The sequence below is a fragment of the Staurois parvus genome, unplaced genomic scaffold (genome assembly GCF_062004578.1).
Source record: "Staurois parvus isolate SC_StPar_1 unplaced genomic scaffold, SC_StPar_1.0 ptg000204l, whole genome shotgun sequence".
Classification (NCBI taxonomy): domain Eukaryota; kingdom Metazoa; phylum Chordata; class Amphibia; order Anura; family Ranidae; genus Staurois; species Staurois parvus.
In genome coordinates, this window is record NW_028318000.1 from 5,293,649 (window position 1) to 5,437,827 (window position 144,179).

Below are 144,179 nucleotides of genomic sequence, written 5' to 3' on the forward strand. Positions count from 1 at the left end.
GCAACAGGAAGAGGACAGGGCAGCCCTTCAGGAAAGATTTCTACAGAATCCAGCAGCCTGCACATCATGGGATATTCATTACAGATAAGTTTTGTAACTAAAGCTGTAGGGAAAAAAATATTTTTCCGTTAAACTTCAGTTTGATGTGCTGCACACCTTAACAAAAGCTATTCAAATGACAAAAAAAAAAACAAATAATAGGCAGCTCAGATAATAACAATGTGTAAAAAATAAAATGTGTGAATCAATCAAAATAAAACACAAAACAATAGTCTATATCTCCATGTGTATTTTGAATAAACTCACTTGTTCTCTTTGATTATAGAAGGGGGGGGGGGGGGTAGGCAACTGTGTTTTCCATAATTAACCCCATCTGTACTGTGCAGGCAGCTCTGCACTGCTAGTTGTAAACTCGATTTGAGCACTGTCTGTCCTAGCAAAGGGTTAATTGTTTAGAAGCTAGGTTTCTTGCATTGTATGTTAATGCAAGGGAGCTCATCCTGTCCCATTTTTTTTTTTTGTTCTACCAGTTTGTTGAACAAATGAAAAATGACTCTGTTCCCCCATCCACACATCCAAGGTGGAAGGGGGGATCCTCCTGCTGTGCCTTTGTATTCTGACAATGGGGAGACATCCCCACCATCAGAATACACTGATCAAGGCTGCCAGCTATAGCTGGCAGTGCTGATCAAGCAGAAAGTTTCCAACACGGTTGTTATACAGAAGTTGATTGGTGGATTGACTTCTGTACAACCAGCCTGCCCATACATGAATTGAAATTCAGTGAGTCCCTGCTAAACTTTAGCATTTTGACATCATTAAAAAAAATTTTGAATTTAGCATTAACACCTTTGCCTGAGAAACATCTTAAAGGTAAGAAATATTTAAAAAGAAAATTGTTGGCATGTTGTGTGATTGGGAACACATAGCAGACATATGGTGGGGTTTTCCCAAATGTGACTACAGAAGTGGAAATAAACTTTAAATAGATCCAAATGCAATCACTCATATAAGCATTAACATTAACATAATTGTGCCAGCTTCCAGAACCACTCTATAAACTGAGTGTGCCTGCCTGTACATCGGCTTTAAAGTGGACAATTCCCCCCAATACTTCAATTCCCTCCCTGCATGCTGATCCTTAAACAACAAGTAATTTATTATATAAAAGTCTGATTCTGATACTCACATTCACTTAAATACATTTTCCTAGTTTAGTGAGGCACTGGTGACGTAGGTAGCCAGTGCCACAGAGCCGCTCCCTGGGAAGACTACGTCGCTGGTGCCTTTTAGGGAGATTTCAAGGTTAAATGTTGAGATCTTGCTAAATCTCGTGCAATCCCAGATAAAATGGCATTTTTAAAATAACCAGTGTCAGATGAAATACCACACATGTACGAGATCTGCCATGGATGTCATTGGTTAAGATGGCGTGGTTTAACGGGAGGAAGAACAGCAAAGCATTTTCATATAGGAACCACCAAACATATGAGGTACGTAGTATTACTCATATGTATTTCTATGGCAATGATAGCTACATTAATGGTTTTGTTTTCATTGAGGAGGGTGGGGGTCCACTTTAACATCCATCCCCAGCAGCACATATTAATGTGGGAGAGCATGTGACCCATTCCAATTCCTTCTAAGTGACAACATTGGAGTTTGGTGATTGTCCCAGCAATGTGACATGGGAATGGGAAGAGAGTTCTCCTCATCCCCAAGGCTGGAGATGTTGGGGGGACAGTGCCAAAGAAGGCTAGGGAAACTGTTGTGTTGATGCAGCCACAGATAAGATTTTGAATAAAGTATTGCACTGAAACATAATGGCAGCATGTGGTTGTGAGAGTCAGGTAAGTGTTCATCAAAGGAGGGGGTAGGCTTGGTTATCTGAGATTATGGAGGCTTGGCAGTCACGGTTTAGTGATTTTCATATGAAAGTGCTCTTATCCTTAAACCCAAAGTAAAACTTTAAAATGTATGCATATAATATACTGCATATAAAATAATCCAGGGAATATATTGTTATAATTAAAAAAAAAGAAAAGAATCACGAGTCTATTGCATATATCTACACACTTAGGAGGTAATAAACATACAGATTTAAGCTACCCAGGGATGTGAGACAGCATACTGAAAAAAATTGCAATTTCAAGCCATAGAAAGTCCAATTATTTAACAGGGATTTTAGAAAGTTTGTTTGAATGAACAATATTCCTTTGATGAACATCACTAGAAAAACTGATTTGTAGAATCTGGATGTACAACAATCCTTTTTTCCAACAAATATTAACAAATTGCAAGATTATTTTAGCGCTAAAGTTTAGCCTAAAAACATTTCCCCTACAGTTTTAGTTACATGGAGCACTAACCTCATAGGATCTGCTAATTAGGATGGGTTCTCTGTTCTTTGCTTCAAGCTTTTCCAAAAAAACCTCAGCCCCTCTAACACACCAGGCATGCAAAAAATGGAATAACAATGGTAATAACACAATTAGTATACAAAGTGATTAACAGTAGGCATAAGATGACATTTAGGATCCAGATCAGCATAAATAGTAGTAAGACTACCTCAAGTGCAGCAATGAGCAGTTGTAAAGTTTAATCTACTGAGTGCTGGTTACACACTCTCCAGAAGAAAATGAGCATGGCAGGGGGACAAAAGGGGGCTTGCACAATAATTATTAAGGGAGAGGCAGCCCTTTCAGTTCTTATGCTAGATATTGTTGGGGCCCTTTAAGAGAGTTGGTGCACTTAAAAATAGTCCCAGTTAACCTGCATACAGTATATTCTTGGCACAAGTTCAAGGTAGATGCAATTCAGATGTGATAAAGGTTCAGTATAATGCGGTATAGGGTTGGTATAGATGCAGTCTAAGTTTGCCGTAGGTGTGGTATAGGGTGCAGTATGGGTTGAGCACACTTGGTGTCCATCTTTAAGTGTCTCAGTCCCTGCTAGTAGCATCTGCAATGGGAAAATAGCCCTCTCACCAGTCCCCAGGATGCTGTGGTGACCTCTCGCTGTAGAGGGGGGGCTCACTCGGTCTCCACTCGAAAACTGCCAGGGATCAGTGGTGGGAAGAGTATAAGTAAAGACTCCATTCTCCCTGCAGCAGCAGTGCAGGTGCTGAGATGTGGGTAGGGCTGTACTGTCTCAGATTATCCTCACTCCCAGTCTCAGGCTTGGATCTTTGATGGTATGTTCTCAGCTGGCCAGCAAATATTAAAACAGAGGTGCTCTCTTTCTATTTCCTTTGGTGACAAGAGGAAAAACTTTCCTGAGCAATTCAATAAAAATCCTTTCTCCACTACTCCTACTGCACAGTGCACATTGAGATCTGTACAGTAACCATTATAGTGTAGCCATAATATTATTATTATTATTATACAGGATTTTTATAGCGCCAAAAGTTTGCTCAGCGCTTTACAATATAACGGGAGACAATACAGCAACAATACAGTTCAATACAAGAGGGATAGGAGGGCCAATATGGATGTCATCTCAAACTACAACTCCTAGGATTCTCAAAGCTGTGCATAGAAGCCTATGGGCTTGTTTGGCTTTAGCTCTTCCGCTGATGGCCGGAGGAGGATGGTGCAGAATAACATCAAATCTCAGTACAGGGATAGAAGAATAAAAGGCAATGTCTCCATCTCATAGCCCAGTACCTGGCTAAATACATTATTTACCTTTACTGAAGTATGTCCCATGATGTGCAAGTTACTGGATTACAAATCTTCACTTTCCTGTCCTCTTTCTGTTGCTGAACATCGAGCACTGTAGGGGTTAACAACTTCATGTCTCCAGGCTCAGCTGCAATAAAGATAATCCAACAGGGACACACCCCTTCCTTCCTCCTCTTTCTCCATTGCAAACAGTTCTTTCACTAATTGCACTGCCTGTAACACAATCTGTGAATGGGGGAGAGTCAGATCAGTCACAAAATGATCTCCTTCATTCACAGATCATGTTACAGGTAGTGTAATCAGTCAACAAAAATTGCCACTGGAGGAGGGGCAGAAGGGTTGTGTCCCCATTTGATCCTCTTTAGTGTAGTTGAGCTCAGAGACCCAAAACTGTTAACCCTCACAGCACTAGAAGTTCAGCAGCAGGAAGAAGACAGGACAGCACTGCAGTAAAGATTTTTGTAGAATCCTTCACTTTATGAAATATACTTCTGTAGCACCCTTTGGTGTACATAGTTGTTTAGAATAGTTAGAGGCTTGCTAGAACCCTGGGTTTAGAGAGAATGGTTACTTCAGGTTAGGCTGGAGGGCTCTACAGGTCAGTCCTTTGGTACTTGGAAAAGTTCCTAGAAGCCGGTAGGTAGCGGTAAAGAGAGAAAATCTGCATAATTATGAAAGTCTGACCAATACCCTATCCAAGTTAAGTGCCATAATAAAACTTAAAAACCAAGCCCATGGACTATTACTTGTTTCTGGACGCAAGTGGAATATGCGTGTTTCCTGTCTGTGCAAGAAGTAAAGGGGAACCCAAAAAAAGCAGCTCTCAAGAAGATAGCGCTACACTTCATTACAGGTAAGTATCATAACTAAATCTGTAGAGAAGCAGATATTGCTTAAAGAGGAATTAAAGCCTATCACCAACTGTTCTTAAAATTGTCCCCCCCCCACTTATTCTGCCCACCCTGTGTAAAAGAGATCATGCAGCTCCAGCTCCCCTGTGTCAAGGGGCTCTCAACAATGGCTGGGAATTCTGGGAGGTGTAATGTCAATCATAGGCCTCAGTAATTGTCAGTGCTCACTCCTCTCCTCTGCAGCCACTGCTCACTGCCACGGAGAGCCGGAGCTGCAGGATCATGTGACCAAACTTGAGTAGACTACAAAAAGTAAGTATACAGATCCTTTTTTACAATCCGAATTCCAAAAAAGATTGAACGGGGGGAAGGAACATTTTTAAGAATAGATAGTGTTAAGCTTTAATTCCACTTTAACTTTAGCTTTAAGATAAAAAAAAAACACCTCTGCAGATATTCTAGAATAATCTCATATTCTAAAGTGAGCGTTAATAAAGTATTATTCAGAAAAGTGTGCTCTAAGTGACATTTTGCTAGCATCAGCTTAACAACAGAAAATTGATTAACAAGGTCAAAACTATGAGCCCAGAGGATGGAGTAGCTGTCTTTAAGTGAATCTACTGATACTACATCATCTCTGTCCCCTGTTTCCCCATGTTAGCTGTTTACAGGAGTGAAGATCTCTTGGGAGTCAGGGTAATGTAGTGGATAGGGAGATAAAACTGTCACTTTCCCTACATGCTCATTTGCATGTTACTGCTTAGTGCATTTGACATAACGATTGATCAAAAGCTATTAAGGGTTAATGCTGGGTTGTCTGTCTGGATTTCTTTTCCTGCTGCTGCTCATGTTTTAAACATTTCTATGCGTTTCACATACATATAAATTAATAGATTTGGTGCAAATTTTATTTTCTTTAACAACATGCATTGTAAGTTCAGGATTACAATCGTCCTAATTGGTGTTTTTATTTAATAAATTTTTTTCTGGTCTTAAATTAATTCTGAGAAATAATATTAAATTACTATTAAATAGAGGAATGGAATTATGTGTCCAATAAAAGGTAGATGCAGCAAAGTACTAGTCACCAGTAGGCATGAGCTCATCTGAGTTCAGATACTAGTCCAAACCCATCTGAGCGAGCCTGACACTTTACTGAGCCAGTCATCAGTGGCCAAGGCATTCCCCTTCTTGCAACCAAAAGTATACACAGGCCTGTATACATGCAGCTGCATGGTGGGGAATGCCCTGGCCATAGTGACAGCTTCTAGGCAGGCTCACTCAGCTGGGTTTGGTCCAAGATCCAAACACACCTGAGCTCATCTGTAGCCATCAGTATTATTTGTGGTCCTCCAGCAGCTGATCTTTTTCCATTACTTACTTGTCATGTTTGTGGAGGTGGCCACCTTGGTAGAGGCATGGCATTGGATCCTTATGTCAGTGACATCAGCAATGAGAACAGTGAGGAATACAGTAGATACATCACCAATTTTCACTCAAAATCTTCTGAGACTAGCAATCAGAGGCAGCAGTACCTTAGATCTCACAATGCAGATCTGTGAGACTGTAGGCACAAGGGTGCCTCAGCACCAAAGCATGTGTAGCCAGGTGCCGGCAGCTTCCTACCTGTTTGACTTTGGAGCATCTCAACAACAGAGAATCATGTGTCTCCATGTTTGCCCACTTGCTGTCTCACTTTTGTTCCATTTTCCTTTCCCCCTCCCATCTGGCAGTCACTATTAAACCTAAGGGTAGCTGGAGACACAACTGCGAGTTGCATTCTGGTACATGTAGTTCCCTGGAGGAGCTGCTGTACTGTATGGAGAAGGAAAAAGACTACAGTTCCCAGGGACCCATGAGACTCACAGGGAGTGGCAAATTATTTTTACAAGAGTGCTAGGGAAGGCTTGGAGCTTTTGGCGCCCAGACAAGTTAGAGTGATGACCTCTGTATCAGTGCTTCCAGCTCTTCAAGACTATGGCCAAAGATGAAGTTCGTGCCCAAAACCAACACAGCTCAGAGTCAGTTCACAGCAGCATCATCCACATTGCCGCTCTAGAAGGGCTGGAAAGGCTGCTCATGGCCTTCCAAAGTGCTGTCTGCTGGAGATTTCAGAAAGAGACTGAGGGGGCCCCCCTACTTCCGTTACCTACAGCTAAGTCGCTGGACTGGTGATAGGGTGGTTGGCCCACTCTCAATACTGTCTGCAGAAACTAAGCTCTTAAGAGCTTAGTTTGCCATACCTCTATAGCTCTAGCTGCCATACCTCTTTATAGCAGCATTTAGATCTATTATTTACAGTACTCAGTAGGGCACTGTACTATGCTCATACTCAAGATATCACTGTTTGATTGAACTACTCCTGCAACTTTCTTGGCATTATCCAATCTTTGTTCCCCCAACCATTTTGCAACTGAGCCAAAGATTTTACCACCTCCCTAGTGCACCTCAGCTAGATGCTGGCTCATTACACAGTCTTTAAGTGCACCAAAGGTTTTACGAGCTCTAATGGTAGCTGTAAAAAGAAACAACTTAAGGACGTCCGCATGTTCACTTAATTTGCCGAAATACTACCTTATGTTGATTACACTTAACCTCTCAGGCCCTAATTGTGTTCTTCAGGCACCATTAGGACTAGCATAGCCACCTCTTGTGCATTTGAGTGGTATAGTTCCAAAGGTTTAAATGTCTGGCTTTACCACTGCTTGCCGCTGCACTTTAGGTGGCATTGTTACTGTTCGAGCTGACCTGGGTGGCTGGTGCTATTTTAGGCTCTGTGTTATTCTCAGTTGCTCTGTATGCCAATCATACTATTATCTCTGTTATTTAATCCATCACCTCATCACCTCTCTATGTTGAGTATTTATTAATAGGAATCAATATCCTAAGTTGGCCTTTCTCATTTGTAGTTGTGCCTTTGGTTTAAGATAGTGCCATTAATACTTATCTGGTGTATCAGAAGGGCAGAAGTTTCTTTTGAAGGTCAAGGCCAGCAACAGAGGACCCATATCAAACAGCACTCCTTCTGGGGTACATGACACTACTTTGTTACATTTCAGGAGAAAATTAAGAAAAAGGGTAGATTCTGGGGATATGGTTTAGGCATAATTAACATTTTTAGATATTTTCTATAATGCTATGACTAAGGCCCACACAGTGCTGAAACACGTAAATGTTGGGACCTAACGTGTAACTTTTTACTTGTGTTACAATAAAGAAAAGCTGTGATCTGGAATTAGGGTGCCGCTTTATATTTACATACTGGATGACTGGCTGACAGGAGCCAACAGCTAGCACCGCAAATCTTCACTGGGATACACAGTTATCTTGGGTAGAGAAGCGGTGAGTCTTCCTGATATATATGTCCAATAAGTGCTCTTTGCCTGTGAACAAGGAGGGTTACGGAGATGAAGAGGTATTATGGAGATGAGGAAATGGTTGTGTTCTCTGTAAAGAATTAATAATGAAGTAGGCAGGGCTGACACCACATGCATGTAAGGTGTCCAGGGGTGGACTGACCATTTGGAAACTGCCCGAGGGCCCGGGGTCAATAGGGGGCCCCATGAGATGCCCCTGGTACCTTTTTCATAGGCTTTTTTGAGTTTGGGAAAGGATACAGGGGCCCCATGATCCCCTATTGCCCGGGGGCCCCATGAATTGTCAGTCCACCCCTGAAGGTGTCCCAAAAGAGAGAAATACCTCTTATTCATCAGTGTAGTTACGTGATTGTGTTGACCAATGAGAGCTTGCCATTGCAAGCATTATGATGTGGCTGTGTATTGAGGTATACAGAAGCTACATTGGCAGCACGGGGCATCACTGTTGTTATGTGAAGCAGGATCCAAAGGGGTTGCCACGATATCTGGAATTAGCTTACTTTTTGACTTTTAATGAAAAAGGTAAACTTACCCTTTAAGTTGCCTGTTGTTACCTTGAGCATGCTGTCGTACCACTAGACCTTGCAGATGGCCTCAAGCCATCCAGATACATGTGACGCACTGCTACAATATAGAACCTGGCCAATGACCCAGTCTAAGCCCTGTCACATGTGGGGGTGGGAAATGGATCATACTTATCCTATGCAAATAATGTATTTCAGAAAGTCAGGAATTTCAGCATCCTGCAACGGTGTCAGGCAAATACGTTAAAAATAAAAGGAGGTATCTTAGCCTGAGAGTTAGTAAAGCTGTAATTAACTACAAAATATACATTTGTTTCAAAATGGAAAAAAACCTACATATTGCCATTATTTGGGGATGTTATAGTGTGAAGTTACCTTTGCTTTGAAGCTGTATATCTACCCACCCAGGGAGCCACACAGATCCCATCTGACCTAGTCAGAATGAATATGTATATAGTAACAAAAGGAAGAGGATGCCCCTGCGCCAGATCTTTCCCACAAGTAACTTTTTAATTCAGAAACAACAGCTGTTATCATGAAACAAAATGAGGGATCATCCTCCTGTCAGGAAGCACTTTGTATTCATGATTCAGTGTGGAGGGTTCACCACACGCTCATCTGTCTTCTCCTGTTACTAGGCACTAAATATATAGCTGCATCAGTAAACAAAGGGGAGACATAGAACGCAATCAAAAGCAAGACATTAAGGTGGAATAAAGTGGTAGAGCGCCCCCTAGAGCTCTTGTCTGCCTCTCTTCCAAATATTTTTTTATTACACTTCTTAAAGAGAAACTTTCTGATCCCAAGGCATTTAAAGTGTTGTTAACGGCTTGTTTTTTTAGGCACTTTCAGCAGCTGAATTAATCAATTATTATGCAGTTTTATATTACCTATATACTGGTGCCATTATAGCCCCAGGTTTCTAGTTTCAGGGTGGCTCCTTTCTTTTGCAGCACCCAATGGAGACACCTTTGCATGCAGGGACTAGAGTTGTGTCTCCCTGCACTGTGTGCATCAATAGAAACACACAGCGCCATAACCTAAGATGACAAGGCACTCCCCTGCTCCAATCTAACAGACTGCAGACTGCAGTGTCCACTATTACCTCTTTCCTGTGAAGACTGTGAAGAAGTTCAGAGAAGCAGCACTGAGATAGCTAGAGCCAGCAGCATCAAAAGTTGTAAACTGCTGTGGCAAGAAAGAGTAACAAAATAGTTTACCGGGAATGTTTATTTTATTGTGATTAATGTTCTAAGCTTAAAAATTTTGAGGGTTTAATACTACTTTAAACATAATTCATGATCTTTATATTTTTCTCTATCAGCTATTTCATATTCCTAGAATATGCAGTGTCGGCAAACTTTTTGCCATACTTTAGGTACTTCCTTATCTTTTAATAAAAACTCACACGGGAAGTAAAACAGTATTAAACCTAAAAGCAAACATTTATTATATTACAGCTTACCCATTCTTAGATGTGATGGCTGTATTGGTTTCCTTTTTAAGGCTTTCTTTCTTCTGTTTTCAACTGGTGATTCAGTCAGCAACATGAGTTTTCAGAAGTTCAAGCTCTCCAGCAGAATGCATCAGCTTACATAGATGAGAAAAATAATTTACCACTGGCAGGGGTGATTAAAGTGGCTGTAAAGGTTCAAGGTTTTTTACCGTCGTGCATTCCATGCACGAAGGTAAAAAACCTCTGTGCAGCCTAATACTCACCTAAGCCCCTTCTTGATCCAGCGATGTGAACTGGAGTCTCGGCTATCCCGGGTCTCCCTCTTCTCATTGGCTGAGACAGAAGTGGGAGCCATTGGCACTCCCCTGCTCCAAGCTAACAAGTGGGAAGAAGTAGGAGCCATTGGCTCCCACTGCTGTCAATCACAGTCATTGAGCCAAAGAGAAGAGAGGGGGGCGGGGCCAAGCTGCAGCTGTAAATGGACACATTGTGCAGCGGGTGCCCCATAACAAGCTGCTTGCTGTGGGGGCACCCAACAGGAGGGAGGAGCCAGAAGAGCCTGCAGGCGACAAAGAAAAGAAGAGGATCCGGTCTGCTCTGTGCAAAACCACTGCACACAGCAGGAAAGTACAGACATATTATTATTTTTAGAAAAAGCCTGTAGTATCACTTTAAAATGATCAGCTTTTATTTATTCATGTAAAAACTTTATCCCCCCAAAAAAACAGTTTGTTGTAAATGATTATAAAGTGTTAGCTGGAGTTTGACTTTAGTTTGGTATTGTATTCAAATCTGCTCATATATTTAACAAACAAGCTGATAATGCTGCTGTCTGCTGTGTCCTGTGCTCATTCCTCCAAAGTGGTGTCTACTACAGATGTATTACTGGCCAGATCACCTGGTGAAAATAGAGGGGAAAAAAGCCAGAGAAAAGGAAACTGATGCAGCGACCACATCTAATGATTGGAAACCTACAATACATTACATTTTTGGTTTATTACCATTTTACCTAAGCTTTATGCACCGTTATAATGAAGTGAATGGCAAGAACCACTTTAGCTAAGCAGATAGACCTATCCACACCAGTTTCTATTTCAGAGTGAAATGAAAACCGGTGCAGGGTCTGCACCTAATTACAACAGGACAAAAGGAATGTGGCAGTTTTCAATATAGAAAACTGCAGCAGATCCCCACCAGGGCTGAGCTGGTGTCTGGGATGTGAACTGTCAGTATGCAGTATGCAGTATGGGATGTGAACTGTCAGTATGCAGTATGGGATGTTTAACTGTCAGTATGCAGTATGGGTTGTGAACTGGCAGTATGTGGCAGTATGCATCCCTCTTTCTTCTCGTACAGTGATTACACTACATGAGCAAAGTCTGGAAGGTTAACATCCCTCCTCCCTCACACTGAGCTGAGTGAGGGATGAAGATGGGTATAGGAATCCGGAACACGCAGATGCAGATGAACTGCTCCCTATGCCTTAACACAGACACGGCATAGGACAGGGAATATTTATCTTCTAATTAAAAAAAGGCGTCTGTACTTCTTTTGTTAATTAGGAGCAGATTCTGCTGTTTTTTAACTTTAGAAGGGTGGGGCAGGCTTTATACCTGTGCCATTCTGTCCTAATCTCCCCCCCCCCAATAATGCCTAACTGAATCCACAGTCACGTGGTCTTTAGGGTGCATATTCTGGCTGTGGTGACAGGTAGTCTAAAGCTCCTTTCTGTTCTCTTCACCAGTCAACATCATTATTGACATGCAAAACTCAAAATTTCACCATAAACGCCTACCTTTTTTAACTAATTAAAAAATTTGGTAAAAAGGTACGAGAGGGACTGGGTAGTTACTGCCAATCACAATAGGTGTTCTCGATGTAGTGCACCTGCCCTGGGCTGACTACATTTAGGAAACAAATCTGTTGTAGTCAGCTGAGCTGCAATTTGTTGGTCATGTCTGGTCAGGTCTATCCCTAAACCTGGAGGCTGATTGCTTATGCCTGCCTCTGGAAGAATGGTCCAGAAGATAGTTTGGTAGGGTCAGTCACTGAATTATAAGTATTTATTTCACCTTAGGAAGCCCCTGGGAGATTGTCCTAGAAGGTGTAGCTGGGGAGAAGATAAATGTTTGGAAGAGTTTGATTGGATCTTTCTCTCCTGGGGTCTTCCCCCGAAAGGCAGCCTGTGTGTGATGCAAAAGAACTACTGCTATTAGGCCTCAGCAGGTGTTATGGCTGAGGGCCTGAAGAAAGCTGTACTTAAGGAAACTGTAGAAACTTGGCTGGAGAGAGAACCCTTTCACTGAAGAGTATTCCAGGGGAGCTGTTCGGGTGCTGCTCCTTGACATTGTGAGTAGGACCTTTCACTTATATCTCCAGATGTGTAAGGGTTTGAGGGTGAGACACCAAAGGTTGCTGCCAAGGACTATGACTGATTGCATAGGGTTTCAGATTGACTGACTGACTGTCCCCTTCGCTATCACCATTATTGTGAGGCTGCTACTATAGGGCCCAAAACTGCTGAAACAATGCTTCTGAGTATCCTGTACTCTCATCCCTCCTTCCTGCCATTCTGTAAAAAACTTCAAAAGACACCCCTAGACTGAGCCTGAATTTTGTTGATGTGCTTCTGGAGCTGGTAGCAGGGCTGGCAGCCTCTGAACAGGTACAGGAGACCTGTATATTTCCAGCTGCCCCTCTGGGAGTTATTGTTACATCAATTTTCAAACCAGAGTGCCCCACATTGCTGCAATCGCAGGGAGTATTACAAGAAAGTAAAACTGATCTTCTGATACCTGAGGGTACCTGATATTAATTGTAAATAGCATTTTGATCATTTTGGTTACTTTAAAGCTGAAAAGAGAAGTCCATCTTTCTGACCATGTTTCATGGTAAAACAATATTTAGGGTATAACATGAAACATAATCACAGTCTGCAGTCCCCACCCAACCCCTTCCCCGTGGCAAAACTACCAGGGTCGCAAAGGTTGCACTTGCGACCCGGCCCTGGTGCTCCGACACTGGGGGGTGATGCCCCAAGAGTCTGGACTGTGGCTCCACAGCAGGGTGGCTGGTTGCAGTTGTAAGCAAGAGAGTGCCTATGACACTCTCTCTCACTTTGCCCAGACTCAGCACTGACAGCTCCCCCCCCTTCATGAATGAGAGAGGAGAGAGAGAGAGCTGGATGAGCTCCTCCTCTTCCCACCCCTGTCCTCCTGTGTGTGCCCATAGCCCCGCCCACACTCCAATCCCCTACAGCAATGTGTCTCACAAACTTCATAATGGAGGAAATGTTCAGACTGCCTGAGTCTCCTTCCTGGGGTGAGTGAGCTCGCCATCCATGGCGACTGAAGTGTCCCCTTTCCCTTCTCTCTCTTGCCTAATGTAAGGGGGAGCTCTGTGGTCTGTAATGTAAAGGGGGACTCAGATGTAAGAGATGCTGTGTAGACTCTGATGTAGAGGGCCTTTGGTGAGCAGAGACTCCCCTACATCAGAGTTCCCATTGACACAGCGTTCCCCCTTATATCAGAGCCCCACCCCCACTTAAATCAGGGTTCTCAGAACACCCCTTACATCAGAGTTCCCCTTTACATTACAATCCACAGAGCTCCTCCTTACATTGTTAGTGGAAATTCTGCAGACTGACGTAAGGGGGGTCTCTGGGAACACTGATTATACCCACAATACGTATATAAACGCTGCGGTTTGCAAGTGGTTTACCGGGGTTATGGCTGAAGATATCAGCCATAACCCCAGTATCTTTTTTTTCACCTGGTGGCTGGCTTTTTCATAAAAGTGGTCCAACTGGCTCATTAGCCACTGGATCGCTTTCAGCAGCGCAGGAAGGGGATAACCCCCCACGCCGCTCTGCAGTGTTTGGTGGGATTGAAACTAGCACTCCCGAGAAATGATAAGACGGTGCAGCTGGCTGCTCACAGAGGTGATGAGAGACTCTATCGTCTTTGATTGCCTCTGTGGCCTTGGAGGACCAGAGCAACGTCATGACATCACTTCTGGTCTGGGTGGGTGTAAATAGTTTTTCTTTTTAAAGTAAAAGATCAAAAAAAGTTTTTTTGATCTTTTGCTTTTAAAGATTAGGGAGATATTTGGGGACTTTTTGACCCCAGATCTATCCTTAAAGAGGACCTGTCATCCTTATTTCTATTACAAGGTATGTTTACATTCCTTGTAATAGGAATAAAAGTGATAAAAAGAAGGGACAGTATAGAAATAAAAAATTAAAGCCCACCGTGCTCATGTGAAGAAGTGAACGCATTCCTAAGTCACACAAGCATATGTAAACGGTGTTTGCAACACACATGTGTGGTATTGCTGCAAATGTTAGAGCGACAGCAATAATTCTAGCGCTAGACCTCTTCTGTAACTCAAAACAGGTAACCTGTAAAAATGTTTAAAACATGGCATGTTAGGTATCTATTTACTCACTGTAACATCATCTTTCATTTTTCCCCCCCAAAAAATAGTTTTGTTTGAAAAACCGCTGCACAAATACCACGTGACATAACAAATTGCATTGATCACTATTTCATTGTCTAGGGCAGTGTTTTTCAACCTTTTTTGTGCAAAGGCACACTTTTTTCATGAAAAAAATCACGAGGCACACCACCATTAGAAAATGTTAAAAAACATTTATTGAAAAACTTTTTGACTTGAGGGCCGCAATGGGTTCATATATTGGACCCGGGGGCCGGACCAAGAGTAGATGAATGATGTGTATGTGTCATCCATAGTAAGTATAGTAATATTCCCCCATAGTAAGCATAGTAATTAATCCCCCATATAGTAATTCATCCCCCATAGTAATTCATCCCCCATATAGTAATTCATCCCCCATAGTAATTCATCCCCCATAGTAATTAATCCCACATATAGTAATTCATCCCCCATATAGTAATTCATCCCCCATAGTAATTCATCCCCCATAGTAATTCATCCCCCATATTAATTAATGCCCTATATAGTAATTCATCCCCCATAGTAATTAATCCCCCATATAGTAATTCATCCCCCATAGTAATTCATCCCCATATAGTAATTCATCCCCCATAGTAATTCATCCCCCATATAGTAATTCATCCCCCCTATAGTAATTCATCCCCCCTATAGTAATTCATCCCCCATATAGTAATTCATCCCCCATAGTAATTCATCCCCCATATTAATTCATCCCCCATATTAAGTCCCCAAGCCCCCCCTGTGTCAATTCACTTACCTTTGCTCCGCGCGTTCCTTTCGCCGTTCCGGTGTAGCATGAAAATCTGTCTCCTATGAGGATCTGTCCCCCTCGACGTATCTGCGCATGTGCCAGTTTCAGGCATTAGCAGCCGATCGGCGATCTCCGGCACATGCGCAGATACGTCGAGGGGGACAGATCATCCTGACAGTATCATGCTCCGCGGGCCGGATTAAAAGGTCCGCCGGGCCGTATACGGCCCGCGGGCCGTAGTTTGCCCATTGCTGTTCTAATGATTGGTCTATTTGTGAGCCGAGGCCACATGTTATGGATGAAATTGCAATTTTTCCCACGGCACACCAGACAATATCTCACGGCACACTAGTGTGCCTCGGCACAGTGGTTGAAAAACACTGGTCTAGGGTCTTTGCTAACAAAAAATATATAACGTTTGGGGGTTTTGTGTAATTTTCTAGCAAAATATACTTTAAACTTGTAAACAAAAGGTGCCAGAAAATGCATTTCATATTCATAATAAGTGTCTGCTATTATGTACTGGTATGAAAACGTATCCTGACCACACTAAGCAGGAAAATACATTGTTGTGAGTTCTCTAGCTATGCTGGGAACTCAGTCTGCTCTCCTCCAATGATCAGACTTGCCCTGACACAACCTAACCCAGTGCCCCCCCACGCAGCCTTTTACTGTGAAGATCAGTGTACTGCAGTCTTTCTTTCTGCAGCTCTCTCTGTTCTCAGTTGCATAAAGAGCTTAGAGTGTTTGTGATCACTCATAAAACTGGGAAAAAGGTATTTATAATGTTTTTCATATATACACACAAATGCTTTTCATTTTTATTGTAAAATAAATTAGTTATTTAACAAGGTGAGAGTTTACATATGCTTTAAGTCCACTCACAAAAAGCCTTGTATTCTGTTTACAGCACAACATTTTGTGAATTGACATGGGGAGAAGAGGGGAGAGGAGGGGCGGATAAATGACAGGCTCTCCCCTTGCCCACTCATAGAACATCATACACTTTTGTGAATGAATGCAGGAACAGGAAGGGCGGCCACACAACTTGCCTCCACTCTATCTGGCACCAGCAAAACTATCAGTTTTACACTACACAGCAGCAAGCAGGACCTAGGTTTACCATCATTAGAATTAACACCTTTGTACAGAGCAGAAGTTTAAAAAGATACCTGGAGCTCAGCTTTAATTTGCCTCTTTTAGCTTTAAGCTGGCTTAGGAGATCTCCTTTTCCTTTATCCGCTGTTCAGGGCCTATTAGGTGACCTTCCCTAAGTCTTTGAATGACAAAATCTTTTTCTTATGCAGCACCATTCTTGCAATGTTCTTAAACATTTAAACCTCACGCACAATCCTATTGCTGAAAGATTGTGACAAACATTTTTTATACTATGTGACATTCTTTCCCTGTGAATAGGTTTCTTTAAGTGAGTTATTCACAGGGGCATCTGGTTGTTTGGAAATGAACAGGGAGCTCTTGAACAATTTCTTCTTCAACAATCAAAGAGAAGGAGGCTCCAATGGTTCACCTGCTAATAGAGCTTTCTTACATGACAGGCATCACAGACAAACCTTGATGCATATTTCAGTGGGAGCTCCCGCTGTCATCAGAACTAGTTTGAAATAAACTCTTGAGGAGTAAATATCATGATATGCAGATATGTATGTCCCATGTATACCCATTATGCAAAGATTAGACACCCCAACCACCTACAGAGCAAAATATATTACATTTTAAATAAAAGACCCAATGGAAATCTGGTATACCCAGTATAGGTGTAAGTACATGGAACAAAACTTTAATCAAACTTGTGCTTTGTCCCATGCAAGGCAAAGAAACAGGTTCATGTAAATGCCCTTCTCACCTACAGTCAATATTTACAGTGGGGCAAAAAAGTATTTAGTCAGCCACCAATTGTGCAAGTTCTCCCACTTAAAAAGATGAGAGAGGCCTGTAATTGGCATCATAGGTAGACCTCAACTATGAGGTAGACCTTTCAACATGACAATGATCCCAAACATACCGCCCGGGAAATGAAGGAGTGGCTTCGTAAGAAGCATTTCAAGGTCCTGGAGTGGCCTAGCCAGTCTCCAGATCTCAACCCCATAGAAAACCTTTGGAGGGAGTTGAAAGTCCGTGTTGCTCAGCGACAGCCCCAAAACATCACTGCTCTAGAGGAGATCTGCATGGAGGAATGGGCCAACATACCAGCAACAGTGTGTGCCAACCTTGTAAAGACTTACAGGAAACGTTTGACCTCTGTCACTGCCAACAAAGGATATATAACAAAGTATTGACCAAATACTTATTTATTTGCAAATAAATTCTTTCCAAATCAGCCAATGTGATTGTCTGGATTTTTTTTCTCATTTTGTCTCTCATAGTTGAGGTCTACCTATGATGCCAATTACAGGCCTCTCTCATCTTTTTAAGTGGGAGAACTTGCACAATTGGTGGCTGACTAAATACCTTTTTGCCCCACTGTACCTTTCCTTTGCTCTCCCACCACTAAGTTTGCCTGCTAAGTCCAGGGAAAGGAGGACTTGCGTATGCTCTGAGATGACTTACACAGGGCTGACTACTCCCCCTGCACCCCATGTGACAGCTCCAGGCCAACTGTCAACAGTGCTGTCTCACAAGAGGAAAGGTGAAAGTCATGTTCCTCCATAACTTGGAGTACTAGGTAATTTTATGGCTTATCATAACTGAATGGATGGATGGGAGAATGAAAGAAAAGTGAGTATGCTTTACTGGAGATGGAGGAAATACACCAAACCTGTTGCTTTGCCTTGCAAGGGATAAAGTCAGGTTTTTCAGTTAAAGTGGTTCTAAACCTCTGACATGAAATATGAACAAAGCATATAGTGTGTACTTATTTCAATTAATTTCTTTGTTCCTCTACTATCAGCATGAGTCACCTCTGACAAGTTTTCCTGACACCAAGAAAAAAAAAGTGACAGGGGAAGGACTCCAGCACACAGCCTGTGATTGACAGGCGTATCTCTGTTCCTGTGTGCTGTGTGAATGGGGTGTGTCCCTTGCTCCAATCAGCTCTCAGCTCTCCTCACTGAGCTCTGCATAGTGTTATGTTACCTCTCCACCCCCTCTTTTCTGAAAGCTCAAACAAGCACTTCTGACAAGTTTTCTTGACACCAAGAGAAAAATGGTGACAGGGGAGGGACCTCCAGCAGATTGACAGCCTCAGCTTTCTTCCTGTGTGCTGTGTGAAGGGCGTGTGTCTCTTCCCTCCAATCAGCTCTCAGAGCTCTCCTCACTGAACTATGCGGACTGTAACTTCAGCTCCCCACTCCCTTTTTTTCTCAGATGAGCTGTATAAATTCTGGACTTTGAATGGATGTAGAGAAAAGAATACTGCAGATAGACAGGTACAACCCCACCCCGTTCTTGATGTGCATGCTTGGGGGGAAGCTATGCCCAGAAGTCACTCGTTTGTCAAAATCACTGCCACTGTCACTACTCCTGTCAGCCTTATAAGAGAAAAAAGGTGCCCCCATCCCTACAGTAAACCATTCTGCCCCTCCCGCCCATCCTTTGCTCCAGTCCTACTTGAATACATATCCCCATGGGGCTCCTTGACACCTTCACAGGAAGTGGAATGATAATGTCTGTTTGATAATTATCCTTTTTAAGGTTCACCTTTTAGAGCATGTTACATGCCCCAAATCTGACCCTTGCATCCCCTGCCCCCCTCTTTTTGTGACAGTTGGCAGGGGATCCCCTCTCCCCGTACTCACTGTCACAATTTTAGAAGAGTACAGCTCGGCCTGCACAGCTGTGTAGTTCATTCACAGGAATCTGTGAATGAGAGAACTACAAGTCCCTTCTGCCACAGTGGCAGATGGCTTGTAGATCTCAATGGACTGATCAGCACACTCGTAGCCTATTCACACTGCCTTCAGCTCTGTAACAGAAATCCCATACAGAGATACAGGTAACAGAGCAGCAGGCAGAACGTGCAGGAGCCTGACTTTGCAACCCCGATCCACTGACCAGTGCAGTGCCCTGCAAGTGCCTGTGAAAAATAATAAATGCCTATGTTTTTTTCCTTCAGAAAAAGTGCATTTGTTATTTTCTTTTACAAAGGCAAACTTATCCTTTATGTTTGCATTGCTATGGAGACCTGACATGTTTGATCTAAGCACATTCACTGCACATTTGAACACAAAACCCTCATTTGCATATGTAGGCATTCACCTTTTCCACCCAAACTGAGGAAATGACTCAAAATAAAGGCAAATGTGGAATAATTAAGTCATGGGAATTCCATAACTAATCCATAACTCCTTAAAATGATATTGAACTAAAAACAAGTAATATATTGCAACTCACGAATTATTAAATGAGGTGGTTGCAATAATTTTCTTCTTTTGGCATGTTTGTTTTATTTTCACCTGATGATCCAGCCAGTAAGACTGTTATTTTTTTAACAGACCAAGTTGTCCAGCAAAAGTGTCAGTTAGAGAGTTGAGACAAAGCATTTAACACTTAAAGGGGGGCTCACAATAGTCAGATTTTTTAAAAAAAAATGTTTTAATGTATAATCTTTATCCCAAAAGGGGAAAAAAATGCTGCTGCAACTGCTTAAAAGGTTTTACTTAGAGTTGAGCTTTAATTTGTTAAGTTCAACCCATGCATGCTAGTACATCTAAGACTACCCTCTCTATGGTGGATTAGCAATGTTGGTGTTTCTGCTGCTACTCCACTGAAGTGGAGACATTCTAACGCACAAAGGGTGTTACTGGCTGGATCACCAGGTGAAAATAAAGGGAAAAAGCCCTATAAAAAAAGAAACTGAGTACAGTCACCACATGTGAGGAATGATAATATGCAATACATTTGGATTTTTGTAAATATATAAAACTTAGCCTTTAATATATAAAAAATAAAATAAAATACCCAGTGGTGATCAAATACCACCAAAACAAAGCTCTATTTGTGTAAAAAAATTACATAAAGTTCATTTGGGTACAGAAAATCACGCTATAACTTTCTCACAAAACATTTAATGCACACTTATTTGTATTTCTTTTTTTTTTTTTACCAAAGACGTGTTGCGGATTACATTTAGGCCAAAATTTATGAAGAAATTAGATTTTATTTTAGTTTTTTATCAGATATGTTTTATAACAGAAAATAGAAAATATTTTTCAAAATGTTTGGTATTTTTTCGTTAATATAATAAAAAATAAAAAACATTGGTTTTCAAATACCACCAAAGGAAAGCTCTGTGTAAAAAAATTATATAAAGTTAATTTGGGTACAGTGTTGCCTGACCGAGCAATTGCTAGTTAAAGTAGCACAGTGCCGAATAGCAAAAGAAATGCCCTGGTCATGAAGGGAGTAAAACCTTTCCGGAGCTGAAGTGGCTAGTATGCATCAATGGTGTCATTTTTTTTTGGGGGGGGGGGGGCAGCTAAATGTCATCGTAACTGAATAATTATCAATTGTTCTCTTTTCATATGTGTTCAACTACCATAAAAAATGACTTAACTAGGCCAACCACCTGCATATATATGGACAGCATTAAATAGCAGATAGAAAGGGATTTCTTTAATTCCAGAAATTGGCACTAAGTGCAGGATGTGATTATTTTAAACATGAAGTTGATCTGAAATTCATTTTCCCCACTTATATAATATTATTGGGAAGCATACGGTAAAATTACATCAATTAGAAAGTGGAAGTCGGGCAGGTCAAGTGCCTGTGGAATCGGTAGTGTAAATATTTTAAATAGAAGTTTCTTTAAAGAGTTGAATTTTGAGCTGAGCTTTAAAGTGGAATGTAGAGGTGTTTGATAAATACTGAGTTGAGGAGAGTTCAGTAGCTGGAGACGAATGAAAAAAGGTTTGAGACGTGAGCTTGCTGTAGAGGTGAAAGGTGTCCTGGCTACAATTTCCAGCAGACACTTATTTGAAGTAACTCATTTATTATAAAGAAGTTTTACTCATTTGTACCATGTTCACTTTCATACCTTCAGGTTTATAATATGAGAGCAATGAAAGATCCTTCTTTAAAAAGAGGTTTTAAATTATTTGCGACTTTTAACACTTTATCCTAATCACTATTACCTTTCTACCTCCATTTCTTTTTCATTCATGCAAACTCCTGCAGACACTGGCAAACTTTTAATACCATCAAAAATAAGACATCAAATGGGGTGTTACGATTGCTTGTGCTGTTATTATTACTTTTTCTTTTATGTGTTTTTATACAAGGGGAGGGCAGAGACACAGCTCAACAAACAGCAAATGTGGGGATTAGGTGTGTTTTGACAATGTTTCATGGCGGAGATAGAAACAGTTTAAAGGTCAAGTCCACCACAAAGGTTGTGGTCAAATCAAAGCAGAACTCCAAGCACAAACAAATGTTTGAAGGACCTGCAGCAAAAACAGGAGAAGCGACAGTTTTACTAACGTTTTTCAAACTAAAAAAAAACTGATGATGTTTTTTATAACTTGGATTCAGATAGTGTTTTATCCACTGCTTTCTGATAATTATGTCCCACTTTGGCAGCTTTCCTTCATTTCCTGTCCCGGAAACAAGTCGGGTGCAAGTCACTCATGGCTGTTTATACCATACCTTATGAATAAATATTTTTGTTGTGTATATGTTAGAATATGTTCATAATTTTGTTCATTTTGTATATGTTTAGATTTTATAATTCCACCAGAGGAAGCAGGATTCCACAAAAAATGTTGAAGACAAGGGTGGTGCAACTCCCTTTCTGATATAGACAGTGACATCAGTGAATGAACATTAGACCCCATTCACACTTGTGTGACTTGCCCAAAGTCCCATGACAAGTCGGACCCCATGTTTTCCAACGATAACGACTGATATGTGCAGCGACTTCAAAGTAGTTAATGCACTACTTTGGTCCAACTTTCATGCAACTTGAGGGCCATAGACTTCGATGTTATCCCTCAAAAGTTGCACGAAAGTCATACCTGAATGTTGTACATGCAACAGTGTGTCCGCCTTTGCAGAGGGACAAATCAAATCCAAGTCGCACCCATCCAAAGTTGCATCAAAGTTGTACTGCAAAGTCCTGCAACTTTGAAGTCATACAAGTGTGAATGGAGCCTTAGTGATATAGGAGCTCTCCTTCTTGTTATATTGGTGCACATACATATGTTATTATATCCTGAAATCATGGAGAGACCCAGTCAGATCTGTAAGTAAAAACAGCACACATACACTTGTTAGGCACACAGTTAACTCCTTGATTGCCTTCTGATCACTCCTGTCACCCAGTCAGTGTCCTTAGTACAGTGTACACTATTATCACCAAACACTGTAGCGACGTCAATATCAGTTAGCTCCAGATTGCCCGCCACACTATCACAGTCCCATCATAAGACGCTGATACTGATATCCCAAAAAATGCAATGTTAGATGTGGGATTTTTTTTTTTACCAAAGACATGTAACAGATTACATTTTGGCCTAACTTTATAATGAAATGTAATTTTAATAGATATGCTTTATAACAGAAAGTAGAAGATATAATTTTTTCTACATTTTCAGTCTTTTTTCATTTATATAATAAATAATAAAAAACAAAGTGATGATCAACTACCACCAAAAGAAAACTCTATTTGTGTGAATAAAATTTATATATTTAATTTGGGTACAGTGTTGCATGACTGAGCAATTGCCATTTAAAATAGCACAGTGCTGAATAGCAAAAATGGTCATGGTGAAGCCTTCTGGAGGTCAAGTGGTTAAGATGGTTGTTTCATACATTTCTATTTTATATTATGTTGGTGTTGTTGTGATGCATGGGGCGCCTATAAAGTCCTGCAGTCTTTCTAACAAACTTATATTCAATAATATGGGATGTGACGCCCCCTAGTACAATTTATCCCTCCTGCATCCAACATGAATTTTCACTTTGAATAAAAAATATTCCCAGTTAAATTTCCAGCTCATCACATCTAACATACCCATTACAAAATTTGGATTATGGGGTCATGGCTTCACCATAACTGCATTGGTTATGCAGTTGGCATTCTTACCTATCACGTTTGGCTCCTGGGTTTCATCCTTACCAAGGACAACATCTACATGGAGTTTGGAAGTTCTCTGTGTCTGCTTGGGTTTGCTCTGGCTAATTCTTCCCACAATCCAGACACACCGATGAGTTAATTGCTTCCATACCAAAAACTGACCCTTGAATGTGTGCAGATGTGTAGGCTGCAGTAGGGACATTAGATTGCAAGCTCTTAAGTAGGATAGATGTGTCAACACTATAAACAAGTTAAATTCATTATAGTCATGTGGAAAGTATTGGACAATCAAGCTGTCTGTTAAAAATCAGTTGAAAGTTGAGTTATCCTTTAATGACTAGCTCAAAACTCCACACAAAAAATAATTCTAATGATACAAATGAGTACATTAGTTTGAAATTCAAGAGATTTGGAATTACTTTGGATTTGTATGAATATATTCATGCAGATGCGTCCAGCCTGCAGAAAACCATGCAATTCATGAATCATAATTACCTTTGTTCCTGAATTGTACGATTCATGCAGACAGCCACACTTGCCTACAAATTTTTAGTAGAACCAGTAATTTAAGAATCACTGACACTCCCGATTAAATCATCGCTAGCTAAAATGTAGTTTGGGGAGACATCAGAGGAGTGCTTTATCCTTAGTGTATTGTTTAATTTCTATTGCTGTTTCCATTAAAGCTGAATTTGAGGTATGAATTTTATAGCATAGTTACACTGGACTAGTTTGGATCAAAGTAAGTGCGCATGTTCCATGCCTGTGGGATCCCCATGGAAGCTGGAAATCAATGTAGTAGGTACCACTACTACAGTGATCGCTGCTGACTTCCAGGTCTGTTGCCCAGGGCCAGGCTAAGGGATGGGCAGGAGGAATGGCTTCCCTGGGCACTGTGGTATCATGTGAGGTGGGGGGGGGGCAACACAAGGAGATTGGGGGGAGGGGATTTGTGTTAGAATGGGGAATTTGTGGGGGTGCGGCAGGGGCTAAGAATTGTTCTAAGTGGGGACATTTGTGGATTGGTGATTTGGGGGGGATTTGTGTTGGGAGGGGAGAGGATTTGTGCTAGGAAGGGGAATTTGGGGGGGTTTGTGGTAGAAAAGGTAGCATGGCAGAGGTAGGAGGGGATTTGTTCTAGAAAGGGAATTTTTTTTGGGAGGGCATTTGCGCTAGGATGGGGGATTGGGGGATGGGTATTTGTGCTAAGAGGGGCGATTTGCAGTGGGGGGAACATACGTTATGCTTTGAGGGGAAATTTGAGTGACAGAGGATTTGGGCTAGAAGGAGGAATTTTGTTTTTTGGGGGGGGGATTTCTGATGGTGGTATATGGGGAGAGAATTTAAGGTGGGGGGGTGGTTGGGGGAAATTATTTGTGCTGGAAAGAGGATTTCAGCAGAAGGGGAGGATTTGTACTGGGAGGAGGGGAAATTTATGCTTGGGGGTAAGCATGCAGATTAGTGCTCGATTCTTTTTTTTTGGGGGGGGGGATTCTAGCTGACACATAATGCTCATACATCTTGAAGGGGGGGCAATTTGGCATGTTCACCCTGGGCTCTAGATCACGTTGTCTAGGCACTGCTGTTGGACAATGGCAAACACTTGCAACTTTTAACACTTCATCCTAATCATTGTTACCTTTCCACTTCAATTTCTTTTTTATTCTTGCAAATCCCATGAAGACACTAGCAAACGTTTAACTTCATTAAAAATAATACACAATAGAAGTGATGTTACGGTTGCATGTAATTTCTCAGTGAATGAAAGGTGTTCTAAGACTTCTAAGACAGGTGAAGTTTCTGACATTACCACCCAACATCTCCACCTTTTCCAATCACAGAACATTTTGCATTCATTGAGAGAAATGCAAGACGCTCTGTGAATGCCACCTGTGCCGAGCATGCAACTCCTTGTGTTCCCTATGCAGCAGGGCAGTTTTCAGCACTAGACCTGGAAGACAGCAGCAATCATTTTAGTAATGGATTTCCAGCTTCCCCAGGGATCCCACAGTTATACATACATTGGTAGAAGCCGGTCCAGTGTGCTATAAAATCCATATCTAAATTCAGCTTTGAAGTGGTTCAAAGTGGATCTAAAGGCAGGACCTTCTCTGCATTCATGTAAAACTATTTCACTACTTGTAGTGCCCCTTCACCTCCCTAAGTACTTACCTGAGTCCTATCTTGATCCATTGATCCAACTGCTCTCCTTTCCTCTCCTCACAGGACTCCATTGGCTCCTGCTGCTGTCAATCAAATCCTGTGAGGAGGGAGTGGGGGTGGGGCCTAGCCCACAGGTGCGCCCCCATTGGAAGTGGCTACATATGGTGGCACACAAAGAAGAGGAGAAGCCTAGAGCACCGGTGGGGGACCCCAGAACAGGAGGTTTGGCACCACTCTGTGCAATACCATTGCACAGAGCAGGTAGGTATAACATATCTGTTATTTTAGAAATAAAATTAAGATTTACAATCACTTAAAATTGCTTTTATATAGAATACAATGTCATTATTTTCTTGAATTAATTTTCCTGTTTTGACTTATAATATTAACATTAGAGGAGAATGATGGTGAATTATATACTAAAAAACAAAGCACAGTATGCAGCATCTTATGGTATGTGCAAACAGGCATCTTTACAAAAGGCAAGAATAAAACTGAAAGGAAAGAGATTAATTAACTGTTCCATCTTTCAATACTTCTCAGCTTAGGCTTTAATCAGTGTTTAATCCTTCATTAAACAAGGCATGTCAATATGGTATTTTTTGGCCACATTGGACCCTCTAGCTACTACTGTTTGACCCAAAGCCAGTTTAATAAGCTGACACCTACGCTACCTTACCTAGCACCTTCATCATGGATATAATATTGTAGTGCATGTTGCTGTTATAGTGATTATTATTCTTATTACAATTAAGCTAATTAAAAAAGCAATTCAGTATTTTTAGAATTAAGTAAATGCAGTATTCTGTACATCTAAGGCAGCCACTTGCAGAGTTAATCCAATAAATTTGGCAGTCTATTTCATTTGGGATTCATACAGCTGTAGAAGATATATAATAGTTTTTCATATCTTTTTGTGTTATAGTCAGGACTAAGAAATACACTTTAAAAATGTTGTAAAATAATGCATTTAAATATTTTGTGTAGTCAGAAGGCAGGGCTTTAGTTTTTTTTTGTATTTGTGTCTGTTCTTGATTATAAGCATTTCAGAAAAGCCTGCTGTGCACAGAGCTCAAAAGTTCAAGCTAACGTTTACACACACAAAGGAGAGACTTCTGTACACTGTATATCCCAGAAGGACAGAGAACCAAACAGGCACACATTTTCTGCTCTGACCACTTGTTAAAAAACCTCATAATCATTGGGAATCTGTTGTAAAGGGTGTACACTGTATAACACGTTTTAATAAAATGTACACTATGTAACTATATATGAAAATAAAAGCTATAAAATAGCTAAAACTATTATAGTTATCTTTAAAGGTAATATCTAGTGATTTGTTCATATTGTCTATTTTTATACAATGGTAAGGAATAAAACATTTTTTCTTAGGCCTCTTTCACATAGGGCCTCTTTTCTCTTTTTTAAGTCTGCAAACGTGCAGATAACGAAAAAACCCATAAGTGACATGGGGCCTACTGCGGCAGTGATCTGTTTGCCTAGCAGGGGATCTGTCCGCTGATCTCCGCTGAGCAGGAGAATGACCAGTCTGTGTCTGCTCCACTTATGTCTCTCCTCTATAGGCAGTTGGATGTAAATGGACCGCCTGTCCATTTTCATCCGAATACCATTCGATCCACTAGATGGAAGGGGAATAGATCCCCATCTGTCTCTTTTTGGCAGATTGGATGTAGATGGGTGTTAACAGACACATATCCGTTTACATTCGCTGGTCCATAGAGGAGAATAGAGGTCCTGATCGGGTCCACTTGAAAAACGGACAGTCGGACCTGATTGGAAAAGGGCCATAGGTAAATGTAATACTGGTTATGGCACAAGACTCATAGAAAGGCACAATTAATCCATGAGACAAGCTTTAACGTGCATGTAAAGCTGAAAAACGTTTCTTTTTTGGTTTTGGATAAAATAGGGAAGGTTAAAACCTGGGTCTGTTTGTTTTTTCACTGTCTGCGTCCTGTTGGGGAAATTTCCCTTCATTTCCTGTTCTGGAGACACAAAAGGAAGTGAGAGGAGATCTCAACAAATTTCCACAAATCAAGTGAAATCCTGATCTTGTCACTGAACCAGGTCTCCCTCTTGGCAGACTATAAAATTTTGGACTTCCCATCATTCCCCATCTTGGTGACTATGAATCTCCCTAATATGGACACAGATGGTAAAAAAAAAACAAAATACGACAGAGATTCTAAAAAATTTGGGGATAGAGATGAACAATGCTTGCAGATAGTTACTTGTAGGCAAGTTGCCTGTTGCAGTTTAGTTAGGTGCTACCCCAGCCAGTAGGGTTGAAGTTAACTGTGCTTCCTGGGTTTTTCTCGGTGGGCTTCCTGGGCCTGACACACTGATCATATAGTATTGTAAAAGGCACAGGGGTCTGGATCCCAGGAGTTCCTGCTTGCTGTGACCTCTGTGGGACACCTGCTACCATGTAGGGGGACTGCTGAGACCTGCAGTCCACCCCAAAGAGCACTATCAGCTAAATACTGCCAAGATGGACTTTTACCTGTGCAGGTAAACTGGGTCAGCCACAAGCCTAGTTAGCGATTAGGGATGTTAGGAAAAAAACTGGTATTGTTATCTGGAAAAATAGATTTCAGAAAAGCTTTTGAAACTTTTACCATTTCAGTCTTTGCAGATGACACCAAGCTGTGCAGTGGAATAACGTCCTTACAGGATGTCTTCAATTTACAAGCCAACCTCAATGCACTGTTTAATTGGGCAACTATGTGGCAAGTGAGGTTTAATGTTCATAAATGTAAAATTATTCACCTGTGGGGCTAAGAATATGCATGCATCATACATACTAGGGGGGGTACAATTGGAGGAATCAATGGTGGAGAAGGATCTGGGAGTTCTGGTAGATCACAAGTTTCATAATGGCATGCAATGCCAAGCTACGGTTTCTAAAGCGAGCAAAATCCTCTCTTGTATTAAAAGAGGTATAGACTCCATAGAGAGAGATATCATATTACCCCGATACAAATCATTAGTAAGACCTCATCTGGAATATGCAGTTCAGTTTTGGGCACCAATTCACAAAAAGAACATTGGGGAACTGGAGAAAGTATAGAGAAGGGCAACCAAACTGATAAGAGGCATGGAGGAGCTCAGCTATGAGGAAAGATTAGAGGAACTGAATTTATTCTCTCTTGAGAAGAGGAGATTAAGGGGGGATATGATAATAATAGAGATCTCCTGCGCTACTAATAAATGATAGATCAAGTGTGTGGGAGCTGCTAGCACCTAACCATATACCAAGTGGAAATAATGAATAACTAAATAAAATGATGCAGCGCTACCCTAAAATAACCATGAAATACAATATAACAAAAAAATTGCAGGGTAAATAACACAAGTGACAATTAATCAGTGAATCGATCCTCTCTGGGATCTAAAGTGAATAATAAACGTGATCTCACCTGGTATCAAGACCAGGAACCAAGATCATGTTTATTATTCACTTTAGATCCCAGAGAGGATCGATTCACTGATTAATTGTCACTTGTGTTATTTATTTACTCTGCAATTTTTCTGCTATATTTTCTTCATGATTATTTTAGGGTAGCGCTGCATCATTTTAAGGGGGAATATGATCAACGTATAAATACATCAGTGGTTCATATAGTGAACTCAGTGTAGAGTTATTCACCCTGAGGTCATCACAGAGGACAAGGGGGCACTCTTTATGTCTGGAAGAAAAGAAATGTAATCTCCAAACACAGAAAGGTTTCTTCACAGTAAGAGCTGTGAAAATGTGGAATAGACTCCCTCAAGAGTTGGTTCTGGCCAGCTCAGTGGATTGCTTTAAAAAAGGCCTGGATTCTTTCTTGGATACACAGAATATAACTGGTTACTAATATTTATAGGAAAAGTTGATCCAGGGAATATCCGATTCCCCCAAATATCTGGGGGATCAGGAAGGATTTTTTTCCCCTGCAGGAGCAAATTGGATCATGCTTTGCTGGGTTTTTTGCCTTCCTCTGGATCAACTGTGGGTGTAGGATTATAACTTTTTTTTTTTAATGGTTGAACTAGATGGACTTTTGTTTTTTTTCAGCCAGACTAACTATGGTGTCCTTTTATGATGCAGCGGTAAATGACCGCTGCTCAGTTCTCCGGCATTCTCGGAGAACACAGTTCTCCTCTGTATACCTTTTTATGAAGTTGTGTAGATCAGTTCTCCAAAGGAAGGAGAAGTGATCTACAAATGCTGGAAAATGGCTGCTTTTACTATAATCTTGTGAGATTACAGTAAGAGATCAGTCAAACACTGTTTACTAAGCAGCGGTAAATTACCGCTGCTTTGTTTGCGGTTTCTCTAATTCTCCAGCTCTGAGCTGAAGGATCTGGAGGGAGAACACAGATCACCAGTGAAGGGCTGACATCACTCCTTCATATACTGGCCATCTGTGTGCTGAGATGATCAGCAGAGAACATGTTCTCCACTGATCATCTCTGTTTCTTAAACCACTAATGATCGGAGATCAGCAACGATCCTCAGGATCGCCGCTGATCTCTGTTTCATAAAAGGACACCTATGTGAATATGTAATTTTGTTCTTTGCCCGGTGTGAAGTTACTAAAGAGCTGTAATCCAAGTAAGCAGCACATTCTGTACTTAGACTGCAGCAGTCAATAAAGCACGTTGGGGTATGAAGACCGCTCCATTAAAGCTAATACAGTGTGGAGTACAAACATAAGGCTACGAAGGGTAATGGTCAGTCAGGTCAGGTCAGTCCAAGCAGCCTGTCATGAAGTGTGTGCCTGTGATAGGTGGGACAGCTTCTTGCAGTGAGGGAGTTGTCGGCACTCTCTCTGAGAGTGGTCCATCTCCCATAACAATTAGAAAAGGTTAGCACCGCAGGGGTCTCTGGCCTGTGCACAGGTACAGAGTGGTACATCTCCCATAACAATTAGAAAAGGTTAGCACCGCAGGGGTCTCTGGCCTGTGCACAGGTACAGAAGAGGAAGAGCTAATGCAGAGCACGTATAGAATCTATGCTAGGTGCTCAGTGGGATCCCATTCAGTGACTGGGTGTGAGGTATCGGAGATACACTAAACAGGTGGAGTGGACATAGGCTTAGCATGTCCCTCCAAAATGCAACAGTTACAGTGAAGGTGTACATTGACACGGGGACAAGAGGACAAGGGACTGGAGTACAATGTTCAAGTTTATTGGTCAACAGTATACTGCCATTTCTAAAGTCATAGGTCCACCTTAAGGTTCAATATTCCCTGAAAACAGAGTTAGCCTTGTTCCAGGGCATACAGCACAAGCAAAGGTTCCCCATGTGCCAGAAAATGACCCTGTTCTAGGTGCCTAGCATAGCACAGAAGAAACCACCCCGGGGCAGGCCTCTCATGTGACCCACATTTGGCACCCAACGAGGAGTGGAATATGGGGTAAGGACTACCCACCTACCCTTACAAACTGGTCTTTGCATGAAATTAGAAGGGAGAAATCAATATGTAATTATGCCTGAAGAAACGTTGAATGAGCACTGCAAAAAAAGCACAGAATATGTAATGTGGTATGATGCAATCTGTTCAATGGTCAATGGATCCATAACATCTTATATGTGCAACAGGTAAAGCTCATGGCAATACAACATACAGTAGAACTATAAAGAAGGTGTGCTAAGTGTTCCCCTTTTCTCCTTTGTGTTATCCATATGTAAAGAACTATTGAGTTTAGAAGGTTTTTTGCTCTCATTTCTTGTCTCAGTCAACTGGGACACATACTGTAATAGGAAGAGGTAGAACTATTGTTAGATTTTTATTGCTGTCTGCATGGCTGATGTGGAAAGCCAACTAAAATATCTAAGTGCTTTAAAAAACCAATGTTGCTTCCTTGTATACATAGAAATGTTTTAGTTTTTTTATACTCCCAGTCAAGTGGAGAAGTGTAGAGGAGCCCAAGAGTTCAGGGCTGGTACATTATACAGGAGTGATCCATACTGTTTGCCATTCCTCCACTAGAACAACTTGCATCCAATTCTGGTTGGCACATAGGCTGGTATTAGTATATCAGTATCAGGATCATTCTGGCAGCCATCAAGTGAAAATGTATTGAGCTGAAGCATGTAGGCAATTCCTACCTTCCAGTGTTTGTGCAGAAGATTTTCAGCCTCCTAGAGTGCAGCCATCCATCAAGATTTATATGTGATTTGGTTGTGAACAGCTCCAGGTCAGCATGTGGGTGGCTGTGCTCTGACTAAGGGGCATAATGACCTGGTGATTTATGTTACTTTGATGCCACATACTGAACATACTATGTAACTAGGCCATGTCCTCGGGGATGTTGACAGAGATATGGTAGAAGCTAGATGGGGTATTCAGTAAAAGATTGGAAGCTAGAGTCATGAAACTATGGTTTGTAGTAACATTACTGGACTTGGTTACTGTTAGAAAATCTCCGGTGTGGACATGCATAGGACATGGAAACAAGGCTAAGCGACTCAACTATCCAAAATACAGGAACTGTGCAGTAAAATGACAGCAGGTGTTCTGCACTGATGAGTCGAAATGTGAAATATTTGGCTGTAGCAGGAGGCAGTTTGTTCACAAAGGGCTGAAGAGTGGTACAATAATGAGTGATTGCAGGCAACAGTGAAACACAGTGGAGGTTCCTTGTAAGTTTGGGGCTGCATTTCTGCAAATGGAATTGATCAGGATCTTCAATGCTGAAAAATACAGGCAGATACTTATCCATTATGCCATACCATCAGGGAGCTATGTGATTGGCCCAAATTTATTCTGCAGCAGGACAATTACACCAAACATACAATCAAGGTAATTAAAAACTATCTTCAGTGTAAAAAATAACAAGGAGTCCTGGAAGTGATGGCTTGGCCCCCACGTAACCCTGATCTTAACCACTTTAATACCGGGCACTTTTACTACCTTCCTGCCCAGGCCAATTTTCACGTTTCAGCGCTCTCACATTTTGAATGACAATTGTGCAGTCATGCAACACTGTACCCAAACTAAATTTTTATCATTTTGTTCACACAACTAGAGATTTCTTTTGGTGGTATTTAATCACCCCTGGGCTTTTTATTTTTTGCTAAATTAACAAAAAAAGACTGAAATTTTTGAGAAAAAAATGTTTTTCTTTGTTTCTGTTATAAAAGTTTGCAAATAAATTATTGTTCTTCATAAATTTAGGCCGAGATGTATTCTGCTACATGTCTTTGGTGAAAATAACCCAAATCAGTATTTATTATTTAGTCTGTAGGAAAGTTATAGAGTTCACAAACTATGGGATATATCTGAAAATTGATCAATTCTGAAGTACTGACGGCCAATCTAATTTCATGAGGCCCAAAATGTCAGAACAGTACAGATATCCCCCAAATGACCCCTTTTTGCAAAGTAGACAGCCCAACGTATTTCATAAGAGGCATTGAAAGTTTTTTGAAGTTGTAAGTTTTTTTGTCATAATTTTTTGGAAAATGAAGAAATGTAAAAAATTGTTTTCACAATTTTTTTTTCTTTTTTTTTTACATACTGTCACCAGTGCAGTACAGCGTCATCATATAACTAGTGTGGCGGTGATCAGGGACACTTACCGGTGACAGTATGAAAAAAAAATTATTACACTATGACCACAGTAGTATAATGTTACCATAGTAACATTGTACTACTTTGTGGAAGTGATCGGTATTTTTTTTTTTTTGATGCACGATATAATTGCTTATAGCAAATAATTTCTTTGCTATAAGCAAGCATTTAACTAAATGAAATCAATTAATTTGTTTTTATTTGTTGTGATTAGCTGTGATTGGCCACGGCTAATCACATGACACAGATGAGCTGTGATTGGCCCAGTTTGTGCATGGGATCACTGTGAACAATCACAGCTAGTGACACAATTGTATACAATGGATGGCATGAAAGGAAGCCATCCATTGTTTACAACTGTCATGTGACCTGCTGTGATTGGTCACAGCAGGTCACATGGTACTGGCAACAGGCCTGATCTGTCATCGGCGGTGTCCGAGGTACACAGTCGGTGACAGATCTCGCCACAGCGCGGCCCTGTGGGCACATGCAAGGTGTTATCCAGGAAGGATGTCATATGATGCCCACACAGATCAACGTGAGTCCCACCCGGCCATCATTTTCCTATTGGCTGGGTGGGAAATGGTTAACATCATCGAGTCTGTCTGGGATTACATGAAGAGACATAAGGGTTTGAGACAGCCTACATCCAAAGATCTGTGATTAGTTCTCCAAAATGTTTTGAACAACCTATCTGTCAAGTTCCTTCAAAAACTGTGTGCAAGTGTACCTAGAAGAATGAAATAATTGTTGCTGTTTGGAATGCTAAGTGTGAACACAACAACTTTTGATTTGGTTTGGATTTGTCTTTTGTGTTTGATAAAAATGAACTATTAACACTTCTATTTCTGAAAGCATTCTTAATTTACATTTGCATTTTTTACACCTGCCTAATACTTTAGCACAGTACTGTGTATGTATACAGGGGTGTATTTACCACAAGGCAAACAAGGCACCCGCCTAGGGCAGCATTGTTCAGGGGGGAAGCACCTCCCCCCACAAGTACAGATGAAAAAGGGACACGCATGCCATGGGAACCAGGTGGGATCCGAGAGAGGATGCAAGCTGCTTGATGGTGTATGTAGAGCCTAACTCTTGTTCCCGGGTATGTCGGAGCAGGGGCAGACTGAGAACTCATTGGGCCCCCGGGCAATAGGGGATCATGGGGCCCCTGTGTCCTTGCCCAAACTCAAAAAAGCCTATGAAAAAGGTACCAGGGGCATCTCATGGGGCCCCCTACTGACCCCGGGCCCTCGGGCAGTGCCCGAGTTTCCAAATGGTCAGTCCGCCCCTGTGTCGGAGTTGTGAAGATGAGTATCTTTTTCTCTATCGCCAGGGGGGCAGCAATGTCAGGCTCTCTCTTCTGGAGGGGGAAGGGGAGAGGGGCTGTTGGTCGGTGTCAGTGGAGGCAGACAATTTTTGTGTTACCTAGAGCAGCACAAAACCTAAATACACTAATATATATATATATAAAAATGAGTAATTAGAATCGTTCTCATAAACAGCGCTCTGTTATACTGAATTACCCAAATCTCTCTGGCAGAGAACAGGACATTACAAAAATGTTTTGTTAAAAAGAGTAACAAAAGGTTGGAGTGAGAGCAATCAATACTTCATTGGATGGAGGGTGATCTTGTTCTGTGTTACTGAGGTTGAATATTCCATTGTTGGCTTTATAACCATTCAGCATCAAGGAGGTTGATTTTCCACTGCTGGTTACTCACCAGCATCTGGTGAGTGTTCAATTCAATGGAGTGTTAATCACTGCAGGATCACAATGATGGTGGATTGAACAGCCTTAAAGGAATACCACATCACTGAAATGAACTGAACTTTATTCACAACTTTCCACTTTGGAAGTTTCTTTATTACCTTTTGTTTTAGTTGTTATTTTTTATGTTATTGGTTTACTTATGACCCTTTGATTTGGGGTAATTCAGTATAACAGAGCGCTGTTTATGAGAACAATTCTAATTACTCATTTATTTATATTTTATTATTCAAAACGGCTGCTTTGTTAGACCATATTTAATTAGTGTGTCATGTTCACCATTGTTTAAGTGCGGAGATATAGGCTGTTATTGCAGCTTAGACACACGTATATGTGTATAGTATATACACTTGAATATGGTCATCTTTATGTAAGTTATCTCATCAATGTGCGAAGGTCTCTTTCTTTCTGCAGCTTGTGAATATGTGTGTGTAGGGGTGTATTAGCTGTGTTTCCTGCCTAGTAGTACTGTCAGTGGTGGCCTGGCAGGGGGTGGGGGGGAGTGGAAGATCTCTGTTGTTAAACTCAATAATATTCTCCACTCACAGCGGGCTCCAAGCTGACAAGTGACTGTATTTAACCTTCTGCCCACTCAAGGTTACCTGCATAGGTTTCTCTGTAATGAGCATGATGGCTAGTTGCAGCCAATAAAAATCTATCATTAAAGCCGAACTTCAGGCAAGCAGCAAAATACACAGATGAAATACATATGAAACCATTTTACCCGTGAAAGGATTTGCATTTCTGCTCATTTGGCTCTGAGATTTACCCAGTCCTGCCAGACATCATAGCCATGCACACAACTTTTCTCCCATACAGTTAAAGGGGAACTCCAGGAATTGCTCACACAGGGAAGACTTTGTATTTGTATTGTATACAAAGTATTCTCTGAATGGGCAGAGGAGGGGAGGGGTGGGCAAAGTGGCTTCTGTGTAACAGAGCTCATCTTTTTTTCAGAGCAACAGGAGTATAGTAACAGCTGTACTCTCAGGGCTGAATAAAAATGTAAATAGTAAACAAAAGAGTTAAAGTATACCTAAAGGCAAAACATTTTTTTTTTTTAGTTTTGGATAAAGTGCAGATGGATTAGAACACCTGTCAGGCTTTTATTACTGTCTGTGCCTCCATTAGGGAGATTCACCCTCTCTGTTTGTCCTGTTTACCATTATCATCGAAAGTGAAAGTAAAAGAAATCCCAAATGTTGGATTGTCCCCAGAAAAGTAAAAGAGGGGAAATTTTGTAGGGATGCACCAAAATTTCGGTGGCCAAACATTTTGATTGAAAACACCCCTACCAGCCTTTGGCCTATATGCAGACTGACCATTTGGAAACTCAGCACTGCCCGAGGGCCCGGGGTCAGTAGGGGGTCCCATGAGATGCCCCTGGTTCCTTTTTCATAGGCTTTTTTGAGTTTGGGCAAGGATACAGGGGCCCCATGATCCCCAAGAGTTGTCAGTCCGCCCCTGCTTTTATGAAAATAAGCACCAATACAGGTGCCAAAAATAACCCTGCCCCTCACCGCCACCTGCCTTCCGCTGCTGCCCCTCGCCGCCGTCACCCGCAGCCGCTCTGTGGTTCTCAGCCTTATCTGAGAAACCACCGAACGATCCCAGCTCTGGGCATAGAGATATGTGAAGGAAAGATGGCCTCCACTCATCTCTATGCCCTTGGAGGACCGGAGCATCGTGACTTCAGGTTTCCAGCGCCTTGTAAACAAGGCCTTTTTTTTTTTAAAGCACTAGATCAATGCTTTATTTGATCTAAAGCTTTACATTGTACCCCATATCATATTATTGACCCCATATCTCTCCAAAAAGAGGACCTGTCCCTACTTATTTCTATCACAAGGGATGCATGCATTCCTTGTGATAGGAATAAAAGTGAATAAAACTTTTTTTTAAAGGGACAGTGTAAAAAAAAAAGTTTAAAGTGCCCCTGCCCCCCCCCCTTGCTCGCGTATAGTGGTGAATGCATACATAGGCCACGCCCACATATGTAAACGGTGTTCAAACCACACATCTGAGGTATTGCCACAAACATCAGAGCAAGAGAAATCATTCTAGCATTAGATCTCCGTGATTTTGATATGGTAACCTGTAGAAATTTTTAAAGAAGCGGCACCCATGGAAATGTTTAAGTACCGTAGTTTGATGCCATTCCACGAGTGTGTGCAATTTTAAAGCATGACATGTTGGGTATCTATTTACTCTGCGTAACATCATCTTTCATATTTTACAAAAAATTGGTGTATATATTGTAATTTTGTTTAATCATGTGTATTTTTTTCCAAAAAAATTAACATATGAAAAACATTCATTTTTAAAAACTGTCCATTTCGGTTTCAGTTTTCGGCCGAATTTTGGCACCAGAATTTGCATTTCGGTGCACCACTAAAGTTTTCATATAGGAGCACTAGTTCTGGTGACCTGGGGGTTCCCAAGGAATTCCCTTAATTTAAAGAGATTTTCTTACTTCCTGTTTTGGCTATGGGACAGGAAGCAAAGGTAAATCTCCCAAATGGAACATGGCAAAAAATAAACTGACAGGGACTATAACCCTCACTTACTCTAAAAAAGTATTGTGTATTGTTATACTTTAAAGTGTAACTCCACTTTTGTTGAGAAAAAAACTTTCTCCTCCGGGTGATCTCTGTAAATTGCAGGGATTTTAACAAACTTTGTTGCAGATTTTGTTAGGTCCCTTTCACACTGATACATTTTTCCTGCATTTTTATCTTGCAAGAAAAATGTTTCCTTTTAAATCCTATGGGACTCTTCACACCACTGTGCTGTGGGTGTGGTGCATTTTGAAAAGTTCTGAATGCTGCATCTTCAGTGCAGTTTTAAAAATGCAGCTCCCCATTGAAATGGATGGAAAACATGGAAAAAAAGCGACATTCAAAAATGCACCAAAAACGCCCATCGTTTTGCGTTCTTGGTTCGTTTATGAGTCACATGACTGAAAGGAATGATTTTCTTTTCCCCTCAGAGACCCCCGGTCTGTGGAGAGATTCCTGGTTTATCAGCAGAATTCTGGGAACACCCCTTGAACACGGGAATAATGGCAGCTTATGTTCAGAGATGTTCAAAGTTTATTAGACATTAATAAGATTATATAGACTACAGATAAAATAAGGGAGGGGGGAGCGAGTTTCAAAACTGTAACTTGTAAATTTCCATCATGAGCTAACTAATTGAAACATAACATATACATTTCTTGGTACAAATTGTTTTGGCTAACTTTCTGAAAAACAACCAGACAAAGACATTGTCAGGGTCATGTTAGCTTCTGTTGATACATCCTTGAACAACCAAAAACAGTTTCATTAAACTTCTAATATATCTGCAAAAAGCTAACTTAATACTTAAAATGGTGTACATAATACAAAATGGAAGTTATCTAGATCCTTTCAATCCCCTTTGAGATCATGAACATGATCTCAATTCTTTACCTCATTCATCTTTTTGTACATAGCCAGATAACCTTCATTTGTATTTTGCGGCTTAGTAGCTCTAGCAATGCAATAAATGAACATTTAAAACATAGATATAAAGATAAAACAAAAAACAATATCATGACTATGCTTACAGCGATACCTTTCATCCATGAAAAGATGGAACCAAATCCTGATCCTAACCAATCAAAAAGAGTTCATCCATCTTTTCCTATAGCTCTAGCTTCTTCCATCAAACCATCTACAGTACCTGTTCCCTGTGTTGCTTTATTATTTCATAATAATCTGGAACAGTCATTGTGGTATTATATATCCAAGTACAACATTCATAATCCTCTGTCATCTCACACAGACCTGTCAGAGCAGCACTCATACTTTCAATAGCTAATTCTTGCATCTCCAGCTGTTTTCTAATAGCTCTGGTCTCAGTATTTAGCAACCCTATGTCCTTAGAGTTCCTCTCCAGTATATCATCAATAATATTTGTGTAATTATTTATTTTGTTCATGAGTGTTATTCCCCATTCCGTGTAGGTAAGGAACCATGACCAAACCTTATCGCCTGTAGAGAATAGATCTACCTTTTCTTGTTTGGTTTCCCCTCTCTGTCTCAGAGTTAGTTGGTGTTTTGGGTATGTACTGGCTTTTACCTGGTGTTCCTTTTGGTCTATAGCTGCCATGATTGGCACTATTTGGGCTACATAGCACCAGCCCTGGACATTACTCGGTATCCAAGGGTAACAGATCTTACCACAACAGATATAGGTATTGTTTCCCAAGGAGATCGGCAATTTTTGTATTGCAGAATGAAATTCAGGGGTGACAACAAGTGTAAAATAAAAAAGAAGTTTTCCAAACATAGTTTTCCCCACATTATCTTGTATCCCTTCTAAACTTTCATTCAGGGTTTTACCATTTACTTGCCAGAGTTTCACAGAAGAAGTTCCATCCCTCCTTCCAGGATCAGATATGTTTAATATGGACTGAGAGCACATTCCCTTTCCCTTGTGGGAAGTATTCCCCAGTCTAAAACACCAATCGGGGAGTTGAGTGACTCCCAGAGTTGGAAAAGATATGGTGGCATTAGAAGTAATATTGGTCAAACCAATACTTACATTCCCTTTTATTAACAAAAATATTTTGACTGGAGCGGCCAGAAGAGGAATTTCATATGTGCTGGGATGTAACTTACTACAGATCCAACATTTATCATAAACTGACTTTTGAGCATAAGCATATTTAAACTGCATCATCAACATTTTTCCTGAAAAAGGATTGTTCTCTTCAAAACTTCTTTTTGACTTTCTTTCACTTTTGGTTATCTGGGTCTCATTTAAATCTAGTCCTTGACCACAGATACCTTTTATTAGGCCCAAGTCCTCAGGGTGATAAATACAGTTAGTTAGGATCCATACTGGCAGGAAAAAGAGCACAGTCAGTGTGCCCAATAGGACCCAGAGCTTCAAAGCACCATGAGGGGCAGTAAGGAATATCATCTTCAGGGTCTTTCTCACCGACTTCACCCGCTCTTCGAGGATTTTCTACTTGTCCTTCACCTCCTTTTTCCGTTTCGTATTTCTCAGGTGTTTGGTTCACCTTCTTCACTCGACTAGCATGGATCCTGGACTGGGAATTCTCCACCAGAACAGCCGTTCTGGTAACCGCTATCACCGTAGTAGGTGGTCCAAAGGGGTAGCCTTGCTTCTTGTCTTTAGCGAGTTGGCGGACCACTACGACATCTCCCACTTGGAAAAGGTGTGTTGGTTCCTGAAAAGATAAAGGAGAGGTGCGAGCAACATTTCTTTCAATCTGATCTAAAGTTTGAATCAATTTTCTCACATATTCTTGTTGTACCAGGTCAAGGTCCCCTCTTTCTAACATAAGTGGCTGTCTAGCCCAAGGAGTGGGGAACGGTCTTCCCATTAATATTTCAAAAGGAGATAACCCTGTAATCTTATTAGGTGTCATTCTTACCTCTGCTAGAATTGCAGGTAACATCTTCTTCCAGTGGGTATAGGTTCCTCCAGTGGCCTTCCTCAACTTATCCTTAATTGTCCTGTTCATCCTTTCTACTACACCCGAACTTTGAGGATGATAGGGAATATGAAATTTCCAATCTATCTTAAATACTTTTACCAAATCTTGACATACCTTGGCCACAAAAGCTGGTCCGTTATCAGAATTTATCTGCAGCGGACATCCCCATCTGGGTATTATCTCCTGTGTAAGAATTCTGACTACAGTCTGCGCGTCTTCTTTATTAGTGACAAATGCTTCCACCCATCTGCTGAACATATCCACCATTACCAACAAAAACTCTTGCCTCTGTCCTGTTTTTGGCATGTGGGTAATATCTATTTGTAAATGGGTGAAAGGTGTAGTTGTGTACACTAGATGCTGGTGTTGTGATTTCTTTGGGTTCTGTGGATTGTTCCTTATACATGTAATGCACCTAGAAACATATTCTTTCACCAACCTAGATAAGCCTGTAATGTAAAAAATCCTGCAATAATGTTTCACATGTCATTTTCCATCCTCTATGTCCTAGACCGTGGTACTGTGCAATGAACAATGGGGCACTTGACATGGGAATGCATGGTTTCCCCTCTAAGCACACTAGACCAGAAGCTGGATCTAGTTGTGCTCCAGAACCATTCCAGTCTGCTAAATCAATTTTTGTAGCAAATTTTTGTAAATCTGCATACATCTGGTCATGTGGGATAGTTGTGACGCCTGAAGTGAGCATAGGCATCTGCTCACTGGCCACCTGTTGTAATGTGGCTTCCTTTGCTACCTTATCTGCTAATGCATTTCCTTTGGCAATATGATCTCTGCGATTTGTATGTGCCCTGCAATGTAGAATGGCTAATGTTTTTGGTAACTGTATGGCTTTGAGTAGATCAGATATCAAAGAAGAGTGAGATATGGTTTTGCCATCAGCAGCAATAAATCCTCTTCTCTCCCAAATGACCCCAAAATCATGTACAGCACCATGGGCGTACTTGGAGTCTGTGTAAATGTTGACATCCTGTCCTGCAAATAATTGACATGCTCTTGTAAGGGCAATCAGTTCAGCTGCTTGGGCTGACTGATATGGAATTGGCTTTGCCTCGAGTATTTTGTCAGGAAGATGCACAATGGCATATCCTGCATGGTAAATGCTGAGGGGGTGGTAAGTATTATCATTTGGCCTAGAGCATGAGCCATCTACAAACACATCTGGGGCCCCAGCAAGAGCCACAGCTGACATGTCGGACCTAGGGGAAGTGTCTTGCTGTATCTGGGTTATACAATTGTGTTCTGGTGCCACTTCATCCTGTTCCCCCTTTAGCCCCAGTAGGGCATTCAAAATTGGAGTAGGACCTGAATTTGCTGAAGAATATTTAATAATCAAGTTGGGATCAGATAGAAGAATCACTTCATATCCGCTCAACCTTTGTGCTGACATGTGTTGAGTGTGTATGTTTTTCAGTAGTAAGGACACTTGGTGTGTGGTGTGTAGGGTAGTTTCATGTCCCAATGTGAAAGAAATAGCCATCTCCACCAGAATCGCGCAGGATGCAACAGCTCTCAGACAAGCAGGCATGCCCTGAACCTGAGTTGGCACTACTTTGGAAAAAAAAGCTACAGGGCGGAGCTTGCCTCCATGTTCCTGAGCCAGGACCCCTGCCATGGTTGTACAATTTTCCCTAGCATACAGATGAAACATTTTCTTATAGTCAGGGAGTCCAAGACCAGGGGCCGTTACCATAGCATTCTTCAGGTACACAAAGGCATCAACCATTTCATTTGACCATGTGAGAATGTCAGGTGATTCTGAAAGTGTGGCAGACCTCAGAGTGTGATCATAGAATGAACAATCAGGTATCCATTGGCGGCAGTAACCAATCATACCAAGAAAAGTTAGCATGTCCTTTTTTGTTTGTGGGCGGGGCAGACCCACGAGAGCCGCAGCTCTTTTGTGACTGACATTCCTCTCACCATGACTTAGAATAAAACCGAGGTATTCAACCTGTTTTTGGCACCATTGCAATTTCTTTTTAGATGCTTTGTGACCATTCCCTGACAACCTGATAACAGAGACCAACTATCCTCCTGACTGGCCGCCTGACTTGGACTACAAATCAATAGGTCATCCACATATATAATGAGGACGGAACCATTGGGAGGGGTCCAGGACCTCAGTGTGGTCTGGAGGGCAAGTGGGTAGACTGCAGGAGAATCTACAAAACCCTAGGCATTCTACACCAGGTCATCTGGCGGTTACGGAACGTAAATGCAAATAGCGCCCTCGTCTGGTGGTCCACAGGAACCGAAAAAAATGCATTTGTTAAATCAATCACTGTAAAATATTCTGCATCGGACGGAATGGAGGTGAGGAGTGATGGCACATCAGGCACTATTGGGGCTAATGGAACCACCAAATTATTTATGGCCCTCGGATCTTGTACAAACCTGTAAGAGCCATCCTGGAAATTACTACTATTAACCTTCTCTTTTCTTACAATATCTAAACATCCCGCTGCCTCCTTCTGGTGAAGAGAGGTCTGAAACTCAACAACAGTTTTAGTTGCCCAGTCAGAGACCTGCTGCTTCACAGCTAATCCTGCTTCTGGCTTAAGACCTGTTATGAATGTCTGAATCATCAATGGACTTAACACTCCAGTTAGAGCCAGTCCTGCTTCTTGTGTCCAGACATCCTTGAACCTTTTCCAAAATTCTAATACAGTTTCTCCTACCTTCTGTTTACATGCTATAGCAATAGGGAGGGAAGCCTTATTCTTGAAAACCCTTTTTAATTCTGTGTCAAGCTCCTCCCACATAGTTTCTCTCCCTTCTGTGGTGTTTAGTTTATAGGCAGTAGCCTGTGTATTACTTGGTTCTATGTGACTAATGCTTTTTACATTTATCCAATCCCAAACTGGATTATTTCCCAGAATACCATCAATGATCAATCTCGTATCTTCCTGTGTGTCATTTCTTCCTAAACATGCCTTTTTTAAATAAGCAAGTGTACCTCCAGGAGATACTGTAGGCTTGGGACAATGTTTAACAATCTTATTAATATCTTCTAATTCTATGGGTTTTTTTAGAATTAGTTCTCCTGCTGTGAGAAAAGGTAGTGTCAATATAGCCACCTCCTTTCCTCCTACGGCCCCCTCATCTTCTCTTTTTCCCTCTTGTTTCTTATCCATGGATCTAAGCTGCATTCTAAATTCCTCCACATCTCTGCCCTTTCTATGACTGGTGTCACTTCTTCTCCATTGACCATCCTTTTTCTGTAATTTTATTATATTTACCTGTCCCTGTTCTTCGTATTCCAACTCTCCTTCGTTGTCATTATTCTCCGTAAGGATGCCTTGAACTTGGCTACCCTCTTCTGGTGATTTTATACTAATAATCTGTTTGGGTCAAGTGGAGGGGCCTGGCTGTATTGGTTGTAGATCCGGGACGGGAAATGGTGCAGGGACAGGGGCAGGGACTGGAGGGGCAGGGGCTGGAGGGGCATTAGGCTGGGGAGTAATCATCCCCAAACTAATCAAAAAATCATCATCAGCAGCATTTTTAAAACCACTTAATGAAGGATATATATTATACGGAGGGGGTGGGATTGGTGTCTGAACTGTTTTCAGTCCAATCTTGGGTCTGCATGTCTTTTCAGATTGATTCTTTTCCTGGCATATTTTTAATGTATCCAATTTCAACTTCCTCTTTTGTTTTAAAGAGAAAATCAAATTGAACTTTCCCTTGCTATTATCAACCCAATACGGTGACCATTTCAACCAGTTTTCTCCCCCTTTCTTCATATAAACTTGGTCCCATTGTGGGTCCCCCTCATGCCAAGGAAAGGCTTGTTTGTCCCCCAAACATAATCCCTAAACCATGTCTGTATGAAAAGGATCATTTTCCCCCTTTCTTGGGAATGGGTCTGTACTCCCCATGGCTTCTGTCCAGCCTGCCATACAATCCAAACAGGGATTTATTAAATAATAGTCCGTTCCACAAACTCTAGCAACATAATCCTTACAATTTTCTCCCTTTTCTGGGGGACCTGGTGGGTAACTACCTCCTTGACCCATATTTAGACAGTGGATAAGACAATTTTACCTTAAATTCTTATTTTGTTCCACACAACAAATTATCTTATACTTCTACGCAACAGAAAGAAAAAGCAAAAGACAGATAAACCAGAATCTGCTCCACAGACTTATTAACCTCTTGATAACTTCCCAAAAGTTATCTCTTCACTGTTTTACCAAAAAACAGTGTGTTCTACCAGAGAACAATCTGTGTTTACCAAAAACACCTTTTTTTTTTTTATAGTGCACTATTTTGTAACTCTACCAAAGAGTTAAGTCTGCTTACCAAAAGCAGCTACAGGTTATCACGGGTCTATATAGACAATACAGAATGATTCAAGACCTTCCCTCAACACAGGGCAAGAAAGAGCTTTTAGTCATAAAAAGACAAAAGGTTTACTTACCAAGTGAGGTGGGTGGTCATCCCGGGCTGAGCCCCCAGCTGAAAGGAATGATTTTCTTTTCCCCTCAGAGACCCCCGGTCTGTGGAGAGATTCCTGGTTTATCAGCAGAATTCTGGGAACACCCCTTGAACACGGGAATAACGGCAGCTTATGTTCAGAGATGTTCAAAGTTTATTAGACATTAATAAGATTATATAGACTACAGATAAAATAAGGGAGGGGGGAGCGAGTTTCAAAATTGTAACTTGTAAATTTCCATCATGAGCTAACTACATGAAACATAACATATACATTTCTTGGTACAAATTGTTTTGGCTAACTTTCTGAAAAACAACCAGACAAAGACATTGTCAGGGTCATGTTAGCTTCTGTTGATACATCCTTGAACAACCAAAAACAGTTTCATTAAACTTCTAATATATCTGCAAAAAGCTAACTTAATACTTAAAATGGCGTACATAATACAAAATGGAAGTTATCTAGATCCTTTCAATGACCATTTTTCATATGTACAAGCAACCAAAGAACGTACCAGAAATGCACTGGAAACACAGTTAAATCGTTGCAAAAATGCATATGCATTTTTAGCCTGATTTTGCTACAGGGCAGTGTGAAAAGGCCCTTATTCTGAATAAATAGTTGTTTGTTAGTCTATGTCCATGTGCAGAGTGAATCTGTATGGGAGTGCTTTTTTAATTATCAATCAGCTGCTGTACCTTTAGGACTCTGATGAGGAAAGTGGAGGGGCCTAATTTCCCTTTTGGGAGTATCTCACCATAAATTAAATTTTTTTTGCAGGGGATGCCCAAAATCTGCTTTGTATCTTAGTGTATACTTCTGAGAATATCAGCAAGCCAATCACACAATCAGGAAATGACATTTCTGGGGGGCGTTCTGTATACCGTCTGTGTGCAGAATGCCTCTAAGTCGCCATATTGCAATTTACAAAAAATTACAGCACTGCAGGTTGAAAAGGAAAGGTAATTTTTTAATGACAATTAAATAAACACTTGTATCAAAATTGTATACACTAGATTTTTTTTAATTTGGTATTTGTTTTTTCCGTACGAAAGTGGAGCTACCCTTTAGAGCCAGTTCACACCATGCCTGAACCTGAATCGCACAGAAACGTTTTGGGCGTTTCTGTGAGATTCAACCCACATGCACAACGCACTGCTCTTGCAATCTGCAGCAGGTGTCAATAAAAATGTAAAAACACCTCAAATGCAGGTCGCAAACACAGTGCATTTGAGCACACCGGGTCTCATGGTACATTTGTACCATGTGATCCAGTTGCTGTTTGTTTTACATGGTGCAGTGCAATTGTAGCACATTCAAAATGAATGAGCTTGAAATCGCACCGCCCAGAGCCGCATGTGAATCACACAGCAATGCAGAGCTCTTTCCTCTGCGATTCTGCTCTGGGCCTGAGGGTTACGAGGTGGCATACACTTTATTGGACTTACCCCTAATAAGCCAGCTGATTTTTTGAAAGTGCTGCAGTTCCTTGAGTTCTGCTTTAAGTAATACATTGGTGTCAACTCTTTGCCCCCAGCTTGCCTATTGGACAGTGACGGAGTAGCAGCAGATCAGGTGGTCGTCTCTTCCTATCAGTTTGTTCCTTGTCAGCACATTTGCATGCAACCACCTGATTAGTGCCCAGTCTTGTCCCTCCCTTTTCCAGTATGAGTGCTGCTGTACAGCAGATGGCAAGACAAATTAAAATATTGAACTCCTTCCCGCCAGCCACGCGCATATATGTGGCCTCTCAGCAGGTGGGTCTTCACATCCAAAGACCGCATATATGCATGCCCAAAAAAACCAGAACAGTGCCGAGAGTGTGCACCATGCGCACTCCTGACACAGTTGCCAGAGACTACTGGAGGGCTCCTGATCTATACTTGTGATCAGTCATGTGACTGCTGTGACAGCCAATCAAGGTGGTCACATGATCACAAACCCTGCTCTGCCACCATGCATGCAAAACCCCTTAAAGGGCTAGGAGGCACTGGCAGAAAGGGGTTAAACTAGGTACATTAACCACTTGCCCTCCAGAGGATGTACCCCCCTTCCTGACCAGGCCATTTTTTGCGTTATGGTGCTGCATTACTTTAGCTGACAATTCCGCGGTCATTCAGTGCTGCACCCAAATGAAATTTATTTCCTTTTTTCTCACGAATTGAGCTTTCTTTCAGTGGTATTTGATCACCTGTGCATTATTTATTTTTTGCTCTATAAAAAAAAGACCAACAATTTTGAGAAAAAAACTATATTTTTGACTTTTTGCTATTAAATGTGTCCAGTAAAAAAAATTAAAAAATCAAATGTTATCATACATTTAGGCCAAAATGTATTCTGCTACATGTCTTTGCTAAAAAAAAAAACCCAATATGTGTAAATTAATTGGTTTACGTGAAAGTTATAGCATTTAAAAATGGAGGTATATATACTGGGATTTTTTTTTTACATTTTTACTAGTAATGGCGGCGATCAACAACTTATTGCGGGACTGCAGGACTGCGGCGGACATCCTGGCACTGGGGAGAACTGACTTGATGTCACTGACATCCCCAGTGGCACCAATACAGTGATCAGTGCTAATAAAAAGCACTGACACTGTACTAATGGCACTGGGCAGGAAGAGGTTAACATTTGGGGTGAACAAAGGGTTAACTGTGTGCTGTGTGCTGTTTTATTCTGTCCTGTGTTAGTGCTTCACTGTAAGCACACTGCTTAGCACAGCCATGCAAAGCAGTGTGCACAGGCTGACAGGGAGAACTGTTTTGTTTACTAACAGTTCTCCTCCCGTCGGAGATGCTCGGCAATCACATGTGCGCCCTACCCAGAAATGCAAAATCACGTATATATACAGTACGTGATTTGCGCACCCATGCCACCCTGTAGCAGTATATCTGCTATAGGGCAGACAGGAAGTGGTTAAAAGAATACAGTTAGTGATTAATAATGAACACATAGCTGGGTTTATTTGTGTTTTATAACATATCTATGGTCAACATGTAAAATCATATTTTCATTTTCTTTGTATTTCAAGAGTTTCTAGCCTTTGAGCAATCTTGAAGTTTGTAAACTTACTTTGTGAAGAGCCCCACACATTTATTTCCTTGAAGTCTGTGACACGTATTCACTATGAAAGAACAAGTAACAGAGGGCACACCAGCCTAGTGCCTTATCCCAGGAGTACTTTATTATATAAAAGCATAGTCACATAGTCACATAAAAGCAAAAAACATAGTCACAAACAGTGAAAAAATACAGCATGTCAGAGCCTGGTTCTGATGAAGAGGGGTTACCTTAGAAAAGGGTAAGCCATACACCAGATGGTGTCTTCTTGGCATTTGGATCTTTCTGGGTCACACTATCCACTGTGCCAAGAGTTGTATAACGGAGAGATAATAAAGTACTCCTGGGATAATGCACTAGGCTGGTGCGCCCTCTGATATTCTTTCTTTTACAGTTGTTACCAGACTTCCCTAGTCGTTAGAAGGAACTCCCATGGATGTCGTTGTAAAAAGAAGCAAGTGCGAATTGACCCTAGTCTACCACACTTATGGGCAGGAGGTGTTATATCATTTGATGTATTCACTATGCCCTGTGATTAGGAACTGCTGTACTACATATTTCACAGACCTGCCTTCTAAACTACAGAGGAGCTAAGAGGAGGAACTTTAGGAGGCAGAGTTAGTACAGAAATCCCTACTTGCAGTCAGCATTGTACCATGGGACATGTAGTCCGTAGGAATTTATAGGTAACAGCAGAGGAAAAGCTGCAAAGCATGCAGGGAATCTGGGAAGTTGTGGAAAGAGATGGCCAGCAGACAGGCGACACTCACAACATGAAGGGAGATTTTACAAGTAATTTTATATTGGATTGTCGAATATAGCTATTGTTCGTATTGTTTTTACAATGCTGATGTTATAAAATAAGAGGGTATGTTGTGACTATAGATCTCCTTTACCCACTTCCCTACTTCATATGACGTCCTCCCAGAACGGATTCCCCATGCGCCCTCAGCAGCATGCACCTGGCACTGTCTGTGATTGCTGTGTCCTTTGGACACAGCTGATCACATGACATGGTAAAAGGTCAATCACGGTGGTCTTATAACACATGATCAACTTTGTCCAATCACAGCTGACCACCATGTAAATACACTTGTCGGTTATTGGCAGCACTTTCCTCACGCTGTCACAGCATAAGGAAAGTACTGCAAATAATTGGCAACTGTCAAAGGAGACATCTACACTGATAATCAGGGCACTGATTATCAGTACCCTGATTATCAGTGCAACCCAAAAGTGCCCATCAGTGCTGCTCATCACTGCCAAGCAGTGCTTCCTAGCAGTGCCCAACAGTGCTGCCCATTAGTTCCCAACAGTGCTGCCCAGCTCTGCTGCCAATCGGTGCGCATCAGTGCTGCCAGTCAGTGCCACCCGTCAATGCCATCAGTCAGTGCTGCCAGTTAGTGCCCTTCAGTGCTACTTATCAGATGCCCATAAATCCGCCTATCAGTGCCATTCAATGCTGCCTATCAGTGCCCATCAGTGCCACATATCAATCCCACCTTATCAGTGCAGCCTATCAGTGCCCATCAGTGCTGCCTCATCAGTACCCATCAGTGCTGCCTAATTAACGTACATCAGTGAAGGAGAAAAATGACCTGTTTGCAAAATTTTATAATAGAAACAAAGAAAAACTTTTTTTTTCAAACTGTTTGCTCTTTTTTTGTTTATAGTGCAAAAAAATAAGACACCCAGTGGTGATTAAATACCAGCAAGTCTGTGCTCATCAGTGCTGCAAGTAAGTGCCGCCAGTCAGTGCTACCTATTAGATGTCTATCAATGCCGGCTATCAGTGCCATTCATTGCTGCTTATCAGTGCCGCCTCATCAGTGCCCATCAGTGCTGCCTATCAATGCAGCCTCATTAACACACATCAGTGGAGAGAAATTACCTGTTTGCTAAATTTTATAATAGAAACAAAGAAAATCTTTTTTTTTCACAATTTGAGCTCTTTTTTTGTTTATATTGCAAAAAAAAAACACATCCAGTGGGGATTAAAAACCAGCAAAATAAAGCCATATTTGTGTGAAAAAAATTATAAAAATGTCATATGGGTACAGTGTTGCATGACCGTGCAATTGTCATTCAAAATGTGAGCGCCTGGGCAGGAAGGGGGTGAAAGTGCCCGGTAAGCGAGTGGTTAAGTTTCTCATTTCATTCTATCAGAGTGTGTGACTGTAGTGTGTATGGAGATGGGGAGAAGGTAGTGGGGGGTGACTGGTGGATGCAGCAAACCTCAGCAATAATCCTGTAAGTGCTGGCAGTAAAATACGTTCTTCCGCTGTCACTGAGCACGGCACAGTCATTGTATTTTACTGTTCCTATTTCTCAATGCAAGCCTATTTGTATGCTCAGACTCATTGAAATCAATAGACTTTCTATGTGACTTATCCTACAGTTAGAACAGCTGTTCTGCAGGAATAATGAATACACTCCCTGATAGATCTACTAGAGTGAAAAATCTACATTTCTGTAAATGATATACAATAACAAAAATATAGAACAGCAAAAAAAAAAAAAAGCCGAATGAAATCAAACAGCACTTTCATGTAAATGTTACCGCAGTAACTCACCGAATATAGTATTTAGAAGCTGGACAAAGCCATGTGAGAGGCACACTGAAAACAATTGAATTCATGATCACCATATGTGTTTACTGAGCTGTTATTGGAGCCGCCTGGGGTTCTGAGCAGCTGTTACTGGATCCAGCCTATTGCAGGGAGAGAACACCTGTATAGATAACAAGTTCCTGAGACAACACCTACTAATAGATATGTGAGAAAACGTCCAAATTGTGAGATTGTTCATTCACAAGCCTTTCTTTAACAAGAAGCCTTAATAACCTGATTTGCAGTGTTTTAATGAATCGACCTTAATTGTGTACAACTACGGAACTTGCTTTGTTTACCTTGATGTATTGTCAGAAAAATTCCAGTCTAGAAATTCAGACGGCCTTTTCAAACCGTTAGAATGGTTACTTGTGTACGCCGAGCCCGGTCTCTATGTGGTCTGTGCTGGCCTTTCATTCTCAGAATGTCTGAACTTTGTGTACAAACTCTATTCCCAGGGCTGAAAATTCCAGCATTGTCAGATCTGTGATGTCTGGTTAGTGCTAGTCCAGGACATTCACAACAGCCAACTTCCAGCTTTCCCTTTACCTAGAAATGTCTTTTTACTGCGTGCATTCTGGACCACTGGAATGTTTATCTAGGGGGTCATTCAAACTTCTCCATTCCCGTGTGTTGTGTTAACGCATGTGGGGCCTGATTTACCTAATGCAAATAGTCTGTGCACTGAAAGTGTGGTTGCTTTCGATCCAAGGGGAAGATCTGAAATGAGGTGAAGCTCTGCTGATTTCTTTCATCTATTCATGTGCAAACAAAAATTCAGTTTTTTTATTTTCCTAGCATGTTCCCCGTAGATCTAGAGCGCTGCCAGAGCTGCTTTTCTGATTTTTGCACACGTTTCACTCCTTGGTGCACAAATATGAGGCCTCTCAGCAGCTGGGCCTTGACTCCGAGAAGCCGCATATTTGCATACCCATTGTAAACTAACATGTATGTGCCCTACACCCTCTCAGCACATTTACCAGTGCCTTATCTCTACTTGTGATCTGGAGCTTTCCGATCATGTGACTGTTGTGACAACCAATCATGGCAGTCACCCCGCCACACTTCCTGGCATCACAAACCCCTTAAATGCCTAGGAAATGGCGGTGCCAAGCGGTTAAAAAATCATTTTAGGCCTGAACATTGCATAAACCCCCCTAGCATTATATATTTTCTGAAAGCATACACCCTAGAGAATAAAATAGTGGTAGTATCAAGGTAATTTTTATGTCACATGATATTACCACAAAGGTTCCCTTCAGATCTAGAGCAACTACACTTGCAGTGCACAACCTATTTCGCTGCCAGAGCTGCTTTTCTGATTTTTGCACGTTTCACTCCTTCGTGCACAAATACGAGGCCTCTCAGCAGCTGGGCCTTGACACCGAGAGTCCACATATTTGCATACCCAATGTAAACTAACATGTACGTGCCCCACGCCCTCTCAGCACATTTACCAGTGCCTCATGGAAAGGTTCCAATCTCTACTTGTGATCGGGAGCTTTCCGATCATGTGACTGTTGTGACAACCAATCATGGCAGTCACCCTGCCCCACTTCCTGGCATCACAAACCGCTTAAAAACTTGGGAAGCGCCGGTGCCAAGTGGTTAAAAAATCATTTAGGCCTGAACATTGCATAAACCCTCCTAACATTATATATTTTCTGAAAGCATACATCCTAGAGCAGGGGTCCTCAAACAACGGCCCACGGGCCACATGCGGCCCGCCGAGCCCATTTATCCAGCCCGCCGGCAGAGGCGGGACAGGAAGGGACACTAAGTACAAGGGCGGGCAGGGGGCTGCTGTATCTTACCTGACTCTGGTCCCAGTCCCACGACGATCCAGTCCAGGAAGCGCTGCTCCTTCATTCACTCTGGCCACTCCCTCACTCCTGCCACTCGGCTCCACCTCCTCACCGGTGATTGGGCGCCAGAACTGTAGGTCAGGAAAGGCACACAGGTGGCCAATCACCTGCGAGGAGGTGGAGCCGAGCGGCCCCGCGAACATCAAGTGAGAGAGGCCGGAGTGAAGAAGGACAGATGACAGGTAAGTGTGCCGTGCTGATGGTGCTGCTGCAACCAGGTATGCTGGCTGCAGTAGCACCTAGGCTGGAGCAGGGGTCAGCAAGTTACGTGTCATTGGTGTCAGTGGGAGGAATAGTGCCCCATCATTGGTGTCACTGATACTAATGATGGGGCATTATTCCTCCCACTGACACCAATGAAGGGACACTATTCCTCCCCCCACTGACACCAACGATGGGGCACTATTCCACCCTCCACTGACACCAACGATGGGGCACTATTCCTCCCCCCACTGACACCAACGATGGGGCACTATTCCACCCTCCACTGACACCAACGATGGGGCACTATTCCACCCTCCACTGACACCAACGATGGGGCACTATTCCTCTCCCCACGGACACCAACGATGGGGCACTATTCCACCCCCCACTGACACCAACGATGGGGCACTATTCCTCCCCCCACTGACACCAATGATGGGACACTATTCCTCCCACTGACATCAACGATGGGACACTATTCCTCCCACTGACACCAATGATGGGACACTATTCCTCCCACTGACACCAACGATGGGACACTATCCCCTTCCCCCACTGACACCAATGACGGGGCACTATTCCCCCCACACTGACACCAACGATGGGGCACTATTCCTCCCCCCACTGACACTAATGATGGGGCACTGTTCCTCGAACTGACACCAATGATGGGGTACTATTCCTCCCACTGACACCAATGATGGGGCACGATTCTTCCCACTGACACCAATGATGGGGCACTATTCCTCCCACTGACACCAATGATGGGGCACGTTTCTTCCCACTGACACCAATGATGGGGCACGTTTCTTCCCACTGACACCAATGATGGGGCACGTTTCTTCCCTCTGACACCAGTGATGGGGCACTATTCCTCCCACTGACGCTAATGATGGGGCATGATTCCTCCCACTGACACTGATGGGGCACGATTCTTCCCACTGACACTGATGGGGCACAATTCTTCCCACTGACACCAATGATGGGGCACTATTCCTCCCACTGACACCAATGATGGGGCACTATTTCACTCCATAAGACACACTTGGGGGGAAATGTCTGTGCATCTTATGGAGCGGCCGGCCCAGTATTCCCGCCATGTCTCTGGTCATCTCCTGTACTGTGTCCGCATTTGTTTGTTTTTTTTTAAATTATAGTCCGGCCCTCCAACGGTCTGAGGGACAGTGAACTGGCCCCCTGTTTAAAAAGTTTGAGGACCCCTGCTTTAGAGAATAAAATAGTGGTAGCATCAAGGTATTTTTTATGTCACATGATATTACCACAAATGTCTAGGAAATGCAAAATGTCAATAAAAAAGAAAATACACTAAAGTTCATTTTAGAGCACAAATGCAATAAATTACCTAATATTTTGGTACAGTATTACATTTGAGGGGGCACCAAGTAAATACATGCGCAGGCCTTAAATATTTATGCGCCCCTGAAATAGTGAAAAACTTCAGTACGCTTTATTTTCTACAGGAAAGACTTTAAACCCCCTTTATAGGTCATGTGTTTAGTGTTTCAGAGGAAGTTTGGTGCTAGAAATACTGCTCTCACTTCAGGGTGCGTGGCGATATGTAACGCGTGTCACAATCTATGTTTTCATGCATTTATGATCATATGTGTTTATATGTGGGGGTGAGGGGCTGAAACATTTTTGGGGGGAACTTTATATGCTTGGGTTTAAATTTAATTTTTTTCAATTAAAAAACATTTTTTTTAACCTAACTTTTCATCAAGTAGGGGACAAAAAGTCCCCATATGATGATTTTTTGGTGACAGATTCTCTTTAATAGGACATCCAGGGTCTAAAAGATCCTAGATGTCTCCTCTGTGCTCCACTGCATGTAATACAATGCAGATCATATTGTAATACAGGTAATACAGGTGTAGAAACATACAATACCACAGTAAATAGCAGAAAATAATACTTGACACTCAATATAAGTGCTATATCAAAGAAAACCAACACTGAATCAGTTAGTAAATGCAAACTTAATATACTTTCACTCAGTACAGTTGGTAACACGCCAAGCATAAAATGTAGTGACAATGGCAACAACACAATTTAGCATACAAAGTGATTGACAGTAAGGACTAGGCATACAATGACATTTGGCATTCTGATCAGCATAAAAAGTAGCAAGGCCACCTCAAGTGCAGCAGAGAGCAGTAGAAAAGTGTTAATCTACTGAGTTCTGGAACTATACTGCCAGAGAGCATTTATGGTGGCAATGCTAGCCCTAGACTGACTGGGTGTGCACTGTCCAAATAAAAAGAAGGATGGTAGAAGAGGGGCAGGAATACAAAGGGGACTTGCAGATTGACTTTATGGGAGGAACCATCCTTTAAGATATTCTTCTATCAGCTATCGTTGGGGCACTTTAAGAAATATTGGTGCACCCAACAACAGTCTTAATAGACCAGCAAGAATTATAGGTGTTAATAATGGCCCTCTCTTCAATCCCTGAGATGCTGCTGTGAACTCTCTGATGATCAGCGGTGGGAAGCAGAGGGTGCATACTGTAGATGCTCTAGTCTTCCTGTAGCAACAGTGCAAGGCCAGTGATGTGGTTTGTGCTGCACTGCCCCGGGTGTTTTTGCTCATCATCTCAGGCTTGGGTCTCAGTCAGTCAGGTCTCCCGCTGACAGGTGAGGATACAGACAAATTTGCTTACCTCAACTCTCATGATGTAAAGAGAGCAAAGTTTTCCCAGGTTGTTAAGTAAAAATCATCTCCTTACTCCTCCCACTGCACAGTGAGGTTGATTTACTAAAACTGGAGAGTGCAACATCTGGTGCAACGGTGAATGGTAGCCAATCAGCTTCTAACTTCAGCTTGTTCAATTAGGCTTTGACAAAAACCCTGGAAGCTGATTGGTTTCTACAGCTGCACCAGATTTTGCACTCTCCAGTTTTAGTACATTACCCCAGTGTCTCTTGGGATCTGTAGTGTAGAGTCTATTGACCACATTGTTTGGCTGCCATCCTTGACTACAACTTCCATATTTCACAGCGCTCTGCATAGACGTCTATGAGCTTGCTTGGCTATAGCCCTCTCCCTGCTGGTTGGAGGAGGATGGTGCAGCATGACACCATTATCACAGTATTATTATATTATTATTATTATTATACAGTATTTATAAAGCGCCAATAGTTCACTCAGCGCTGTACATTACAAAGGGGGACAGAACATGTGACAGAACAATACCAATACAATGCAAAACATGAGGGGATCGAGGGCCCTGCTCTTTCGAGCTTACAATCTAGAAGAGGGAGAAGGGAACAAGAGGCAATGTCTCCTTCTCCATATTGCTGTAGCCCAACACTAGATTAAAATATACAGTATACTCTTCTTTGACAAAGGGGTGGAAATTGCCAGGGCTTAGTAGTGAAGTCAAGCCCAAAGTAACAGAGTGAATCTAGTTTCAGAAGGGAACACAGAAAAGTGTAGTTTGTATAACAAAAGTAATATCAGGCATTTTGTGGAATCTTAGATATGACTTTTACTTGTTTGAAACAGTTGTCATATTTTATGCAGTGAAAGTGGGTAGGTGGTGTTTTGGTAGCGCAAAGACTAGAGATTATATGTAGGTGTTTATAAAAGCAGACTTGTAAAATTATTGCAGATTTGTACATGCACATCTCATACTTCAGTCACTGCAGTCATAGCATAGCATAGCACCAAGGAAACCAAATGCTTGTTGCACAGAAATCTATAGGAAAAATATGGCATTTATCACTGCTTGAAAGTTCTTTTTTGTTGGACTGGTGAGTCCATATGTTGCCTACAGCTATTTTCAGGTGACTGTCTGTGCTACTTTACTAAGCTGTTTAATGTGAGTGTTTCAGCCTGAAAAATAATTTTTTTTCTCATATCCACTGACTGCACTACCTTATGGCCTCAATAAATTACACTATTTATTAAAAGCATTTGTGGCAGCGAACCACTTACTTCTTATTAATGTATTGGAAAGGCTCTTTATTAGTCTGTGGGTGTTTTCTTCTTCTTCCATTAGTTTGCAGAACTATCATAGATTTCCATCTTGCTAACAAAACTATATACGACCTAGAATATACAGTATATATACACTATATTGCCAAAAGTATTGGGGCGCCTGCCTTTACATGCACATGAACTTTAATGGCATCCCAGTCTTAGTCTGTAGGGTTCAATATTGAGTTGGCCCACCATTTGCAGCTATAACGGCCTCAACTCTTTTGGGAAGGCTGTCCACAAGGTTTAGGAGTGTGTCTATGGGAATGTTTGACCATTCTTCCAGAAGTGCATTTGTGAGGTCAGGCACTGATGTCGGACGAGAAGGCATTCTATCGGGTTGAAGTCAGGACTCTGTGCAGGCTTGTCAAGTTCCTCCACCCCAAACTCACTCATCCATGTCTTTATGGACCTTGCTTTGTGCACTGGTGCGCAGTCATGTTGGAACAGTTAGGGGCCATCTCCAAACTGTTCCCACAAAGTTGGGAGCATGACATTTTCCAAAATGTCTTAGTATGCTGATGCCTTAAGAGTTCCCTTCACTGGAACTAAGGGACCAAACAACCCAACACCATAATCCCCCCTCTACCAAACTTTGCACTTGGCACAATGCAGTCAGGCAAGTACCGCTTTCCTGGCAACTGCCAAACCCAGACACATCCATCAGATTGCCAGACAGAGAAGTATAATTTGTCAGTCCAGAGAACACGTCTCCACTGCTCTAGAGTCCAGTAGCGGCGTGCTTTACACCACTGCATCCAACTTTGCATTGCACTTGGTGATAAAAGGCTTAGATGCAGCTGCTCGGCCATGGAAACCCATTCCATGAAGCTCTCTACACACTGTTGTTGTGCTAATCTGAAGGTCACATGAAGTGTGGAGGTCTTTAGCTGTTAACTATGCAGACAGTTGGTGACTTCTGCACACTGTGCGCTTCAGCATGCGCTGACTCCGCTCTGTCATTTTACATGGCCTACCACTTTGTGGCTGAGTTGCTGTTGTTCCCAGTTGCTTCCACTTTGTTATAATACCACTAACAGTTGACTATTATTATTATTATTAGTAGCAAGGAAATTTCATGGATAGACTTGCACAGGTGGCAACCTATCACTGAACTCCTGAGAGCGACCCATTATTTCACAAATGTTTCTAGAAGCATTCTGCATGCCTAGGTGGTTGATTTTATACACCTGTGACCATGGAGGTGATTAGAACAATGATTTGGAGGGGTGTCCCAATACTTTTGTCAACATAGTGTATATATATATATATATATACAGTACAGTATAGTACATACACACACAATGATCAGCCATAACATTATGACCACTGGCAAGTAAATTGAATAACATTGGTTATCTTGTAACAATCTGATGGGACATATTAGACAGCAGGTAAACATGTTATCCCTGAAGTTGATATAGTTTGAAAGCAGAAAAAATAAGCAAGAGTAAGGATTTGAGTGACTTTGACAAAAGCCAAATTGTAATGGCTAGACAACTGGGTCAGAGCACCTCCAAAACTAGAGCTTTTGTGGGATGCTCCCAGTCTGCAGTGGTCAGAACATTCTAAAAGTGGTCCAAGGAAGAAAAACTGACAAATCGGCAACATTGTCATGGGCAGCTAGGCTTATTGATGTACGTAGCAAGCAGAGGCCGACTTGTATAGTTCTATCCAATAGAGGATCTACTGTAGCCCAGATTGTTGAAAAAATCAATGCTGGTTCTGATTGAAAGGTGTCAGAACACGCAGTGTATTGCAGTCATGGAGCCCATACTGACCCATGTCCACAGCCAAAAGTGTCTACAATGGGCACGTGAACATCAGAACTGGACCACAGGAGCAATGAAAGAAGGTGGCCTGGTTTGAAGAATAAAACATTGAGTTCAAGGTGCTGTCTTGAACTCCAAATTCTCCAGATCTCAGTCCAATCGAACATCTGTGGGATGTGCTGGAAAAACAAGTGCGATTCATGGTGCCCCCACCTTGAGACCTACTGGACTTAAAGGATCTGCTACTAATAGCTTGGTTCCATGCCTCAATGGGTTATGATAGGTGGTCATAATGTTATCACTGATTGGTGTAGATGAACAAGCTACAATTCTGTATCAATAGGCACAGTGTTGACATCAAAATGCAATCTTCTGACATCAATGTGTATCGTGATTACAAGTACTGCGTCCATCGCCGGCCACTGTGTGAGAAATTACAGTACTTGCAAATGGCCACAATTAGCTGTGAGAGCTGTCAGCCTCTCATTGGTTTCAGTGTGGTTGCTGCCTGCAGCTATGCACAGACCCCTGCTGAATCTCCTCCATGTAGTCGCTAATGGCTCCATTCACAAGGATAAAAAGTCAGGTTTGTCTTTTTTTTTGCATCAGGGCCACAATTCTCCTACATTCAGATACTATCATCTGCCTAGAGAGGATTTTGCCAAAGATCTTGTCGACACCACAAGTGAGTCCTTTATTTTAAAACTGATGTACAATATGCGGAATAACCACTTTTTAGAACTTGAAACATGACACTTATTTAATATGGTGATATTCTATAATGCACAGTAATCGATCAGACCTCAGTTTTCAGGAAATTATAAACATTGATTGAATATGGGCTACTGCACATTCTGCCATTTTACATGAGCTTCATCGAGTTTATGAATATCTCTGGCTTCATGGATATCACTTTATTGTCAGCAAAGTTAGGTACACCATCTAACATAAACATTTTCTCCTTAAAGTGGAACTATAATCTTTTATTTTATTTTTCTAAGAAAGCTTTGCTCATTATGAAAAGAAGGCATCTCCAGGTGCCCGGATGCAACATCTGATCCCTGTATAAAGACTCTGCACCCCTGAAAGTACAGTTGCAACTGTGTACCTGTATGGGATTGGAAGGACGAAAGCCAGCAAACATGAAGCTGGTTGGCTTTTGGGTGTGCCTGCTATTCTTAGTAAAGTCCAAACTTCCCCAAAACTTCACCAAAGGTATACCTTCAATAATTGTTACCAATATGCATTAAATATTGAGTATAATGTTATCTACACCCACTTTACACCACATGCACTGTGAGGCCTCATCTCCAGGAGGTTTTTCTCTTTCTCAAGTTCTAAAATTTGGAGGTAAGCTTTGTACTTGTCACAGTCAGAGGTGGGGGTCAGGCTCAGAGACCAGTAACTATAGCAGCAGAGAGGCTCCCACCAAACAGTTGGATAAATGCAGCAGCAGGTCACCCTGGTGGATGACACAGGCTCTTTTAAGCACTAACCAGTGGAGATATGGATGGCAGCAGGACTGACAAGAACAATAATCTGGCAAACAAGAAGTGCAAAGGCATGGCTAAAATAGGAAATTCATGGAAGGAGGCAAGGGCCATTTGAAGAATTGTCCAGGTAGCGCTCCAACATCTCAGGTGGCTCAGCAAGAAGAGAAATCACCAGATACAGCAGAGGGTGCAGGTTTAGACCCAGGTCTTAGCAGTACTCTTTGGGGTATCTGTCTTCTTGTTTAAATAGATATACTTACTGTACATGGCTATGTGTATAAAGTTATTATATCACCACCATTATAAACATATTTTTCACAGACACTTTCATATATTCTGTATAATATAATTTAAACTGCTGAATTAAACTGTTATCTAAGCACTTCAGCAGGGAAGTGAAACAAAACCGTCCCCACTTTCCTTTCCTTCTTATATCGTATGCAGTAACTATGCAGTCATTATTCTGATTGACCCTACTGTTGGGTGGGGGTTCATTTTGAAAACACATCTGTATGAATTAAAAATAGGTAGACTTTTTAATGATCTATTTGCCTTTGAGAAACCATGTTTGTTACACATGAAATGATGGTAACATGGCTGGAAAGCCATTACATGTGTTTAAAGCCTACTTTTATTTATTTATTTTTTAAATCAGCAAAAGGATCCACATTTACTTTAAATAAGAAATGTCCCTTGTGCTATTAGCTGCTCTCTTAGTTGAAATCTTCAGTCCTCTTCTTTGCCCCATATCACTGCAGCAGTAGTCTTCTGGTGCTATGGGGGTTAATACAAGCTTCTGGGACTGTCATAGGCACTTGTCAAGAGTACTTATTATGCCCACCCTTTCCACCCCCTCCTCCATTTATAAAGGATGTACTATAGCAATTAAGAGCTCTCTATGAATGGAGGAGGCAGACCTTTTATTCATCTACCCTTCCTCCATTCAGAGATAGCTTTTCATTTGCGGACGCTATAGTATAGTATCTTTGAATGGAACAGGGAGGCAGTAGGGACAGACATAGTTGGCACTCATGATGGGTGCCTATGACAGATCCAAGGACTTTTATTAACTCCTGCAGAACTGAAAGATTACCATTGCAGGGGTATGGGGGGCATCAGAGAACTGAAGATTTCAACTAGGAGAGTAGACACCAGCACAAGGGAAAAAAATAGACAAAGGGAAAAAATGGACTTTAAAGGCACAGAAACCATAAACACATACCAGTAAAACCATTTGTACTCTATTATGACACTAAGTCATGACACAAAAAACATTTTTTTGTTAAAAATTCCATTGTACAATGTCCCCACGGACAATGTCACACATCCCACCATACTAAAGGAACAAGATTAGTATTAAGACATACTATAACCACCAGGAAGGTTCTATGGGGGGGGGGGGGGACATTAAGCCGCTAGAAGAATGGCCCAATATGTTTCACAACAACAATCGCTTCTTCAGGTGATGAATAGTAAAATGTAAAAGAGATATACATATACGTATTAGTTATATCAAATTACATCATATACATGTGAAGATCCATATAGATATATCATAGAACTTACATATAACATTAATGCGTACCAAGCAACAAAAGACCTCCTAATCCCAGAGGGATGACCTCCTCCACTGCTCCCAGAAGATAAGGGGCCATCCAAGAGCCAGATATGGGAGCACAATATTGACCAGCAACCAAGGACCTCATAGGTCTGAAAAAACCCAACCCCCCCTTCCATAGGACCTTCCTGGTGGTTATAGTTTGTCTTATCACTAGTCTTGTTCCTTTAGTATGGTGGGATGTGTAACATTGTCCGCGGGGACATTGTACAGTGGAATTTTTAACAAAAAAATGTTTTTTGTGTCATGAGTTATTCTTATAATAAATGATTTTACTGATATGTGTTTATGGTTTATGGTATAACAAATGATTTTACTGATATGTGTTTATGGTTTCTGTGCCTTTAAAGTCCATTTTTTCCCTTTGCCTATTCCCCCCCCCCTTCTTTAGTTTGATGAATTAGGACGTGGCACTAGTGTATCATAAAAATTGGAAGTGACCTGACACCCGAGTACATTCCAAAAATTCCCCTTTTTGTTTAGACCAACACAAGGGACACTTATCATTCAGTGTAGGTCCCTTGTGCTGATTTACAAAATATTTGCAAGAAAATGAACAGAGTTATATGTTGTGAGTGTCCTTGGAATTTACAGTAGAATAAATATTGCTCAAAGAGTTTTCCTATAATACAGAACAGTCTGGAGATGGGCTTGGATATGAGTGGTCCACGTATAACTGTGAATAGTATTGGTAATTTATAATTACTGACTTGACATTGAATAGCTAGGGTAATAGAGTAGTTATACAAAGAATACTACTGTTCATGGTAAATAAAAACTAATTCTAATATGACCACCTGCCCAAGCTGAACATACACTTCCTTGATATTTTAGATGTAGCTTCATTAAAATTAAAGTTAGTATAGACTGCAGATGGACACTTACAACTGATCATGTTGCCAAATAATTTTTCTTTTCTACAGCTGTCAAATAGACCTGAACACTTACATTTACAAATTCTGGAACAAAAACCTATTGGCTAACAAATCCAAACTAATCAATAACATTTACCTTCAAAATCATTCTACCTATGGTGTCTGTTGGGGTCGTAGGTTCCCACTTCCAGCAGGATAATTTGACAATTATGTAATATCTTTGGGCTGTTGTTGGGAATATCTTGTGTTAAGGATAATAGACAATGAGAGACCTTCCTGTGGTTCAAATGATGTTCCTTTGGGGCCTTTGTCTTCTATCCCCAATCTCATCCATCATACAGCTGTGGATTATATGCTGTTATGTAACATTTACTTTTTAAGTGGACAGAAGGAAAGGACCACTGTAGGTGTGATACCAAACATACATTTATAATGTACATTATTACTTGGTTCTGTATATAATGTGAGGCTGTTATAAGAGATGCTCAGGTTGCTTGAATTTATTTAACATATCATACTGTATTGAAAGTGTAAACCCGGATTACTATAATTCAAGTTGAGCAGCTGGTTAAACTGAGGACTTTCAGAAATATTTTTGTCACTAACCTGTGTTCCTGATGAGTATTGTGGTGACTTTGGCCATCAAATGGCCCTCATAGGACATATCTCTGAACGAGTCAAATTCTTCAATAAAGTCAAAGAATCTTGGCTTTTCTTGTAATTACATACATAAGTACATTCTGCTTACACAGGAGGCATTTACAAGCAATTAACAATGAGAAATTAGTCTGTTATGTTTAACTTGGCGAGAAAGCATATCCACTGTTGAATACTCAGCTGCTACTGCTAAACATACTGCAATGTCTGGCCAAATAAAGATGACAGATAATATTCACTTGCAGGCAAGCAATATCCCAGGCTTGCACATTAACGGAAGGAAGATAAGGCATATAAAAAGACAAATGAAAATGACTACAGCTTTCTCTGGTTCTGTAATTACCTAAAGCGATATTAAACCCAAAAACAAAATGTAATATACATTGCAGTTTATCAGTCCAGATGTGATGGCTGCATTCATTTTCTTTTTTAAGGATTATTTCCCTTTATTTCACTTGGTGATCCTGCCAGTAACACACTTCCTTAGGGTACCTGCATTCTGGATGAAGTAGTAAAGCAGACACCTTTGGACAGCAGCATTGTCAGTCTGTGGAGAGGGGAGTGTTAAGCCATAGATGGATCGAATCTTGGCCATTTCAGCAGGGACCAGCTGAGATTCAATCCATGAGACCTGATGGACCACTCAGTCTTTTTTCTGCCATCACGTTTTTATGTTGGGCAAGCTGGTTGTACTGAAGTCAATCCATCAGTCAACTTGGGTACAACCAGTCTGTTGGATTTTTTTTCATGTGATTACTGCTGGTGGCTATAGCAGCCAACAGGGATCATCATGTTCTGCCAACAGGGAAGGCTTCCCACCGGCAATAGCACTGAAGGAGGGATTCCCCTCTCTCAATACTGATTGTGTTGATGAGTGAATTGAGAAATTTTCTTTCCACCCATGGTGGAAGGATATAAAATTGCAAATCTATGGGCTGCTTTACGCTAGCAGATTTAGATAGACTTGACTAACAGGTTGAAGCTGAATTCCAGCTAATATGAAGCTGAATTCCAGCTAATAATGTGATGATGTTTTTATAAGCAGTTACAGCAAACCGTTTTTTCCCAGTTGGGATAAAGTTTAACATAAAGAATAAAAGCTGATCGTTGTAAGCACCCCTGTCAGTGTTAAATAGTTTGTCGCAACCCTCTAACTGCTAAGATATTTGGACAGCTTGGTCTGTTAAAGTAAGTAAACAAATAAAACTATTTTATTCATATGCTGTATATTTTAAACCATTTTGTATTACAAATAAACATCCTAATATGTGACAAAGGATTTCCAAAGCACTCTGAGCTTTCTAAGGAGAGAAGACAGCAGACACGGTTTGCTTCTCAGCTCTGTCTGTCTGATTGAAATCTTGTACTAAGACCTCAAAGTAGAAGTTACTACTGTAATGACTCATTGGAGCTGATTTACTAAAACTGGAGAGTGTAAAATCTAGTGCAACTCTGCATAGAAACCAATCAGCTCATAGGGTTTTTTTTGTCAAAGTTTAATTGAACAAGCTAAATTAGAAGTTGATTGGCTACCATACACACCTGCACCAGATTTTGCACTATCCAGTTTTAGTAAATCAACCCCATTGACTTCTGTAAATAATGGACCTCTTACAGCATAGCTGGGAATGATGCTTCACGAGAAAACTGAATATGACTCCACCTACTGGTAGGGAAATTGACTACATTACAATAATATCCTATGAGCCTAGGGTCACACTATGAATTGCTTATGAATTGCACAGGAATGTGCACTGCATCCCTGTGAAATTCACATTCAGTGCAGCACAATTTGAGCACATTAATTTTGCTTGTACAGTAGCCCCATTCATTTAAATCATTGATTTCCCCATTCACTAGCTCCCACAAAAAGCAACAAGATGTATAATTCCTGCCCTGACCACTTAGCAAAACATGTGTATACCCCTGGTCACTGCCTCTGCAGATAATGGATGTTGCAACTGGGGGGTTGTAAAAGTAAGGCTCAACCACGGGGTTTTACCACCCTCAATACCACATGTGAATGAGCCTTCCTCTGGCCACTGAGAAGACTCATGTGGAAAAGGGAGAAGTCTATTGCCTTGAGTTTGTCGGATAGATCTAATGGGGCTGGAGGAAGACTGATTACCCCTGTATTTCATTGTTATGTATTCCTGTTCTCCTGTTGTCTGTGTTTTTCAATTATATTGCCACCACTATTGTTACCAATGCCCATTTGCTATCCTTATAATTTGATGTTTGCATCGTGTTGCTCCTACATGTAATGGAACTTTGATTTTGTTAAAGTTTTCACAAGCTTCATGTCAGATGGATGATTCTGCCACTGGTGACACATTACTATGGGCAGAATCACCAAGTTGAAGCGATCAATATCCTAAATGGGCAATGCTCCTTTTCTAACCTGATACACTGCAGAATCTTGCTTGCTAGTGAATGAGCAGTAATGGAGTGACTTCTTTCTAGTCCAGCCACCAAAGGAGGGACTTTATAGGGCAAGGGTAAATCATCGATCCTGTCATTGGCCACTACCAACAAAATCACATTAGCTTAAAGCAGAGTTCCAGTTGATTTAAGAAAAAAATAAAAGTCAGCAGCTACAAAAACTGTAACTGCTGACTTTAAAAATACAGGACTTACTGTACCTGTCCCACGATCCAGTGGTGTCTTCACCATGGCTGGTTTCACCGGCCTTCTTCTTTCCATGATGCCGGCATCTTCAGTGTGGGCATCTGGCTGTGACAGCTTGCGGATTCACAGGTGGGTGCACACTGCGCATGTGCGAGTAGCACTGCACTTTGTGAATGGCCCCATAGTCTTCTGGGACCTGTCATGTGTCCCAGAAGACTACGGGGAGGGAGGACAACTTCCGCTACCGATAGCCTTAGGCGATCGCAGTGGAAGTAGGAGTGGGTACCTGTCAAATTCAGGTACCCGCTACCCAAAGGTGCCAATCCTTCACGGGGAGCAGGGGACAAGGCATTAAAACAGAACTTCCCCTTTTGGGTAGAGCTCCGCTTTAAAGTATATGTAAACCCTCACATTGTAAAACAACCCATTCAGTGGAAAGTAAAAATTAAACACAAAACATTTGTGTATACATATAAAAAAATGCTATAAATACCCTTTTCTCTTTATATAAGTGATCACATACCCTCTGTTCTCAGCTGCATAAGGAGCTGAGAGAGCTGGGGAAGGAGAAACAGCAGCACACTGAACTTCCCAGTGAATGGGTGTGCAAAGGGCAGTGGGTGAAAGCACCAGTTTGATCATTGGAGAGCATGCTGAGTTCTCAGCACAGCTAGAAAACTGACCACACTGTGCTCTGATGCCTGTTGTGGTCAGTTTTTTAATAAGAAAGCAGAGGGACTAGTAGGAACACCAGGGATTTCAAACAAAGGAAGCAATACAAAGAGAACAGGATACTTTTTCCGACAAGTACATGGTACAGCAGGCACAGATCAGCAATATGAAATGTTGGGTTTGAATATTCTTAAACCAAAGTAATTTGTTTCTTCCCAAAGATCTTGCCGTTATACACATTTAATACACGTCTTCATTTTTCAGGTTTCTGCTTTGGGTTCTGTATCTGTACATTTGCTTATGTTAATAATCCTCCTGTGGCCTTTTCACATCCCATCATGCTGCCTGCATATTTATTTGTGGGTAAAGTATGCTGCCTTAGTCATGCAAAGAACAACAATATGTTAACTGCATTGAGCATAAAGGTGCTTAGAGCTGAGATTTTCCAGTCGTTGTACAACTACAGGGCATACATCCAACTGCGCATTAATCTGCACTGACATGGTGACTCACCTGATGGTGAAGGCGTTAAATATATGTTATTGCATACCCAATCAATCCGGCCCTGATGAGGTAGTGTTTTCCCTTTGTTGCATTGCTAATGAATGTAGCCAGCTGCGATTGTTACATAAAATGTCTAAGCTAACAATCAAGATAATACTATTTTTCTAAGAAGCGTAAACATGTAATACCTTGGATAATAAGAAGTTGCAGGTGCCTGCAAAGCTGAATCTGCAGGCTGACTGGCTTAGCACTCTATATTCCCCAGACAAAGAATGCAAACCAAAGTGTTTTAAGACTGCCTCTCATTTTCTATTTATTCGTGTTTTCCGATACCAACAAACAGGTTCACATTTTTATTTTTTAAGGTTATAATTGGTCAGATGACAGGGGTTGTGCAAATAAACATTGCAGCTCTACCTCTACAAGAAATTGAAAAGATCACTATAGAAACCACAAAGCATGCTATTGAAATGACTGTACAAATAAAAATATGTGATCTTATAATTCAGGGCTGCTGTTGAGGGATTGCGTGTACACAATACCTCTATTATAAAAGTGTCAGGTTTATCAGTGCAAAATGAGTGGGAGAGCACTGCCAGATAAGATGAATCAAACGTAATAGAGGGCAATATAAATCACAAAGGAATTATTTACAGTTCATTTCCAGATCACACTCTTCCTGGAAATTGTAGTTCCCTATTAATACATTTCATGGATCTGTCGTGCTGTCAATAACAGGATAGTTTGTACAGATGGAAAAGAAAAAGAATGAGCGTTTAATGACTTTCCTTGAGCACAGTATATCAGTCAGGGTAGATATACTGCTTTTCCGACTTTTGGTGCCGGAACAATCTCAGTAGGATGTTAAATGAGACAACTGGGCGACAAAGGAGATCACCATGGTAAAGAGCCCTTCCTTTCACAAGCACTCTATGGTAGGGGTAGCATATTAAGTGGTTGACATCCGCCCTATAGCAGTTTTACTGCTACAGGGCAGACTCCCTGTGCAAAATCACATACAGTATATATACTGTATATACATGATCCAAGCTCCCGCCCTGTTCATGTGCAGGGGGCGCACGAGCGCATGGCAGCCAACCCGGTGGTGCTGTGATTCGGTACAGTGCCAATCACTCAGCAGATTCAGGTCAACGATGACCTGGATCTGCTGATCGACTGTGCCGAATCAGATCTCAACCTGTACCAGTGTTTACATTACACAGGCACAGGAAATGATGCAGTCTTCTCTCCCTGGAGCACATTCCATTCCATTCACTACACTGAGACAGCAAAAGCATTGCTAAGTCCCATTAAACCCCATGATCGCCCCCAGTTAACCCCTTCAATGCCCTGTCACCAGTGTCATTAGTACAGTGTACTGATTTTTTTACTGATCACTGCATTAGTGTCACAGTTGACTTCAGATAGCGTTAGTGTCAGTTAGCGTCCCTCCTAGATAGTGTCAGATTGCCTGCCACTACATCAGTCATCATATTTAACCCTTTGACTGCCAGGAACACACTCACATACACAACAAACCTACATTGCTAGTATAGTCAATAACACAAAAAACAGCGCAAAAATTAAATAAATAAAAATAATCACAAATAAATAAATGTCCGTGCAAAAAAAAAAAAAAAAAAAAAAATATATATATATATATATATAATATTTCAAACATAAGTCCTTATTTTCCCCAAAAGGATTTTCAAGACAATGTTCCAAAATGTGCTTCCCACGTGAAAAATAATATTGACCGCACTCACCAGATGGAGGTGAGTAATAAGCCTCATAGGATATAAGGGATCCTATAGCCCCTCAGGAGGAACTCAAATCGCCTTCTTCACCCTGCTTAGATACAGCAATCGACTCCACTCTACTTCTCCATGGAATCCTCAATAATGTGCAAGGAAAGAAAGGCTACATAGTGTAATACTGCCACTCAATACCATATAAATCGATAGAATAAGGACACTCACATGTTTCAATAAAATAACAGGCCTTGTTTAATAGCCTCAAAGGCTTCAAAAGAACACGTTTCCAAATTGTAAATATAGGGATCTCACGCTTTAAGAATCACTGTAGAAGATGACCAGCTTTCCACCTCTAAAATGGCCGCTTGAACCGCAAAAATCGGCGTGCGTTCCAAATACCGGAAGTGACTTAGGCCAAGATGACGGCAGACCGGAAGTGCGTCAACGCGTTTCGCCCCACCCACAGGGCGTTCTCAAGAAGGGGTTTTCACTGGTGCACAGCTGCATAATTGTATACTTTCTTTGATTGGCGCTGGGATTTTTTAGTTTGATTGCTAGTATAGTGTCTGTACAAATCAAAATCTTTGATCAGATCGGTACTACACCAGCATTCAAAATAGTATAGTGTCCCCAAAAATGCAGCGTTAGCAGCATCAGCCCCAGCACCTGCTAGCACTTGCATTTAGCCCCTACACCTAACCCCTCCCCCTTCTTCCCCAGCAAGTGCAGTGTCAGTAGATCACTGTCACTTGATAAATTGCACACAAAACCACAGTGTTCGCAGAATCAGGCCTGATCTCTGCTCGCACTAGCAGGTAAATTTGTTTGTAGCGGTTCAAGCAGTCTCTGACAGCCAGGTGCTCTTTTTCCTGTGAGTCTCACTAGGTACCTATAAATTTAGTGGCCAAAATGTCCAATGAAAGGTACACTAGTGAAGAGGCCTACAGGATTCTGAGCATGTCAGATGAGAGCGAAGGGGAAGCCTCAATGACAGAATCTGCCTTAGAATGCAAACCTGTAGAGAGCAGCGTCACCCTGACAGATAGCTCAGACGATGGAGTTGAGGTCCCTGCTAAGGTCAGGTGCATCCGACCCTGTTCCCAGGTTGCTGAAGTGTTACAATTGAGTGATAATTCTCATATGCAGCAGAGTGCCAGTACTAGTGCTGCTCTACCTTTTGGTGAACTGGCGAGCACCTCCAGCCTAGTACATCCTGGTCTTTCACATACCAGCACTGCAGTATCACTTGGTGACGTGGCGAGTTCCATAAGTGCAGTACAAGCTGGTGTGGTGGCTAGCACAAGTAGTGTCCCGCAGCCACAAATAATTAGCATACAGACCCGTAGAGCCCCTAGTGTCTTTCTGGATGTGATTGCAAATCCAGATTGGCAGCCCACAAATTCTGCAGCACTCGTACTTCTCTTATTCACTGCCCAACCCGGAATTCAGGTGGAAACAGCAACTTTAACTACTCCCCTTGAATTTTGGAGCTGTTTTTCATGGAAGATCTGTTTGGATTTATTGTGGATCAGAGCAATTTATAAGCACAAAAATTTATTGCTGCCAACCATAAATCAAACTTTGCCTGACCATTTGCATGGAAACCTATTACGGTTTCCGAATTTAAAGTTTTTTTGGGTCTAACTCTCAACATGAGCATTACTAAAGAAAATGAATGAGTTGTATTAGTCCACGGACCCGATTCATCATATGCCCATTTCTTTGCTATCATGGCCAGGCATAGATATGAGAATATAATACACTCTGTCGTCCTTGGAGTGTCCCTGAATCTGACTGGCTCCACAAAATTCAGCCCCTCATAAATTACATACCATACACTAGTGGAGTATTGTTGTAGGGTACAGCATATACACAGGGTCTCAAAAGATATTAGGTAGTCAAGAAAAAAAGTGTTGTTGCTTTATTCAGGTACTGTTTTATTGTTAACCATTGCTGTTTTCTTTTCAGGAATACCATTCAGCTACAGCACGGATCTGTTTATTCTGACAGCAACAGGGTCTTGCTTTCAGATTATACACAAGTGTGTGCAGCACTGTTGTATAAGATTTATCATCCACAGTTAAAAAAAAGAACATATATGCCCAAGCATGTGGGCCTGGGGTGGCCAGTGGGTGGATTGCTCTTATGCCAATATATTAGCCAATATATTGTGTTTTGTTCAAAAAATTTGCATTTGAAAAATCGTTGTGCCAGTACTATGTGACATAAACATCTGCAACACCCACCATTTTATTCTCTAGGGTGTCTGCTTTAAAAAATGATTTAATGTTTGGGGGTTCAAAGAAATTTTCTAGCAAAAAATACAAATTTTTTCATGTGAACAAAAAGTGTCAGAAAAGGCCTGGTCTTCAAGTGGCTAGAAGAGTGAGTGATGTTTGGCATAAGTTCCTAAAGCTGGGCATAAAATGCCAAGATAACACCCCTTGCTCAAAATTACCTCTTTTTGGAAAGTAGACACCCCAAACTATTTCCTGAGAGGCATGTTGAGTCAATAGAAGAATTTATTTTTTACCACAAGTTTTTGGAAAATGACAATTTTTTTACAAGTTGTCATTTAAATGATAAATTGCTCACACATGCCATGAGTATATGTGGAATTACACCCCAAAATACATTCTGCTACTTCTCCTGAGTATGGGGATACCACATGTGAGAGCCCTTTTGGCAGGCTAGCCGCGTACAGGCCCCAAAATCCAAAACATTTTGGAAAATGAAGAAGAAAACTGAATGTGGCTAGGCTCCCAAAAATTCTCACACGTGGTATTCCCTTACACTTATTGGGATTTTTGTTTACCTAATACATGTAGCAAAATACATTTTGGCCTAAATTTATGACAAAATTTGAGTTTATTGGATATTTTGTAGAACAGAAGTGAGAAAAATAATTTATTTTCAAAATTTTCAGACTTTTTTTTTATAGTGCAAAAATAAAAAACCCAGCGGTGATCAAATACCACCAAAAGAAAGCTCTAGTTGTGGGAAAAAAATTATATAAATGTAATTTATGTACAGCATTGTATGACTATGCCATTGTTAGTTAAACTAACACAGCACTGTATAGCAAAAAAATGGCATAAATTCCAGTATCTATAGTAGTATCCATAGTTGGTAGATGCTATAACTGTTACATAAACCAATTAATATACACTTATTTGGATTTTTTTTACCAACGACATGTAGCAGAATACATTTTGGCCTAAAGTTATGACTAACTTTGAATTTACTATACACGTTTTATAACCAAAAGTAAAAAATATTGTTTTTTTTGCAAAAGTTTTGGCCTTTTTTTGTTTATAGTGCAAAAAACCCCCCAAAAAACAGTAGTGATCAAAGAAAGCTCTATTTGTGTGAAAAAAGGACATAAATTTCATTTGGGTACAGCATTACATGACTGCGCAATTAGTAGAAATAGCGTAGCACTGAATAGCAAAAAAATGGCCTGTCACGAAGGAGGGTGAATCTTCCTGTGGGCAAGTGGTTAAAGAAAGGTTGTCAATATACAATCAGATCTAGCCACTTGAACCTGCTAAAGAGTAGCAGATTTGGCCATTCATGTCCATAGGTCATAATGGTAGTTGGAAGAAAATGAGAATCATGACACAAGACAAAGAATGTTCTTGGTGATGGATCCACCAGCTTTAAAGTGATTGTAAAGGGTATTTTTTTTTTTAAAAAAAGCACACCTATCATACTTACCTGCTCTGTACAACTGTTTTGGACAGAGCAGCCCCGATCCTCCTCTTCTCAGGTCCCCTGGTGGCTCTCTTGGCCCCTCTCCCCACAGAGAACCCCTCATAGCAAGCTGCTTGCTATGGAGGCACTCATGCATGCTCGCTCCTAAGCTGGCTTTGTGTACCCACAAAGTCCCGTACACAAAATCAGAAAATCGTCTGAAAAATTACACTTACAAAGTGATCGTTAGTACACAGCAATTGCCCGGAAATGCTCGAAGGGACAAGCACAAACCACAAACATTTTTGCAGTGCGATACTAGATTGTATGATTTTTGTTTACCCAGTACAGTTTTCATTAAATATTAAAGTACAATTGCCATTGAACACCAGAATTGGCAGGTCAGCCACTGGCGCCCTGTGCTTTTCACAGATGAGAGCAGGTTCCCCCTAAGCACATGTGACAGACGTGAAAAGGTCTGAAGAAGCTGTGGAGAATGTTATATTGCCTGTAACATCGTTCAGCATGACCGTTTTGGTGGTGGGTCAGTGACGATCTACGGAGGCATATCCATGGAGAGACGCACAGACCTCTACAGGCTAGACAATGGCACCCTGATTGCCATTAGGTATCGGGATGAAATCCTTGGACCCATTGTCAGGCCCTACGCTGGTGCAGTGGGTTCTGGGTTCCATTTGGTGCATGACAATGCTGGCCTCATGTGGCAAAAGTATGCAGTCAGTTCCTGGAGGATAAAGAAATTGATACCATTGAATGGCCTCCATGCTTGCCTGACCTAAATCCAATAGAACACCTCTGGGATATAATTTTTCAGTCCATTCAATGCCACCAGGTTGCACCTCAGACTGTCCAGCAGCTCAGTGATGCCCTGGTCCAGATCTGGGAGGAAGTACCCCAGGACACCATCCGCCATCTCATTAGGAGCATGCCACAACATTGTCAGGCATACATACAAGCACTTGGGGGCCATACAAACTACTGAGTACCATTTTGAGTTGCTGCAATGAAATTGTAGCAAAATAGGCTAGCTTGCAGCATCATTTTTTCACTTTGATTTTAGGGGTGTCTTTGAATTCAGTTCTCTGTAGGTTGCTAATTTTCATTTCCATCAAACAATGGGGCATCCTTATGTTCCTAACACATTACCCAGACACTATCCGCCGTCTCATTAAGAGCATGCCCAGACATTGTCAGGCATACATACAAGCATGTGGGAGCCATACAAACTACCATTTTAAGTTGCTGCAATTAAATTTTAGCAAAATGGACTAGCCTGCTGCATAATTTTTTCACTTTGATTTTAGGGGTGTCTTTAAATTCAGTCCTCTGTAGGTTGCTAATTTTCATTTCCATCAAACAATGGGGCATCCTTACATTCCTAACACATTTCCCAGTCCATATCAGTATAGATATCCATCAAGATATTTTTCCCCATTGAGATTTGATGTGTTGTATTTACACACACTGTATATGTTAAGCAAGAGTCCTTTAGTCCTAAGAAAAGTCTAAATTTGAATAATGGATTTAGCAGGCCACTGTCAACATTCCTTATGGATAATGGTACATTCTAGCTTTATACTAAAATATAGTCCTTTTGTCATTTCATGATACCCAAATCCTGACCCTTCCATCTTTGTGCCATAGCAGGATTCAATACTGTTCAATTTTGATGATCTTGTGCCCCCTCTAGCTTCATGTTTCTGTATTCTGCTGTTGTATCCCATCTACTTCAAAGGTTTTTTACGTGTAGTGAGTAAAGAGAGGTTATTTGAACATTTGTGGACTTCTTGTCAACTTGAACAAGTCTGGCAGTTCTCCTTTCATTAGCAAGGTGCTTTCGCCCACAGAACTGTCACTCATGGGGAGTTTTTGTGTTTTCCACTGTTCTCTGTAAACTATAGAGACTGTAGTGAGTACCATTCCCCTGAGATCTACAGCTTCTGTAACTATCATATCTGTTACTAATAATCATCCCACAATTTTTGTTTTGCTGTTTGTGTTATTCAGCAGGAGTACCTAATACAGTGGCCACTGGGTAGATGGATGGATAGATAGATAGATAGATAGATAGATAGATAGATAGATAGATAGATAGATAGATAGATAGATAGATAGATACCGTAATATAGATTTAGATAGATTAATAGTAATATGTACATAATGTATTCTAAACCGTGAAAATGAGAGAGAACGAAAATTTGAAAAAGGACATGTATTCCATTTTAAAACTCAAGTCCACTTTTACCAGAGGCAAAGCAAATATTGTAATTCAAAATGCCCATAAAATGTTTCGGGTCCTCTAATATTAATGTTAATATTAAATAGCAATTCACAGAAATCGTGTACTTAATATACCAAAAATGAGGTAACCTGGCCTCACCTTTATATTAGAACTCTTATAAGTAAGACACGCTGCAAATCTCTATGGTAACCAGTGGAATTGTACAGAATGCATTTTTTTTTAAAATAAAGTACTTGAGGTAGGACCACGCTATCTCATTAGTAGGGTATTCGGGAAACGCTAAACCTAAATGTTATCATTCACATACCGTATGTCAAGGACACATATGGATCATAAAGGAAGGTGTTTAATGGGAGACAATGACGTGCAGGCATACAGATCCATTAAGTGGCCATATGACAGGTTGTGAACAGATATGAAACACAGCAGGACTGTATAAGCAGATGGCAAGGCCATAGGTATTCATTCCAGGGATCCAGTGATAGTGATCCATTCACTCTTTTATGAAAGGGTTATTATAGGTTCTTTTATACAAATATATTCCAACAAATAAAGCCAGTTTACATGTAAAAGCCTTTACCTTTTCATCTGTTTTTTAGTCATCGGAAGGAAACAGTCATGTAAATTGTAACTGATTAAGAGTTCTATTTGTATTAAAATGGAAATCAAATCAAAATGTTTGCGTAGATGAGGGAAACTGTTTTTATTCTTGTCAGGAACTACCTGTCCCACTGATAGTAGGAAATTCCTTCTTTGAAGAAGAGTAGTAATGCAACCAACTTTTTAGTAGACTGGTAGATGTGAAGAATTGTCATGCCATCTGTGTTTTCTGTGAAAAAATAACCCCTCACTTTCACTGTCCCAACAATGATCATCTGCAGAGAAACTGAGAAGTGATCCCTCAAACCAGAACATTGATAAAAGCCGTATAGAGGTACTAGACCGGCCTTTCTCAACCTTGGTTTCATGGCACTCTTGGGTTCCTCCAGAGGTTGCTAGGAGTTCCTTGAGCAAAGAACAGCTTCTGCCACTCAGATACATTGCTGCTAAAGATGATGCAATTTTTACGTTTTTCCACCTCAGGTTGCAGGAAAGAAAATCACTTTATTCACCCATCCACACAGACAGCATTTATGAGGGAATCCCTCCTGCAGAGCTACCACTGGGGATCCTTTTCTGCCAGTAGAACACAATGGTGGCAATAGCTGGTGGCAATAATCATTCAGGAAAAACCCAACATGCTGGTTGTAAACAAGTTGATTGATACATCGACTTGTGTACAACCAGGGTGCCCATTCATCGATTGAAATTTGTCCAGTCCCTGCTTGATCCATGTATGGCCAGCTTAAACTGATATTAAATCCTCCTCTTGGGCCCCTCCCTTCTGCGTAGTGCGCCCATAGCAAGCAGCTTGCTATTGGGGCACCTGAGCAAGCTCGCTCCTGAGCCACTGCTCCTTGTGTCCATTCACAACCCCCATTCTCTCCCCATTGCCTCACTTACTGTGACTGTCTCAATGGCTACCGCTGCTGTCTCAGCCAGTTAGGAGGGAGAAACCCAGGAGAGCCGAGGCTCTTGTGCACATCACTGGATCAATATGTGGCTCAGGTACGTTTTTTTGGGGGGTGGGAAACTGCACACAGAAGGTTTTTTACCTTCATGCATAGAAAGCATGAAGGTAAAAAATCTGGAGCCTTTACAACCACTTTAAGAGTTGGATTATGTAAGACGGATTCCTCTCCTTGGCCATCACCCTAATGTACAGTGAGCTGTAGATGTAGTCATTTTAAGCAGGGGTTCCCTAAAACCAGAACATTATTTCAAGGATTCCTCCATATTAAAAGAAAAAAAAAACTTTAGAAAGGCTGCTCTATACTTTTTCTATGTTAAGTGAAAAAAAATACAGTATTTGGACTAGAGTTACACTGTGTGTGGTGGGAGTTCTATCAAGTAAGGCATCTCATTCATCCCTACGGATATGCATGCTTGTAAAAGCTTGCTCACAATTAGCCGACTAAGGTCACATGAGAATTTCTCAGCAGGGGTGTCTCCGGGGTTGCCATTTATCATGAAATGATTTTCTTCACTACATTTGCTGTTTGTTCAGGCTTTACTTGAGATATTATGATACGGTTTTGAACATCAAAGACACTGAATCAGCCAGGTGAGAACAACAATGTAGGAATGGTTTTTTCTTTCTCACAAAGGAACATTGTAATGATCGCTCCATCCAAAAACTAATATTCGTTACTATTATTATATTGTTACCTACTGGGATTTTGGAATAGAAATTTCATTGTACAGGCTCTGTCTTTTATATATCTGTCATGAAGTTTCACTATCTTTGCTAAAGCAGAAGTTCTCTATTTAAAAAAAAAAAAAAAAGGAAAATAATTGTGCCATTCAAGTAGGGATAACATGGCAAGAGTGGATTCCCCCTGTAGTAGCTACAGCAGGGGATCAAGCTGGGAACTCAGGCACAGAAATCTCATTGCTAGAGTCTACAATGGATATGAAATACCGCTAATTGACATAACCAGCAGATAGTTATTTAAGTCAAAATATCAGTTTTGGGTAGACTGAGATTATAAGGTAAATAAAATGAAGATCCCTAGTCCATAAACATTTCAAATGATTAAAAACCAAATTCTAAAGATAAATATTTTTTTAAATTCCTTAAGTCCTTGCAGCTGTTGCTGCAGTACTCATCTTCTACCCAGGGCTGGTCTTCGCAGAAAGCTGACACTTGTCCAAAACTGGCACTCACTTCTGGATTGATTGACACCTAGCATTGCTCATAGCAGAAGTCAGGGAACAGGCGGTCCCTGTAGTCCTTTTGGCTGTCAGCCAGTCTGCTAGTGAAGACGGTGCATACATTTCACTACAGTGTGAAGGTATGCCTAACTACTCTGCTGGATCAAGAGTAGATTCATATTTTAAAGTGGTTGTAAATCTCTGAAATGAAAAATTAACAAAGCATATCCTTCTATAGTGTGTTACCTCAATCCAAAGCACTTAGTGTGATTTCAGGCTGTCTCCATCCTCTGCTATATACATAAGTCACTTCTGACAGGTTATGCCGGCTCCAAGGGATCCAGAGGGACAGGAAAGGGAAGCTCTGTGACTGACAGCCTCAGCTGTGCATGATTCCCTATGAGACTGTGTAGAGGAGTGTGTGTCCGTTCTCTCCACTTTCCACTCAGGTCTAAGATGACAGTCAGCTTGTTGCTCTATGTTGTGCAGTGCGTGACCTCAGATCCCCACTTCCAGCCTTCTGATGATCAGAAATGCAAAGTGTACACTTTGAAGGCAGTGGACAGGAGAAGGCTGCAGATAAACAGGTAAAACTTATATAGGAGGATTTGTTTCATTTCTGTGTATCACCTGGTGCTAGTCACTTCAGTGGGTATATGTAAGGGTTTTAGAAATCAAAAAGGCAGCACCATGTTCTGAGAGAAGGAAAGAAATGGGTAAGCAATTTTTATTTTGTAGGTATAATTTAAAAATAAATGGTAACAAAATAGCATTTCTGGAGAACCATATCACAGGATGGGTATTCTCTGGAGATCTGCAGACTATTGATATAGCTAAATAATATAAAAATCTAGTTGAGCTGTTCTATATACTAGTGGATGAGCACTACAGTTGATAGAGTTGCTTTCCGATAAAAAATTAATATAATTGGGAACTTGGGAGTTTTTAAATGTCTGGGTGGATCATTATTGATCTACAGTATACTCTCATTTAAGCGTGGAACAATACTGAAATCTTTGCCTAGGTTCTATCAGCCATTCCTTAGCTGGTTGGATTTTTACTGAAATGAATAGTACTTGTATGGTAAAAGAGAACAGTATATACTTGTACATTACATTTGTTAATAGCATAAATTATAACATTAATACAGCATCTCACAGACGTGAGTACACCCCTCACATTTTTGTAAATATTTTATTATATCTTTTCATGTGACAACACTGAAGAAATGACACTTTGCTACAATGTGACGTAGTGAGTGTACAGCTTGTATAACAGTGTAAATTTGCTGTCCCCTCAAAATAACTCAACACAGCCATTAATGTGTAAACCACTGGCAACAAAAGTGAGTACACCCCTAAGTGAAAATGTCCAAATTGGGCCCAAAGTGTCAATATTTTGTGTGGCCACCATTATTTTCCAGCACTGCCTTAACCCTCTTGGGCAGGGAGTTCACCAGAGCTTCACAGGATGCCACTGGAGTCCTCTTCCACTCCTCCGTGACAACATCATGGAGCTGGTGGATGCTAGAGACCTTGCGCTCCTCCACCTTCCATTTGAGGATGTCCCACAGATGCTCAATAGGGTTTAGGTCTGGAGACAAGCTTGGCCAGTCCATCACCTTTACCCTCAGCTTCTTTAGCAAGGCAGTGGTCATCTTGGAGGTGTGTTTGGGGTCGTTATCATGTTGGAATACTGCCCTGTGGCCCAGTCTCCGAAGGGAGAGGATCATGCTCTGCTTCACTATGTAACAGTACATGCTGGCATTAATGGTTCCCTCAATGAACTGTAGCTCCCCAGTGCTGGCAGCACTCATACAGTCCAAGACCATGACACTCCCACCACCATGCTTAACTGTAGGCAAGACACACTTGTCTTTGTACTCCTCACCTGGTTGCCGCCACACACGCTTGACACCATCTGAACCAAATACATTTATCTTGGTCTCATCAGACCACAGGACATGGTTCCAGTAATCCATGTCCTTAGTCTGCTTGTCTTCAGCAAACTGTTTGCGGGCTTTCTTGTGCATCATCTTTAGAAGAGGCTTCCTTCTGGGGCGACAGCCATGCAAACCAATTTGATGCAGTGTGTGGCGTATGGTCTGAGCATTGACAGGCTGACCCCCCACCCCTTCAACCTCTACAGCAATGCTGGCAGCACTCATACGTCTATTTCCCAAAGACAATCTCTGGATATAATGCTGAGCACATGCACTCAACTCCTTTGGTCGACCCTGGCGAGGCCTGATCTGAGTGGAACCTGTCCTGTTAAAATGCTGTATGGTCTTGGCCACCGTGCTGCAGCTCAGTTTCATGGTCTTGGCAATCCTCTTATAGCTTAGGACGTCTTTATGTAGAGAAACAATTCTTTTTTCAGATCCTCAGAGAGTTCTTTGCCATGAGGTGTCATGTTGAACTTCCAGTGACCAGTATGAGAGAGGGAGAGCGATAACGCCAAATTTAACACACCTGCTCCCCATTCACACCCGAGACCTTGTAACACTAATGAGTCACATGACACCGTGGAGGGAAAATGGCTAATTGGACCCAGTTTGGAGTTATTTTGAGGGGACAGCAAATTTACACTGTTATGAAAGCTGTATACTCACTACTTTACATTGTAGCAAAGTGTCATTTCTTCAGTGTTGTCACATGAAAAAATATAATAAAATATTTACAAAAATGTGAGGAGTGTACTCACTTCTGTGAGATACTGTATATCAGTGTTGGAAGAGCTCTATTCATTACTGGAATTGCATATCTTTACTCTTCATTCAGAATGAACCCTGACACTTCACACAATCTATTAGAGCCACTATCGGAGGATATACAAGCAGCTTCATTGCAAGGGATGGGCACAGTTGTGAGCTCATTAAACTACCCCCTTACTGCCAGCTCTATTTCTCCCCCCCCCATCTCCAGGCAGCTGCAAAGGACCTATCAGAGAGGCAGAGGGGAGCATCATGGGGCATGTAGTCCAAAGAGATAGGCAGCCTATTGGAAATAACAGAGGATAACCTACAGCCTCCAGGGAGCTCTGTGGCAAGGAGGAGGAGAGGCAAGGGAGTTGGCAAGCAAAGATGGAAAAAAAAAGTATGACCTGAGCGGGACAGGGGAGCAGAAGGTTTGGTTGGAGGGCGCCATGCCAGAGAGAGAGAGAGAAAGACTAGGACTGTGCCACTGCACTCACATGTGGACATATAAAATTGCGCACAAAGGACTAAAGTTGCAGTGTCTCCCTCAATACTGTGTGCCACTGTATTTCTTGCATCCAGCTCTGACATCACCTGGCTCCTCCCAATCTATCACCACTTGCAACCCAAAGCGAGCTGACACTGATCGGAGGGACCACTACTGCTGTGTCGCTGGGTCTGGTGAAAGAGCCTTGCACTCATTATTTGCTAATTAGAATGAACCATTAGGAACTACCTAACCAGCTACCCTAATATTGCCTGCAGGCCTCATTGACTGTCTCAAAATGTGCAAATAGTTACAGAGCTCCAACGTTTACCAGGCTGAAGAGTCAGGACTAAAGACTGCTCTTTACTGTGGCTACCACGAGGCCTTTTCCCCTCTTCTGATCCTTTTGCTAGTTAAAGATGTACCATAACGCTTCCCCACCACCCTATAGCAGAAATACTGCTACAGGGTGGCACGGCTGCGCAAAATCACGTATGTATACGTGATTTTGCATTTCCGGGTAGGGGGCAGGCATGAACCAAACATACGCCCTACCTGTGCCGCCATTTGTGGCCTCGGCTGTCGATCTCCAGGTCCCAGCCAGTGATTCCCCACTGGCACCTGGTGATCACCAAGCATCACTGACAGGGGAGAGACCTGTATGTAAACAATACAGATCTCTCCCCTGGCAGCTCCTGTACACTGCTTTGTATGGCTCTGCATAGCAGAGCCATACAAAGCAGTGTGCTTTTCATGTAAAGCACACACACAGCACACAGTTAACCCTTTGATCGACCCAGATATTAACCCCTTCCTGCCCAGTGTCATTAGTACAGAGTCAATGCTTTTTATTAGCACCAATCAATGTATTGGTGTCAATGGGGATGTCAATGACACCAAGTCAGTTCCCCCCAGTGTCAGAATGCTCGCCGCAGTCCTGCTATAAGTTGCTGATTGCCGCCAATACTAGTACAAAAGAAAAAGAAAATCCAGTATATATACCACCATTTGTAAATGCTATAACTTTCACATAAACCAATTAATTTACATGTACTGGGATTTTTTTTTAGCAAAGACAGAATACATTTTGCCCTAAATTTATGATAACATTTGTTTTATTTTTAATTTTCAATGGACATGTTTAATAGCAAAAAGTCAAAAATATAAAAAAAATGTTGTTTATAGTGCAAAAAAATAAAACATGTAGAGGTGATCAAATACCACCAAAAGAAAGCTCTATTTGTGGGAAAAAAAGGAAGTAAATTTAATTTGGGTGCAGTGTTGCATGACTGTGTCAGTTAAAGTAACGCAGCGCCATATCACTAAAAATGGCCTGGTCAGGAAGGCGATCCCTCCCCTGAAGGGATTGCTGGTTTGCCAATATACATATGGATTTAAGTTAGTGATAGCTGATCTTAGTCATTCTGGTATAGTTATTACTTTGTCTAGCAGATTGTGTTCAACTTCACCTGCTGTGCATGCATTTATGTTTTACTGCTGTTTATACTAAACTCATGCCAATAGATTAAAGTGGAACTTTAGGTAAAAAAAGAAAAATGGCGAACAGGCAGGAATTTTAATGCAGAAGAGACATCTCTACTGTATTAAAGTTACTTACCTGCCTGTCCTCCCCTGTACAATGAGCCACGCATGCTCAGCTCACTGTACAAATTCGGCAATGCCAAATCTGACTAAACTTCCACATAGGAGTGACATCAGCCCCGCCTGGCCAAATATAGCGGCCAGCGATCTGGACCCGGAAGCCGGCCACCCGAAGATGTCAGCATCTGGGTGGGGAGCAGCGTTGGAGTAGAGGTGAGTATAGTTCTGCTTTAAGTACATTTATTTCTAAACAGGTGTGTGTGTTCATTCTTTGGCAGCCAGAAAAGTGGTATTTTTTATTGGTGTCTTTATGTGTGCTGCAGTGTTTTATATTCAACCAGGTGTGTCAGTGGGGCTGAGATTGTTCTTAGAGTCGAGGCACAGAACAAAGAACCCAAAATTACCAAGCGGCTTCTTCAGGGGTGGCGCTACACATGCTACATTTATTTTTTTACCATCTCCATGAAGTGAATAGGACAGGCAAACCTGACTTTGAAGTTATTTTAAATGTTTTCATTCTGAAAATGAGTCAAAGCAAATTGTACCACTGTAAACATTTAGGGAATTTGGGGAATATCATGATCACTATTATTTGTATAGTAACTAATGGTTTAAATAGCAATTGAAAGTTTTATCACTGCTGTACTAGACCAATAATGTGGATCACGAAAGTCAAAATAGTACAGTCAGAAATGAGCTGCCTACATGTTCAAGGTCAGAGTCTCACATTATACTCCAGCTTCTGGCCATTTCCTTTAGTTGCTGGTGACATCATTGGGCTTTCTCTTGGGATCCTGGGAAAGCTGCTGATCCAAAATTCATTACGAATTCTCTCCTGTGCTGCACACAAGTGCATTCTCCTGGGGTTTGCATACATCAGCTTTTGTAGAATCCTGAAGAAGGCCCAATGCAGTCACTCTAACCTAGGTTGAGCTTGTATATATATTTCTAGCAATTTTCCAGCTAATTTGCCTTAACCTAGCTTTTTTATTTAGTGAGGTGGGGGGAAGGGGAGGAAAGAAACAAATGAGCAACCACTACAGCCACTAATCATCCAGTGACTGATGACACATGATCTCCATTCAATGTATAAGCTGTTATCTAAATTGACCATATATGCATATCCACAGGCTGCATGTAAAGGATAACTAAAATTAAATATATTGCAACTTATAGTACTTACAGTACATGTGGTGGTTGCCTATGTTTGTATTGCCTAATAACATTTTCATTAAGTACACAAAGTACCTTTTGATCTTACAAAAGCAACAACATTCTTATCATTGTTTGTCAGCTAATAATTCCATCATCCAACATGATTTGGAGATTTACAAAGGTAAACATGTTTGAAGTCCAGTCTGGGTGGCAACCATGGCTTCCTCCATAGATACAGTGGAGGAGTGAGTGTATCCACCCAGGGACAGGAAGCATATTATTTTCACTATTAGGTGAAAATAAAGGAAACCCCCCCCCCCCAAAAAAAGCAAAAAACAAGCAAACACTAAAAATACTAAGTGAATGCAATCACTACATCTAAGGACTGTAAATGGAAATACTGTATAGATTATAATTTTGTTTTTGGGTTCTGGTACACTTTAAAGGGATCCGTTTTTTGTCTATATTGCCTCTGAAATCTTTAGAGACTACAGACAAATGGATACCTATGTGCAGTAGGAGTGAAATTTCATACGTGGTGACTTGTTTAGCTGAATTGTTCATATTCTAAATTTTTAGTTCAATATTTCTTTTATTGAGAGGCAAATACAATGTATCCAACAATAAAGAATGAGTCTCTAATATAAATGGTATATGTAAGTATACAAAGGAGAGAGAGGAGTAAGATATTAACTTATTATCCAAAGATGGGTACAGAGGAAAAAGGTAGGGGAAGGGCTGGTACGATCTTATGATAAAAGTGATTACTTAGTTAGGATTACATCAATAAAGTGCTTTCAATCAGTGAAGTTGGTCCCGTGTTATAGGCTTGTACTCCAGGGCAAGAATAGAATTGTTTGGGGATAAATAGTGAGAAAAAAAACTATCCTAAATTTTGAAAATGTAGCGTTTGCAGCTAAGATATAGCCAGACTGAGTTCTGATTGTTTTTGTTATCTAGGTTTATTGGGTTTTCCCTAATCTCAGGGCATTGTTTGCTTCTACCTGTTACTGGGGAGTGTGCTCCAGTGGATAGAGTAGCATATACAAAGTTGTAGGTTGTGAATATTAATTTCACCCTGGCCATTCACTAGGAGGTTTATGTCAAAGATGTGAGCTGGGGAAAGGGATACATATTTGACTAGACCTTTTAGAAGGTTCTTTCTCTCCCAAGCAATGCCTGGAGAGGATGCACATGTGTGAAGGACCCAGTCATTGTCACCCAGGTTTGCTGCCTGGGAAGGGCACAGTTCCAGAGCCAAGGTCCATAGATTAGAAGTTGGCTTATTCCAGGGCCTGGGAACACAGGAAGGTGACCACTAAGGGGGAAAACTTTCAAATTTGGTCTCAGTTTAAAGGTTTCCTATCATAGATTGGTAGCCTTGGCTTAAAAGAGAAGTAGGTCCAAAGCTCTTTTGGCTATACTTCTCCTGTGGGTCACAGGAGGTCATTTAGTTCTGCACTCCTGTGACCCAGATAAAGCTGACAGCAGGTTAAAGTCCATTGTTGGCTGACGTTGCTCAATCGGTCCAGACTCTAGAGGGATTCCAACTTAAATGTCGGGATATGCCTGACCAGAAGCTGGTTCTGCCTCTCCGCCTGCCACTGAGAGCCTGAGCCAGCTTCTCCAATCCCCTCCAAATGCCAGCGCTCCAGTAAGCTCTCTGCCAACTGAAGACTGAGAACTGAGTGATCAGTGGTCTTAGAGGTTGTGGGGGACCGATGCTGCATCAACCTAGTTGAGTATGATTGTTTGTTATTTTGAAATCCCACACTTCTCTTTTAAAGGTCCACTACTAGCCTGTGAGAGAGGCTAAGATAATTCAAGGTATGTTGTAGCTGTCCCTATGTGGTACCAAGTTTTACATTAGCCTGTGGCACATGCAAAGATTCCAGAAAATACTGCTGAGTGGAGGGATTTTGCTGTTGTTTTGGGGTATGCTGTACACCAACTCTCTTTCCTTTGGGCACTGAGCCAATTTATTTAGAAGCTCCATGCACCCTGGGCATTTTAATAGCTCTGGTAACGTTAGCTGTGTAAAGTATTAGTGTTTTTTTATATTTGTTTTACAAAAAAAATTTAATTTTTGCTAAAACAAGGTTCAAAAACACTGGTTTACCGTGTTTTACCGCGTTTTGCTGCGTTTTTCAGAGTTAGAGCGTTTTTACAGCTATAAACCTCCTCTATAAACCCACTAGTTCTGGGGGGTTTTCCAGCCAAAAAACAACCGTACCAAAAAACGTTGATTACAGTCTGTGTGTGCAAGGACACATAGGATAACATGCTGGGGAGTTTACCGGCTGTAGAATAAAACATCGAAAGCCAAAAACAGCAGCTGTAAAAATGTCCAATGTGCATGAGGACTGAAAATAAGATTGATAGAGTGGATGTCTGTGACTTGGTCACCACTGGTGGGTCACTGAGTGGTTTGCAGCAGCTGAAGGCTAGATTACTGCTAGAAAGGCTAGGAAGGCCTATACGATCCAGAACCTTCCAAGGGGATCATTACTACCCATATATCACACATTACACAATCAGTATACACTGTTAGACACTGTTACCTTTACTACTTTAAGACTTTCCCAATGTCTACTTTCCCAATAAGTTGAGAGCAGGTAAATGCGACTCTGCGACATAATAGGTATAATTTTTTCTTCATTTGGCTGATTTATGCATAATTGTTTATCTTTATGATATATCTTACAATGTATTTACTGTATATGTTAATAAATATAAATATGGTGCACTAACTCCTCAAAGGGCATTCAAATCCATAAAAAACAATAAACATAAGTCCACAACTATAATCTGTGAAAGATAGTGATCCAGTCCCAAATCAAATGTCCAGATACAGTGCTATATACAGTTGTGGCCAAAATTATTCAACCCCCAATGCTGTAAAGGGGTTTAGGGACTATAGTGTACATTTGGAATTGTATTCAGAATCAAATCCTACAAGGACGTTGTAACTACCCAAATGCAACTAAAATGACATCAATTGTTTATGTAATACAGTAGTAAATGGTTCTTATGTGGTTTCTTCATTGCCACAATTATTCAACCCCTTAAAGACTACCACTCTGAAGAACAGAGGTTCATACAGGTGCTTTCCATCAGGTATTGAAAACACCTGTGGATGTCACCGAGCAGCAATCAAGCATAATAAGCACCAATTAGGCAGCTTTAAAATGACTGTGATACTCAGCTCCTTCTAGACATTTACTGGTGTGGTTACAAACATGGTGAAGGCAAGAGAATGGTCCAGGAAGACAAGAGAAGAGGTGATTTCTCTTCACAGGAAGGGCAATGGCTATAAGAAGATTGCAAAGATGTTAAACATACCAAGAGACACCTTAGGAAGCATCATTCGCAAATTCAAGGCAAAGGGCACTGTTGAAACGCTACCTGGTCGTGGCAGAAAGAAGATGCTGACTTCGACTGCTGTGCGCTACCTGAAGCGTAGAGTGGAGAGAAGTCCCCGTGTGACTGCTGAGGAACTGAGAAAAGATTTGTCAGATGTGGGTACAGAAGTTTCAGCCCAGACAATAAGACGCACACTGCGTAATGAAGGCCTCCGTGCCAGAACTCCCAGGCGTACCCCCTTGCTGTCTCCAAAGAATAAGAAGAGTCGACTGCAGTATGCCAAAAGCCATGTGGACAAACCACAAAAGTTGTGGGATAGTGTTCTGTGGACTGATGAAACAAAATTAGAACTGTTTGGGCCCATGGATCAACGCTATGTTTGGAGGAGGAAGAACAAGGCCTATGATGAAAAGAACACCTTGCCTACTGTGAAGCATGGTGGAGGGTCAATCATGCTTTGGGGCTGTTTTGCTTCTGCAGGTACAGGGAAGCTTCAGCGTGTGCAAGGTACCATGAATTCTCTTCAGTACCAGGAGATATTGGATGGAAACGTGATGCAGTCCGTCACACACCTGAGGCTTGGGAGACGTTGGACCTTTCAACAGGACAATGATCCCAAGCATACCTCCAAGTCCACTAGAGCATGGTTGCAGAGGAAAGGCTGGAACATTTTGGAGTGGCCATCGCAGTCACCAGACTTAAATCCGATTGAGAACCTCTGGTGGGACTTAAAGAAAGCAGTTGCAGTGCGCAAGCCTAAGAATGTGACTGAACTGGAGGCCTTTGCCCATGAAGAATGGGCGAAGATACCCGTAGATCGCTGCAAGACACTTGTGTCAAGCTATGCTTCACGTTTAAAAGCTGTTATAACTGTAAAAGGATGCTGTACTAAGTACTAAGATTGAATGTCACTTGGGGGTTGAATAAAACTGATAATGCTGTGAGCACAGAAAAGACATTTGTGGTTATTTCATTATAACTGTTATGTTATATTTGTCTGACCTACAAGTGCCTCTTTAATGTAAATGTAAGCAAGATGACTGAATGATCAAAAGCAATGTCAAACTGGCCAAAACACTCAATTTCAGTGGGGGTTGAATAATTTTGGCCACAACTGTAAAGTGCCTGGCATCCGCTTCAAACAAAAACAATTCCATGTGGATACTCTCCCTGCTCACCTTATAAATAGACCTACATAATAGCATAGGTCAAATGCGCTTGTTGTTAAATGTTATCCTCCATTCTAGTTCCCTCCAAGCATATCTTCACTTCTTGTGACTCCAAACGTGCAATGTAGTTCCAAAAAACCAAAAGAATATTTTGTAGTGCAACACCGTTTCAATAAAAAGCAATAAATAAGATAAATGTGTGCACTCACAATAATCAAATCACAATGTTCTCCACACCAAGTGTTTCATTGTTCAGAAACAACAATCTGTCCTAAACCCAACAATGCTCATGGTGTTTAGTTGTCCGTGATACTTTCCATCACCAATACAAATACCAATACTTACCTTCTTCTTAGATCTATATTGAAATAGGTCACACACACTTTTTAGGTTGGTCCATCTCTGCTCATCCGCCTCTGTCCTTTAGTAGCTACTTCCTATATACTGTCCCTTTAAGAGATCGGACTCCAGAAATTTCCACTGGGATGGTGAATGCTCAAGGAAAGAGAGAACAATCCGTAATGCAACCCCATAAAATTAAAGATCCCGCTTTATTAGAATAAAAATCTACTCACAAACATGTACATATAAAAGACAGTAAGTTTCCAATAGCAAAAATGGTTCCTCTCACCACACTTCCGGTTTTCCCGAAACCGGAAGTGACGTCACTTGACTTTGCCCAATGAGATGCGTCACGGGTCATGTAACTTCCTCAGGATCAGGGACTGTATATGTTATATTTATCTTTGCAGAACAGAGAAAACTGACTTACTGTATATGTAACTGGCATGAATCCTGAGAAAGTGTATCATCAACAAACTGTCAATCGTAGACACCATTTAAGAGACAAATGTGTCTTATTTGTTGTTAACTTTGAAATCAAGATTGTACTGATTTTACATATGTGTGTGATTTCTAGGTGCCACATATCAAGTCCCATTTGCCCTGTCCCCTGCTTATATGTGCAGCAAGAGGCATTTGTTTTTTTTCTATACATTTCACTATATAAGGGTAGGCAACCAATGTTGAATTAAACTGCTGGATAGCAATTTTTGTATTATAGGCTTTACCTAAAATTGTAGGCCTACATGAAAAGTTTAGTGCTTTGCACAAGTTTGAGTAATTTAATGTTATGGTCAAGAGTAAAACATGTGTTTTTTAAGCCAGGTAAATAAGAAATATTGCAAATTAGTAGGGATGAGCTTAAGGGTTCTGGTTGGCAAATGCATGAACAAACTAGCCATATTTGGCCAGTGCTTCTGCCCAAACTCTTGGCTGTTTTTGGCCTGCCGCCTGATGATGTTTCCATGCTGCCACAATAACCAGCCACCCAATATTGCTTACCCACTGCACTCTTGTCACAATATGACTGATCTCTAAACAAACCACCCAGGTGTCTTCATTGACCAAATATGATCACAACATCAAATCTTCACCCAGGATCCCTGGCCAGTTTGTTTACAAACAGAAACTGGCTGGGGTCCGTCATTTGCAACAGCAGGACTGCTGTCATTGTAATAGTAGTATATATATAAATAAAGAACCAGCACCACGGAAATTATATAAAACAGTAAGCTGCAAAACCTAGCCTATAAACTTATAGGATATACAAAACTTCAAAAAAATAGGTTGCGCTTAAATACATACAAAAGTGTAACAAGAAAATAAATAACAAAACAATAAGAAAATATTTTAAATCAAAATAAAATCCAGAAAAAACGAAAAAGTCCAAAAGTTCAAATAATCAATAATGTCCAAAATAATTCATCACCACGTAAATCCACCACCAAAAATGGTTAAATAGAACTCACCAGAGTAATATGCTGATTGTTGAAAAACCAGCATATAGTACTTGTTATTCTCAGGGAAATGAATAATATGGTGACAACAACGCTGAAGAAATGAGGGATGAACTCCAACAGATGATGTGCTGCAAAGTTGAAAATCCACTCCAAAGGTGACTTAGTATCCAAACTGAGAGATGATCAGACCGTCACTCAAAAGAGGACGTCGATGACAAAAAGCTTAGGGCGGTGCCTTTGGATGTGAGGTTCAGAATACTCCTGGTTCGTCTGCACGTAGCATGTGCATGTTTGGCTGGGTCTGAGTCGCTTGTATTCATTACACACGCTGTATATAATGGTGTCAGTCTGGACACCTTGCTTGTAAGTGCATTTCTTTATTAAAGTTTGATGCTTTTTAAAACATACTGCACCATGATTGTTCACTTTTTTCTTTTGAGTGACGGTCTGATCATCTCTCAATTTGGACACTAAATCACCTTTGGAGTGGATTTTCAGCTTTGCAGAACATCATCTGTTGGAGTTCATTCCTCATTTCTTCAGTGTTGTTGTCACCATATTAATAATTTCTCCCAGAATAACAAGTACTATATGCTGGTTTTTCAACAGTCAGCATATTACTCTGGTGAGTTCTATTTAACCATTTTTGGTGGTGGATTTACTTGGTGATTAATTATTTTGGACATTATTGATTATTTGAACTTTTGGACTTTTTCGTTTTTGCTTTATTTTATTTTGATTTAAAATATTGTTTCTTATTGTTTTGTTATTTATTTTTTTGTTACACTTTTGTATGTATTTAAGCGCAACCTATTTTATTGTAATAGTAGTGCTACTGAGTCAATGCTAATGCTAGTTTAGTATTTTTGAACTTTCAACTGTTTTGGTGAATATGCAATGTACAAAACGTCTGCAGAGTTCTTTCATCACAACATGGAAGTATTTTGTAGACTACTATTCAGCCAGTAGGTGTGGCTCTAGTATTCTTTTCACATTATTAGCTGTGGTGACAGAAACCTCATCAGCTTATGAATCTTAAAGTGACTATTTTTAAAATAAAATAACAAACATATTATATGATATTGCACAGAGTCACCCCAATCTTCCTCAGGTTCCCTGCCGGCGATCTTATCTCCTCCACTTCTTTGAATATACCCATAGCACGCAATTTGCTTTGGGCATACGGTGTCTGCTCTCTTCCAAGCTGTGTGTCTATGGAGCTTTGCATTAAGGTAAAAAACATTTTTAGCTTTAGTGTCACTTTAATGAGTTTTTAGTATGAGATTTCTATCAGACAAAGGAAGCTGTAAAGCAGGCTACACTGCTTCTCGTCAGCTAGCTCATAGTGCTTTTGTTTGTTTGTAAAACAAAGATTTAATATAGGTAATAAAAACTGGTAGAATCCTTTGTAGGAATCCAACATCATTATCTGGCCTATTAATGGTTGTGCTATTTAAAACATTATACAGTTCAACTTTCCAGCAACCACACAACACTGAACCACTGAACCATTTTGGGGCTTTTTGAAGTACACCTTACACTTTAAGTTCAGGGAAACATAACAGGTTGTCTTCATAATAGCATGATTTATCTGTTGCTAATATTTACACTACCCATTCTGTCCCATCACTCTGTTTATCCCATACGGAAGAAGAATATATTTGAAATATATTTTTAAAAATATATATTTTTTAAATATATTTTTCAGATTTTTTTAACATAGAAAAAAATAATTTTAACATATATTTTTACATATATTTGTAAATGCATTCCAAAAATGTAGATTTGTATTTTTAAAGACAAACAGTATATTTAAAATGTTTTTTTAAAAATATTTTTCATATATTTTGTAATAAAAAAAGCATTTCAGCATACAGTGTGTGTATATATGTATATATATATGTGTATATATATATATATATATATATATATAAATATATTGAATATGACCAAAATTGTAGCATTTCAAATATATGTCAATATATTTGGGAAAAATATTTTTAAAATGTGTTTCAAATATATTTTTCTTCCATGTGGACCAGACACAGCCCTTGTAAATTTATAGGTATGGGAGAGCAAGTGGCAGGTTCATTTTAAACTTGATCTGGAATCCTTTTATCTTTGTTTTACTAGTTTGCATTTTACGTCTATATAAAACATTTGTCTGCCCTCAAGGGTCATATCTTCCATGAAATGAACAGTACAGCACCATCATTTCTGAGTATGAACGTTGGGTGCAAGCATTTAACACTTAGGTCAGTTGATAAACATGTCCGCAACAATGGATAGCCTTTTTTTAATTGCATATATACCTGGAAATTAAAAAAAAATCCATTATAACTCATTTATTTCCATTTTCAACTGTCTTAGTGCAAGGACAGCTGAAAATTTGCATGAAAATTACAGTTTATGTTTTGTTGAAAGCTTTTAAAAAGCTTATAGTGCATGCACACACTCTCCCAGCTGTCTTTGCTAACCTCTTCATCTTATATCCATATAGCATCCTCTGATAAATAATGCTGTATCCAATTCAGCTTATGCCATCAGCAGAAAATAAACTCCACTGACCATTGTTTTTGTTTGCCTTTAGCTGAGTGATTGATTGCAATATTTTTGGCATAGAGTGCAGCTTTTTCTCCCGCTCTAGAGCATATGTCATTGATTGCTTCACAAAAAAAAATGTTTTGGATCTCAGCAAATTGCCTGAGCACTTCACAAAGCTCAGAACCTGCCTGCAGAGTTCAGAATCGTTGCTAACATTTCATTGCATCATTTACATCACTATCTACTGATAGAAGAACTGCTGGACTTGGGCTGGAGTTTAGTTTTCTGAATACTGATTGTCAGAGTGATGCCTTCGCAAAAACCTTAGCATATGGAATATGATGGGTTCCTGTTTATCAACAGACAAAAGTCTGTGCAGATTTTCTCTGTTTTGATTCCTGGGATTAACAGTTAAAGCTGAATGCTGTGCACAGAGCTCTGCCCCCTAAAACAAACACTGTTTTTTTTTTATTTGTAGCAAAATATATGCTAAAAATAATTTTTTTTACTTGTTTGTGTTGTTCTCTGGGCAGAAACTGGATTGCTGAGTATGCTTCTGTCAAGTCCTAGACTCGTCGGGCTGGAAACCAGAGACTGTGCATGTCAGAGACCTCCCACAACAGGCAACACTGGATTTTCAAGAAAACATTATATGAACTCCAAAAGAAATTGTTCATATTTGTCCATATTTGGTCAATAAAGTCACATGGGATATCCACCTCTTTGTTTAAATTCAGCTAAAGGGCTCAGAGCAGTCATTCATGGTAAGCAGAAGCGGCTGCAAGTTGGTGTGTGTGTGTTTTTTTTCAGCTGGTTAGCTAGTGCCATTCTTCATATTTGACATGGATCTGGATCTACATCGCCAGAGGACATGGTGGGTGATGGATTTACATTGTGGGACTTTTCCTTTAAAAAAAGACTATTTTAAAAAAAAAAAAGTTTTGGGAAAATTACAATTTTTTTACACAAAGTTGTCAGTTAAATTAAATATTGCTCATGCATGCCATGGGTATATGTGGATAACACCCCAAAACACATTCTGCTACTTCTCTTGAGTATGGGGATATCACATGTGAGAGACTTTTTGGCAGCCTAGCTACATACAGACCCATAAAATCCAATGACCACCTCCAGGCTTTCAAAGGGCATATTTCCGCATATCGCTTCATCACAAGTCTATCAGCATGGCACATCTTGACTTGGCAATATTTGCCCACTCTTCCTGGCAAAAACACTCCAAATCAGGCCTCCTCAGATCACCACACAGATTTTTGATCAAATTCAGGTCTGGGCTCTGGGTGGACAATTCCAAAACTTGAGGCCAAAGCCTAATTAAACAAGCTGAAGATAGAAGCTGATTGGCTGAGGGCGGAGCCTGACGATGGCGGCGGCGGAGAGTTCGTGCTAGGAGCTCTAGCAACGAGCCTTCCCTTACCGACCCCCCCTATTTTCGGCCTCAATTCCCCCCAGCGGTGTGAAGCCCTAGATGGCGGAAACATACCTCGGCCGGGTGGGCTTACCTTGATGGGCAGCGGTGCGCGGTTGGAGGAGCCGGAGAGCAGTGGAGAGAGACTGGGACGCTGAGCCTGGTTGCCGGGAGACGAGGAGGCGCGGCCGGGACACGTGACCAGCCGCGGTGCATCCCTGGGAAGCAGGGACGCCGGCCGGCCGAAGGCTGACAGGAGGAAGGGGAGTCGGATGAAAGTGGAAGCCGGCTGCCTCCTCGATGTGACTGGGAGACGCTCACTGCTGCCTATACCCCCCCTGGCTGGCTGGCTGTCCGTGCCTGGGCCTGGTGGACCCAGGAATCCCAGGAAACCCATCCTGCCTCCCTGGGACAGATCCTAAGGAGGAAAGGAGTGAGAGAGGAAAGGGGAGAAAGGAGAGAAAGAAAGAAGAAAGAAAAGGGAAAGAAAAATAATACAGCATCGGAAACCCTGAGGAATCCCCCCCCAGGACTGAGCAGCAGTGATGGCCCTCCGCATAAGCATGGAACCACCGTCCTGAGAAGGGAAGGGTGAGTGAGAGCTACTGGGGGCTTATTGTGTTGGGGACCCCTGAGTGACATAAGAGACCAGGTGGTGAAAGAGGGGAGGAGAGCATTCCCAGGGGTTGGAAGAGAAGAAGAGAGGAGGCCCAGGTGTCCTAGGCAAATAAAACATAAAAAATCGCAATTGTGCCTAGTCCAGCAATTATAAAAGGAGAAGTATAATCCCATCTTGAGGATACAGAAAGAAAAAATTAATAAAATAAATTTACAGAGGATATGAAGAATAAAGGTCCCAAGGCAGCAGGGCCCAAAGGGTCTCAAACAGGAACAATAAAGAAATTCACATCATATGGAAATAGTACGTCAGAAAGGGCCCAGGGCGCAAGCACAAAAGGGGAAATGGACACTAGTTCAGGTAATAGTCCGAGATTATCATTGGGCATGAATAGCAGCTGCAGCCAACAAATAGAGGATGGCCCGGGAAAAAGAGAATCAGATGGGGAACTACAAGCACCAAATAAGAAGGAGATGATAGAAATGTTTCAGAATTTGGAAAAAATTATAAAACATGAAATGACAGCTATTCGAAATGACCTAGGGCACCTGCTATTAAGAATAGAAGAAACAGAGGAGAAAGTTAAAATCCAGGCCCAAAACATTGGCAATTTAAGGAAAAAAATAAATCAATTGGAAAACACCCAGAAAAAATTGACCTATAGGATGGAAGTCCAAGAAAATAAAGAAAGAAGGTGTAACCTTAGGGTACGAGGAATTCCAGAGTCTGCAAAAGGCGAAACACTATATGAACTAGTGAAAAAAATCTTGAACTCCATAAGAGATAGACCTGAAACAGACGGGATCAAATTAGATGGAGTGTTTAGAATAGGAATGCTTAAACAGGCTACTGAGAAGGAAAGACCGAGAGATATAATTGTCCAGTTCCAAAAATTCGGGGTCAAAGATGAGATTTGGAAGAAGACCAAGGGAAGATCATTAATTAAGTATGGAGATTTGACTATTCAAATTTATGCGGACTTAACAGTAAAGACCCTATGGAGAAGGAGATCCCTGAGACCCCTGTTGGAGCAAATGAGGAAACAGAATGTGCAGTATAGATGGGGTATCTCAGCATCTCTAGTTGGCTGGAAAAATGGGGTCACAGCCTATTTGAGATTTCCGGAGGAACTAAGAAACTTTTGCGAGAGACTGGATTTGCAAAGAATGGAGATAGCGGGGTGGGAAGAAGAAGAAGAAGATAAAGGAGATATAGATGTTTCAAGAAAAGAGGACTGGCAGCGGGTCGGGGGGAAGGGGAGGAAGACTTTGGGGTTGGGGAGGGAAAGGAGGGAGAATTAAGTAGAAATTGTGTTTTTTTTTTTTTTTCTCTCCCACTTCCATCTCTCGCCCCTGGTCTCTCCCCTCCGGATGTCGAGGTCCTTTAGAACGCTCTGGTGAAGGGAGGGAAGTAAAGATTCTTCTTGAGCCTGGAGGATAGAGAGAGGAGATTTTGGGGGGGTCGGAGGAGAGGCAAGCCGTCCATGGGCGGAGCTTACGCCCTAAGTTTTAAATCAAAGGTAGAAACAGATCCACAAATGATTTGTAGGCAGTTTATAGGCCTAAAAACGGGTAGGGGAAAAAAAAGAGAGGGGGGGAGGGATGGGGGGTGGGAGATGGGTGTCGGGTGGGAGGATGAGGGGGGAGGGGAGGTGGGGCTAAAATACTGCACGATAGAAGGGCCTAATAGGAAGAGGTATATTAGAAGAGAGATAGACAGATTAAAGAAGGATGGAAGAAATACAGGTTATAACATATAATGTGAACGGGTTGAACTGTCCTGGGAAAAGATTTAAGTTGTTTAAAGAGTTACACCATAGGGCAACGTCAGTGGTATTTTTACAGGAAACACATTTTGAGATAAAGTCAAATGTGAAATTAAAATCTAAATATTATCCAACATGGTACTACGCTGACTCCCCAATTAAAAGAGCAAAAGGAGTGGCAATAGGGTTGGCAAAGAACATGAGATTTGAACTGGAGGATAGAAGAACTGATCCGGAGGGGAGATTCCTGTTTTTGAAAGGTAAATTACAGGGAATCGAGTGTACATTAGCCAATATATATTGCCCCAACAAAAAGCCGGAGAACTATTTGAAGGGCCTGTTGAAAAAACTGATGGACTTTAAAAAAGGGCGTTTGATAGTAGCAGGAGACTTAAATCTCTGTATGGATCCCCAAAAGGATGCAACCTCCCCTGTGCGGAGAGAGGGGGGTGGGTCTCTGAGAGCTTTGAAGAAAGCGATTCACGAGTACCAACTGGTGGACACTTGGAGAATAATGCATATGAGAGACAGAGACTACACCTTCTTCTCTAAGGCACATGAGATATATTCGAGGTTGGATTATATTTTAATAGATCATCAACTCATAGAGTTATTGGTTAAAATAGAAATAGAGATGAGTACATTCTCGGACCATGCCCCTGTCACAATGAAAATGGGATGGGGAAGACGGTGGATGGGAGGTTTAGGATGGAGGTTAAATGAAGCCCTTCTTATGGATGAGGACATAGCGCAGAAGATTGGGGAAGAGATCAAGTTATATTTTAAGGAGAATGAGACAGAGGAAGTATCGACAGCTACAGTATGGGAAAGCCACAAGGCATATATAAGAGGTATCCTGCTTGCGATGGGAGCAAGGAAGAAAAGAGAAAGAAGAGAGAGGGTTAGCGGGCTCCTAAAAGACATCCTGGATTTAGAGCAGATACAAAAGAAGAAAATAACAAGAGAAATAGGACAGAAATTAATGGATAAAAAAGATGAATTAGAGAGATTGATGGACGAAGAGAGGAGAAGGGTATATAATAAAGTACTAAATGAAAGATATAGATGGGGCGACAGACCAGGAAAATACTTAATGAGAGCTCTGAATAAAAAGAAAAATAGAAATTATATAGAAAGGATAAAAAACCCTAAAGGAGAGTTGGTTTATTCAACCAAAGAGATTATTAAAGTGTTCACAGAATACTATAGAAAACTGTATAATATCAGTCCCCATGGCTCTTCAAAGGAAAATGTAAAGGATATTAACGAAAAAAGGATGATATATTTAAAAAATGCAGGATTACCAAAGTTAAGTGAAATACAATTGAACGCCTTGGACGCGGAAATTTCCCAGGATGAAATAAAAGTAGCATTAAGAAGTACAGGGGGTGGAAAAAGCCCAGGACCGGATGGGTATACAGTTAAGTACTATAAAAAATATAGTGAAATATTGTTACCTAAGCTGAAGAAGTATATGAACGACCTGGGAGGAGGGATGGAGGGGAGAAGAGAATCTCTTCAGGCCCATGTTGTACTCATTCAAAAGGAGGGAAAAGACCCTTCCCAGTGTTCTAGCTATAGACCAATTTCATTATTGAACACCGATACTAAGTTGTACGCAAAGGTTCTAGCAAATAGGCTGAAAGATCTAATGCCTGAATGGATTCACGGAGATCAGGTGGGCTTTGTCCCAGGGAGAGAGGGTAGAGACAACGGGTTGAGAACACTGATGCTCATTCAGAAAAGTAGAAAAGGGAAGGCCCCGACGGTACTATTGTCGATTGATGCCGAAAAGGCGTTCGATAGAGTGGACTGGGGCTTCATGATGGACAACTTAGAAGTGTTGGGGATTGGAGAGAGAATGCGTGAGTGGATAGGTAAATTATATAGGGAGCCCACCGCAATTATCACGGTAAATGGGGAGAGGTCGGAATCCATTGGAATGTCCAATGGAACAAGACAGGGCTGCCCACTGTCCCCCTTGCTGTTTGTTCTGTCATTGGAACCCCTGTTGTCTACGATAAGGAATAGTGGAGCGGTAAAGGGAATCCAGATAGAAAATACAGAGCATAAAGTAGCGGCCTTTGCGGACGACTTATTGTTTTATGTAGACAACCCTCGAATAACATTACCAAATATAATGAAGATCTTGAAGGAATATGGCGATCTATCAAATTTAAAAATGAATCCAACAAAAACAGAGATCTTGAACATCAGCGTACCAAAGAGTGAAAAGGAAAAGCTACAAAAAGAGTTCCCCTTTACATGGAGAGAAAAATATTTAAAATATCTAGGAATAAAACTTGCTATCTCATATAAACAACTGTATAGATTAAACTATATTTCTTTGATAAATGAGATTAAGGAAGAATTAAAAATATTAGAAGGTGGAAACCCATCATGGATAGGACGTATAAACCTAGTTAAAATGGTAATCATACCTAAAATACTGTATAGATTCCAAATGGTCCCAATTAAACTGCCAGAGGTGTTTTTTAAGATAATGAAAAAAATGTTAATAAGATATATCTGGAGGAACAAAAAATCAAGAATATCATATGAAATATTGAGTAGAACTAAAGAGAAAGGGGGAATGGGACTACCTGATGTCAAGAGATACTATAAAGCAGTAATTTTAGCAAGAATTTATGATTGGACATTCAACCACAAGGGGAAGAGTTGGGTAAAAATTGAAAACGAATTGAGTGGGATTAGTTTGAGTAAGATGATATGGGTTCCAGCACATCTTAGAAGAGTTAAAGAAAGCACAAGTATTTACACTTTAAATGTTTTAAGGGTATGGGATAATTTACACAAAAGTAGGAAATGGGAATTCAATTCTATATTAATGCCTCTTGTAAATTCTGATTATTTCCCCCCAGGAAAGGATGAGATATCTGGTAGATGGTTTAAAAGGGAAGATATCCAACTGAGAGATGTACTGGTAGAGGGGGAATTGAGACCATTTAAAGAATTAAAAGAGAAGAAGGGAGAAAGTTTTATTGGAATAGACGAGTGGAAATATCATCAGTTAAAATGCTTTATTGGAAAACTACCAAAACCCCTGAGATAAAAAAAGGATTGGAATATGTTTGAAAGGTTGTTGGAAACACGTAGAGATGGGAAACACGGAATTGCCAAAGTTTATAGAATACTCACAGAATTAGACACAGACACAAAGTTAATTTTTATAACGAAATGGGAAAGAGATATGGAGGTGGTGTTAGACGAGGACCAACAGAACAAGATATATAGATTGATACACGAGAATGTTAGTATGAGAGATGTGGAGATGAACTATAAATGTTTGACACGATGGCATATCACACCGAGTATTGAGCACAAGATGAGGGGGGAGAATTCTAAAATGTGTTGGAGAGGTTGTGGGGAGGAGGGCACGGTGTTTCACATTTGGTGGCAATGTCCGAAAATTCAGGCTTTCTGGAAGATAATAGTTAACTCAATAGAAATAATAACTGGAAATGACATAGGGTTAGACCCAACGATATGTCTCCTACATAGTGTTGGGATCACAGTAAATAAATATAAAGAATCAGGCGTATGGTACTATTTAAATGCTGCAAAGGGGTTGATACCCAAGTTCTGGCAAAAATCTGAGGTGCCGAAGGAGGAAGACTGGATCAACAGAGTAAATCAGATAAGTAGAATGGAAAAATCTTACTATATGCAGGAAGATAGGATGGAAATATACTATACAAGATGGGAAAAATGGGAAAAATCAGGACTGAAAGAGAAGTATAGAAAACTATAAATTAAGAAACTATTGGGCCTCGAGAGAGTATAGAACGTGCAAAGGGGAGGGAGGGGGAAGGGGGGTGGGAAAGGGTTGGGAGGGGAGGGAAAGAAAAGATTTATTAGAAGGGGCAAGGTAGAAATGTATGGAATATTTATATGTATTGTTATCTCTTCTTATGGATTTTTTTTGTAAAAAATGAAAAACTAATAAATATTTAAATTAAAAAAAAAAAATTCCAAAACTTGAATCTTCTTCTGGTGAAGCCATTCCTTTGTTGATATGAATGTATGCTTTGGGTCATTGTCATGCTGGAAGATGAAGTTCCTCTTCATGTTCAGCTTTCTAGTAGAAGCCTGAAGGCTTTGTGCCAATATTGACTGGTATTTGGAACTGTTCATAATTCCTTCTACTTTTACTAAGGCCCCAGTTCCAGCTAAAGAAAAACAGCCCCAAAGCATGATGCTGCCACCACCATGCTTCACTGTGGGTATGGTGTTCTTTTGGTGATGTGCAGTGTTGTTTTTGTGCCAAGCATACAATATTTTTTCGAATTATGGAAAAAAAGTTCAACCTTGGTTTCATCAGACCATAACACATTTTCCCACATGCTTTTGGGAGACTTCAGATGTGTTTTTGCAAAATTTAGCCGGGCTTGGATGTTTTTTTTGTAAGAAAAGGCTTCCGTCTTGCCACTCTACCCCATAGCTCAAACATATGAAGAATACGGGGAAATTGTTGTCACGTGTACCACACAGCCAGTACTTGCCAGATATTCCTGTAGGCCTCTTGTCATCCTCCCAGACCAGTTTTCTTCTCGTCTTTTCATCAATTTTGGAGGGACGTCCAGTTCTTGGTAATGTCACTGTTGCACCATATTTTCTCCACTTGGTGATGACTGTCTTCACTGTGTTCCATGGTATATTTAATTCATTGGAAATTATTTTGTACCTTTCTCCTGACTGATACCTTTTAACAATGAGATCCCTCTGATGCTTTGGAAGCTCTCTGCGGACCATGGCTTTTGCTGTAGGATGCGACTATGAAAATGTCAGGAAATACCTACTAGAACAGCTGAACTTTATTTGGGGTTAATCAGAGACACTTTAAATGATGGCAGGTGTGTACTGACTCCTATTTAACATAATTTTGAATGTGATTGCTTAATTCTGAACACAGCTACATCCCCAGTTATATAAGGGTGTGCATGCTTATGCAACCACATTATTTTAGTTTTTTATGTTTACTTCCCCCCCAAAAGATTTCAGTTTGTTTTTCAACTGTTTATAGGTCACATTAAAGGTGGAAATAATTCTGAAATTATTTATATTTGTCTAATTTTTTTACATCACAGAAACCTGACATTTTAACAGGGGTGTGTAGACTTTTTATATCCACTGTAAGATTACGTCGCTTTGCCCAGAGCCGCCACTCGCCTGCACATTGTTGGCGGGCGGGCGGCAAGTAGTTTAAAAAAAATTCTCTCAATAATTTATTTTTAAACAGTTTTATTTTTTTTAAACATTATTTTTCTTTTTTTATTATTAAAAAAATAATACTTTAATTAGAGCAATGCAATATTACCATAGTAACATTGTACTACTCTGGGGTGGTGATCAGGGATTTTTTTTTTACACTTTGCATTGCAGGAGCAATGAAGATCAGCTTGCTTGCTTTGAACTGTCATGACTGTGTTAAGTTAATGACAGTTCAATATAATAGTGATCTGTGTTTGGGTCCGGCTGGTCACATGGTACAGGGTGCTGTGATTGGTCCCATGTGTCACGTGAGAGCTGTGGACCAATCACAGGAACAGAAGCAAAGCTTTTATGAAACAGATTGATTTATAAAAGCTTTGTTGTCATTGTGATCATGTGATCGCATATCGATCACGTAATTGCTGGGTTCCAATTCCCAGTATTCTCATTCTGCTGTGTCCAGTGAACACAGCAGAAGTGTGTGTGTGTGTGTGTGGGGGGGGGGGGGTAGGGTTGCATGCCTGCTCAGACACGCAGTGCCCCCTTATGTTGACAAAGGTCCAGTGACGTACAGGTACGTCACTGGTCCTGTAGCTGCTGTTTGTCCACAGTACATTGTGGGTGGGTGGCCCAAAAGTGGTTAAAAAAACAAATACATGTCCAATGATGTACATCCACCATTGTCCAACATAGATTCATGTAAGTCATGATGATTGATGCCTGCCGAGTCACAGAAAAAAAAGAAAAATACACCAATATGTCCACACCTGTCAACTGTTGACCATGAATAACAATTACCAACTTGTAACAAGCCAACAGGCAGCAGGATAGTGTTTGCTAGGAAGCCAGGATCCACTGACTAGCAACCAATGATGTTGTGCAATCACTAGTGATTAAGCAATCAATGATGCTGAAGGCCTGCTCAGCAGAAGGTTAGCATTTATTGGCAGTAGAATTATTTCTTCTTAACAGGACAAATAGCCCATATAGTTTGCCTGGTCCACAAACTTTGAAGAAGCATAGTTTGGTGTAAGTCCTGCGTTGTTGTGAACCCCAACCCCAATCCTAATGGTTGCAATGGTCAGCTTTCATACATATAAGTAAAAGCGTAATCTCAAAAGCAGAAAAAAAAAATAAAACTTGTACTCTAACTGCTTGGAAAATGTTAGCTGAAGTTTACACTTTATATCTGTATGTAGTATTATGGAAAAGCACATTTTTTCACAAAGAGGCTCAGTGACAGCCTAGTCTCACAGTATATATTTTTATATTTTGCCTGTCAAATAGTATTTTTCTTTTTACAAAGAGATTTGCCTAAATGCAGACGCAACATTCCTATCAGATTCATTTCACATTGAAAAAAAAAGGTTAGGCATATAACAGTTAACCCTAATAGTCATGACAAAACCACTGCTGCTTGACAATTTTAAAGTGTTCTAAATTGTCCCTCATTAAAACAATCCTTAATTTGAAATAAAGGCCCTTTCGACATGCAGTAAAAAAGTGTATACCCCAAAATAAATGAAAATCCCCAAATAACACTCCCAACCCCCCATTTTTTCTTTTAAAGGAAAGGCTTGCACATAAAATTATGGATTTAAACGTTTTCAGTAGAAAGAACAGCAGCTAAAATGACTGACCTCAAATCAACCACAAAATAAAAGTGAAGACAAGAAGCCCCTAGTAAGTACTTCTGAGCCTACCAGAACACATGACTGGTAGACTGGCACTTACATTTAACCCTAAAGGACTGGGTTGCCCTAGAACAAACATTTGCCTCTGGAGAACATCCCATTGATCTTCCCAGGGCTCATACCCTTATACCCAGATCTGTATATGAACACCTGTTCATAGCCATCACCTTATGAAGTTTTTGAGATGCTTGCAATATATTGTCCATCTCTTCCACCCTAGCTCCATTGACAACCATGAAACAGATCCCAGGCTTGCCAAATGGATTTTCCCAGAGCTTTTGGAGAGGGTACTAGACTGGCCTCACCGAAGGATGTTAGCAGGACAGTTCTTTAGCGGGGGCTCTTCTGATATTGTTGTGACCTGACCAGAAGCGGACTGACAACTCATGGGGCCACCGGGCAATAGGGGATCATGGGGCCCCTGTGTCCTTTTCCAAACTCAAAAAAGCCTATGAAAAAGGTACCAGGGGCATCTCATGGGGCCCCCTACTGACCCCGGGCGCTCGAGCAGTTTCCAAATGGTCAGTCCGCCCCTGGACCTGACTGACTAATCGCACTTAACACAGATTCCACAACGGTCATACCTTTAAATTAGACATTACCTAAATACTCTCAAAATCATACCTCTGTTTTAGAGAGTTTTCACACCCATGGAATGAACTTGCACACAAAGACATCTTATATCAACCATGGGCATGCTTGCCAGTCAGGAATTTCTGCCATGGCATCGCCCACATGGATACTGGAGGAGAGGATTTGGGCAAGTTCCCACCACATCTTACCTTACTCTGCCTCCCCTTTACCTTGCCTTCATTCCACATACTGTACCTGTCTATCCCTAATCCCTATAATGCCCACCCTCTGTGATCCCTCTACTCCTAATTCTCCCCAAACCTTCCCCACTCCACCCAACCCCCACCCCCGTATCCTTTGTGTTGCCATGTCAACCACCCCTTATCTTAAACCCTTTTTCCCATGGGGACTGGGATACTTACAACCATACTCAAGGTCCCCCCTGGAACACTCAAGCTCTTGGACATGGGAAGATCAGTTTAGCCCTTGCCTCAATGTTGAAACTCTACGCATAACCATTTTTACGGATCCTTCTGCCTAAGCATTCCTATATCTTTAGACTGAGGACTAAGTAGGTTGACCATCTTTTGCAGCCTGGGGAGTCGATTGATGGACTACTGCTGTTTATTAACAATGTTTGAATGCTTTTGCTGAAGCTATTCATTCCCTGAACCTTTTTGGTATTCTTGGTCTCCTTTCCTTTGTACTATTTCTGTGGTTCAATGTACACTTTCTACTTTACAGATGTTTGTAAAGTTTGTCTGTATGTGTAAAAAAACAAAAACAATCATTATGGGAAAAAATTCTCCAATAATAAAAATAACAAAAATGGCAGCAATGGGGTTGATTTCCAAAAGAGCTAGCAATTAGAATTAAGGTACAGTTTCCTTAGTAAACCCAATCTTTCCCTATACAGTTTGTCGGCTTTCACTAGCCTCTCACTAAAGCAGTTTCAATATACCGTCACAGTGACTGCTTTGTTTTGGCCCTTCTAAGCACTTTGGCCATTGTTCAAAGGCTATTCAGTACATTTTGATGGTATGGTTGAATCTGCAATAAAAACCCCAGGATTTACCTCGAATCCTTGTAGTGGTAAACGAGAACCTCATCCCCTTATTGCAATAATGCAGGATCTCAGTGTGCTGATCAGGTGGTCTTATACACCTCCCAGCTTGAAAACTCCTCATTTCTGGTATCTCAAAATTTAGGGGAAATACTTTGCATGTGTGCTCACAGTTGTTTTGGAGACCAAGCAAAATAAAAAAGAAATGATGTGGGTTTGTAAGGGAAAATTGGATAGTATTGCTTCTCTCCGTGAGAATACAGGAAATTTTGCCTAAAGTTTCACTTCACATTATGTTGATTCACCATCTGTGCACAGCTCTTCTTGATATGGGAATGAAGGAGAAGATATCCATATCACAGTTATTTTCCATTCATTTTAGTTACGGATTTAAAAAGATATAGATATATAAGCAATTGAAATGATATGTGAAAATCGACTTTCCCTTTAAAAGTTGAGATTTGCCCTTAAACTCCTAGCTCTGAAGCATCTGTATTTGTATTTTAATTCAGATTCAGAATACTTTATTAATTCCAATGGGAAATTACTAAGATACATTCAACAAAGACAATACAACAAGAACAATAATGGATGGAAACAAGATACAAAAACAATGACATTTTGAATAACAACAATTTATTACCAAATAAAATGAAATTAATACTGTATTGTACTGTCAACCATACCATCCTATCAGTGCCAGGACAAGGTCATCCAGTGCCCAGGGCAAATATGCCAAACTGTGCCCCTCACTCTGTTCATGATGTGTAAGCTTAGGAGATCCTATGTCCAACAGTCACTCACTTGTCAAAATCACTGCCACTGTCACTACTCCTGTCCCATGTAACAGAAGGAAGGCACCTCCATCCTCACAGCCCTGAATCCTATTAAAACACTACATAGAATATATAACACTGGCTGAAAAATAACAGAAAATCAAACTGCTGGAATGATTTGCAAATATTACACCACTTTCTCTAAGATTACCCAAAAATCATTACACATAGTTAACCTAATACCAACATAAAATAAAAACTACATCAAAATCACTTCTTGAAGAATTATATATTTAGATGTCCTGTGTTGCTCTGTGGTTCATCGTGATTGTAACAATATGTTACTGATTGTACTCCTCAGACTGACCAGCATATTGTGGAGTGGGTGGCAGGAGTTGTCCAAGACTGAACTTACCTTGGACAGACAACATTCTCCTCTCTAACACTGTTGTTAAAGACACCAACTTCAATCCAACAACATAACTGGCCTTGCGAATCAGTTTATGGAGTCTGTTGGTGTTGGCTACTCTAAGTTTGCTTCCCCTGCATGCCACCACATTTAGGGGGGCACTAGCCAGAACAGACTCATAAAACATCTTCAGCACAGCCCGGAAAATGTTAAAAGACCTCAGCCTCCTCAAAAAATAGAGGTGGCTCTGGCTCTTCCTATAGAGCACTTCAGTGTTCTTGCTCCAGTCCAGTTTATTATCTATGTGCACCCCCATATACTTGTAATTTTCTATTACATCCACATCCTCTCCTTGGATGGAGACAGAGGTCACCAGTGCCTTCCTCCTCCTCAAATCCACGACCAGCTCCTTTGTCTTAGTCACATGTAGATGATTATGTAACAAAGTTCATAAACACCATGTAACAAAGTTCTTCACCAAAGCCCTATACTCAGTCTCTTCCCCATCCTTAATACATCTCATTACTGCAGAGTCATCAGAAAACTTCTGAAAATGGCAAGATTCAGTCTGGTTTCTCAGCCTTTTTCCAGTCAAGGCACCCTTTAAAATTATGAACAATCTTGAGGCACCCCATTCTACAATGCAAAAAACTAAATTAATAGTTTTACATATCGCAGCAGCATCCACACACGTTGGACACCCAACATTGGAGGCAATTTATTCTTTCAAAGCAAATACACTGTTGCACACTGGTACTGACTAGTATTCTGGCATTCCTTCTTGACATTTTCTCTCCCCCACACAGTTAATGTGATTCGATCGCTGACAGAGAGGCCCGACAGGATCAAACAAGAATGCTGTGCAGGTGCCTGATGTCCTTACCAACCTATGACGTAAGTGGTTGTTAGGATGGTGGTTGTTGGCCTACACAGTACCCAAGGTTTTAATATTGCACAATGAAAACCTGTGGCTTTGTGTAACAAAACAGCAGGCTTGATCCACCTGCTAGCTTGTACCCAATTTCTGGGTACTTTCAAGCAATTTTTAGGAATTTTGACAACACACCCCTGAAGAACCCAGAAGGCACCCCAGAGTGCCTAGGCATCCTGGTTGAAAAAGGTTGGGATAGACAGTAAAGAGGATAAGTAACCTCACTGACCAATATGAATGCTCTGTATTGGTCTTTTCATGTGATGAGCAACCTCACCAACCAATACTAAGGCTTAGAAAAGTAAGGGCCACACTCAAATTTTCTGAAAAAGTTAGAATCAGTATACAAAGCAAACATATTAGCAATTTACATATTTTTTTAATCTCTGTATATGGATTTTTCGTAATATTATTATTGTACCAATAAAATTAGTCTTCCATGCCATATTCCATGACATTAAGGCTTGGTTCACACTGCTGCAACCCCATTGACGTGTGATTTCCAGTGTGACTATACAGGGCAACTTGCTTGTGACTTTCATGCAAAGTAAAATGAAAATCACATGAAAGTAGTGCAGGAACCTTTTTTAAAAGTCGCTGTGACTTGAGTCGTATTGATTGGAATGGCCACAATTGACATAAATGTGTTTTCAATTGTCATGTGACTTTATGTATAGCAAGTTGCATGCAAAGTCACAGCAGCGTGAACTGGGGCTATAAGTGGTGAGAATGCATGACACAGACTGGTGTATGTTGCAAGCATCCCTAAAGGCCGACTGAAACCAGAACTTTTTTTTTTTATAATTTTGCAGTAGTAAGGAAAGTTCAGAACTTCAGGATGGCCTCTGTCAAGTTTTATTGCTGTCCCTGCTGAAAGAGTTCCCCTTGCTCAAATCGGAAGTGAGGGTAAATCTTACCAATGGAGACACAAATGAAAGCAAGTTTTTTTTAGTAGAGTGGGGAAAGGTTAAGACCTCTGTCAGATTTGTAATGATGTCTGTGTGCTCACTGGGGAGATTTCCCTTCCAGCATCTATTCTGATTCTGTTTTTTTTTTTTAATACATGTTGCTGATTAACTGTTCCTACACACCACGTTTTTTTCCTTTGTGTATTTTGTCTTCAGCAAGAAACATGTTTTCTGTTTTTCTTTCTAATACATTATGTTTTATATGTCAAAAAATGCAATTAGGGTTTTCATTTTGGAGTGCTCAAATTGCTTCCAGACCTATTTCTGATGTCGATGTTTGTATGACAGCTGTCAGTAAGCAAATAGACATAACTTCCTTTACATCGTTATTTTTAATGGATAGATATGTTTGCTTTTGAGGTGTATACATCAACCTGTTAAAGATGAACTCCAGACAGATATAAAAGACACAAATTAATACAAATCTGCATTTGTTAATAAAAAATATTATTATTATTATTTTCAGCTACCAGAGATTGACTTTATAGCAGCCTTATTTCTCTGAAGAGAACAACTCAGTGACTAGAGACTAGGGCAATACTAGGAGCCAATTAAGTTAACTGAATGCAAATACATTGGAAAATACAAACTGACAGGAGAAAGCAGAGGGATGACCTAATCAGTCTCCTTTTGCTTTTTTAGATTTAGTTTACACTAGTGTTGTTCTCTGAAATGCGATCCATGTTCACATCACTCTACAAAGAGCTAGGGAGGTGGCTAGGAAGGTTGTATTGACTCATGGCCTGCTATAACACCTTAAACCTTACACTAGCGCTCTGCAACTGCTTGCATGGTAGGGTGCCCTTATTCAGTTGTATGGGCCATGCTCAGCAGTGGCACTGCTTAATGAACGCAGCAGCAGTGCTCATTTCTTCTAGGCATGCAGACTACTTCTAAAAACATTTGTGAAAGAATGGGTTGCTCTCAGCAGCTCAGTGACTTCAAGCGTGGTACCGTGATAGGTTGCCTGCTGTGCAGTCAGTCCATCTGTGAAATTTCCTTGCTACTAAATATTCCACAGTCAACTGTTAGTGGTATTATAACAAAGTGGAAGCAACTGGGAACAACAGCAACTCAGCCATGAAGTGGTAGACAACGTACAATGACAGAGTGGGGTCAGCACATGCTGAAGCGCACAGTGCGCAGAAGTCACCAACTGTCTGTAGAGTCAATTGCTAAAGACCTCCAAACTTCATGTGGCCTTCAGATTAGCACAACAACAAGTGCAATGTGCAATGCAAAGTGTAAGATGCAGTGGTGTAAAGCACGCCGCAACTGGACTCTAGAGCAGTGGAGATGTGTTCTCTGGAGCGACGAGTCACGCTTCTCTGTCTGGCAATCTGATGGACATGTCTAGGTTTGGCGGTTTCCATAATAGTACTTGTCTGATTTCATTGTGCCAAGTGTAAAGTTTTGTGAAGGGGGGATTATGGTGTGGGGTTGTTTTTCAGAGGTTGGACTTGGCGCCTTACACCCTGTTCCAAATTATTATGCAAATTCTATTTAAGTGTCACAAAGATTAAATATTTTGTTTTTCAGTTTAACTCATGGATGACATTGTGTCTCAGGGCTCTTTTGATCACTGAAAACAATCTCGGACACCTGTGATAATTAGATTGGCCGGTGAGCCCAATTTAAGGAAAAACTACTAAAGGACGGTGTTCCACATTATTAAGCAGAACACCATTTTCAAGCAATATGGGGAAGAAAAAGGATCTCTCTGCTGCCGAAAAGAGTGAAATAGTTCAATGCCTAGGACGAGGTATGAAAACATTAGATGTTTCACGAAAACTTAAGCATGATCATCGCACTATTAAGAGATTTGTGGCTGATTCAGAGCACAGACGGGTTGGTGCAGATAAAGGCACATTGAGGAAGATTTGTGCCAGATCCATGCATCGGATCAAGAGAGCAGCTGCTAAAATACCATTACATAGCAGCAAACAGATATTTGAAGCTGCTGGTGCCTCTGGAGTCCCACGGACATCAAGGTGTAGAGTCCTCCAGAGTCTTGCAACTGTGCATAAACCTTCTATTCGGCCACCACTAACCAACTCTCACAAGCAGAAACAGTTGCATTGGGCAGAAAAATACATGAAGAGTAATTTTCAAACAGTCCTGTTCACTGATGAGTGCCGTGCAACCCTGGATCATCCAGATGGATGGAGTAGTGGATGGTTGGTGGACGGCCACCCTGTTCCAACAAGGCTGCGATATCAGCAAGGCGGTGGTGGAGTCATGTTTTGGGCCGGAATCATGGGAACAGAGCTGGCCGGCCCCTTTAGGGTCCCCGAAGATGTAAAGATGACCTCTGAAAAGTATGTGGAGTTTATGACTGACCACTTTCTTCCCTGGTACAGAAGGAAGAACTATGCTTTCTGTAATAAAATCATCTTCATGCATGACAATGCACCATCTCATGCTGCAAAGAATACCTCTACATCAATAGCTGTTATGGGGATAAAAGGAGAGAAAGTCATGGTGTGGCCTCCATCCTCCCCTGACCTCAATCCTATTGTGAACCTTTGGAGCATCCTCAAGCAAAAGATCTATGAGGGTGGGAGGCAGTTTACATCCAAACAGCAGCTCTGGGAGGCTATTCTGACATCTTGCAAACAAATTCAAGCAGAAACTGTCCAAAAACTCACAAGTTCAATGGATGGAAGACTTGTGAAGTTGCTATCAAATAAAGGGTACTATGTTAAAATGTAATGTGACCTGTTAAAATGTTTAAAAAGTTAAAATGTTGTTAAAAGTTGGATTGAAATAGCTTTTGATTTCAGTAAATACGCTGCAAACACAACAAATGACAATTTTCAGTTCTTTACAACCTATAAAGTGTTTTGAAACTTACTGTGCGTAATAATTTGGAACAGTGCATTGTAAGTTTTTTATGTTTAAAAAAAATACTGTTATCATTAGGAGGTTTGTTCAATAAAATATGAATTGTACTCTTAATAGTTGATAACATGAGAATTATGCTGACAGTTATTTACATCAATTATTTAGGTAAACGAGAAAAATATCATTTGCATAATAATTTGGAACAGGGTGTAGTTCCAGTGAAGGGAACTCTTAAGGTGTCAGCATACCAAGACATTTTGGACAATTTCATGCTCCCAAATTTGTGGGAAAAGTTTGGGGATGGCCCCTTCCTGTTCCAACACGACTGTGCACAGTGCACAAAGCAAGGTCCATAAAGACATGGATGAGTGGGTTTGGGGTGGAGGAACTTGACTGGGCTGCACAGTCTATAGGGTTGTCCTGACCTCAACCCTATAGAACACCTTTGGGATGAGTTAGAGCGGAGACTGCAAGCCAGTCCTTCACATCCAACAGCAGTGCCTTACCTTACAAATGCACTTCTGGAACAATGGTCAAATATTCCCATAGACACACTCCTAAACCTTGTGGACATTCTTCCCAGAAGAATTGAAGCTGTTATAGTTGCAAAGGGCGGGCCAACTCAATATTGAACCTTACAGACTAAGACTGGGATGCCATTAAATTTTATGTGCGTGTAAAGGCAGGCATCCCAATATTTTTTGGCAATATAGAGTATCTGAAAATTGATCAGTCCCGATGTACTGATGGCCAATCTAATTTCCTGAGGCCAAAAAATGTCAGGACAGTACAGATATCCCCTAAATGACCCCTTTTTGCAAAGTAGACAGTGTATTTAGTGTAGAGGTATTTAGTAAGAGGCATGGCAATTTTTGTGAAGTTGTAATTTTTTTGTCATAAATTATTGGAAAATAATGACTTGGTCACAGCAGGTCACATGGTACTGGCAATGGTACACAGATCTGTCATCGGCTATGTCTAAGGTACACAGCCGGTGACAGATGTCACCACAGCGTGGCCCTGTGGGCACGCTCTAGGTGTGATCCGGGAAGGATGGAGAAAGGGTTGAGTAAGGGTCAATGGGCTTATCTTGGACCCATTTCAGATCTATCAGGGAACCAGACAAGGTTGCCCCTTATCCCCTCTCTTATTTGCACTGGCAATTGAGCTATTGGCTGCAAAAATTGAGAGAGGATGTTAATGCTAAGGGTCTATGTATAGGAGAATTTGAGGAGTGCATATCAGTGTATGCAGATGATATGCTATTATACCTAAATGATCTGGACTGTTTGCTGTCTGAAGCCTTCTTGCTTATTCAGAAATTTGGAGAATATTCCGGTTTCCGCATTAACTGGGCTAAATCGACCCTATTGCCCTTGGGCAAACAACCTCATTTGCAACCCCCCTCTCGATGTCCCATTGCTTTATCAGATAACTTTAAATACCTTGGGGTTAATATTGAACTCCCTCTATACTCATTTTTAGATCGTCTTTGGCCTGTTATTAGATCATTCATAATAAGGGCTCAGAAGTGGAGGGATCTTCCATTAACACTGTTGGGCAGGATTAAATTGTTCAAGGTGATTTACTTACCTAAATTTCTTAATATTCTTTCCAATATTCCAATATATATTCCTAAACAGCTTTTTAAAGATATTAAATCATTGATCAGTTCCTTATTATGGGGTTCTAAGGTACTCAGAGTGTCCCTCTAACGCTAAATCGTAAACTCTCCTCTTAAGGCCGTAACATAATCAATTGGTATCTAGTTATTATTCCACACTAACTTTGATAGATAGTACACAATGGCGTAGGACCAGGGAACGGTGGGCTGCTCTTAAAGCAGACATGACGGAAGAGAAGTGGTAAGAGGTACTCAATTCGTATGTAGCTTCTGTCAACTCTTCCAAGGATAAAATGATACAACTACGGTACTTGCACCAGATGTATTATACACCATTGTTTATTCAAGATGGGAAGACACTGCAATAAATAAATGCTTAGCAGCTGAGGGAACCTTCCTTCATATGATGTGGGAGTGTGCTAAGGTTTGACCACTTTGGTCACAAGCTACACAAGCTGACATTTTCTATTTTCCAAATATATGCAGTCCTTTAATTTGCCTTCTGGGGGTTATTGAGGATATTATGGATAATGCTACCAACCCTTTTTTTAGACTACTATTTTTTTATGTACGTAGATTGATTGTTGCATTGGTTACTAACAGATGTTCTTGGTCTAGTAGCCTGGAAACAAAATTGGTAAATCTTATTGTCCCTCTATATGAGATGACTTAGCTGATGTCCAAAAAAATGTATGTGAATAAGGTCTAGATGGGTAGAGTCACCAGACACAGTAGAGAAAAGCCCTTGAGGGGTACACTTAGTATGTTGTGTGAGATATGATTATCATTTGTCTGCTATATAAATTTGCTCATTTGTTGCATTGGGAGACTGTACTGCACTGATGCTAGTATACTGACATGAGGCAGGAGGGTAGCTGTTTACTCTAAAAAGTTTGGTTTCATTTTCTTTTTGTGCTTTTTCTTTTTGTCTGTTGTTATGACTTTCTCAAATGGCTATGTCTAGCCCTCGCTCTCTTTTCGTTTTATATATTAAATCCAAACATACAAACAAAAAAAAATTAAAATTCTATATGTACTTATGTTGACCTTTAGTCTCCGGTCACACTAGGTACAGCTTGGCATGCGATTCGCATTCCATGCGACTTGCAAATCCCATGCCAAGTCGCACCCTTTTGCCTGCAATTACAGCGATCATATTGGTGCGGTTCTGACTTGGTCAGAGTTGCACCGACTTCTAAAGTAGTGCATGCACTACTTTTGGTGTGATTTGCATAGAAAACTGTGTCAGATGTCTTGCAAATCACACCTCAAATCGGCATGACATCCGACTTTGAAATCGTGCAACTTTACTGTAAGTCCCATGATTTCAAAGTCGGGATTGCTGTGACCGGAGTGTTAAAGCTCTATATATGAAGTGGCTCTGGTGATTCCATTTTTTTGGGAACCCATTTAAGCCACATTGTAAACTGTTATACTGCGACTGGATATTACTTGTTTGGATGCCTTTGTTTTGAGATTCATATGTTGTGCAATATGTTTCACGTACTGTTATGCTGTACATGTGTGCATATGGCAAAAAAAACCTCTAGAATAGTAGTAAGAAAGCCTGATGAAGAAAACTAAGCAGTCATCACATGTAAAAAATGATAAGCTGCAATATGATACTAGATGTGACTCTATGGGGTTTATTTACTAAAGGCAATTAGACTATGCACTTTGGAAAGTCTAATTGCACTCTGCAGGTGCAGTTGCTCCAGATCGTAGTAAATAAGCAGAAGCTCTGCTGACTTCCATCATCCAATCATGTCCAAGCAAAAATGCTGTTTTTTTTTTAATTTTCCTTGCGCGTGATTGGGTATTCTTGGTAAAGTGAGGCTTTACCTCATTTACTAAGCTCTGGAGCAACTGCACTTGCAGAGTGCAACTGTACTTTGCAAAGTGCACAGTCTATTTTCCTTTAGTAAATCAACCCCTTTATGTTGTGTACCAGGTGAGTACCTAATGGGTTTGTATTCTGTAGTGGAATTGTGGGATTTGTTTGGTAATAGAGCTGTCCTTTCTCCTTCCTACAGTATACTTTAGTCGAATAGCCAACGTAAAATAATTTAGTGTGTGGGCAAAGATGTTCATAACATTATTTTAGGCTGTTATGATAAGCTTCTAAACCGTTTAGGTATGTCTGAAAATAACATTGATTATTCTTTTATATAAAGTTGAAGTTTAGGTTCGTCTGCTCTTAAAGTTCAGTCTTTAGTAAAAACAAAGACATAAATCTATACTCTTATAAGATCAGCTTATAGGTTTGTTTATGAGAATCAATGGATCAGTGCCTTGAGCAGACTGCAAATCACAGACATCAAGGCTCATCTATATAAGCTTTCAAGACCACACCACCTTCGTGTAAACCATGTTGTGCATAAATTTCTTCTAGAACTGGATAACTTGAAAAAATACTATATAATGGCTCATTCACACGGGCCCTTGGACCCGAACACCCGTGCAAAGGACTGTGTTTATCTGCCCAGAAGGCACAGGTGGTTTGTGCTGTCATGTGCAAACTGTAATAATCAATGACAGGCTGATGGCTACACGGATCTTTACTGATCTTCATGCACATTCCTGTGTGTACATCCAAGCAGGACAGATATACAGCTCTGCATTCAAAGCTGTACATTGGTCCCACAAAGATTGACACGCAGAAATATGCGTGTAGCTCAGTGAAGTTCCATGCAGCCATCAGCTGACAACCTATCATTGATTTTAAAAGGTTGACTTCACATGGATGCATGGACCACCCGTGCTTCCCAACAAAGAATTATTGGTATAAGACCATTGTTTCCCATAACTCTGCAAAAAATATGTTATAAGCTCAAATCCCTCTTGTATTGAACTGTATTGTTGCTGTATTGTCTCCCGTTATATTGTAAAGCACTAAGCAAACTGTTGGCACTATATAAATCTGTATAATAATAAGCAAAAGTAAATGATATACAATAGTTATATAAAATAGACATTTATACAACTGAATAGTAAAGCATATCCAGTAAAATCAAGATAGATCAGGAGTAAGGAGTAAGTGCCCTGTTCATACAAATAGCCATGTCAAACTCTTTTCCCCCAAACCAGGATTGCCACTGGCATTTTCCTGGGCAAACCAGTGTACTCTTTTATGAACTGGTGATGTGGCCTGCAGTCTTCTACTTGTGGAGAACAAAATAGGAAGCATAGTATTTTTCTTTGGGAAGGAATGTCATAAGATATGGAAATCCTTCCCATAGGGGTTGATTTAACAAAACAAATAGACTGTTCATTTTGCAAGGGAATTAACCCCAGAGATTAGTGAATGAAGTCAACCTCTGCAGACTTTCACCATCCAATCATGTGCAAGTAAAATAGCTTTTTTTAATTTACCTTGCACGTGTTCCGGTATTCTTTACAAAGTGAATTTTTACCACATTCACTAACCTCTAGGGAAAATTTCCTTGCAGAACACAACTTACAAAAAAAGTGAACATTTTATTTGCCTTTAGTAAATCAACCTCATAATCTCTGTCTTCCTCTGTCACATAGCCATATTAGGTGAATGACATTCCCCTGCCAGCAGCTCACTGACCTGACCGCTGACTTCTGACTGTGGTCATACATCAATTCCCTAGCGCAGGGGTAGGTAACCTTAAAGAGGTGGAGATCTACCTGAACAATATAAGGGAAGTCAAAGATCACTTGGCACAGTGTCGCCTTCTATTATATGCTGCAAATGTGATGTACTTTCTGAAAGCACCCCAAAACTCCTGTAATTAGGAAGCAGCACTACAGAGGAGGCATTGGCTCTTACGGCTCTTGCAACCTACTACAGTTCCAACTTTATTAGTTGTCCCTCTGCATTGCACTCTGTTTGATGCTCTGGGATGGCGAGTCAGCAAGCCCAGACCACGATCTTTCAGTCACCTGGTCACGATCCACTGATAGATCACGATCTACAGGTTGCTGACCCCTGCCCTAGCACAACCTCCTCCTTCTTTGGATGTCATAGCCCTCTCCTCTTTTGGAAGACTCTACCCTTGTCTTAACCTGCCCACATAACCTATTCTGTAGCTGCTGAGGGAGAAGTGAAGGGGAATTCTATTGAGTGTCATGTGAGTGACAGCTCTTAGACACATCCAAAATAGTGACACCAGCATATTTTCAGTGCTTTTGGATGTCTACACAAGAGAGGCTTTTACTGATAAATGACATGCATATAATACAATAAATGCACAGATAATCTTATGGAAAGATTGTTGTTGAAATGAATAGTCTGAGGACAGCGTCTCTTTAAGTTTAAACCTAGTCCATATTCAGTGTAACAAAACCCTACTATTTTCTGAATGCTGAGTCTTTATTGCCACTAGGGGCTTTAAAACTGCATAAGGGCCATTTAGCTCTGATCACTAAGGTATAATGTGCATTATTTTCTGTAGCGATCGTTATATTCAGCAATGATTATTTTCTACTTTCATTGTTGAAAATAAAAATGGTTATGGCAAATAATAATCATTATAGCTTAGTGAATTGAGCCTACTAAATCTAATAAACACTAGTATGGGCAGATGCTATCCTGTCTTAAAAATGAAAACATGTGTTGAATACTATTCACAAAGTAACCAACAGAGCACTGTGTGACGGACTCCATGGCATCAGTGCAGTTACACGTAGCTCACAATTATGAGTTTTTATGAGGTGTGTTTTTAAAAATCTAATTTGCTGGATTTTTAGTGCAGTTTTTAGCAAGTTTCAGAAAGTTCAGCTTCAAGCCATCTGGCAATAACTATCCTATATATATACACTGTATACACTACATTGCCAAAAGTATTGGGACACTTGACTTGAATGCACATGAACTTTAATGGCATCCCTTTCTTACTCTGTAGGGGTCATTATTGAGTTGGCCCACCCTTTGCAGCTATAACAGCTTTAACTCTTCTGGGAAGGCTGTTCACAAGGTTTAGGAGTGTGTCTATAGGAAGGTTTGACCATTCTTCCAGAAGTGCATTTGTGAGGGCAGGCACTGATGTCGGACGAGAAGGCCTGGCTCGCAGTCTCCGCTCTAATTCATCTCAAAGGTGTTCTATTGGTTTGAGGTCAGGACTCTGTGCAGGCCAGTTAAGTTCCTCCACCCCAAACTCGCTCATCCATGTCTTTATGGACCTTGCTTTGTGCACTGGTGTGCACTCATGTTGGAACAGGAAGGGGCCATCTCCAAACTGTTCCCACAAATTTGGGAGCATGAAATTGTCCAAAATGTCTTGGTATGGAGTAGCATGTGACTCACTCTATGTGACATCTTTTTGTGCCAGTTCGTGCTGCCACAAGGTTGGCCACTACAACTTGTTTACTAATATGGTTTTGTTACCCTCATCTGCCCTTCCCTACTGTTTAATGCTAGATAGGTCCTCCCCACTGCTTCCATGTTTCCTCAGTCAGCGTTAATTATTCACAGAGACAGAGCTTAGGAAAGTCATGGTCTTCTTATACGTCAAGAGACTGGAAAAACTCCTCTTTACTACAATTAGCTGAAAGTGATTGCAAACCTATTTTTTATTCTTTAAAATAACAAACATGCCATGCTTACCTGCTCTGTGCAATGGCTTTTGCACAGAACAGCCCCAATTGTACTCTTCTTGGGGTCTCCTGCAAGAGCTCCTGGCTCCCCCCTCCCTGATTGCCCCCATAGCAAGCTGCTTACTATGGGGGTACTCGTGCAGGCTTGCTCTATTAACACAGAGTGTGGTTTGACCCTGCTGCTGTCTCTAAGTCAATGAGGAAGGGGAGAGCAGAGAGCGCCTCTGCTCTTGTGCACAGCACTGGATCGAGATCAGGCTCTGGTAAGTATAAGGAGGGGTGGGGAACCTGCATGCAGAAGGTTTTTACCTTAATGCATAGAATGCATAAAGATAAAAAAAACCTCCTATCTTTAGAACCACTTAAAGCTTAAATTGCATTAGATTTGAGTTCTGTGTCTTGTTGAAGAGTTAAGCTGCCTGTGGATCTTGCCAAGTCAGCAGGTGACCATACTATCTGGACAGACTGGGTCTGAGGAGGTATGTGAATGCATAAAGTGTCATTTGAAACAGAACACTTTCCTTCACCCCTAGTGGAGCGAGACGAAGTAAAAGCGGGTAAGTATATATTGCATGGGATAGGGGAAATAAAGTGGATCTTTTGTTTTGTCCTGCATAAGTAAAATATGCTTTCATTTCCAGTCAATACGCAGTCTCTTACTGAGCAAAAGAAAAGCAAATTTTCTAATAGATTTTCATGGACGTTTGCATTAGCTTAATACCAAATGTCACTAGGAATTTTAGTTTTTGACAAAGACGCTGCATTAACCGGACAATAAAATGACCTGGAAATATTCCTGTCTGGCATAATAGCAACATTCAAAGTACTTATAAATATGCAGAGGAAAGACATTTCTGCAGGAGAGAAAAGATATTGATCGGTTACTGTTATTCATACTGGAGGGGATGGCGAGATCTCAGGGCTTAATGCAAACACAAATCTGTTCACTCTTCAATACTAAAGAGCAACGTAGCCTTTCCAAATAAAACTATACAGCCGATGTTGCTCTGTTAAAAGTCCTCACTGGGCAATATGTACTGTTTTGTTCTGCAGGTTTATTGACATTTTGTGGGGCATCTTAAAAATGGCTACCGGTGTATTTTTTAAACTGCTTTGTAAGTAATCCTTATAAGTAATCCCTGGACTCTGATATGTGACTATAACTAGCTTCTGGCAAAGGAGCTTAGGCTGTAAATTTTCCGTGATATTTATTGTGCTTTTTACAGCCAGGAAAATCGTTATTTAATTTGATGGACATCAGCAGTGACTTTGAACACCCCGGAAAATATATACATCCAAAAATAGTTCAGTGCGCTATGGAAATAATTATCTTTGTACAGTAGCTTCATGCTATGCATGGATTTACACAGTCATTGGAAATGGTTTTGTGTTTTCTTTTTTTGCTAAAACATTCAGGTAAATATGACAGAGGGATTTGTAACCATTATTTTTTAATGGAAAGACTTGTGTTAATACTTAATAAAACGACATTGTAGGGAATTTACAATGAATGTTCATTTAAAATAATTATAACTAGGGTTGCACTGATACCAGTATTGGTAAAGGGGCCGATACTGAGCATTTGTATGAGTACTTGTGCTTGTGTCAATGCTCCGATACCTAAAACTGGTACATTTGCAGTGTGATTTGAGCACATACAAAATGAATGGGCTCAAATTGCACTCCAATGAATCGCATGTGATTTGAATAGGAATCTGGTGCGATTCCTGTCTGAATCACATGCAGATGCCCTGCAGGTGTGATGTGATCTGAGCCATACGAAATGAATGGCTCAAATCACACTGCAAAACACACCACACCCACAGGGAAATTGCACCCAATTCCTGTTCAAATTGCATGCGATTCATTGCAGTGCGATTTTGGCCCATTCATTTTGTATGGGCTCAAATTGAACCACAAAAGGTATTGATAATTGTTATCAGTGAGCTCTTGAGTACAAGTTTTGGTACTCGTAAAAAAAATGGGATTGGTGCAACCCTAATTATAACGTATGGCTTTAAAAATATTATAGGACTATATGCCACACTTGAAAAAAAATTAACAAAAATGTGCATAATAAATAAACAAAACATGAAGTACATGTGGCTGAAGCCTTTTATTGCTGATTTTTATTAAGCAGCATTGAGAATAGTATAACCATTGCTTACATATCAATGAATATACTTACAACAACCCAGTTGCTATACGAAGAAATATAGCTGCACTCCAATGAGCTCTTCTTGCAGTATTATTAATAATCAGTGAATTGATTGCATACAGTGATGTTGCCAACCCAACACCAACCTTCCTTGATGTGTTTCACCACTCCTGGCTTGCTCACATGGGTAAGGAAAGTCAAGCTAAGAGTGGTGAAATCCATCATGGAAGGCTGATGTTCAACAAAGAGTGGAGATGGACTATGATGGCCAGCACCCAGGTCGTCCATGTGCAGGAGTGTCCAGTCTTGAGCAGAACTATGGATCTGGGTGTAACTCAGTTATTATGGCATAATAAGGTTAAACTTTGCTGTATCAACATAAAATCAAAGCACCAACTGTCTTCCCTCCAACCACATAGGTACATAGTTAGTTAGGGTGAAAAAAAGACACCAGTCCATCTAGTACAACCAATAGAATAAAAATAGAAAACCTCCATATACACAAACCAATACACACAGCTGATCTATGGGAAGACAAAAAACAATAAAGCATGCTCCAGTGGGCAAAAAAAAAAATCCATCCTGACCTTCCCAGGGGACAATCAGATATTCCATGGATATAATCTACCCTTGGTGTTTTCATCTATAAATGTTAGTATTCAGTTATATTTTGTGCATACAGCAATTTTTTTTAATATTCTACTGAGCTGGCCAGAACTTGTTCTTGAGGGAGTCTATTCCACATTTTCACAGCACTTACTGTGAAGAAGCCTTTCTGCAAGTGGAGGTTAAGTGCTGATTCACACATGTGTGGTGCAGATTGAAGCTCAGGTTTCACAGCTAATTGATATAGTAGTTGTTCAGCAGTTAAGGTCAGGTTTAGATCAGGTTCAGGTCAGGATTTTATCCTGTTCACAGCTGATGACTGATGCAGTTTAGAAACAGTTCCCATATATGTCAATAGCCTGCAATCCGCACCTGAACCAAACCACACTGCTCAGAAATCGGACATTACTGTTTCTCAATTCACACTGAATCTGCACTGCCAGTGCACTGGACATATGTGAACAGGCACTATGGGAAGCAATATTATTTCAAATGTCATGTGGATTGGATGCGGTTCACATATATGTGAACCGGCACTTAATTTCTTTTCCTTCAGATGTAATGAACAACTCAGCCAATCTTATCACATAACCAAAGGGCTGATATAAGATAAGGATGGGAATGTTCAATGCCAACTGACAGCTAAAGCTTCTTTGCACCAACCTTTTATAGTCCCTGAGGCAGGTTCTGGGATGTTCTCTGGCAGTGCACAGAAACCTCATATCACTAGGCTTGCAGAACAATTGATTCTGGACAAAATGGGGCAGAACCAATCAAATGAAGGGTGTATACTTAAATGCACCCTTCTTTAAATTCTATGTATTTAATATTATGGCAGTATTTTGCCTATAAATACAAACTACACATAAAAACTAGATTTTTAACCGCTTGAACCCTAGAAGCTTATACCCCCTTCATGACCAGGACATTGTTTTCCTATTCGGGCACTCTGCTACTTTAACTGGCAATTGCACACTCATGCAACACTATACACAAATTACATTTATATCATTTTTTCACACAAATAGAGCTTTCTTTTGGTAGTATTTGATCACCACTGGGGTTTTTATTTTATATTATATAAGTGAAAAAAAGAGAGAACAACATGCTCTACTTTCTGTTAAAAAGAACATATCTAATGAACAAATTTAAAAATCTAATTTCTTCATAAATTTAGGGAAAAAGGGATTCTGCTACCTGTCTTTGGTAAAAAAAATCCCAATACATGTATAATAATTGGTTTGTGCAAAAGTTATAGCTTCTACAAACTATGGTGTATATACTGGAATTAACGCAGCTATAGTTGTTATACTGGCAATGGTGGGGATCAGCGGCTTATTGTGTTACCGTGATAATGTGGCGGACAATCTGGCACTAGCAGACTGTGGCTAGGAGGGTCACTAACTGACTAACTGACACTGATCTCCCTAGTGACACTAATCCGTGATCAGGGATAATACTGTACTACTAACACTGGCTGGGAAATGGTTAACATCAAGGGGCTTTTAAGGGGTTAACTGTCTGCCTAACAAGTGTAAAGTGTGCCAAAATGATGTACATTAATCACTCCACTAGCAAACTAGGGGGAGCAGTTATTCTGAATGGATGCTTTTAAACATCCTTCCCATTGCTGTTGATGTGTGCTCCAGCTGTCATTAGACAACAGAAAACACAGCCAAACGGAACAGAGCCAATCAGAGTTACTCTGAGCATGTGATTGATGTGATGGCAACCACAGTGATTACCAATGTAAAGGGTTCAACTGTTTATATTTGGCAGCTCTCCCCATCCTCTCACAACACAGGAAGGAGGATCTTTTAAATGAATCAATCACTCATTAGTAGATCACTGGCAGGCATCATTTAAATGTGGGATAGTTTAGGTGCTGCACTTGAAGGGGAGATTAAGACTTGCTAACATGGAAGCACAGCTATTTTGTTAGCTAACCATTTTATATTTAAAGGAGATCTATAGTCACAGCATACACTTTCATTTTATAACATCAGCATTGGAAAAGAAATACAAACATTAATTACCATGGACAATCCAATATAATCTTACCTAAAAAATCTCCTGTGGGCGGAGCCCTGCATGGCCGCACTGTTTTTGAATTGTAACAGACGGTACAGGGAGAGGATCCCCCACCCACTGTCATAGGGAGGGAGTGAAAGCAGGATCTGGAATATGTTACATGTTCCACCCTAAATATGGCTGCAAAACATATTCCAAAAGTGACCTTATCCTTTAAGAAGTAGGAAGAACATCTTACTTTGCTTACTGGACTTAGCCCTTGTTCCTTGAATGATCTTCCATCCAGGGGCGTATTTACCACAAGGCAAACAAGGCACTTGCCTAGGGTGGCAGTTTTCAGGGGGGCAGCACCTCCTCCCAGAAGAATGGTTGAAAGAAGGGACACACATGCCATGGGAACCAGGTGGGATCCGGGAGAGGCTGCAAGATGCTTGATGGTGTATGTAGAGCCTAACTCTCATTCCTGGGGATGTCCGGAGCTGGGACGATGAGTGTCTTTTTCTCTATCGCCGGGGGCGGCAGGTAGTGGAAGGCTCTCTCGGATGGGGGACAGAGGTGTTGTTGGTCAATGTCAGCAATGTCAGGCTCTCTCCGTGGTTGGGGGAAGGGTGGTGATGTTGGTCGGTGTCCGTGGGAGCAGACGATTTTTGTGTTGCCTAGGGCAGCACAAAACCTAAATACACCACTGCTTCCATCCCCAAGAACTTCTGTCTTTGAGATGCTGGACTGGTATGAGTTTTGGTATATCTTATGTAATGTTTAATTGGTATGTGTTGTTTTTTCGAGACCAGTTCACACCACAAAAACGCACTCCGGATGCATTCCGGATGCGTTTTTGCTTACAGTTACACACCACACTCCTTTTTGATACAGTTTGCAATGTTACAGTATGGTTTTGTGCAGCACGTTCTACTTTTTTTCTACACTGGAAACTGACTGGAACTGACTGCACTGGTGTGAACTAAGAAATACATGGAAAACACTGTGCAAAAACGCACTGGAATGCATCGAGTGTGAACTAGCCCTCAAAGTTGTCTGGATTGTATACAAACAGTAAAGTTTTCATAGAGAAGGTGAATAGTTCTTCATCCTTAGTCCCTAAGCTAATTTTGAGTTTTAGTTATCAAACTGTGATCAGGTAGGCTAACTGTTTAACTAATTGGGACAGCCTTTTTCAGGTAGCCTGTCTGTGTGGCAAATTTTCACAACGCTAAATTAACCACTTGCCCTACAGAGGATTTACCCCCTTTTCTGACCAGGCCATTTTTTGCAATACTTTAACTGTCAATTGCATGATGATGTAACGCTGTACATAAATTACATTCTGTCATTTTTCCTCACAAATAGAGCTTTCTTTTTGTGGTATTTGGTCACCTCTGCATTTTTTATTTTTTTGCGCTATAAATAAAAAAAGACCAACAATTTTGCTGCTGTGCAGAGAGATACAAAGCAGCTGTCCATGTTGACAGGAAAGAGACTTGTGTTTTTTACACATAGGTCTCTCCCCTGTCAGCTTTGCTGATGATCACCGAGTCCTGGCCAGGAATCACTCTCCGGGACCATGTGATTGACCTCCCCAGCAGCCAATAGCGGTGCAGGTAGAAGATGTGTTGTAGTAGATTAGCCATAGATAGTAGTAGGAAAGAAACATTTACATTTATAGTATTTGTACATTTACATTACAATCAGGGGTGGACTGACTATTTGGAAACTCGGGCACTGCCCAAGGGCCTGGGGTCAGTAGGGGGCCCCATGAGATGCCCCTGGTACCTTTTTCATAGGCTTTTTTGAGTTTGGGCAAGGACACAGGGGCCCCATGAGTTGTCAGTCCGCCCCTGATTACAATATAGATTTTGAGTGGCTAACTGAATATATTTTAAGGTCCAAGCATTTTAAAATATTTACTTTCCTTTTTCAGACATGAGTTCACCTGTACTTTACTTTGATATTATATATATTTGGTTGAGTGGTGAAGCACTGGCTTCTGAAAAGAGCGATAAAATCCAAGAGCAACTGACAAAATCACCGTGCTATTCAGTGCCATACATCATGAACTGACAGTGGGTTCAGGATATCTTTTGTAGGACACCAGTTGGGACATATCAGGAGATGTGGATGAAACATTATTTCAGAAATAACTGCAGATATGCAAGTCATAATCCTTGGAATTCATAAAGACCGATGCAGACAGATTTTGTGAAAGTGTCTCACGTGCAAAGTCGGGCAGCGTGCACCAAATTCATATACCTGTCTAGAACTTGTGCTTGAATTTGGCACATACAGGTGAAACTCGAAAAATTAGAATATCGTGCTAAAGTTAATTTATTTCAGTAATGCAACTTAAAAGGTGAAACTAATATATGAGATAGACTCATTACATGCAAAGCAAGATAGTTCAAGCCGTGATTTGTCATAATGTGATGATTATGGTTTATAGCTCATGAAAACTCCAAATCCACAATCTCAGAAAATTAGAATATTGTGAAAAGGTGCAATATTCTAGGCTCAAAGTGTCCCACTCTAATCAGCTAATTAAGCCATAACACCTGCAAAGGGTTCCTGAGCCTTTAAATGGTCTCTCAGTCTGGTTCAGTAGGAATCACAATCATGGAAAAGACTGCTGACCTGACAGTTGTGCAGAAAACTATCATTGACACCCTCCATAAGGAGGGAAAGCCTCAAAAAGTAATTGCAAAAGAAGTTGGATGTTCCCAAAGTGTTGTATCAAAGCACATTAATAGAAAGTTATGTGGAAGGGAAAAGTGTGGAAGAAAAAGGTGCACAAGCAGCAGGGATGACTGCAGCCGGGAGAGGATTTTTCAGGAAAAGGCCATTCAAAAGTTTTGGGGACTTTCACAAGGAGTGGACTGAGGCTGGAGTCAGTGCATCAAGAGCCACCACACACAGACGGGTCCGGGACATGGGCTTCAAATTGCGTGTTCCTCTTGTCAAGCCGCTCCTGAACAACAAACAACGTCAGAAGCGTCTTACCTGGGCTAAAGAAAAACAGACCTGGTCTGTTGCTCAGTGGTCCAAAGTCCTCTTTTCTGATGAGAGCAACTTTTGCATCTCATTTGGAAACCAAGGACCCAGAGTATGGAGGAAGAATGGAGAGGCACACACTGCAAGATGCTTGAAGTCCAGTGTGAAGTTTCCACAGTCTGTGTTGATTTGGGGAGTCATGTCATCTGCTGGTGTTGGTCCACTGTGCTTCATTAAGTCCAGGGTCAACGCAGCCGTCTACCAGGAGATTTTGGAGCACTTCATGCCTCCTTCCGCAGACAAGCTTTATGGGGATGCTGACTTAATTTTCTAGCAGGACTTGGCACCTGCCCACACTGCCAAAAGCACCAAAACCTGGTTTAATGACTGTGGGATTACTGTGCTTGATTGGCCAGAAAACTCGCCTGACCTGAACTCCATAGAGAATCTATGGGGCATTGCCAAGAGAAAGATGAGAGACATGAGACTGAACAATGCAGAAGAGCTGAAGGCCGCTATTGAAGCATCCTGCTCTTCTATAACACCTCAGCAGTGCCACAGGCTGACAGCTTCCATGCCACGCTGCATTGAGGCAGGAATTGCTGCAAAAGGGGCCCAAACCAAGTACTGAGTACATATGCATGCTTATACTTTTCAGAGGTCCGATATTGTTCTATGTACAATCCTTGTTTTATTGATCGCATGTAATATTCTAATTTTCTGAGACTGTGGCTTTGGGGTTTTCATGAGCTGTAAGCCATAATCATCACAATTATGACAAATCACAGCTTGGACTATCTTGCTTTGCATGTAATGAGTCTATCTAATATATTAGTTTCACCTTTTAAGTTGCATTACTGAAATAAATTATCTTTTACACGATATTCTAATTTTTCAAGTTTTACCTGTATTGTGCCAGTTTTAGACTTCATGCAAAAAACAGTTTTGCCAAATCTCTCTGCACCATCTCTGTATGCCAAAAGAAAGCTGGCCTTAATTAACTCTACTTTCATCAGATACAAACTGTCAGCATTCTATTTTTAATTTGGCGCAGGCATTGCACCATAAAAAGTGGTGCATTTTTGAACTACCTAATTTTGGAGCTCAAGTTGCTGTCAGAACCAATAGTGTAGCAGATGCTTCATGAATTTGGTGCCACACGTTAACAAGAGGGTTTAACTCTAGAGAAGTGGCTTTATTGAATTCTCCCAATGTTTCTGTTACAGTATAGGCACTCCCTAATGGCAGATGAGAAGCCATATTCCTGTCTAGGAACCTACTTGCATTCATTACAACAAGGCTGGTTATGTCCCACACTACACAGGCTACCAGACCTTTGTTAGAGGGCTAACATTTAACTTCACAGGTGCTTTTAACAGTTAATTCTTAGGTGCTCTGTTCCTGTGGTTCCAGGTCAAGTCCATCAGGGGATGGGCCAAACACACAGGATCATGGGTTTCCAGACACATGGTTCAGATAGGTGACCTGCCACCACCACCCTGTGAGCTAGTCCTCCTGCTTCAGACTGTTGCAGACTGATCCTTTCAGAGTGTCCCCTGCATACTTCTGTCCCATGGATGCAGTCACATGTATACTGCACCTCTTAATGGTAGGAAGTGCCATGAGTAGCCTAGAGTATTCTCTACCTACATCCACAGTCTACTTTCCATATGATGGGGACAGGTAGTAAGTTGGTGCTATTGAGGGAAGTTACTCACACTCTACAGTCCCCTAAAGGAATAGGGAAATACATTCACCCTTTTTCATTACTAAAGTAATCTTATTGCCAGGCATATACTCATTTCCTCACTCCTTCCGTGGGTCTAGTCTTAAATTAATTTGCTATTCATTGTTTAGTCTTGGCTAAAAAGAGATTCAAAACCTCCAAACAGAAGCCTCAAGATAAATACTCATTAATGATCCGGGAGTCCCTAATCAAGAATCCAATAGTAAACCAAGCTAAAAATGACTAGTTATGGATTTAACCAGGATGGGTGGGTTTTTATGTTATAAATATATACAGTATATTAAATCATAAGGTGGTCAAAAGCACATGATGGACTCCTTTATTTAGACAAAGACATCTAAAAACGACAACAAAGCATCACATTCCACAGGTCCCCTCCAAGGGATACCAGTAATTATCAGCTGGATAAACATATATATAGCATCAAAAAGCTTTCTCTATAAGGACCATGAATGCTCAGCATGTAAAGTTCCATTATTGGTAACTTTGAGTCCTCTTCAAAAGGATGCTCCTTGTGTCATAATTCCTGCCACTCAGGGATGGACGTAATAAGTAGGAACATGGTAAAGGCCCCGTATAAAGATAATGGTGGGGAGGCGCAAGCGCGGCCGGCTCATGGATGGGCGCGTTTCAGTGACAGCTCCGTCCACCCGCCAGAATGATCGCAGCTCACACCGGCCCCAAGGAATTTAAATCCCACAGTGACTTGCAGAAGGAGTGTACAGACCTCCCCAGCTATGCCCCACAGGAGACAAACCCCGGGACAACAGGGAAAATTAACACAATTCTTCCCTGCTGTCTCAGCAGAGATCAAAGATGGCGCCGGCTGCAGCAATACAGAGGATAGCAGACATGAGAAGGACCACACAGCCCAGCAGACAGATCCCAGACTGCAATATCCGCTGTATCCTGGTGACCCTGGTGAGTCATCTCCCCCTATGTCCCCCACCACAAGCAGCCCGGCCAAGTCCAGACCACGTCTTGACCCTGAGCAGTCATCTGCCTACCAGGCTTTCAGCCATCCATCACCTCAGCTTAACACTGACCTACCAGTGATAGAAACATTCCCTGCGTCAGATCAGCCTATTACCGAGATGAAAAACATGCTTTTATCGCTCAGACAAACCCTACATAGTGATTTAACATCATTACTAGCCCAGATTACTACTGTGGTTCAGCAACAAGAACACAGATTACACCATATTGAATCCAGAATGGGAGAAATAATTATAGCGCATAACGATCTGATTGACGCACATGTGGATCATACATCTGACATCGAACAAATTAATTTGAAACTAGCCGATCTGGAAGATCGATCAAGGTGTAACAATATCAAGTTCAGAGGTATTCCCGAAAGCATCACTAATGAGGCACTACTACCCTATATACAGCAGTATATAAAACACCTCATTCCATCTCTCTCTGACCTGGAGCTTGCTATAGACCGAGCCCACCGACTACCTAAACCCTCGTTTCTGTCAGCATCTATCCCAGGAGATGTTCTGGCTCGTATTCACTTCTACCACATAAAAGAAAAAATTATGTCGGCAGCCAGAAACCCACCTCCACTCCCGCCATCACATGCAAATATCCGGTTATTCGCAGACCTGTCAAAGGCCATGCTCCTTAACCGTAAAAAGTTGATTACTATTACCAAAGCCTTACGAAACCACGGCATAGGCTATCAATGAGGTTTCCCCACAAAACTAACCGTGAAACAACACGGTAGAGTCTTCACAATCAAGAACCTTGAAGCCGGCCTAGATTTACTTAAAACATGGAATATACTACCTGTGGACACACAGCAATCTACACCTACCAATCTCCAACATATGGAGACAGAATAATGCTATCGCAACACACCTTCTATACACCACCAATACTTTATCTCACATGCTATATCCCGCTTTACTATTCTCTGGCGATCGGCCCTGTTCAGAAAATGTTCGTGTTACAAGAAAAAGTTTGGCATGATCTTCTTTACGGTCAAAGCCTGTTCAAACCCCCCCAGTTCTGAAGTAGCAAGTAGAGCTACTCAGGTCACTTGCATTTTACGCAAGTTTTTTTTATCTCTTTCCACCTTCCTCCTCCTCACCTCCCCTGGCACCACCAGTCGATCAACTATACTTCAACATTCACCTGAATTCAACGAACTATCGTGGAATACCCACCCTAACTCCTCGGTCGAGCCCAGACTGCACCGCAAAATTGATGAAACTCTCCCTCTCACAGCTGCATCCACTCAACCTCGCTTTTTTCAAACAACAACTCAACTATCCTGTTCATCACTCAACAGATTCACATTATGATTAATATCACATCTCTTAATGTTCGTGGCTTAAACTCTCCCTTCAAAAGATCGATGCTTCAAAAAGAAACTCGAACGTTTCAGGCCGACATACTTTTCTTACAGGAAACTCACTTTGCTACAACCAAGACCCCCAGGCTACAACTTAATCGATTCTCACACATCTATATGGCTACTAACCCCAAGAAAAAAAATGGTGTCATTACAGCTATAAAGGACTCTGTTCAGTTCTGATACATCTCAGAAATAGCTGACCCCCAAGGTCGCTATCATATCCTAATTTTCCAAATAAATGACATCCTCTACACTCTAGGAATGTCTACGGCCCCAACAACAACCAGATGCAATTTTACCATAAACTCTACACCATCATTTCTACTCAAAGGCAAGGCAGACTCCTCATCGGCGGAGACTTCAATGTCATTGGCAATCCTCTTTTAGACTCGTCCTCCAACAAAAGATCCCCTAAACTAAACTTCAACCACTTTCTGCACAACCATGACCTTTACGACATCTGGAGATGCTAGCACAGCATCGAGAGAGACTACACTTACTATTCCCCTTCTCAGCTTTCCTATCCCAGAATCGATTTTTTCATCACAGACAAATGGACACTACAACACATGATATCATCCAAAATTGGTACCATAACCTGGTCAGACCACGCTTCAATCAACATATCCTTAGATGACAATCAACGCTCGGCAATCTCGCCCATCTGGAGACTAAACTCTACAATTTTGAAGAACCCAGATAACCAGAAACACCTGTTAGAAGCCCACAATTTATTCTTTGAATTTAATTCTACTCCTGACATTTCTATAACCACAATATGGCCCACTTACAAGGCTTACATGAGAGGTATCCTCATACAATAACCTCCCGTATCAGTAAGCAACGATCCCAACAAATTGACCAACTTTTAACCTCCATCAAACTAAATGAAGAAATCAACAAAAAAAACCCAAACCCCTCCACATCCGCATCCTTGACCTTAGACAAAAACAAACTGCGAACTATTTTACTGCACAAATATGACCTTAACCTTCAAAAAACAAAATCAAAATTCTACGCACTCGGTATAAAGCAAACTCACTTTTAACAAAAATATCTAAACAAAAATGGCTCAAATCTAAAATCTCCACAATTCAACACCCAACCACGCACACCTCGCTTACAAACCCGCAAGACATAGCCAACGCTTTTGAGTCCTATTACCAAAATTTATATAATATTAAAGATGACCCAAACACAACACAACCGACAACTACATCCATTCAAAACTTCCTAGCTACCACCAATCTTCCTCGACTCACACCATCTCAGCTCACATCTCTTTCCATACCGATTTCTCCTGCAGAAGTAGAACAAAATATAAAGATAATGGTGTGTAGTCCAGAGGAGGATATCCTGTAGATGCTGTAGTTTGTATTGATCTCCCTCTTACACTAGATTGTTAACCAGGTAAATCTTGTTAGGGGCAACCATTCAGGAATCCCAGACGGAACACCAGACCAAATGTAGTCCAGAGGAGGGAACTGATTGTATGAACTGTATGTGTATAAGTGGTATCTTCACCTCCCTCTGGCACCCAGCAGATTTAGGCACCATCCAGGAGAGGATTTACATGAAGAGCAATAGCCTCCCTCATACATTTAGATACATGGAGTCTGGCCCGGGTACCAACCAAATGACATATCCATAAATCAGATTATCACCTACTCTCCTCTCCTTTAGGCGCACCCTGAAAACCCACCTCTTCAGGGAAGCCTACCCCACCCCCTGCTAACTTGCCAACCTCCTCCACTCTTCCTACCACCCCATCCCCCACAGCTATCTCCTCCTGTGCCACCATCCCCTCCCTCCTAGATTGTAAGCTCAAAAGAGCAGGGCCCTCGATCCCCTCATGTTTTGCATTGTATTGTTGTTGTTCTGTCACATGTTCTGTCCCCCTTTGTAATGTACAGCGCTGAGCGAACTATTGGCGCTTTATAAATACTGTATAATAATAATAATAAAGAGTGGCATAGACAGTCCCTTAATACATGATTGTAAAGAGGTTCCTCAGAGATGGTAAAGTTCAAGCATCAGAGCAAGGTCAAAGCAAGATTGATGATACTTATCATGCTGTAGACATCAAGGTAAATGTCCTTGAGAGACCGGGGAGTGTGGAGACAGCCCTTCCTGACCAGTTTCGCTGGTACAACTGGCTGCCTCAGAGCAAAGGTCAGGTTTGTTTTGTTGTTTTTAGATATGTCTTTGTCTAAATAAAGGAGGTGTTCATGTGCTTTTGACCACCAGCCTTATGATTTAATATATATATTTATAACATAAAAACCCACCAATCCTGGTTGAGTCCATAACTAGACGTTTTCAGCTTGGTTTACAATAAAAATAGATTACAATTGTTGAATTTAGAAGCTACAAAGCAAACAATAGTTGTGTGCTGGAACAGATGACTTGCTTCCACTGACAATAGGATCCGTAATTCTTTCTTCCAAGGTGCAAACTGCACAATTACATGAACAATGCTATAGTACAGGTAGAATACAGAAATCACATCTCCTTGACCTACCAATTCATACTGGCATACTGACATATTTTCTACTTTCCCACTGAAACACCTATTGACCAAAATGAACAGTCTGGGGCATAAACAAAATTAACAAATTTACTCCATTAAACCACTGTAAACATAAAAATTCCACACTTAGAAAGTCTTAGGAAAATGTCAAAATGGTTTGCACATTAAAATAGAATTATTATGAACAATAGTGAAGTGAATTGTTTCATTACAAGGTCCAATGACAAACATCCATGTAATGTACTTTTACTATGACAGTAGAAAACACTCAATAACATTGACTGCTTCAATATAGAACAATAACCAACATATTCTTTTTGTTTTATAGAACATCATAACTTCTCTGAATAGCTTAATGAAGAACATTTTGGTTTAATATTTAGTTATGATGTCCCATGCAAAGGTTTGTTGGAAGGTGCTTATCTGCCAAGTTCTTAGCATCAGTGCTCTGATGACAGATATACAGTAGTCCCTTTATTCTTTTGACACTGAAAGACACTGAGAGTTGGGCCATCTGCTTGTGAATGGTCCTGCAGTCTTCTGGAACCTACCGTATGATGTATCCCAGAAGACTGTGGGCGAAGTGGGGGGTAAACTTCAGTTCGAATCGCCTAGGCAATCCAAGTGGAGGTGGTAGCCAATGCCAAAACCAGGTACCTGCTCTCCCCAAACAAATGAGGTACCAAATGTTAAAGAGCAGAGAGGAGGAGGCAGACAAGTGAAACTTCCCCTTTTGGGTGAAGTTCTGCTTTAATATGTGTTTGAAGCTCCCTGTTTGATGCTAAGGTTAGAATAGCACTGGAGCTCTCTGTATTTCACAGATCATGACAGGCCCCCATGTTTTACACTCTTGAGTCTTAACATAAGCACTAGGGGGAGGCAGAAGTTAGAGAGAGTGGGAGAAAGAAAGAAAAAGAGGGCAAATAGAGGATTAAAAAGCACACCTAGAGATAAAATAAAGAATAGAGAGCAAAGAGAGAGAAGTGAGAAAAAAGTGTAAGAGAAATCCTAAAAAGGAAAGAAAGAATATAGAGCAAAGAGATAGAAAAGAGATAAAAAGAAGAGAGGAAATGTAGAAATGAAAACAAAAGTAAAAAGATGTAAGAGAGCAAACTAAAGGCAAAGGATCTAAATGAAAAAGCAGATTCAAGTAGAGAAAAGTCTGAATCCATTGCTGTCAACTTTTCTGCCAAGTGACAATATTTACAGCTTCTGACCTTCCTATTATTGTCAGTAATGTATTATGACAGTGGGCAAAAACAATTGTATTCTGCATGCAATTCACTCACTATACGATTAGCACTGAACAACAAATGTCCATTTTTAAACCAATTGTTTATACTGTAGATTTCAACATAAAACATTTGTAAATAAAGATGACGTTTGCAGTCTTGTCTGCACGCACATAAACAAGAATAAATAGAAATCCAAACTTATTTCATTAATCCCTCTTTAGCAGAATTACCTGGAAAAGTTATGCTGTGCTGATCTGGCTGGCAATGACAAGGTGAATGATTCTATAATATGCAGAAATCTGGTCTACGCAGCTGAAAATGTAAAATTCTTTTGTCCTCGGCAAGCCATAATGACCATGAAATGTCATTCATTCCACTTGAAATCCTGACATTTAATATATTATAATTCTCTGTCTTAAAGATTCATCATTTATACAGAATGTTCCAGAGCAGAAGGCATTAACAGTTCTTTAATATCAAAATGATTTCAGACACCCGTAATTATTTCATTAGATTGTCTTACCTTGCTACCTAGATGACCGAAGAGTTGTGTTGGCACGCTAATGCTTACACACACACACATTTTCATGTCCAGCACTACCAAGAGCACATCTCTAGTTTCCCCATCTTCTGGCAGCAGAAGACATGAATGACCCCCACTCTCATCCAATATGTGGAGGCCTGGGCTTTGTTTTGTGATGCTGTAGGGTTGGGGGTGCATATGATTGGACAAAGAGAGACTCTGGAGGGCTCTGGGTAGAACTGGATGGGCAAATGTTAAAATTAAGTGTATTGTGCTATCCTGCGCTACCTATGTAAATAAAGTTCTAAAACTATGAAATTCTAAACTATGTCAGTGTCACACGTAAAACAAATGGTACTAATACCAATACCAGGTGGCTGCAAACTAATAATCATGTTCCCACAATCTACATATATGCAAAATTAAATACAATTTTGTTGCGCCTAACCCAATAAACCATTTAAATTAAATATCTAATACTTATATACAAACAAATAAATATATATATAATACATCAAAGTTCATGGGTGTAAATTCTTTTCTGTGTTGTCACAGTTACATGACTTCTTAAGGGGTCACATGGCGACACATGTTTGGGCGGAGCCAGGTGACACTGCAAGTGACACAGGAGCCGCGGCTCCGCTGTCTGTTATTATAAGCTGTGTATCTTTAAATTAGGTGTAAGTGCAATTCTGTTTAACAATGAATCATTTTTTAACCCCTTGCCCTTCTAAGGATTTACCCCCCTTCCTGACCAGGCTTCTTTTTGAGTTTCGGCGCTGTGATACTTTTACTGACAATTGCGCAGTCATGCAACACTGCGCCCAAAGGAAATTTACATCCTTTTTTTTCACACAAATAGAGCTTTATTTTGGTGGTATTTTATCACCTGTGTGCTTTTTATTTTTTGAGCTATAAACAAAAAAAGTCCGGAAATTTTGAAAAAAAACTAAATTTTTTACTTTTGGCTATAAAAAATATATAGTAAACTCAACGTTTATCATAAATTTAGGACAAAATGTATTCTGCTACATGTTTTTGGTAAAAAAATCCCAATAAGTGTATATTGATTGCTTTGTGTGAAAGTTATAACATCTACAAACTAAGGTATAGATACTGCAATTTACACCATTTTCTGCTATACAGCGCTGCCCTAGTTTAACTGAAAATTGAGCGGTCATGCAATACTGTACATAAATGAAATTTATGTCCCTTTCTTCACACAAATATAGCTATCTTTTGGTGGTATTTGATCACTTGTGTGCTTTTTATTTTTCATGCCATAAACAAAGAAAGACTGAAAATTATTTTACAAACCCAATATTTTTTACTTTCGGCTATACAAATGATGTAGTAAACTCAAAGTTAGCCATAAATGTAGGCCAAAATGTATTCTGCTACATGTTTTTGGTAATAAAAATCCCAATAAGTATATATTGATTGCTTTGTTTGAAGTTATATCATCTACAAACTATGGTATAGATACTGACGTTTACGCCATTTTTTGCTATACAGCAATGAGCTAGTTTAACTGACAATTGCGAGGTCATGCAATGCTGTACCCAAACTAAATTTATGTCTTTTCTTTCACACAAATAGAGCTTTCTTTCAGTGGTATTTGATTGCCTGTGTGCTTTTTATTTTTTGTGCTATAAACAAAAAAAGACCAAAAATTTTGGAAACAAAAAGATATTTTTTACTTTCGGCTATAAAAAATATATAGTAAACTCAAAGATAGTGAGAAATTTAAGCCAAAATGTATTCTGCTACATGTTTTTGGTAAAACAAATCCCAATAAGTGTATATTTATTGCTTTGTGTGAATGTTATAGCATCTACAAACTATGGTATAGATACTGCAATGTACGCCATTTTTTGATATACAGCGTTGCGCTAGTTTAATTGACAATTGTGCGGTCATGCAATGCTGTACATAAATGAAATATATGCCTTTTTTTCACACAAATAGTGCTTTCTTTTGGTGGTATTTGTTCACCTCTGTCTTTTTTTTTTACGCTATAAACAAAAAAAGACAGAACATTTTGGAAAAAAATGATATTTTTTCATTTCTGTCATAAAAAATATCCCAAAAAACTCAAATTTTGTCATACAATTAGGCCAAAATGTATTTTGCTACATGCGTTTGGTAAAAAATCCCAATAACTGTACATTAATTGGTCTGTGTGAAAGTTATAGCATCTACAAACTATGGTATAGATAATGGAATTTACACAGCTTTTGCTTTCTGACTGGCCGTGGAAGGCAGCGGGGGAGGGGGGAGGGGCATTGTCTCCTACTGCTTGTAAAAGCAATCATGCAGCTAATTAGCCACTAGGATTGCTTTTACATGAAAGCCAGTCAGCGGCTGAAAAAAAACGATACCAGGATGATGCCCGCAGCTGCAGGCATCATCGTGATATAACCACTCAAAGTACAGTGATGTACCTGTATGTCGCTGATTCTTGTTGGGTGTATATGTTCTTTTTTTTTTATACAGCCAGAAATATCTGCCAGAAAAAGTGTGTGGTATGTCCACCATTAGAATATACCTCCCTGCATTGACCCATGTCTAATGGTGGGCATACATGGTGTGTGAATTCTTGGTGGCTGCGGGACACTACTTGTGCTTGCCACTGCACCAGCTTGTACTGCACTTATGCGACTCGCCACGTCACCAAGTGATACTGCAGTGCTGGTATAAAAAAGATCAGGATATACTAGGCCACTGGTGCTCGCCAGTTCACCAAAAAGTAGTGCGGACCTAGTACTGGCACTCTGCTGCATATGAGACAAGTCATGCGATCCTAGCACTTCAGCTTCATGGTATGCCTGATCTTAACAGGGACCTCTTCTCCATTGTCCGAGCTACCTGTCAGGGTGCTGCTGCTGTCTACAGGTTCATATTCTAAGTCGAATTGTGTCAGGGAGGCTTCCCCTTCTTTCTCAACTGACATGCTCAGAATCCTGTAGGCCTCCTCACTAGTGTACCTTCGGTTGGACTTTTTGGGCTCTAAATTTATAGGTACTGTGGCAGTGCGGTATCCTGCCACGGTGGAAATCACGGTGGTGACCCAGGATTCTCAACTATACAGGTTAAGGGGCTCCAGGCAGTTCTCATAATGCAGGGGAAACTGGTTTATCAGTTTCCTCTTTGGTTTGTAAAGCCTGTTGTGGGACCTGTGGCCTGGAGATTTCTAAGAGATTTGAGAGGGATGAAATCTCCAATCCTGGATCCAGGTTTTGAGAGCAGCCAGCACACTGATTGCGCAGGTGTGTGCAGGCCTTTTTGTAGAGGCCAAAACCATGATTCTGGGCTTCACCCTGGCAGACAGGAGGTCACTGCCTTGGAGTCAGTTGGGCTTCACGTAGTAGAGGTGGAAGCCAGAGTACCTGTGTGCGAAACAGCCATTTTTGGATCGAGTCTGCAAGAGACAGACGTACATTTTTGTACAAGCCAAGGCTGAATACTTGTTGCATTTGTTGGATGATGGATACCCCTGTGTGGGAAGCATGTTATTGAACTTTCTTTTTTAAATAAAATTGGGCTACAAGGCCTTTAAAAAAGAAGAAGCGAGTTGCTGTGTGCTTTAAAAAGCTCTACCATTTTGATGCAAATTCTCACAGTACCTAGTGTGACTCACGGGAAAAAGAGCACCTGGCTATCACCAACTGCTTGAACCGCTACCAATAAAATTCACCTGTTAATGCTGGCAAAGATCAGGCCTGACTCTGTGAACACTGCAGTTGTGTGTGCAATGTATTACAGGTGACAGTGATCAGAAATTATACTGACACTGCACTTCTTGTTAGGGGTGGGGGGGAGCATTGGGGCTAAACCCTAGTGCAGTCAGCGAACAGGGATGATCCTGCTAACACTGCATTTTTGGGGACCCTAATACTAAGGGGCACTGGATTAGTTTAGTTCGTGATCAATATATTGATCCGTACAAACACGATACTAGTAATGACGATGATCAGCGACCTATAGCGTGAATGCGATAGTGTGTGGGCAATCTAATGCTAGCTGACCCTGGCTGGGAGGGACGCTTACTGACCCTGACACTATCTGATGTTGCTAGCGGGACTAATACAGTGATCAGTGAAAAATACTGTACACTGACACTGTACTAAGGGCACTGGCAGGGGGCAATCAAAGGGTTAAATGTGGCAATCAAGGTGTTAAAATGTCTCTATTGTGTGTGGGTGCAGTGTGCTGCTTTTACTCATGTGTAATGTCTTTCTTCTCTCTATGGATCAAAATGATTCTGTGTGGGGAAACCGTGTTTTGACCTGGTTACCGAGGTTAGCGCATATGTGAATGGTAGTGGGATTCACTGTATATGGTACAAGAAACACTAACATGAAGGGTGGATTTTCGCTTGGGAATCTTTGAAAGATTGCAAGAAAGAATATTATATGAAGAGGATTTACACCTATAAATTTATGTATATATATATATATATATATATATATATATTTGTGTGTGTAGGTGTGTATATCAGTATTAAATATTTGGTTTAATTGCTTTATTGGGCTAGGCACAACAAAATTGTATTTAATTTTGTACAAATGTCTAAATTGTCTGTGAAGGAAGCTTATACTGTCATCATAACACCAGTCTTGCTGATAGTTTAATATGCTCCCCTTCACCCACATTAGGCAGTTATAATGGCCACTACTAACTGTAAAGTTGTTTTTTTATATGTATCCTTTATGCCAAATGGCTGATTTACCCTGTAGCTGCAATTCCTTCTCTGTTAGACTGCCAGTTCTGTTTCCTGACATGTGTCTATACATCAACCCACTCAGCTCCTATGTGTAAAGATATAAACCAGAGGTGATGTCAGAACTGACTATAGATATCATTTGTATCAACCAGGCAGACTATGTATTTGAAAGATGGATGCTGTATGCCACGTTTCAATAAACAGCATATGCAGCAGTGCAAGGGATCCAACATAGAGTGGAAACAGAGCAGGGTAACCACAAGTACATTTCCCTTTTTCATCATTCCTGGTGTAGTTCAGGTCTTCTGGAGTCTATACAATACATACTATATACTGTGTGTGTGTGTGCATGCGTGCATGTGTATATATATATATATATACTGTGTGTGTGTATGTATATATGTGTATATATATATATATCAAAAATTTCAGACAAGGTGAAGGATGAGAGACATTAGTTGCTTAGAATGTCGATTGGGGTGGTTGTGTGCTCCAGGGAGGCCTGGTAGGCAAAATAGGTTGGTCTCCCCTTAAGAGACTGGTCATGAAATTCCTCCAGTGAAGCTGTTTTCGGTTAATACTGTACATGAATCTGAACATGGGACCAGTAATCCCTCAAACAGACTGTGTTGTGCAGTGCCTTCCTGTCATGGAGCTACCACCTGAGTGTGGAGGGTAAGGAGAGGAAATAGGGAGGGGAGAATGTTAGAGAGATCATGAGGAAGAGAAAAAAACAAATAAAAAGGGACAAATGGGTAGGAGTGTGGGAACTTCAGCATAGCTCATGCAGTCCATTTTTGGGTAATCAGAACTAATATTGGTTTGTATTCCATAAATTCTTACCAAGAGCCACACGGTATCTCATGTGTTTTTATTGCCAAATGTTAAATCTTTCATGAGCATAATGTCATTCATTCTCCGGAACCACAGGCTGAGCAGGGTAGGATTAGTTCATTGACCAGATGGATCCATAAGAAATGCCTATAGCCCTTCTGAGAGAAATTATTATTGTGCAGTATAAAAAACATGGGGTCTTTCTGTAGCTAAGGAACATCCCGAGAGATTCAGGAAAACATGGGCATGCTGGAGTCATTTCAAATCCACCCCTAACTATCACCTAATAGTACATGATCAACCAAGACCATCTGGCTGAATGTCTAACTACAATGCGGTAGGGGGATATACTATGATAACCGAAGACACTCCTCTCATACACAAGGATGGTATGTTCATCTATATCTCAACATGACTTCTGGGGTTTTTGACACCTGCATTACCCCACTGACCGCTCCTTCACACATCATATTTTAAGCTCTAGCAATACCTGTCTGGCTGGGCCAATACATGAAGATGTAATGTCTTTTCCCCTCCCCCCCTTTTTTTTTTCCTCTTCCCCAACATCTCACCCTATAATGCTTTCTACTACTGTCTTTCTTTCTAACCTCTTGTCTTCACACCTGTTATTTCCCTGTATCATTTCTTCTCTACCAACCAAATAGAGCATTTACCTGCACACAGATATGACTAACTTCAACCATAGCACATAAGCTAGTTATAAATATGTAAACAATGACCGTCACAGTACCCAACGCTTTCCCTACCCTTACCCCTATCATCACACTACTTTACCATTAAAAAGTTGACGAGAGTCAGGACGAGATAACATTCACTAACATCATTTTATCCATTTTCCTCTTGGTATCCACCATTTTACTTTTTATTATGGATGTACTGTTCTACATGATTTCGTCTTGCACAACTGTTTACAATTTGTCCTGTCTGCGAAACGGAAAGCAACATGTCATGTCTATGTTTTGACTGTGATCTATGGCTGTACATGCTCTAAATGCTTTTGTCTTCTCTTAAAACAATAAAGTATTTTTGAAAAAAAAACAAAACATGGGTTCATTGAGTAAGGTTTAGAACTTCACGTTTATAACATGGTTGTACATTTCCCAGTTTTATTACCTCTACATAGCTGCTTCTGTTTCATTCAATTGGTTTGGGTCCACTTACCTTGGGCATACTTTATTAAGAACTGGAATTTATGCCTACCAAGAACATTACTTTACTTTTTGCAAAAGGAAGGTTTGGAACTCTTAACTCTGATACACACAAGCAGAATATTGGCTGGTATTACCCAGTTCAACAAAAATTGTCCGACATTTAGCCAGTGTGCACAATAGCCTGTCCAACAGAAGCCTGGCGTTAGAACAGGCATGCTGAAAAACCAGCATCCAATCAGCACTGGCAGCTTTTGCACTGATCAATGTGTCCTGGCATACCAACATCACAAGCATCAGTTAGTATGGCGACCTCTCCGTTTTGTTTCTTTCAGCCTGCTGGGTTGACCCAAAAAGTTTCCATGTGTACCTAGCATTACACACTCTTTTCTTTTGAAACATTAATTCAGATGACATAAAATGACCATCATAGACAAATATTTTACTAAACTACCCAACGTGCCTATCAGTTTTGAACACCACTGTATACATCTTTTGATTGCTGTGAGTAATGGAACAGATCTTCACAAATATCAGCTTTACATACCTGGGTCTTACTGCTGGAAGGCAGGGTAGACCTCCTGACCGATTGATCACTGTGATTGGCTGTCACAGTGGTCACATGATTGGGACCCACCCCACCAGCTCCTGATCATAAGGAAAGACCAGGAGCTGTATGTAACAGGTTGGTTACTGTGTTTGGAGCACATATTGAGCAAGATCTCAGTACCAAAACCTTGGCCGCCATGGTTGCATATGTGAGGTGTGTGGACATTAAGGCCCACCCTCCTTGGCACATATGAATTATGGGATTGGAAAACGTTTAATGATTAATGCCAGGAATTATGTAGCCCATTAATGCCACCACCCATCCAGGGCCGGACTGACAACTCATGGGGCCCCCAAGCAATAGGGGATCATGGGGCCCCTGTTTCCTTGCCCAAACTCAAAAAAGCCTATGAAAAAGGTACCAGGGGCATCTCATGGGGCCCCCCTACTGACCCGGGCCCTTGGGCAGTGCCCAAGTTTCCAAAAGGTCAGTCCGCACCTGCACCCATCTTCTCTCTACCACAGGTCAACACGGAGATCTCCATCTGCCACCCTTGACATGATAGGGCCTTCAAAATATGGCCCTGTGCTTTAAATCTAGGGTGCCCATACACAGAACCACACAGCTACCTAACACAAGCAGTTGATCCAGCTTTCTCACATACTTTAGAGGACTGAGGCAACCCACTTAAACACTTCCACTTTGGAGCATTTTTAAATTTTTTTGCACACATGGTATAATCTGAATTTGTGGCTCAACAATTACCTACCCAAGCACCCAAAGATTATTTTTTTTTCATAAAGCAGAGGCCCTGTAGAATGAAAACATGGTAGCTGAAAATTGTTTATTGCATGATATTTGAGCAACTCTTTATCAAGTCTATATTTTATCAAATGTGTCAGACCTCAAAACTGTGCCTGTGAAACAGCAAAAAATTACAGTTCTCAAAATTATTAACAGCCAACACTTTAAATGCCTTTACAGCTCATCAGTTTAGAGATACCCATAAATGAGGGACCTAGAAATGCAGGTGGGTGCTTCACTTACACTTTTTTTTTGGTTATCTTTATTTACTTTAACATGACGGTTGAGCGGAATCCCTATTATCCTGGGAGGAGCTCATGTGACATCCTCCTGGGATTGCGCCACTCGTATGCCCCACAAGCCGTGCTCTGGTACAATCTGTCACCAGGTGTGTCCACCTGCCAGTGTCACTACACCTACCACTGTCATGTGGTCCTTGTGATCAATCACAGCAGATCATATGACAGTTGTAAACAATGAATGGCTTCCTTTCATGTCATTGCTTACAACTGTTCTGCTAGCTGTGATTGGTCACAGTGCCCACATGCACAGACTGGGCAAATTACAGCCCATCTGTAGCATGTTATCAGCTGCGGCCAATTACAGCTGTTCACAACAAAAACTACTGAATGAATCAATTTCATTCAGTATAAATGCTTGATTATACCAATGAAAGTTGTTGGTATAAGCAATCATAATGTGTAAAAAAAAAAATCCTGACCACTTACCCAGAGCAGTACAAATCACAGTAGAGTAGAAAAAATAATCATTAAAAAAAAATTAAAAAATTAAAAAAAAATTATTATAATTTTTTTTTCTTACAAACTGTTGCCAGTCACCGTCCCTGATCACCGCAGCACCAGTTTTATCATAGAAATTAAATTTTTCATTTTTTAATTTTCCACAAAAATATGACAAAAATGACAACTTCAAAGACCTTGCCATTCCTCCTATTACTAAATACCTCAGACTCTTTACTTTCTGAAAAGCAGTCATTTGGGGGGTATTTGTACTGTCCTGGCATTTTTGGGCCTAAGAAATGAGTTAGGCTGTCAGTACATCAGAATTTATCAATTTTTAGATATATACCATAGTTTGTGGATTCTATAACTTTCTTACCAACTTTATAATAAACACTGATTTGGGTTATTTTCACCAAGAAATGTAGCAGAATACATTTTGGCCTATATTTGTGTAGAAAGATTATTTATTTGCAAAATTTTATAACCTAAATGAAGAAAAACTAATTTTTTTCCAAAATCTTCGATCTTTTTTCATTTATAGCGCAAAACTTAAAAAAAACCCAATGGGAATTAAATACCACCAAAATAAATCTCTCCTGTGTGAAAAAAATTATAAATATTTCATATGGGCACAGTGTTGCATGACCGTGCAATTGTCATTCAAAGTACAACAGCACTGAAAGGTAAAAATTGACCTGGGGAGGAAGGGGGTAAAAATGCTCGGTAGGCAAGTGGTTAATATATTTTAATACTTTTTTACATCTAACTATTACTATCACCAAGGGCTAATGAGCCTTTGGGCAGGTGACAAGTACTCCTAATTAAGCCTTCATTGGTCTATTAGATTAATGTCTTCCCTGACCTTTGCTCTAGCTGGCTGAGCACAAGACTGTTTACCCAGCTTTCAGCCAGGATTTTTACAGCTTTGAACCAGAAGTGCCCATAGCTAAAAGTTTCCAGGTTGCGATGTGCAGAAAATTCTTGGAGAATGGATTTTCCCTGATCCCCTCCGGCTCGTGATCCTGACAAATTTCTGGGCACCCAGGAGCACTGGGACAGCCCAGAGCACAAAACAGAAACTAGCTATAATTTAATTTCTTGCAGACCTGACACTATCAAAGCACACCACAGAGATTCCTATGAATGTTAATGTAAATAGGAGCAGTCACACTGAAGACTCATTTAAAGTAGGGAATTTGACTGAAATTGAAGGTAGAGAGGGCAATTTCATTAAGCCGACCATGTCAAAGGCTGAAGGCCACCACTTGCCAAAGTGCTGGATACTGAAGAAGAACGTCATAGAGGGGATTGAGAGACCTCATAAAAATTTTGCTATGGGGCACTGTGAATTGAAGTTACACTCCTTCAAATCACATAAAATTTAATGTAAACTGTAGACGTGCACAGCAGACATTTCTGTTTCATTTCGGATGCATTTGTTAATTGAAAAATTTTGTTTCGTCATATTTGTCTGTTGAACCAATTAATTTATAGAATTCATTTTGTATGTTCGGCATTTGTTTTATAAATGCGTTGGTCTGGGTGGATTCCAGAAATGTAGCAAATTTCTAGAAGATTGCTATATTTTCAATATATTATCAAATTGGATGGATTTGATATTTTCAGATGCTAGTCCAACCCATCAAAAGAAATGGCATGAGCTGATTGGATAATATTGATTGGCATCATGTGCATCCAAATTAACAAATGCAATGACATATGGATCCATTTGTTATCCAAATTATCACATTATGTGACGTTATCCGAATGAAAAGAATGAAACTTTTTTGGATTTGTTGCCATTCATTTCTATGTCCACATGGAGATTT

The 144,179-nt window shown here is 40.8% G+C and overlaps 1 long non-coding RNA gene across 1 annotated transcript; it reads left to right on the top strand.

Moving 5' to 3' along the window:
• Nucleotides 1-25,400: 25,400 nt before the first annotated feature.
• Nucleotides 25,401-92,597, top strand: LOC149461396 (uncharacterized). Its single transcript, XR_016312877.1, has 2 exons — nucleotides 25,401-25,571; nucleotides 92,395-92,597. It is a non-coding gene; the product is annotated as an uncharacterized LOC149461396 (long non-coding RNA).
• Nucleotides 92,598-144,179: the final 51,582 nt, after the last annotated feature.